Source organism: Pyrgilauda ruficollis, unplaced genomic scaffold (assembly GCF_017590135.1).
Source record: "Pyrgilauda ruficollis isolate IOZ18807 unplaced genomic scaffold, ASM1759013v1 scaffold8, whole genome shotgun sequence".
NCBI classification, from domain to species: Eukaryota; Metazoa; Chordata; class Aves; order Passeriformes; family Passeridae; genus Pyrgilauda; species Pyrgilauda ruficollis.
This window is the reverse complement of record NW_024529932.1, coordinates 2238568-2382746: the sequence shown is the minus strand read 5'-3', so window position 1 is coordinate 2382746 and position 144179 is coordinate 2238568. Positions and strand designations below refer to the sequence as shown.

The 144179-nt window shown below is 40.3% G+C and overlaps 2 protein-coding genes across 3 annotated transcripts; one reads left to right on the top strand and one right to left on the bottom strand.

The window, feature by feature from the left end:
• Positions 1-54684: 54684 nt before the first annotated feature.
• On the bottom strand, positions 54685-78372 carry HSPH1 (heat shock protein family H (Hsp110) member 1). Of its 2 annotated transcripts, XM_041487272.1 has the most exons (18): positions 78086-78372; positions 77130-77187; positions 71071-71211; positions 69245-69367; positions 67916-68015; positions 67051-67184; positions 66329-66573; positions 65213-65441; positions 64195-64301; positions 62837-62970; positions 60624-60829; positions 59693-59824; positions 58793-58930; positions 58241-58366; positions 57593-57700; positions 57376-57495; positions 56042-56203; positions 54685-55549 (listed from the first exon to the last, which is right to left on the bottom strand). In XM_041487272.1, exons 1-18 carry the CDS (start codon positions 78190-78192, stop codon positions 55349-55351), a joined length of 2571 nt encoding a protein of 856 aa, XP_041343206.1. In that variant the 5' UTR covers positions 78193-78372; the 3' UTR covers positions 54685-55348. The 2 variants fall into 2 exon arrangements, with proteins under 2 accessions (XP_041343206.1, XP_041343207.1); XM_041487273.1 differs by lacking the exon at positions 59693-59824.
• Positions 78373-93150: 14778 nt separating this feature from the next.
• B3GLCT (beta 3-glucosyltransferase) lies at positions 93151-138888 on the top strand. The gene is made up of 15 exons (XM_041487423.1): positions 93151-93395; positions 101291-101352; positions 103627-103666; positions 106709-106818; positions 117700-117776; positions 120224-120335; positions 121896-122032; positions 122882-122945; positions 125473-125604; positions 126605-126674; positions 130697-130810; positions 132123-132222; positions 133211-133330; positions 133858-134002; positions 137232-138888. Exons 1-15 carry the CDS (start codon positions 93308-93310, stop codon positions 137397-137399), a joined length of 1539 nt encoding a protein of 512 aa, XP_041343357.1. The 5' UTR covers positions 93151-93307; the 3' UTR covers positions 137400-138888.
• The last annotated feature ends 5291 nt before the right edge of the window (positions 138889-144179 follow it).

Here is a 144179-nt window from a genome sequence, read left to right as displayed (position 1 = left end):
ATCTCTGTGCAGTGTGTTCTGCTCAGTGGAGCTGAGGCTGCACTTGAAGATGCCTGAGTAGTTGTGGTGTTGAACTTGGGATCAGCACAGGCTTATCCTGTGCAGGCTCAAATGCTGCTTTTAAGTACAGCCAGAATTAATAGGAGGCCTGGGGAGTATCATTCTGTTTGCCTTGTGTTTACACTTAGTCACAGGGATCTCACTCTCAGCTGCCATCAGAGATAGGATCACCTTGACAAGCATTTTTTGGGTTGACTCAGTGCAGCTGATCTTATGTTATGATGAATTTCTGCTCCCAGCCAATTTTGCAAAGTACACCACGGCTGTCCAGCAAGGCAAGGGGAACAGAGTGGTGATGCACACTGCAAAACAACTAAGAGACACCCTGCCAAATTTGTTTCTTTGTCAAGCGATTCAGCAAATGACTACAGGATGGTACAAATGGCTTTTATTAGTGTAGCATGAAAAACTCAGCACTGTAAATGAGAGAAAGATTAGTCCACAGGCCCTCAAGACCATAGCTAGGCAGGGCTTGTTCTCTCCCTCCACCGTCTGATGACCATGACTCACGCACAGACCTCAAGCCTGGATGGTACCAAGCTGCTCCAGGGCTTGCAATGGAGAAGTAGCCATCTCCTGACATTTCCCAAGGGAGGAGACTTCTCTTCTGGCCTGGAGCATGCCACAGTTCTTGTGCAGGAGCACTACACAGCTGCAGCCCCAAGGGCAGTAACAGCATCGTGGTGGGTGCCAACACTCTCCTCAAGGCTTGGGTGAAGGGGACGTGTCCTGGGACTTGTGGTGATGGGAGCAGCAGCCCACAGAGTAAAGCATCCCATGGTCATCCCCAGTCCACTTGGGGAAGCTCACACAAGCCAGCAGAGTCACACCGCCTGCATCCTGTGCTCAGCCTCCTTCAGCAAAAATGCCACCAAACGCAGGCAGGCTCGGGGCAGACACAGGTCAGACGTGTGGCTCCAGCAGCTGTGAAAGTGTAGCTTGGGACAACATTTGGCAGGATCCTTAATGCTTCCTCCCCTCCCTTTTGGGCTGAGAGTGATACAGCAATTGTTTCTTCAGCACAGCCTGTGTTGCAGCTCTTTGATATAGTGGAGCTGTACCAAGCCTGAGAAGGCAGCACATCCCAGGAAGTCTTTGTATATGGACAGCTCTCTAACCCTAGTTCAAACCAGCCTGCACTGGGTTTTGGCAAGTGTCAGTTGGGGAACATTTCCTAAAAGTTTCATTCCAAACACATCAGTGTTTTTTACTGTTGCTTTGTGGGGTTTTCTAACCCAGATGGCAAATTCCATTTGGCTTTTTCCCATGTTTGGCTAGTGCAATATATGTAATAGTGTGACAGGTTTTACACTAACAAGAGATCTAATGTTGATTATTAGTCCAGTTTCTTAGTCTTTCCTTATAAAACACAGCAGAAATTTGTGGGAGATTTGCTTAAGGTATCCATCCCTACCCTAAGTGCAGTCGTGATATAGCCCTGTCAGAACTCTACAGGGGTACATAGCTCATTCTTTATACTCATCATATATGTGGGTAAAGATGAAATTATGACATATATCCAAAGTTCTGGGGGCAAAGTACAGTCCTCAGTGTGCCAGGAGACACTACTGATTACATGATGGAGTTTGTTGTTTTACCACTGACAAAAGTCTAGTGACATTGAGATTTTAGGTACAGGATTAGGTGTGCCTTGGAGGGAAGGTGCAAAGAGCACTGAAACAGAGTCAGCTTCCCACAAAGGACCTGTCTGTGCAGTAGCTGTGAGGGAAGCAGAGCTGTGTCCCCTGCTCCTGAGGACCTGTCACTGGTGCCTCAAATACTGCAGTTTTGGGGTTGGGGTAAGACAAACTGACCTGGGCTAACTCACACACTCCTCTTCTGCCTCAGCACATATTATATCACTCAGGTCAGTGCTTTCCAACAGGTCTCAGGATTTAGTGCCATTCATATTTGATCAGGCAGAGATCCCCAAGGAACCATTTGAATAGCAGAGGATATGAGTACAGAATATGAAGGGACCACCTGGGCCATTAAACCTGGTCCCCTGTTGTCCCTTGCAACCACATAACAGACATTTAATCCAGAAAGGTCTGGATTAAATGGAACTGCCTCCATTCCTCCTCCCCTGTGTGGCTGAAGTCTGCAACATGATATTAAAGGCATCACTGAAAGCACATTTTTTGCTGCAAAAAGGCAGAGCTCCCAGAAAATGGAAAGTCTCTGGTGTCTTTGGCCATAATATATTGCTAGGAATAACACAGTTCCTAGCAATAGCATTTCACACTGAGCCAGACTTGGCATTTCCCCAAACAGTTTCTCAGCCATTCTAGAGATTTATAACTAATAATTGCATAGCTGGATAAATAATTAGACTCTGAGGTTTTGTCTTAGCGTTTTCCTTATAAATAAATCCCTTATTCACAAGCTATATTAAAATACCTGTCGGTGGTGTAATGTGCATTTCATATCACACTTGCTTATTTCCTGCCTGGGTACATTGATTTAATTTCCATTATCTGTACTTTATTTATGCAATTACCAGACCCATCTTTCATCAGAAAAACACTTATCCCATCTGTATAGGTGTATATCACTCTGTTGGAGATGGTTCACATACACAAACTGTTGTGGTTTAACCCCAGCCAGAAACCAAGCACCATGCAGCTGCTTGCTCACTCCTCTCTACCCCCATGGGATGGGGAGGAGAGTTAAGGAAGGGAAAAAAACCCTGTGGGTTGAGATAAGGACAGTTGATAATTGAAACAAAGTAGAATATAATAATAACAATGATAACAATTACAATAACAGCAACAGCAACAGTAACAATAACAATGAAGGAAAATCATAAAACTTAATTGAAAAAAATAATGAGTGATGCACAATGCAATTGCTCACCACCTGCTGACCAATGTCCAGCCCATCTTTGAACAACTATCAGTCTGTCCCCTGATCAACAGGCTCCAGTTTATATACTGGTCAAGATGTTCTGTGGTATGGAATATCCCTTTGGCCAGTTCAGGTCAGCTGTCCTGGCCATGCTCCCTCCCAGCTTCTTGTGCAGCTCCTCACTGGCAGAGCACAGTGAAACTGAAAAGTCCTTGATTTAGGGTGAGCACTACTTAATAATAACCAAAACATCACTGTGTTACCAACATTATTCCCATGCTGAATCCAAAACTGTAACAGCTCTGTACCAGCTACTGAGAAAAAAAAAATTATCTCTATCCCAGAAAAAAAACAGGACACAAACACACATAGGAAAAGAATAACAGAGAAGTGGGTTAGCACAAGGCAGAAGCCCATCGTGAAATGATGGAGTAATCCTAAATTGCGTCTGATTGCCCTGAGTGAATGCTGAGATATGGCAGAGCTTTGGCAGACTGTCTTGTCCCACTGAAAGAGCATTTTAAAGGAAGAGGAGTGATTCCCAAGAACAAACTCAAACCCTGCAGAAGAGCTGTTGGTTAATGTTTAGAAGGTATTTATAGGAAGACAGAAAGAGCTATTACAGTGCTGCACTCTCACAGGAACCAGTGTTAGAAGACATATATTAAGCATATAAGAAAGTGAGGGATAAAGAAGCACAAAGAGCAGCATGAGGAATATATATTCACCTCTCAGACTTTTACACCACTCCCATTTTCATTCTTGGCATGCCCAGAAGTTGCACAGCTACTTACAGTCAGGACAGGACCAGAGATATCAGATTCGATTTATAAAAGGACAGGCACCCTCAGCACTGGAAATAGATGAGCACATCTCCTTCCATCAGCTTGAGGCAGATTTGTGGGAAGGAGGACGTGGGAGGCCATCAGGGCTGTTGCTCTCCTCCACCCTGTTCTGCTGCCTTGCATGGCACATGCACTGCCCCTCATCAGCACTGCAGCCATTTTAATTTCTGGCTCCATTTTAATTTCCACCACTGTCAATCCCTGGTGCAGCTTTATCCTCTCTCCCTGTCTTCACTCCTCTCCCTCGTTAGCCAAAATCTCCTTTGGATGGTTTGCAGCCCACAGTAACTAGCCTCTCCTTGGGAAATGCGTGGAGGGGAGCAAGCAAGGCAAGTGTTGTTTGGGAGCAGACTCATTCTTACTCAAACAGAAATGTAAGCTCAGAAGATCCAAAAGACCAAAAAGTCTTTGTTTTCTCCACACGTGATTCTCCTTCCATTGCATGCCAGCTGGGTGCTGCTGTGAGCTAAAAGCAATGGAGCTGCACCAAGAGGGACGGGCAAGACCTGTGACCATTACTGAAGCCTACAACAAAGACTGGGTATAGCAGTATGGACCTGAGTCCACCTGACCTCTCTCATGAAAACTGAACTCACTTCTGTGTCAATAAACTTGATTTCATGGTTGTGTTGGGGAAAAGAGCAAATAAAGACACTGGTTTCTGGCCCAACATCTCATGCCTCTGCTCTGACCCTGGGCAAGGGTGACAGACAGATGATGTGCAAGATGTATTTCTTAAAGACACTAATTTCTTTTTGTCCATCTGAAGACCTTTAGCAGAACCCCAGGAAATTCCCATAGTAAAGCAAGTAGATAAGCACTGCTTTTCCTCTTCAATCTAGTGATGGGCATATTTTGCTTCACTCAGTTGTTAAACACAGACTCTAATGGGCTGAGTCAGACAAAAGCAATCTGTAAGAACGCATTTCTATTAGCTCCTAACCACATTTTTCTTCTCTCCATTGGGCTCAAGCCTTGCAGCAAGGGTAATAGAGACGCTTCTAAAAATGCACAGATGGATGCATGCATACAAATGAATATGATTCTGCTGGAATTCCACAGAAAGGGGAAGGACAGTGGAACCAGGAAGCCAGGCTTGGCAACACATCTTCCCCTCGCCCCAACCCCAACAACACTCTGGGCTTCTGAGTTCTCTGCAAAACTGAACATTTTCGTATTGCTGGCTGGCAGGAGGTTCACTTGCTCCTGGCTTTTGTCGAGGGGCACTGCAGAGCAGCTGCTCCCCCAGAGCCAAGGCAGGGCTGTCAAATGGTCATGGTAGTTGGCTGGCTACTGGAAGGGGGCCAGGAGTTCAAGGAAAGACATTAGTCATTCCACTTACTAGAAAAATCTTCAGTAACCACCAAGTGCTTTCCTGATCCTATGAGAGTTTGTTTCAAATTTTTTGGTTTTGTTTTGGTTTTGTTTGTTTGTTTGTTTTGTTTGTTTTGGTTTTGGTTTTTTTTTTTCCTTTCCATTTCTTTGGCCTGTTGAGTTTTGGTTTTGATACTACCTTGTGAAAATAACTGATTCTGTGAAACAGCCCAGAGAACTTCTGCCTTCAGCAGCCAAACCTGTTCTGCCTCACTGAGCAGGCAGCTGTCCCCATGGCCCTGTGGGTGCAGCACAGCTCTGCTGCTGCACAGCCCTCAGAGAAGCATCCCTCAGAGAGCAACCAGACAGACATTGCTGCCACTGCCCTGCACTCACAGAAGGGCAGAGGCACTGAAAGAAAGTCAATCTCTTCTTTACACTGTTGGGTGTTTTTGTGGGTCACTTCACACTGTATGTAGGAGGGAATAAGGGGGGTGAACTTGCCTATGTTTATCATAAATTTTCACACAGTTTAAAGACTTTCTGTCTAGGGTCCATGCTGGCCCATGCAGACTTGTGCAGTAAGATGTGATCAGGACAATGTAGTGGGAACAGCCAAACTGTTCCTTGATGAGGTGGCCTGCGGGACAGAAAGGCTGAAGGACACTTCACAGGGCGCCACTGTGTCTGGAGTTAGAGAATTCCACTTCACAACCCACACAGAAGGCATTCCTACTGATGTTAAGCCATGTCCTCTCCAATGAAGTTAGAGAAAGGGCAGAGAGGACAAGTAAAATGATCAAGGTAATGAAGCAACTTCTGAGGAAGGCTCTGGAAACAAGGAAACTGTGGGTTATGACCGACGTTTTCAAAATCATGAAGACAGTGGATGAGGTGATTGCAGAATGGTTACTCATCCCTAGAACTAGGGGAAGCACGATCAAACTAGTGGTAGATTAATCTAAGATAGATAAAAGTGCTTCTTTGCATTTAAGGTAGTGAGCCCTCCTCAGAGCCCTGTCTGAGCTTCCTCATGGAAAGAGCTAGATGGACCACATGAAAAACTGAACAAAGGAATGAGCCAGAAACTGAGCAGTGCATTGGTCAAAAAAGGTCAGGGTCCATTATCTCCTCTTCTATTAATCACAGCCATATGTACGTCTCTAGTGTATATTCATCAGTACTTTTTATATAAGCTTTGTAGGTACTCATGTATTTGCCTTACTACAAGAACATATCCTCAGCCTGTAATTCTTGCAAAGAAAGCAAAATAAGAATTAAGAGCAGTGATTTACAAGGGCAAGTAAAGCAGTGTTTAACCTAGCCAGCTAAGTCTTCTTTACATCTCTGCTGAAAGCCACAGGCAGGCTTCCAGAAAGTGAGCCTTTCTTCAGTATTTCCTATAATTTGAACAAGAGTTCAGCTGGAGTTCTAAATTACTGAGGGAAATTAGTTCTTCTCTGTCTGGTTTCCTCCCGGTTCTGCAAAGATCACACAGAAATTGAAGCAAACTTCCTAAAATGTCAAAAACATGATGTAGCCATTGGAAGTTAGTGGGAAACACTAGTGCAATAACCTACCAGCACAGCTGACTGCAAAAGAAACTGGACCTCTAGCTGCAGTGCGACCTGAGCAGTGTGAGAAGAAACAATTGCTAGATCATGTATAAGGAAGAATTCCTCATCCACCCAAGTTAGTGGCAGCCACCGGAGTGGTTTGGGAACTCCACTTTCAATTCAACCTACATGGAAAGAAATCTGGAAATCACCAAACAACCCCCCGCTCCAAGTCAAACAAAAACTTTGTCAAGCCTAAAGGAAATATGTTTGCTAAAAATGTTAGTGCTTCTACCCATGCACATTTCCAGTGAAAGGCCAAGAAACATCCTGGGATAAGTCTCCTGCCTTTGCAGTATGCTCAGCAGCTATTCCTGACCACTGTAAGGAATTTGTTGCGGGTGAGGTACAGGCAGGTTGCATGGAGCTGCAAGTGGAGCCTGGCAGAATGCAGAGAGGAGAAACTGCTGTACAGATCGAGATGTTTAATGTGAGCATTAACCTCTAATACTCACATCATTGGGGACACAGGAGACTGCAAGTTCAATTTAACTCACTGCAGAAACCCTTCACTCACTCTGGAAATGTTTGTTGCATGCCGATTTGTTTAGCAAACTTGTGGAGAAAGCTGAGAAATGAACATTTATCATCTCTCAGGGCTGCTCAATCTATAGGATTTACTTTTAACAGTTATTTTGTGGCTGTGACTTTCAGCAGAGAATAGAGCAGAGCTTCGTGAAGTGAATGTTAATACTGAGCTGCTCTGGGCTTGGGAGAAAGAGAGGCAGAAATCTGGATAGTTGCAGCCTCTGGACAGACAGCCATTTCATAGGCTGGTCTCAAACTTTTACAGATCTGGGCAGTGTTTACAGACTCCTGTTCTGCTGAGAGCCCTGATGACACAGGCAGGATTTCCCCACAGTAGCAGGGCATCTTTCAGCAAGATGGGAAGCCGCTTCCCTCAGCTGCGTTGTTTGTGGGAGGACATAGAGACCAGCCCTGGAAACTTATCCAGCTTACTAATAATCTTAAGAAAAAAGAGGTAAGGGGTTATTGCTGGTCCATATCAGTGTGCTGACACAGACATGGTAGTCAATAAATATTCAGCTGTGGAACGTCCATGAGCAATTAGCAGCAGAAGCTGCTGAAGGTGGCAGTGCTGCAGTAAGAAATGTTTGTACACCCATATCTTGAAAAGTTAAAACTTTGGCCAGTACGTCAGCAAACGACTTAAACTGATATGCAGGTCAGCAAGTAGGTAAAGTGATGCAGACCAAGAGTCTTGTCCCTCCCTTACAACTTCCAACACATGAGCTTATCACACTTATCATAAAAACTAAAATACCCTTTCTCAATATATCCACATCATCAATTCAAGGATTCTTCCAGCTCCCCATGAGATTTCAACCAACAGATGGCAGCAGCCCTATTCATAATGGCACTACTAATGCAGTTTTTGTTCTCTTCCAGGCACATGGTCGCCAGGTTCCCTGGGATGCTCCAGACCTCAGTGATGAGCCTGGTGGTTAGAAGGGTAGAAGAAATGTCCCTGTAACAGGGAAAGCCGCCATGAAACACAAAGAGTCTTGACTGGCTGCAGTCTCCACTGCTTAGGCATAGGATGGCTTAAATAGGATTACATCTGCCTTAGAAAGCACAGCTGAGCTCTGTCAGAGACATTAAACACCACAGCCCCACAAGCTGCATAGCAGCTGACATTCAGCATCACTGTTTCTTCATACATGAACTCTGCATGGTCTGTGTAACATTTATTTAGACACTGCCTCCACCGTGTTTGCAAAGCAGCACTTGGCACAAAACTGTGTGGGTGGTCCTTTCTGTCAGACACCACAGGCACTTCTCACTTCCACTGGCTCCTTGCCACTTGTCATGTGAAAGCATTTGGCCATTCACAGACTGCCACAGGCTTTTCCCTCTGAAAAACCACTTGAAAGTCAGTCTCCTCACATGAAAGTTTTCTTTCTCTGAGAGCACTTACCTTTTACACCTGCTTTGTATTTTACAAGTGTAGTTAGATTGTCCATGCACATCAGTGATATGAAATCAATGTTTTTGTGGTTATCCAACAGCTCCCACCCATCTCATACACATTTTGCTGTATGTGCAACATACAGCCCCAGGGCTAGAGACAGTTTACCAAAATATTTCCTTGGCTTGCCACACTACACTGAGGCAGGGATCCAGTGGATCTGAGAAGTTGGATATTGCAGGGCTGACCGTGCCTGGCTGAATTCTCTCTCTTCTTCCTGATGGCATTATGATGGTCACGTGCCTCTCCTGGGGCAGTGGTCACTGCACATCTCACAGTGAAAGGGTAAGCATGGGGATGGACAGGAAAAATGCCACTGGGAGGTGGCAGCAAAGGGGAAACTGTGGGCCTGCTGCTGAAAGGGGAAGGGGACCTGGTGACAATGAACATGAAAGATGCTGACACCCAAAGCCATCCTTGACTTGGTCATGGTTATTCCAGTAAAGCTTTCCTCCAGCAGTCCCAGGTTCCTGAGACTCATGGGAATGTCTGAAGCAAAGAAGAGTTACTCTCATTGGAGGAGGCACAGTTTAGGGAACATTTAAATCAACTTGATGTATAGAAGTTTGTGGGACCTGATGGGAGGCATCCATGAGTGCTGAGGGAGCTGGCTAATATAGCTACAAGGCCACTCTTAAACACACTTGAAAGGTTGTGGTGATCAGGGGAAGTAGCTAAGGATAGGGAGAAAGCAAATATGATTCCTACCTTCAAGAAGAGCAAGGAAAAAGTCTGGGGAATCACAGGCTGGTCAACCTCACATTAATATCTGAGAAGATGAAGGAGCAAATAATCCTGAAAACCATTTCCAAATATATGAAGAAGAAAACCATGACTGGAAGAAGTCAGTATGATTTATGAAGGTTATGAGGGTGAAATCATGTTTGGCCAGCCAAAGAGAGTTTTAAGATGAGATGACTGGTGGATGAGCTGAAAACAGAGGTCTTTGTTTACCATGATTTTAGTCAAGTCATTCTCCACAGACCAATCAATGAAGTTCAAGGTAGGTATGTGAGTGCTAGACTGGACTGAAAGCCAGCTGAACTGCAGCATTCAGAGGACTCTAATTGGTGACATGAGGTCCTGTCAGACCCTAGTGTCATACCTCAGGGTCTTACTGGGTCCAATACAATTTCATTAATGAATTTGATTATGGGCCAGAGGGCACCCTCAGCAAGTTTGCAGAAGATAGAGAATGGGGGTGAGGTTTTGATGCACCAGCTGGCTGTGCTGCGATTCAGGGGACCTCAAGAGCTGAAGAAATGTGATGGCAGGGATCTCACCAAGTTCAGCAAAGAGGAGTGCCAGACTTTGCCCCTTGGGAGGAATAATGGTGCTGGGACTTGAGGGTCCTAGCCTACCATAATCCAGTGGCGTATCCTTGTGAGAAAGTTGGCCAACCTCCTCCTGGGCTGTATTAGGAAGAGTGTCACTAGCAGGGCTATGGAGGTGAACATTCCCATCTGCTTAGCCCTGGTGAGACACATCTGGGCTGCTGTGTCCCAGTCTGGAATCCTCAGTACAAGAGATATGTGGGCATACTGGACTAAGTCCCTCGAAGGACCATGAAGGTAATTAAGGGATTGGAGCACCTGACATATAAGGAAATGCTGAAGGACCTGGGACTGTTCAGCCCAGAGAAGGGAAGGCTCAGGAGGCCTTATAAATGTATACCTGATGTTGGGAGACAGTGAAGAAGACAGAGACAGACTTTTCTTATTGGTGCTAAATGAATGGCTGGGAGGTAATACCAACAACTTGAGATGCAGAAAATATTTTTTTTTGCCCTACAACAGTTATCCAACACTGGAACAGGTTGCTCTGCGGGGTTATGTAGTCACTGAGGCATTCAAAATTCATCTGGATGTGGTCCTGGGTAGCCACCTCTAGATGGCCTTGCCTGAGCAAAACAAGGACTCAAGCTAATCTCCAGGTGACTTCCATCCTCAAACGTTCTATGATTGTTGTATTCTTTAAATAACCTTGTTTTAAAATAAAGTCAAATGCATATTTTTCTGAAGTGAGAGCCAAAGCCAAGGAATGACACAGAAAGATGAATCAGTGGAATCTTATGATTTCAGAAAATGTTTTCACTGTTCCTTAAAGTAATTGTGTGACTGAGCCTTGTTCTTAATTTTATTCCTTGGAAATTGAAAGCCTGCTTAATTCCAGTCCACGTAAAAGTCAACCCTGCCAATACCCCGGACGCCAGACCAATAACCTTCCTCCTCCATCACCATTTGGGCTAAACAAAATACACGAGGCAACTTAATTAGGTATGTGCAGTCATCTTGGAAGGCACATAGAAAATGACCTAATCCATAATTAGCTCACTGAGTCTGGATTCTGTGGGAATTTTCTTACTGTCTTGATTTTGCTGCATACATTAGTGAACCCCTGCAAAAAACCTTGGGGGCTGTCAAGAATACACAAGCACGCCCACGACTGCACTGTCCTTGTCCTTCCTCTGCTACTGCTGGCCTGTGCTTTGTCCCTGTGGTGCCCCAGCCAGGGAGCCTTCTGGAGCTCTGCTCCTGAGTATCCCAGGCACAATGGGACCCTCTTGACTCTGCTGCACATAAGTAAGTTAGCTTGCTGCTTTCCATCGCGTTTATGCAATCCCTAGGGGAGCACCAGTGGTGCTTGCCTCAGAAGAAGGATAAGAGAAAGATTACCTTACCAGCCCTCCCTCAAGGGCCAGGTGCAGCTCCCACCTCTGCACTGAGAGGAGAACAGTGCCCATGGCCATCTCAGGGCATGGCTGTCTATACCTGGAAGGAGGGAGCCAGGGATGTGCGTGGCTGTGATGTTCACAGGGAAGGTGACAGCAGGGCTCACAGTCACGGTACTCAAAGAGAAATGGGTACACAGTCACAGTACTCAAAGAGAAATGTGCAGCCCTAGAAGATGTTTCACTCTTTTGAGCAAAAATGAGGCAAAAATAAATGAAAATAAACGTTCCAGCTTCCACAGAGTCACTGAAATGCAGCCCAGCTGTAAGAAAAAAAAATCGTGCACAGTGTATAGCTCATTTTCCCCTCTGTAGGTTAACCAGAGAAGGTCACAGCAATCATGTTTAATAAAAGAAGGTTTCCCTTATTTCCTGGCACTAGCTCTGAGCAATTGGCCGTAAGGGCTCCTTTCAAATCACTCCCCAGTTATTCTGTCTCTTTTCTACTCAATATTCCTTGAGGCACTTGCAGCCAAGTAGATTATCTCTCTTGTTTTGTTTTTTTTTAAAATTAAAATATTATACTAATTTAGCTCAGATTTCAACCAACACACATTATAAGTCTCCATAGATTGTATATTAGCGTGGGAACTTCAAATACACAATAATTGAAATATATTATGTTCAAATGAAGTCTCAAGAGGGCAGCTTCAAGTTCCAGTTTAATTCTATTGGTTTTTTAAAAGTCTGATCATGGTATGAAAATAAGTCACTGGGAGACACTCTCCCCACACTGATGAACTGTTTCATTGCTTTCTCCTAATGGTACCTTGTGTTTTTTCTTTGACAGCTACGCTGAACATTTGGTTTGGTTATCAGCAGATCTTTCAGACTGTAGTCCTGGCTGGAAATGGTTTGTGTGGTGCAGACTGTCCTTATGTCATGCCTTGCCCATCACTCAGAACACAGCCACTTCTCAGTACCAGTAGACTCACATTACCTGTGGCTACATCCATCTTTCCCAAGAGCAACCACACCGCCTGCGTGCCCAGCCTAGCTATGGAATCTGCTGCAGCTCTGCCTGCAGGATGACTGTGCCAGCCCCTTCTCAGAATGGCAGCAGGATCCACTGTCACCTGCTTATCTGGAACACCACCTTTGGGGTCTTCACTGGGGCTGCTGCTCTGTGAGGGCCAGGCAGTGCCACCAGAGCCGAGTTAATGCCCACAGAGAATGACTCAGGCAGCACAGCTGTCACTGCCGCCCACCCAAGGAGCTGAGAGCCCTGGCAATGGAGAGGGAGCTGCAGCTTGTCCTAAAAACAGGGCTCACAGGGAGTGTGTGCTTATGCACATGCCACCAGTACGGGCTCCTCGGGACACTGGCCATGCATGAGCCTCAGCCATAAGTGACAGTAATCTTGGGACAGCCTGGTCATGGCTGGGTTGGGATACTGGACACAGAGGTGGCATCTGCAAAAGGCAGGGAACCAGACAGACATCTCCCAAGCCAGTACCCTCCTGCTGGGAGGTCTGCTGGGGAATACCCAGCTCAGTGTCCCCAGGAGTTGAAGGGCCCTACACAAGGAGCTCCTTGCCACTCCAGACCCACCTACCAACACAGGTCCTGGAATAGCCAGGCCCTCCTAACTCTCAGTGCTTTGCTGGTACAGCTTCAGCCTAAAGGAGCCCATGGACTGGGGGGATTTCTGCTTCCTTTCCTTCAGCCCCTTTTGCTTATGGTTGATAGAAAAACACGCAAAAGTCTGTCTTTCAAGTCAGCTTAGGAACAGCGGAGCTTTGAGAGCTGGTGCTCCCTGGGAATGTCTGAGGGCAGGGTGTGAGAGGAGAAGGACAAACCCTTATGTGTCTGTGTCTGCACTTCCTCATCACAAAGCTGTCTAGATCCCATGAACACCCTTCTTGGTTGGAAGATTTTAGTAGGAACCATGACTCAGCAGCCTCAGTCTGCAGACATCAGCCTTCCCGTACTGCTGGTCTGCATCTCTCATCCCTGCTGCCTACACCCCAGCAGCCAAAGTTTGCACCCCAGCCCACCCATGTGTGGACCTCCCTCCTGCTGACCCCAAGCCAGTTCCCATCCTGCCAGCGCTCAGAACACTCTCTCCTGCTCATACACCTATCTCCTGTGGCTGCTCACCTGTTGTATCTTGCAATTGAACACCATGCACGCCAGGAATTTTCATAGAAGTTAGCCAGCAGAAGAGACTGGAAGATGCCTCACGCTCTTCATGCCCTAAGGAGCTCTAAAACCAAAATATTTTGGGAATTAATTAAATGCTTGTTCATGGTTTTATCTTCAATGTCAGGTTCAGCAGCTAAGATTGATCACCAAGATTGTGGCTTTTTATTGGCAAGCTGCACTCAGAGGTGGAAAACTGGGAAATGGCATGGCTACAGCACGAGAAAGTGCTGAGGATCTTAGTGCCCTAGAAAAAAGAAGGCAGGGTAGGGAAAAGCCAGCAGTTTTCAACCCTGCCTTACTGAAGTCAGCTAGAAACAGCTCCCATTAGGATGTTTCCAAGAAGGGTCATTCCTGACTGGCCTGAGACGGGGATCTGTGCAAACAAGTCAGTAAGTGTCATTGCAATGCCTTCAATCTCAGCTGCAAGAGCAGAGGCAGGACAGCAAAGCCTTTAATGTACGTATCCCTCTGAAATCCCAGCACTCTCTGCAGCATGATAAGCTAAGTGATAGAGCCCAAACTGCTCCAGGTTTCTGAGAAAGAGTTAAAATATTCACACAGGCAATAGGACCAGAGTTTAGGTGGAAATAGGATATTGCAGTTTAACAATTGATGTTACTAAGCACTCTTACTCTACTCGAGGCCACAACAGGACAGCTGAAATCACTGACTCCCACAGCTCTCAGTTTTAAGAGACAGTCCCTTGAGAAAATGCTAACAACACTGAGGTGTGTTATTTTCCAAGATGTGCTACTCAACATATTCTTTTCTACAACACAGAGATTTTTTTTTTTTTTTGAAAATAAGAGGGACCTTTCAGAATACCTGCACAGAGCAAGTAACTTTGACCTGGTACAGCTGAAATTCTGGGATTTATGAACACAAGTAGGTTTATGGAATAACAGTGCCATTAATTCCAGAAGGATAAGTGTCAATAACATGAGGAGTTAATTAATGCTTTTAAGTACTAAAGGTCTTGACTGTGGAAAAGGCTGGCAGTATCTTTAATTTAAAGAAATATAAACTGTGTGCATTAACTATGATGAGTTTTTGTTCTAAGCACAAAGAAGATCACCATGGTCAACGGGATGAAAAGTTATAATTTTAAAAACAACCACCAGGAACAAGGAAAGAGACTATTGTGAGTTAAAGGAAAACATGGACAACAAAACATGCCATTTCTTCTTGGCTAAGAAGTACTGGGAAGAAGTAAGCATTGACAAATATCAAAGTGAGTTAGAAACAGGACAACAAAACAATAAAAAATGCGGCAAAAAGCTCTTAGAGCAAAGGGAGCTATTTACAATCAGTACAGGATAAAGACTAGAGACTGCCCATGTATAGCATCCAAAACTAACACCCATTTATAGGCCTGTGTTGAGAAACTATCTGGAATGCAGTGTACAATTCCCACAGATCAGCTTCAGGCAACATCTGAAATGAAACAAGTACAGGGTATAAATACAAAGAGAGAGAAGGGCTCTTCTAAATGGGGAACTGGCTCCCAAAGAATCCTGGCTGGGTATCTGAGGGCAGAAGAAGGATCCTGCAATAATTTGTGAGAAAAGGTAATGAGAAAAAGTAGGTCAAGTAATTTTGAACCTAGCTCATGAAAATCTTTTCAAAGTGCCTGAAGGAGGCACTGCTGTAGACAATGCATTTCTGGGGCCTGCAAGGGCAGAGCACTGGTTGCAACATACGGGGGAGTATCATCAACACAAATAAACTTATGCAAACTGATTGTAAGGGGGCTCATCTCCAGTAAAAGAAACACTATATTCTCTCTTAAACACTTTCACTGTGTGTCAAATAGAACTTTTGTGTTGATACTTTTTAAAATTGAAGTATTTAAAGCCAATGAGCAAAACACAAAAAAATCTTGGACTCATGAAAGAGGCGTTAAGTGGTTTCACTCACCGTGTCCAGTACAACCTGATTACTGACTTTCATGAAGCTGACCTCTTGAAAATAGAGAAAGCATTCTTTTGGTGTGACGAATTTTATAAAAAAATCTCTTAACTGCAGTGATTTTTTTTTTTTGTTCATATTTTTCCGAGATGTATGTGTGCTAAGTACAAATATTACTAAGTTTTCAGCTCAGGTTTCCTGCATTGTCAGTAGATTGCTTGCAGCACTGTGAATTCAAAGAAACTCAGTTTCTCTAAATAGTTGTTTTGTTCACTGATAATGGAAATATCTTGAACCTTTCCTTTGCATTATCATCAAAATGACCGAGGAAGAAGAGGGAAAAACCCAAGCAGAGCCCCATCTCAGCATCTGGGCTGTGTCCTGGATATTCCTAGGGTAAAGACATTGCAGAAAAGCTGGTCCCACTTGAATGGTGCCCTACACTCTTCTGTTTTCTGTGAGGCTGCCTAGCTCCATGGACCATGGGTTTGCCCAGGCTTCCCCTAGGACTGGGACAGTATATCTCGCTATTATTCTTGCACTTCCTCACTGGTTAATGCTACATGGTCCAGCAGGACAAATCTGATCCCAATTAAGGCTAAATACCCAGTTTCCCTTCTATTACATTATCCTGAGTCCATCAGGATATTTGATCTGACTTTATGCTTCAACCAATCTTCTGACGTGTTGTGGAAGGACAAGCGATGCCTTTTCTGGCATGAGATTACAGTGGCTGACAGCAAACCCTGTCAGGTGTGAAGTGTGGATGGACACTGCCCCTATTCCTTGTGCAGTGGCTGCAGGAGTTTTGATTCATTATTGGCCCATTTAAACCCAGATTTATGTCTCTTAGAGCTGCAGCACTGCTCTGATTAACATTATGCGACTGTGTTTTCTCTCCTCTCCACCAACACATCATGATGTTTGAGAGGAAGGATGTTCCTCTCTTCAGGAATCTGATTAAGAACAGCAGTTCTGACCTGGAAGGTGCAGTGGGCTCTTTTCTGCCCTGAATTGAGCAGCACTTTCCCTGTGCTCCCCTCATTGCCCTGTGGCACGACTGGCAGTACCAGAGCTAAGCCCCAGCTTGGCATCACAGCAGCACTGGAAGTAACGAAGGGGAGGGCTCAGCTCTACCTCAGCCACAGACCAGAAAGTCAGGTGGGCAGCACAGCAGAAAGGCAGGCTAGGGAGAAAGTCTGTTATGCATTTTCAGACTAATTTAGTTTGTCCTTGGTTGTCATTGCAATGCCTTCCACGCTCATTTAAAAATACATTTCTGCAGGCTGAGCAGTGACTAAAGTGGAACGGTACAGTCTGATATGCTGCAGGAGGCAGGACAATAGGAACATATCCAGTTTTTCTTCCTCCCCGGAGGTGCTCCTAGAGTAGCAAATTTGCTCTTGGCCATCAGGACATGATTTTGGAGCTGCCAGTGCTTTGGAGCTGAGCCCATTCCAGCTTCCCCATGCTCGGTGCCCCCAGCTGCTGCAGGGGCAGCCGGGGCTTGCTACGAACCACCTTGTCCTGCTCTTGGCCCCAACTCATGCACGGTTTGGTTGCCTTCAGTTAAAAACTCTGCTTACGTAAGCAATACTAAAACCAAGCTTTTCAAGGAGATTTAGTTTCATTATGTCCTTAAGGTAGTTTAGCACTTAAAAAGAGTAGCTCTTTGTATAAAACCACAACATAATAGTGAAGCATTCCAGCTTCATGTATCACAGGTTCCTTAAAATTCAGCTTTGTTAAGAAATAGAAATTTTCAGTTATTTAACATTAGAAAGAAAAAATTTGAAGCACAAATTTTTCTGCATGAAGTGTCTGTGGATGTTGGTTGGTGCTCAAATCCTCTTTCTGAAATGTTTAATGTGAATTCTTGGTGATTTTGTTTTGCTGCTGTCACATATGCTCCATCTGTAAGATTTGAATCACTCTTGAAGAAAACAGGAGGATCTCCATGGTGACGAACTCCTGTGGTCTGAGAAAAAGAGATGAGAATATTTTTTCTATATTCTTATATTTTTATTTTGGGATTTTTCCCCCTCCAAGATGAATTAACAATGATAAACATAGAAGAGCATGGTTTGTAATATTCAGTATAAACAAAATTTTCCTGGATGTTCAAATAATCTGTCCTCTCTTATGTGCACCTGCAAAAAGCTGTCAGCAAGCTGCTATGTAGTGAGAACTCTGCAGGAGGGATACATGAACAAAAACCACTGCAGTCTCACCCACACGAGAGTTCCAGAGCTGGAGAATGTTGTTTCCTTAGCCTTCCCTTATGAAAAATTAACACAGAAACATCCCTCTTGTAGATCCTACCAAGGTGAAAACACACAGCATTCTGTTTATACGCCCTAGTGAGTGATGCCTGTGAGGCTGCTCTGAGCAAGCGGAGCAGAGGGAATCCCCTTGAAGGGGGCCAGGCTTTGCCCCCCATTATGGTGACAGCAACACTCAGAAGTCCTTCTTCTTCCTATGACCACTGTGCAAAGGAGGAAATGGAACATTTGTCCCAAAGGTCTCACATTCCTAGTTACAGGCTTTGAGCTGATTTACTCAAATCACAAAAAATTGTAAAAGACAGAATATCCATCAAAGTCAGGGTGAAAAAAACCCAGCCCCTTCTACTTTGCACCATCTTGGAATGGTTGGTCTCAAAAGCACCATGGGATTGAACTGTGCTTTTAGCACAAATTCAACTTACATTACATAAGCAAAGTATTTCTAGCAGTTACCTTGTTGTGGGTACATAATAAAATCTGTGTGGATAAAACTATATGGGTTTTTAACTGGAAGATTAAACTGTGCAAAATGGCTGGCAAAGAAAGCTCAATTTGTTTTGCTCTTCCAGCACCCTGGATTCACATTGATCCTGTTAAAAACATTACAGGATTCCCTGTAGGATAGCAGCCAGCTGAGCTTATGCATTTTCTTGTTGCTCCTAACACACTATATAGCAAATTCATTTATGTTAAAGCTTCTTGTAAAATATTCCAGATCATGATTTTTCAGTAAATTTCTTTTCATGTGAAGTTTTTTCAGTTTCTGTAATTATGACAGGGTATATGCACGGCCAGTTCCCCAAGAAAACGGCCTTGGCTTCCCCTAATCTTATACAGGTTTTATAATAGAATATTTATACTTATTCAGGAGGGTAGTTCCTGATTTATATGGGTTTGTCATTGAGAGTAAAAAGGTAAGGAAAAGGACCTCAGAATTCTAAGGGTCGTGGTTTACCCACAGCCAGCACCTAAGCCCCAGCAGCTGCTTGCTCGCTAACTCAGTGGAATGGAGGGAGGGAATCTGAATGGTAAAAGTGATAAAATCTTATGGGTTAAGAGGAAGACAGTTTATTAGATAAAACAAAAGCTATGCATGCAAGCAAAGCAAAGCAAAACAAGGAATTAATTCACTGCTTTCCATGGTCAAGCAGGTGTTCAGTCATCTCCAGGAAAGCCGGACTCCATCACAGTGACTTAGGCAGACAAGAGCCACGACCCTTGACATTCTCCCCTTCCTTCATCTTCTCCCAGCTTTATATGCTAAGCATGAAGCCACATGTTCTGGGATATCCCTTTGGTTATCTGAGGTCAGCTGTGTCCTTTCCCAACCCACTGTGCACTCCCAGCCCACTCACTGGCGGGGTGGGAGGAGGAGCAGAAAAGACCTGGATGTTGTGTAAGCCCTGCTCAGCGGTTACCAAAACATCCCTATGTTATCAACTCTGTTTCCAGCACCAAACAAAAACACAGCTCCATAGCAGATACTGTGAATAAAATTAACTCTAACTCCAGCTAAAGTCAGCACAATAAGATAGAGCTTTTTAAAATTTGAATTCTGGGGAAAAAAAAAAAATCTGGAACAAATTAGCAATTTCCAAAAATGAAAATGAGTAAGAGATAAAATGAATTTGTCAAGGACAATCTATCAAATTAATCCGCATCTCTTCTGTGTGATAGTCTTGTGACTAAAGGAGAAACATAAGAAACATGAGTTATACGTCTAGAATACAGCAAGATCTCTGCTGTCTTGTGTGAAGCTTTCATTGGCAGGAGAGGAAAACATGGACTAAATGAAATTGTGGCTAAAAGGTGTAAAAATAATTAGATCACATACCAGGCTGAAATTAAAAAGATTAACTCATCAAATGAGCAGATAAATTGACTGTAGGACATCTGCTGCCTGTCCTGAAATGAAGTCCATTGCATTATTTCATTAGTAATTGACAGCAGCACTAAGCACTCACCCAAAAAACCTATCTGGAAAAAAGGCAGGTTGGAGTTGTGGCCATTTGTATCACTGTCTAGACTATGCTGATGGTACCAAGTAATCTCCATCAGCTGTAATAAGAGCTGGGATTCCTGTCTCACACACAGACCCCCTACTTTTTTTTTCTTAGTTCAAAGTGAAGTCAGTGAATCATATTTCAGCCATTTTTTAAATAAGTTATTTTTGACATTCAGTAGTTTAGGTCCCCTAGCAAACCATGAAAGAGAGTAAGAGTTTTGCCCTACCCTTCATGATGGAAGAGGCCTTGAAGTTCTTGGGAACAAAATTCCTTCATTTGATTCATTTTATGGTTCTACTGTTACTGACAAATGGAGAATATTAGCTCCTATTACCTGTTTTCTCCCCATTAGCACCAAGCACCTCACAGACAGGGTTAGGTAATCCTGCCTTTCTCCAGACACAGAAATAGAAACAACAGATACACAGAAAATCAGTGCAAAACTGAGAGCAAGACCGCATGACTTGTCATATCCACCCACCAGGTCTTGATGTCCTGTGACAAATTTTAACTGCAAATTGTCTTTTTCCTGTTCTAATAGAAATCTGCATAATTTAATGGAGGCACCAGGCACCAAAACACAGAAGCAATAAAGAGAAAGGAGTGGAGAAAAAGAAAAACTTATAAACCACTGCATGTGTATTCAAAGTACCTTTGTCACACTTCTCATCGGGGATTCCTGCTCTGGATACTTTGCTTAGGCATGTTTGGGATCAGATCATGTTAAATGGAAAAGACTCAATGTCTCCTTTCCCCCTTTCATTATATAGGGCTTGATCACATTGTGCAAATATTTGACCCCCAAAAGGAGCAGAATCAGACAGGAAGGTAACAGTCCTTCTGCCATTATTAAATCATTCATGTTCATTAACATCACAGTGGGGAAAAAGCACAAAAATGGAGGCTTCCAGCCAAGCAAAATTTATTACAGAATACTGAGAATTTGTGAGTAATGAGATGTATGATCCAGCATCACTCAGCTTTCTCATTTCCAAATTGCAATGAGATCTGAAATTGCCCATTTTCTCCTCATTTGCTGAGGGTTAACACAAAGAACCATTCTTTCTCACACTGTGCTCCCTAGAGAATTTCTAAATCATGTGATTTTGCCATTGTGGCCCTTTCTGCTTTCAGAAGTGTCTCTGGAAAAATGTCTATTGTCCCCAAACGCCTGTTAATTGTGCTCAGTTTACTATGAAATCATTGTTTTTTCTTCTAATGGCTTCTTCTGCAAATCAAACAGAGATCAGCTCATCCATCTGAGCTCACGCTTTCCTGCACATTAACAACAGTGCAGAAGGAAGCTAAATTATGCCCACAGTTATTGCAGGCAGTCATGATCTTCCAGCTAATCTCAGAGTAATGTCACTGCAATCCCATTATCTTCAGCAGTAGAGATTAGGCTGATTTAAGCAGTTATTTTCTACCAAGTTCCTCCTCTACCACGTACTGCAGTTTCCGGGCTGATATACAGTGTTAACAACTTTCCAACACAGCTTGGATTCAGTGCTTCAGTGAAGTGCTCGCTTTCTTGGCTGCATTGGCACTGCACACGTGTGCTCAGAAGTGGGGTGTTGACAGCAATGCAAGCAGAAAAATTTCATTTGCTTTGAGCTTCAGCAGTGCAGAAGAACTTAGTTTAAAGATGGTCAATACAAACCATCACTGAACAGATCAAAACTGACCATGAGCAAGGCCAGAAACTGGAGCTCTTACAGTTAGATCAGTGAAATCCTGGCACAGGTTTTTTTAAGAAAAATTAGGTGTTGAAGTAGGAGTAGGTCAGATGTAACCCTGCTCCTTCATGAGGCTGTAAGAATGCAGTGCTCCAGACTGCTGTCCAGCAACAGACAGCCTCCAAAAGTGACTCCAGATCGGAAAAATGCCTGTGCATGCATGGAGACTGCAGGCTTCCCACCTCAGCATCACCTGCCTTCACCTCCCAACCCTCAGCTGCAGGCTTCCTGGGACAACACTGGAGCTCCAGCAGGGAAGTGTACACTGCTCACCAGTAAATACTTTCCTTTTTTTGATTAAACTGATGTTTCATCTGAGCTGGTAGTTTGCACTCCTAAATTATATATCCCAATTAAATCAAAAAGAAAAAATAAAATGACAAAAAATTGATGTGAAAACTGGAATAATCAGTAGAACCTAAAACCTATGATACATTTTTAACATTTCAGTGTGCACAAAAAAGCTATAAATGTATCTCTATAAAACTCCAGCTGCTGCTATATCAGAAACATGTTCATAAATTATCAGGAAATTTGTAATTGTGTATTTAGGCATTTGCAGGCTAATTTTGCCCCACAGCACTAAATTTCCTCTCCTTCTCCCATAATTTTCTTGAACCTCAATCTGAATTCCTACTCCCTGCAAGACCCACAAGGTGGTATGGCATTAGCTACAGTTTTACTCAAGGCACCTGCCTGTTTGCCAAACCAAAGGTGCTTAAAACATATTGCAAAGATATGTTCAATAGCTCAATCAGTCTATCAGTCACATTAAATTGTAGTACTTGAGTATGAATGGTTGGATGTTTCAAGAGCAGTGTTGGCACTTCTGTATCTGAATAAATTTAGTCGTTAGTTTTTCTGGTGTTAAAATTTTCCATTTGTTCTTGTTACAAACTCAAGTTTACATATGAAGTGTATTCTCAGTTTAAAACATCACCCTTGCTACTGCTACCACAATCCAAAATTGCACTTGCTTGGGTAGTACATGGGAAACCTCTGGCATCAGGGAGGTTGTGTGGAAGGGAAGGAAAACCCGGGAAGTCTCCAAGGCAGCAGAAGTTTGTAAGATGGGAAACCCACACCTCTTTAAGATGCTTTCTGTGAAAGCTCAGCAAACTCCTTCTCAAATTAATTTTGCACACTTCCAGAGGCCACTAATGGATGTGAACACTGATGTTTTCTCTGGCAGCTGCAAACAGGGGATCATGCATGAAGTCTTACTGGAGCCAGCTGAGGGCCATGTGGTTCAGCTGAGCAATTGAAATACCTGGATAATGCACTCAGTGTACAATTACTGCATCTTCTTACCACCTCATAATCTTGAGGCTTTCCAACAACAGAACCTCTGTTCTGGCTTCTGAACACAACCAAAGAGCAGCAATTTATTAAAAGACTTGTTAAGTTGACTAGAATATTTTCAGTGTTGTGGAATGGCTTTCAAGCTAAGAAATCAATGAAGCCTTTCCAAATATCCATAAATCACCTTGAAATATTTCTCAATAATTTAAACTCCTGCCCAGCCCTGTTGAAGCCAACAACATTAAACAGGCATGGTTGTAAGACAGAGCTCAGTGAAGGACACCAGCTAAGGGGGAATTTTAGGAAGAACAACAGAAGTCTGAGTAGGGCTCACAGGCAAAACAGTCCGTGGTGGCCCTGGGACACTTCCAGCAGAAAACCTCCTGCAGAAATAATTTTTAAAAGATCACTTAAAATTTTACCAGTAGAGGGAAACAGAGCACCTCTGCTGCAACGTGCTCAGGGACACAGGGCTGACACTGCTTCTCTGATGAGGAGCTGTTCTCCTGCCCCTTCTCCTGCTTACCCTCTTGCACCCTACAGCTGCACACTTGCATGCAGGCTGCCCCATGCCTGGGGGCAGCCGAGGGTCCTGCACTGGCCACTCCATCTAGTCAGGTCAGAGGATGAGCAACGCCTTTATCATCTTGCTGCCCAGGCTTTTCTCTTCCTGAAACTGGGATCGTTTGCCCTTAGTATATAAATGAAACATTCAAAGTTTGTTTTGTGAAGTTAGGTTGCTAAATATCCATTAAAGCTCTTAAATACAAGTAGCTTAATCTTCAAAGCCGTTACATACCTCTGACTTAATGGAATTTGTGGCTTCTTAGTACTTCTGAAAATCCGGCCCCTAAATGTGTACTTCATCACTCATGTTTGGCATTAGGATCCTGCCTAGAGAGACAGAGTTGTTTGGAGCGGGGTAGGTTGATTTGTTCATGAATTTTGTCATGAAATATTTAAATGCTTTTATATTAAACCTATAATTGCTATTTTCACTTGCTCTTCAGACTCTGCTTTTTTCATAGATGTGATTTGCGGTGTACAAGTTTAGATAAAAAGGCACTATATCTGTGCCTTGTATGGTATGAGCACAGCAGCAGTTCCTTGCAAGAATGATATCATGGAGTCTCAAAAGGAAAAATAATTCTTTGCCTTCCCTTGGTTGGATCCTGTCTTTGGCAGCCGGGTAGAAATAGCATGGTCAGAGGAATTTTCGACTTGTGCAAACCTACATGCAACTTCTGCTTCACCACCCATCCCAGCTTCCTCTTCTACATTCCATGTTCTGCCGTGGCACCTTCATGTCCTGAAAAATTGCTTCTGTTAGCACTGGTAAAGAAGGGAAGCTGTGTTTTAAATCTACCATCATTAGTGCAGCAGTTACACAGAGCTGTGTCAGGTCAGCTCTTTTAATTTACAACAAGTTGTAAATAACTTTTTAAATGGATTTCATTTCCTGAAGTCACACAGTGGGGAGGGATCTGGGTCCCCCATCACCAAAGTCAGGTGAGGTTCTGCCTTTGGCCAGAACATGTCAGACAGTACAACTCCAGGTTGCAGCCAGGATGTGACTGTGATGAGCACTCAGGCCTTAAGGGCCCTTCTGGATCCTGAAACTGAGAGCACTCCTTGAAGAGACCTAAAAGTGCAACCACTTACCTTGTGCACAAAGGCAGCAGCCTCAATCGATGCTTTAATTCCTGAAAGCCACAGTCTCACAGCAAAGTGGTCCACAAGTGTGAGTCATCATTACAGGAGCTTTTACAGGTTCTGTTTCACTGTTGAGTAGCCCCATGCCCATTAATACAGTCTTCTTCTTAAAGGAGTCAATATTCTACAACCATTCAACAGCAATTAAAAAAAAAAATGTGTCTCATTAGGAGGATTATCATTCTCTAGATGATTTTTCCAAGAATCTAGGTTATTTTGGGGTTTAGTCTTGCCACTAAAATTTCCTTGCATTGAGAAATTTGTCTTACAGAGAACCATTGAGGAATTACTGGAAATGAGAGTCTGGAATTGTTGCACAGGAAATGTGTGTTTTTTCAGTTGTGCTTTTACAAGTTTTTCAGTGAAAGGTGTAGATGTAGCACCACATCAGTATTTTATGCAAGAATCTTTATTTTTACTCTTTACTTTATTTTTACTCTTTTTTATTAACCATACCATTATAAAAATCACTGCTTATCATGATAATCTTGTACATTGCTGGGAAAATGTTGAACAAACGATACAGCACATGAAATTATGGGTATCATTTGTTTCAAAGTGAGGGTAGCAGACTGTTTCAGTACAGGCATTTTTACAGGCTTTTTTCTGCAGTTTTGTTCTGTTTGGCTTTAATAACAGCCTGTGCAGGAGTGATACAGAGAAATAGTTACAACCTTTTTCTCAGAGTAAACTATAAGCTACAAGTAAAATACAACAGATAGGATTATATTAAATTGCCCTCAGCTATCAAGCCTTTTCTTCTGCCTGTTATCTTTTACATTTAAAGCATTGCTTATTTGATTCATTTTGATTCATCTTGTTTATTGAGAGGGGGAAAGGAGAAATTTTCTTGCACTTCACTCATTTCAGCACATCTTTTTTGTAAAGAATTATTGGATTATCTAAAAATAAATTTGGTATTGACAGTGACAGCTGTTCTTCAACATGAATTAGGTAACAGAAATAATACTGGATCAAAAATAATTTCTTCCAAATAATTTAGTCTGAAAATTTATTTCCTTTTTAAGTAATCTGGATCATGCTTAAAGGGTTTTCCTTCTAGATACAAGGACAAGGAACTTGCTTTCTAATGGAAGAAGTGGAGTTTTTTCCCATTTTCCTTTGATACTAAAGGATAAATATCAGATACATTACATGTATAATAACAAGAACTTCCTGAGAGCTGGAAACAAAAATTAACAGTATTGTCAAGATTTTCAAGGGCTGGTGGATAAAGCTGGAAAACAGCTTCATCAAAACCCTTTTATTCATCTGTTTAGCTCTTGTATTAACAATTGGAAAGAGTAATTTTGTAACTTTGAATGATTTTTTAAGCTTCTCCATTTCTGTCTGAGTTTGGCTGAGGGATGCTTTAGGTAACAGAAACTTAATTATATGGTTTTTTCCTTTTTCATAAAATATGAACCCCTGTTGAAAAAAAAAAAAAAAAAAAAGCAAAACCACACACTGAAACCCAGAAAAATACTCTCTTCCAAGGCAATAGCTGATAGCAGTACCAATGATGTTTTGCTTAACTGAGTTCTATTGCTCATCTGCCATGATATGAAGACTACAGAAAAAATAATTTTAAGAAAGCCATTAGTATTCTTTAAAAATATCTAAATAAAATAAAGTATCCTAAACCCATATGTATTGCCTGTTCTGTCTTTTTTCTTCTTGCATTTACAATCGTTACAATAAAAAAACCCCAACAAAACCACAAACAAATAAGAAATAACAAAAAAAAAAAAAAAAAAACAGCAGAAAACCCCCAAACAAACAAGCAAAAATAAATAGTCCACCTGGTGCTCCCTGTCTCAGTAAGAGTGTGTTTTTTTGATCATTTGGGCAGCAGCAGTGTGTCTCCCCTAGGTCCCCTAATGCTTCTAACATTTCCTGGAAGTTATCATGAATGATGACTGCTTGATCTGAAGTTATTTTACATTTTGCCACCTATTTCTCCCATGTCCTGAAGATTTAAGCAAATAGCAAGGCAGATTTGGAGGTCCAAGCATAAAATACTCTTCATATTTCACTAAACTGATCTACATTCAAAGTAGTTATTCACTGGAAAATGTACCTTCCTATGGCAATAAGTTCCAAAAAAATTACTTTGCAATGACCAGGTGAAAACCATCTTTGCATCTGTATCTCTGCAAGTGTTGTCATACTCTTCTTAAGTGCTTTTTGCTTGTAAATTATTCAGATGGAAACATTTTGCTGCATATGATCACACTGAAGAGCTGTGAAATGAAGAGTGGCACAGGAACAGAAGAAAAGTATGCAGGGACTTTGCAAGTAGCTTTTTCTGTCCCTCAAAATCCTAAATCTGCAAGGATTTCTGATGTGTACAGGACAAAAAATTGCTCTCCAGTGCTTAATTTGATAGGGAGTGTTCTCCTCACCCTTCCATGCCATTACTTCTGCTGAAACACTGTAGCAGCAGACAAACACAGTTCACAGCAGATCCTTCTGGGGTTTTGTGCTATTTGGTTAACTTCATAACACTAACAAGTTTAATATTGGCCCAGCTTTCTTCTCCTTTACTTTGTCCCTACAGTCTTGCCTTGTTTTTATTTCATAAGCTCTTTGTAATACCTCAGAGAGTGTAGCAATAGAGACTGTCAAAGACAAAATAAAGCTCCTGGTACCACTCAGTTGTGCTTACAGAAGTCTCTGGTGCCTGGCTTCTGTGTGGACACGACACAAATTCCAGCCTCTGTGACAGCAGCTTAGGACTCAGGGTTTTTTGGCCTGCTTGTAGTCTTATGCATGAATTTCATGCTAACAACTCAATGTGGCAGTCACGTACAGCCTTCCTCTGCCTCCTCCCCCACTGCTGGTGTGTTAGGAGAAATAATTCTCACTCTGTGGCTGCTATATAACAAAAGATAACAAAAAAATCCCTGTAATGCATGAACCAGGCACCCCTCACCGATTCAAGCTCAGCTGTGACATTGTGCTACAGGATGGCCTCACAAATGACCTGGAATATGGGCTACAGCTCCATCAAACAATTTTGTAAGGATGCTCACGGGCATGATTTACAGGAGGCAGGGACTGTAAGTGTGCTGCTAGTTGTAATCTCTGCTCAAGTGTGTTTGGGTTTTCTTTTTCTGCATGCTGGAGCCTGGATGAGACAGGCTGGTTTTTGATTATAGGGGTTGGAGCTACATGCATATTGTTCTCAGTTACACAGCGTGTTAGATTACTAACATTTTAGAAATCACCGACTCTTCTTCTGGCAAAACCGATTCTTTTCTGCAGTCCCACAGCATGAGCATTGTTGTCACTTGAAAATGAATTTTTCAGGATTGTGGTTTATATCACAGTTCTCTTCTTCCCCTAATTTAGTTTCCACCTGTGTTTTTCATAGATACAGATAGAGTATATGCTAGAAAAACACCAAGCAGGGCATCATTCTTTTGCTTTCACTAGTAACATGCCCCTGTTGATAGTAGCTGCTGTGACAGGTGGGAGCCCTGAATCTGTAGCAGGTTCCCACTGAGCTGGTGACTCCATAAACCCAGGAAAGGATGAGCTACACCATGGGAGTTTACACCAGATGTGTATGCAATAGGTACATATCAAATACATGAGTACCAGAAAATCTATGTCATATGGTAAAGGAGGGGGTACAAATCAAACAAGCTTAGTGAACATAGGATGGCTTGGTTGTGGAGGGACCTTAAAAATCATCTAGTTCCAACCTCCCCCAAGGGCAGGGACACTTTATACAAGACCAGTTTGCTCAGAGCTCCATCCAGCCTGGCCTTAAACACTTCCAGGGATGGGGCATCTACAGCTTCTCTGGGAAACCTGCTCTGGTGCCTCACTACTTTTGCAGTAAATAATTTCTTCCTAATATCTAGTCTGAACCTGCTCTCTTTGGGTTTGAAACCACTCTCTCTTTTCTTGTCACTGCATGCTCCTGTGACTTGTCTCTCATGGCAAATGCATCAGAGAGTACAAGCGCTCAGCCTCACTCCAAGCCTGCAAAGAGCTTCTGGAAAGGAAATGTGTGATGAATGCTGCACTGTGCATCCCTCAACCCCTAAATCTCTCTTCTGTGAATAGGACTTGGCAAAGAGGAGCCAGACAGCCAGACACAGAGCTGTCACAGGCAGTTTGGGAGAACCTAATTACCAGTAATGTGTGAAAAGACCATGGGTTTGGCATGCTGAATTACAAAGCTGGCTGTTCAGATGGAAGATGGAGTATAAGCCAAAAACATCCAAATGGTTCTGCAATTCTAACTCCATATAGTCCTAGATATTGGCTCTGCAATGAGCAGTTCTGATGTGACAGAGGAATCAAACCTCTCATTTTATAGTATAGCTTCCCAAAAAGGGGGTTGCTGCTCAGGCAAGCCATTCCCAGACACTTGCCTGTGTCGGTCAGGCCACAAGCCAACAGAGAACCCAGCAAGTGTGGAGCTGAGGTGAAGCTCTGTTTTTCCTGACTGAGCTCAGCCTCCAAGTGTTGGAGGAGAAATGAAAGAACGTGTGGATGGGCAGAAAGTAACACTGAGGAAGAGAAGCTGGGACCCTACAGGATTGTTTGAAGGAAACAAAAGCTACTGAGGATGTGAATCCTTTGGCAGCAAGTGCAGCTAGACAAGCATAGGAGAAACTACTAACTGGAGGAAATTCCTGCTCATGAATGTTGGCTGCTTTGTCTTCTGAGTCAGGCTGCGTTTCTGAGAGGACACAGTGACATGAGCTGCTTCTTGGGGAATGACAATGCTGAGGCTGTGTGCAGGACCTGAGCGTGCATGACATGAATAACAGATTTCCACAAGTCAAATCTCTCTGAATAAAGAAATGTCATCTCTTTCTTCAGCCAATTATTTATTCACTTTCAAGAAAGCAGGATGGGGTGAGAGAGAGAAAGAATACCAGCAGACATTGGTATTCCAGGGTAGAATTAGTATTTCAATCTGTCTTTTACTCATGAAGCAAAATTCTTAATATAAACGTTAAGTATTGCATGCTCCTATTACGATGGCTGCATGAATAGGCATTGCTGCTGCCGGTGTGGGACCCTGCCTTGTCAACAACTGGCTTTGATGCAGTCAGGTGTGCAAGAAAGAGAAGTAAAGGGGCCAGGCAGCAGCTCTTCCTCAGGGCCTCAGCAAGAAAGGGAGCCAAGGCTGGGATGGATATAAGCTGGGTTTAAAAGAAAGTTAAAGGCAAGTCTGGCTGGGACCTTCTGCTGCAGGGGATGCCTGTACAATCTTGCTGGGACTGCCTTTGGAAGGCCAAGAGAGCTGAGCAAATTTCCATCACTTTCAGTATTGCCCCTCTTACTTCCTGCTCCACTCAAATCCCTTCCCAAAGGTTTCCTGTACAGAATAAAAAAATGCCTGCTGTGGCCAGCCCTTTTGCTGCTTTCATCCTGCTGCCTCTCCTGCAGGATCTACCCAGTTCCTGCTTCAGCAGCTGGATCCTGGCTCTGGGCTGTTTGTACAACCTACTAATGTAACAGTGTGGCTCTGGATCCATCCCTGCTGATGCCACCTGCAGTGTGTGTACTGATAATGAAGCAAAGTGCTGCTCTGCCCCATGACTTACCACCTCAGGATCTTGTTAATTACTACTGCTCAAGGAGCTTATTTGTGCAGTAAATTATTGATGAAAGCAGCTGTGTGAAAATTTGAGATTCTTGTGTGTCATTCTCCTGAATGAATAACAGTGCATGAACACTTGCAGCAAACGCCACGTCTCCCTGATCTGAAGAAAGGGAGGGGAAAATAGACAAAAGCACTTTCCTTGGGTGACTGCAAAGGTAAAGAAAATATTTTGCTTCTCTGTGATCATATTTGATTTTCCTAGGAGCTATGTTCATATTAAAGAGTGACTGAGCGCTGGAACAGATTGCCCAAAGGGGTTGTGGATTCTCCCCCACTGGAGATATTGAAGAACCATCTGGATGCAATCCTGTGCCATGTGCTCCAGGATGGCCCTGCTTGAGCAGGGAGGCTGGACCAGATGCCCCACTGATGTCCCTTCCAGCCTGACCCATTCTGTGTTTCTGTGAATGTAGTGAGCTCCCAGCAGCTATCAGGAGACACTCAGCTTGAAATGAGGAGACAGCAGTGGATTAAATATAGGATGCTTCCTTCAAAGTGTTGTATCCTCATTGTCTTATTTTGGGAGTATGTATAAATGGGATTTTGCTTGCATAAATATAGTAAATTTATTTAAGAAAATAATCTGAGAGGAAAAGAATTGTCTGCTGATTAATCCAGAGCTGCCCCTTCTAGAAGCACAAACTCCAGGCGCTGGGGCAATATACTGCACAGCATCACTGTGACTGTGACTGACAGTACCATGGGTGACTTTTGTCTTTAACACTTGTTTTCTTCTGTTACTTTGCAACTTTGGACAAAAAATGACTCTTGAAGTATTTCAGAGGCTGAATTCTGTATTTCAGGTATGGGTTTGCCAGCAAAATGACTATCTCTATTACAACATGAGAACAAGTGCCCAGAGTGGGCCAAGGAGGGAAGGAGAAAACAGCTGTCAAAAGGGAAAGTTCTGTTCTGTTGGAGCAGGAAGCCTGGCACTTGCCTAGAAAGGCAGGAGTAGGTTGGGCAGCCTACACAAAGCAGGCTGCAATAGTGCCAGAGAGGCAGTGCTATTCCTTTGCTCCCCCTCCAAACTGTAAATAGGTAGCTAAATGCATCCCTTTTCCTGCTGGTGTTCACAAGATGAAAAGCTGGAGCTGTGCTGGGAGATTCCCACATGGCTGTGGGTTTGGGGGGAGCAGGGGTGATCAGAACCTCTGCCTGTGCTCCCAGCCATGCCCCAGCTTGGGATGCTGATCCAGCATGGCAGTTTTGGCAAAAATTCAAAGAGCAAGTTTTAGTTTGGCAAATTGCTTGCTGTGGAGTCCTGGGGATAGTGCTGTGACCCTTTAAATAATAAATAGACAACCCTGGGTTCTGGGTGACCTGACGTGATCACATCATCCTGGCTCAGTCTGCCCTGAGGGACAGCAAAGACAGGAGGAGACAAGGGCTGCCTGAGGAGGTGACACAGCCTGGGCAGAGGGCAGGACTGGGGGACGAGGATGCAGTGCTCACCCAGTATTTCCCATGGAAATTGCTCTGTGGACTGGACTCTGCAACAGACTGAGCCTCAGGAAGGAGAAAAGAGTGGGAATGAGGACCTGAATGGGGTGAAAGTGGAAAAGAGAGATGAGAGAAAGGAGCAAGTGCAAGGAGCCAGGGAAGAGGAAAAGTCAGAAGCCAGAGAAGATATGCAAGAAGGAAGAAAATCAGCCCAAATCAGAAAGCCAGCTTCAGAGGTGTCAGAAGAATGGAAAGTTGTGAACAAGTCGGCCACTTTCAGGTTAGAGTATCCTGACAAGGGCATTTCCACATTTCAGAGGGGTGTGGTGCTGCAGTGGGAGCACTGCTCTGCACTTCCAGGTGCTTGGGGACATGTCCCACCTGCCAACCACTGCTCAAAAGCTGCTCTCAAGTCCCAGAAGGGGCCTTCTGGGTATCCAGAAAAGATTGTCCCACTCTTGTGTACACAAGATCCATAACTTAACCTGACACTTTTAAAGCACTTTATCATACTTAGACTTAACCTGACACTTTTAAAGCACTTTATCATACTTAGACTTTTCACAATGTGCAAACTATGCTTTTCTCAACAATGTATTTCTAAGGAGCCTGAAACTACCATAATTTGTTTTGTATTGCAGAAAAAGCCCTGGGCTTCTTTCATGGCTTTTGTTTTCCTTCATTATTAAACAATAATTATACCACTGTATCCAGATGTCTAAAAAGTAGCCAAAAGGTTTAATTTTACTTAATAGTATAGCCAGGTTAAAAGAAGAAGGGAATTAAGCCCAGTTGTCATGATCTGCTGGAGTCAGGTGAGAGGATCATTCCCAAGATCCTAAGATACTAGAAAGCTGGAATTTATCAACTACTGGAATAACTCATTACGGATTTAATAAAATTATTGTATTTCTAGAGAGAATTGTTCAGAAGTGCAAGCTCACATTAACACACTAATTTATGCATTATCCTTAACCCAAAATAACCTTGGTCAGAAATGTGTCTTCCACTCCCAGGAGCTGGAAAAAAAAAAGGCTATAGGTCAGTGCCTGTGGAGAAGTTCAAGTGGGTAATAAAGAAGTGCATGAGTCCACATAGCACTGTCCATGAACTACAAATTTTAAAAGCCTAAAAAGCAGGACTGTTTTTTGCTATAATGTAGCTCTGTTCTGTGGACCTAATCCTGAGGACAGGAGATCCTTCAGCAACAGTATAATGTTGGAGACACTGAATTGCCCAGAATACTCTGAAACCCAGATCATTTAAAAATATTAAATTAAAAAATTTAAAAATATGGAAAAGCTATATTTTTAACATACATTTTCTCTCCATGTCCAGAGTGGTTATTTGTTTATGGTTATGGAATGTGGGAGTGTGAGGTGTTTGTCTTAAGTAAAAACTATAGGATAACTCTGCAAACAGTATTACACAAAATTGGGCTACATTCATATTTACTTTGTCATGACAGGTATGACATTTTAATGTAAAAATTAACCCTAATCTAATCTATATTTGGGGAAAAAATTAATTCCTGAAATTCTGATACTCGTCCAGAAATCAACATGGAGACAAAGCCTGTGAAACCGTATTATTTCCAGCTGAGTAAAAATCTGCTCTGAAAATAAAGCATTGTAATTCAATTACTCTTCACATAATGTCTGTGTCAAAGTTGTATCATACACACTTTTTAGAGTCATAGGCAAGTTGAAAGACTTTTCATGGAAAAGTCTGCATTGCAACAGGAAGAACTCAGTGTGTGTATGTATCTGTTCATGTGGGACTGCTTTGGGGTCTTGTAATTTGTTTTTTCTCACTTGGAGGACAAGTCTTTCAAGCAAAAACAGGAATAAGAGCGGAAGCCTCAGAAGTTCATAACTAGGATTTTAGTAAATGTTTGCAATATATTAAAGAGAGGAAGTATTATATGAGATGCAAATTTCACATTAAAATTCACCTGTAATATGAAAATTTTCATTCTATTTTAGACAAGATATTGCTTGAGTTTTGTACAAATTGAGCAATATATTTGGAAAATTATCCTGATTTCCTGATCCTGCTCAAACTGGCTCAAAGGCAGGATACATATCACTGTCCCTGCTTCTTTCCCTGTGCAGCAATAATCACTTGTGGTCACTCTTCTAGAAACCACAGGAGCATTTCCATGACACTCCCAAATGCAGCCATGTGTTGTGAAGACCTGAGGCAGGGGTCAGCCCCACTGCCAGAAAAAGGTGCTGTGGAATAGCACAGCATCCTTTGTCCATGCCATAAGTGACGAGCAGGATGCTGATCCCAGGTGGATTTGATGTCTCTTCCTTCTCCGTTCTATTTAATAAGAAGCTGCTGTGCTGCACTGGGCCTGGTGAGGGTCACGTTCTGATTGCCTTCCCTCTCTGCAAGGTGCCTGGGGTGTCCCCTTGGCTGCGTGAGAGGACAGCCACACACCGAGACCTGAGGTGGCAGCAGCACCTTCTCTGCTCACGGAGCGTGGGGGTGGCAACTCCTCATGTGCTTTTTTAGGAGGCTGTCAAGGAGAAGCCAAAGTGGGTGTTGACTCTCACTGTTTCACAGCACAGCAAACTCCTTCTGGGGAGAGAGCAAGTGCTTCATGCTTGCACTATTGGGTCCCCCTGGCCTTGATATCAACTCAAGTTCTATGTGATGTTCCTCCACAGTGTGCTGTTGGATGTACGAAGCTGTAGTGTTAAATAGGTCACTTTGTCTCTCTTCATTATAGTCTTAATTTTATCACTCTACTCACATTACGTGCTTGGGTGTTTATTGACCTTGAAGTCAGACATAAATGGTAGTGTATGGCTGCATCCTACCCTTGATGTAAGCGAGCATGGAATGCAGCTAATGCCATTTGAGGGCCTGCCTACAAAAGATTTGGCACTAAGGCAGGTTCAGTACAAATGGGAGGCGACACTGATTGACAATACCAGTTTCCTCGTGCCTAGCCATTCCCTGCTTTATACTGGGGATGGAGGAAAATGTTTTACCTCTCCCAAAGAAAGGCGTTTTGCCTTCTGCTGTGAGAATTGGAGGCCATTTGCCTGAGGAGAGCAGTGGGTAAGTGGGTTTTCTTTCAAATGCCAAAAAGCAGGGTTGGACCCAATACAAGAAAATGTCCCTGTTAACTACTGTGTGGTATACCAAACAGCCTGCTGTTGCAATAAAATATTTATAACTAATCATTCTGTTAAATGAAACGTGTACTTTATGACACCTTTTCTAATTAACAAACCATCATCCAGCTGATTGTGCGCATGGTGTTTCACGGTTTATTACCAGGTACTACGAGGAGACATAATAAGTACCTACAAATAACCGCCCATATTAAGATGTAGTATTACGAAGAGAAACAATTAAGCTCCTGGGAAGCTTAGTGTTATTTGTTTGTAAACAAGTGTAAAGGTAGGACTTTGCCAAACAAAAGATTGGGTTAGTGGGATGATAAAGCAATGAACCTCGCAGTGCATGAACATGTTGTGGTGCAGCTACAGTCAGGAAGTAATGAGGAGGCTTTGGCAGAGACTTTAATGAAGCTGGATTTTGCTGACAAATGGTGCTTAAAGATACTGGTATGGTTAAGCTGTATTTAATGATGCCTTAGATGTCCTGAGTGCTGGGATTAACACTGAAATAATGGCTCATGATCTCAGTAAGGCATTCTCAGTGGACTTTGGTCACATGAACAGATTCAACATTCACCATTAAATTCTCTAATTTGCAGATTAAAGACTAAAGTAAGAGGCTTGAGGGTGTTGTGCTGAAAAGAAACCTCAAACACCTGTCATTCATACTGTCCTCAAGAAGTCAGACGTTGTAGATACAAGAAACTCTGAGAGATTCATTTTAATCAAATCAGAGAGCAGCGATGTTGCAGAGATCACTGTCTTGACCACAGCAATGCAGAGAGCTAAGTCATCTCCTAAATTTTTCTGCTGTACAAGCATGGGACAGTCACTGCCACCATTTTCCATGGCTGTCTGTCAGCACAAACCTAGTCAGGATGGGATTACTCACCGTGCTTCATCTTGTAGTCAAAAGCTAGAGCATGTTAAAACAACTAAAACTCAACATTTTCAAATGGCAGAGGTGGTCTGAGGTCACAGCTCCAAATACTAATTGAAGCATCTTCTGAGGAAGAGTTATCCCTTGATTAGAGCCAGCAAAACAGGTGTCTTGCTCCTGTTATCCCTGCCTGGCAGAACAAGCTGAGTGGGCAGTGCTCAGGCTGAGCAAGGCAGGACAAAGCCTGGTCTGGTGCACCTGAGTGAGCCTTCCTCCATCAGTGCTTCCCAGCACACACCCCAGCACTCCCTGGGGAGGGATGGAGTGGGGAATACCCCTCTGATACACACAGATGCCCTTCATCTCTCCTGAGCTGCTGCCTGCTTGCCTGGCTGACATGTGCAACCCCCATGGCAAGGGGACAAGGCACCTCACCCCAGAGGGGCACCACTGCCACTCAGGCCAAGCCAAGGGACAGGCAGGGGCTCTGCATGCTCACTGCCAGGCACATGCCATGGTCTTGGGCCCCTGTGCTGCAGGACTGGGCCATCCTGTGAATAACCAGAAATGTGACATCTTCTGCCTTGCTCTAAATGTAAAGGCTGAGGCTGGCTCTGTTGGTTATTTGGAAACCGGCAGTCCTCATATATTTTTACTTTTATTGGTGCTCTGGGTTCAATTTTTGCAAATTGCTGAGAAGTTTTGCCAACTTAACCCAGTGGCAAAACTTCAGCTCTCACTGGCTTAATTGGTCCTTTGGTAACAAACATCTATAATGCAAATTAACCATCTGCAAATGCTGCCCCACTCTATTTGTGCCAAATCCCCACATCCTTATTTTGAGATCAGGGACTGAGGGGGCAAAACAAGTCTACATACATGATTTTCTTGCAAAACATTTCCTGGCTGGTTTTTTTTTTTTTTAAGGCTGTGTCAATATTTGGCTCAGGGTCTCTACAGGGGTAAGCTCTTGTGTTTCAAATACAATGCAAAGCCAGGTAAAAAGTTAAGGCTCAGTTTGAACGCTGACAAAATTATTGTGAATTTTCACTTCATTTAACTTCCTTATTTTTGTTCTGTCTTACCTTGATCTGTCTGCAGGGTTACTGATGATCCCTGGGCAGTCTTTCTCTGCTTAGGTATACCGATCCTGGTTGGGTTTTCTGATGTTGTGGGATCCATTTCTTTGAATTTGCCCTAAAACTGGAGGCAGAAGAGCTGAAGAGACATGAAACTGGATTAAAAACTCCAGTTTTTTTCTTTCAAGCTGAAGCCAGCAGATGGTGCTTACTGCCTTTGCATATTTCTTGGAGGAGCCCTACATTATCTGTCAGTTCATTTATGGTATTTACCAGGGAACTGCAATAAGGCTCACAGCTACTTGTCACTTTTCAGAGAGATGAAGAATTGGGTTCCAAAAGCAAGACACATCCCACAATGTTGAGAGCTTTAGAATTTCAACTCCCTACAATTTTGGATGTTTTCATGAACTGTTTTCTCAAAATGATGCTTTGCTGCTATCACAATAATTGGTGCAGTTTGTGTTGTTGTTGGGAGTTTTCTCTCCTTAAAATTGGAAAAAGCGAGGAAGAGAGCAAGTCATAGCATCTCCTTGGATGGGTTTTAAAGTGGAGCTTACAGAAGAAGGCTCTAAGGGACAGGTTATGCCTCTGGTATGGGGTAGCTGAGGCCCAGGGGAGCCACTTCAAGTTGGGAGGATTTGCAGGGAATACTGAACAGCATGAGCTTCCAGGAGGGGTGTTCTGAGACCTCTTCAGCCCAGAGAAAAAGGGTAATAAGCTCTCAGAAAAGCATCTTCCAGACCCACCTCCAGCACTGGTAAAGTGCTATCTATCCTCACCGATGAGTGTAGAAAGTCATCGTGTTCCCACGTTGCTTTGGGAGACTTTTACACCCTGAATATTTTCCCAGAGCAGCTGTAGCTGTTCTCTCTCCCTGTGTGACTTAAAGCTGCTGAAAGGTGCAGAGAGATTGAGTTATATGGTTTAGAAAAACCTCATAAGCAGAGGTGCTCTCTCATGGGGTGATGGAGAGTGTGAGCAGCAGTGCTGAGGATAAAAGGCTCAGTTTCACATTTACACTCATTTCTTCTGTGCAAAGAGCTTAACTTGTACATTTTATTTATCTATGTATTTCACCTATGCATTTCCTTTCTATGAACAAATCAAAACAGGAACTTACCTGGCAGACTGCACCTTTCTGTGAGCATCTTTTATTCAATATTAATCCCATTCTCTTCCTTGTAGCTGAATCATTATGTCTACATTAAAGCTGTAATTTCTATTTCCAACCACAAGTCAACAGCTTTAGTAATAGGCAACAAATTTGCTTATGTTTAAAACCAGTAGGAATTTCTTTCAGGATAATGTGTGTCCAATTTCTCCCTACTCCAGCCCCAGCACAGTGTCTGTCAGTGCCATCTGCATTTCTAGGAGCAGCCTCAGGTTAAAACTTTTAATTTGATGATGCAAGCTGAAGAAGTATTCTCTTTTATATTTTCTTTTTTTCATTATGTATTACCTGATGTACAAACACAGCTAGGTTTTCTACATGGGAGGGAAATTTCTAAACCCAGCAAAGCTTATTAGAAAAGTCAGCAATCTGACAGCTGGGCTGGGTGAATTTTCTGACCACTTTTACCAGATTTGGCAGCTAACCCCGCAGAGTGAGAGCTTCAGGGAAGCTGTGCTGCTCAGTGCTCTACTGTTTCAGTCCTCAGATTTTCTCCAAAAGACTTTTTTCCTCCCATCTGCATGTTCACACTGGAAATTTGGTGAAATTACAGAAATATTGGTGTTTTCCTGAAGCTGACAGCTAGTCCTTTTTACCTCACTGACAATAATTAAGATAAAAAGATAAAGATCTCTGACAATTAATATCTTTATGACTTGATCAAATGTGGGTAATGTGAATCAAGGATTTTCTAAATAATACAGGAGAAGAGTGTGGCTAGGCTTGGGCAGAGGAACCAGGCAGCGTCTGGCCCCTAGTAAATCCTTGCTGAGGAATTGGTGTATTTCAAATACCTGGAACTGAAATCCATGGCTTTAACAAAAAAAAAAAAAGTCTTGGGATATCTTTAGTTTTCATCTGTGTCCAGGAGTGCTGAGCACCTGCCCTTCATACTAACATTCTATCACTGTCTGAAAAAAATGAATATTTGGAGCAAATGACAAGTGGTCACTGAGGTATTGTAAAGCTACTACTCAGTTTTTGGTTTATGTCATGTGCAGGCTGACCCACCTTGGTCCTTAAATAACCTATCTACAAGAAAAAGGCTTGCATAATCAGGTTTTTTTTCTGTCCTACTTCTGGGAGGTGATGTTAGCAAAAGCAAAAAGTGCTCAGCAACTCTGTGGCCCCGCTTCAGCAAAGCACAGGCAGCTCCTGAGCACTGGGCTCCACAGGAGATGGGAAAATGGCCTTCCTTGCTTTGATGCACTGGAGACATAGAAAGGTCTCTCAAATCTGCTTTGCCCCCAAAGAAATCAATTGCAGAGTTCTTATTGATTTCAATGAGAAAAAAAACCCCCTACTGTTTATGGGAAAGTAAATAAATTTATTTCACAGATATAGAGGTCAGTGCTCACAGAGCTTTGCAATATGAGGCACTGAGCACCTCTAGCACCACGGTGAGGTCAGTGCTGCCTTGCTGTTGTGTTCTTTATCACTCAGCCCAGACCTTCCCCCATCCAGGCTGTCTTCCATCTGCCCACAGGAACAAAATGAGAGGAATCACATTTCCTCCAGGTCACCTTGGGTTTCCATAGTGACTATTTGAATGTGATTGTCTTATCAATCAGAACCTTCTTTACTCTCATAAGCAACTATAAAATCTCCTCTGGTTTCTATAGCAACCATCTTTAAACCCATATATTTATTTTCTCTAGGCTTAGCTGAATTGTTGGAAATTGTGCAAATTAACTGCTAGTGCAATATTTCTTATATTTTTTCCCTTAAGCTATCCTTTACTGTCATCCAGAACAACAATTATGTTGAGGCTGCTGTCCTCATGTTTCAGTTACTCAGAGACCCTCTTTGCTTGACTAACCACATGAGCAATGCCTCTTAAAAACCATGGGTTTCATGAGGAGCATGGTAACCCCAAAACCTCTGGAGTTCAGTCTTTCCCTTCCCAATTCAGGCCCCTATGCCATTCCATCCCCATGTACTCAGCACAAAATAAAAAGGTGTTGTTTTGATACCCCAAATCTCTTCTTGTAATAATATGCAAGATTAGCACCTTCTCTTCAGTAAGCTCAAAGCAAACTACAGTTTTTACTTAACAGCAACCCTGTGAATTACTGTGTGGTATTTTCAGGGTTCCCTGTCAAAGGGAGGAAATGATGAAATCTGACTGCATGTTCTTAGAAGGGTACTTATTTATTTTATGATATGATATTATATTAAAGAATACTAAACTATACTAAAGAATACAGAAAGGATACAGACAGAAAGCTAGAAAGATACTAATGAAAAGCTCCTGACTCTCACCAGAGTCCAGACACAGGCTGACCGTGATTGGTCATTAAGTCAAAACAATTCACATGAAACCAATCAAACATGCACCTGCTGGTAAATAAAGTCCAAACCACATTCCAAAGCAGCAAAACACAGAAGAAGCAAATCAGATAATTATTGTTTTCATTTTTCTCTGAGGCTTCTCAGCTTCCCAGGAGAAGAATCCTGGGTAAAGAGATTTTTCCAGAAAATATGACGGTGACATTACTTAAATATTATTGTTGGTGCAGCACAATGTGCGCAAGGTTAATGGTCCATTTACAGTCCAAAACCAATAAATGTCAAGAAGTTTATGAGGTTTTTTCAACCTAAGTGTGGTAACTGGAGACAAGGCTGATACCACATTGCCCATGGTTTCCTTTCACCAGGCAGCAGGTTCACATGAAATTTTCAAGTGCAGTCACAACTACACTTTTACTTCATGATCTGGCTGTGAACACCCATTGCCTTCCGTCTCAAAGTTCACCTTCCTGATGACATGATTTAACTTGGTAGGAAGCTAAACACCATACAACCACTCTCACATTCTCCCCACTGCCCTCCAGCAGGATAGGGGTGAGAAAAAAAGTAAAATTTGTGGGTTGACTTAAAAACAGTTTAATAGAACAGAAAAGGAAGTGATAATAGTAACAGTAATTGTATTAGAAATAATAATAATAAATATAGTATACAAAACAAGTGATGCACAATGCACTTGCTTACCACCCACAAGAATTCAAGGTTATAATGTGCCTCATTCAAGGTTATAAAGTTATTAATAGATAATTATTCTGCTCTGTGGCTGTGTTTTCTGGAATCCTGTTGGAAGCAGCAAGTTTCAGACATACCATATCTGCTTCTGTGCAACTTCCAGGTTACAGGGCAAGAGAGGCTCTCAGCTCCCTCTGTGGTGCTGCTTTCTAGCTGTCCTGGACTTTTCTTTCTCCTCTTTCTCTGTAGAAGGAAAATTATTTTAGTTTTGGAATAAGATGAGAGACTTGTTTGTTTTTCTCTTAATTTCTAACTTTTCTCTTTAGAGAGGTTTGGTCCCTACAGTGTCTCCATCTGCTCCCCCTTGCCCAGAGCTGCTGGGTTGCTGGCAGAAGGCAAGTTTGTGCCTGTTCTGCATGTGCAGAGACACCAACAAAGCAGCAGTCAGTCCACCTTGCTTCTTAGGAAAACACTCACAAAAGAAATGGTAGAAGTTCAAAGAAAGGTGAAAAAAGAGCCAGGAAGCTGAGGCTGTGGTCACATATTAGGGAAGGACAAAAGATTTTTGTGCCAGCTGAAATTCAGCAACTGAAATCCTATGGGTATGAGAGGAGGAATACATCGAGATAATAAAAAGGAGAGGAGTTAACTACTTCTAAAATTAAAAGGAGGAAGGTGTAGTGACTCAGGATCACACTGCTGAATTCACAAAAGGTGGTTGGCACTGCAGGGCTTGGGGCCCTGCAGCTGCCTGGCTGTGCTCAGAGAGGTTTCCAGGCTTTTCCAGGGAGTACCATTGGTGGTCCTGGTGCTGAGCTGCAGATGAAGGAGAGGAAGGAGAAATGAGATGCCTTGGGGCTGGCTGTGAGAGCTCCTCCAAGGAGAGCTGTAGGGGACCAGACTGTATTTAGAACCCCCAAGGAACATTTGTGCTCAGTAAGGATTATGGTCTGCTTGTGGCAGGAGGGGGGCACTGGGCAGTGCCTGGTTTGTGGGCCAGGGGCTGTGGTGTGCCAGCACAGAGCTGGGGCAGAGCTGTGGTGGCCTGGCTGCCAGGGCAGGGAGGAGTCACTGGTGTCTGTGCTGACTGTGGCTCAGGGCCATGGCTCTGTTGCACTGCTTCAGACATGGCCAGACACCCCAGAGCATGGCAGCTCTTTGCCCTCAATGGAGCAATTCCTCTGCTTATACAAACCCTGGAGTAAAATTACTCCTATAAAGAAATGTTTTGCAGAAACACAATTTTTTTTTTTCAGTGGAAGCTTGCCTGGAGCTTTTTTTCATCCCTAAACATTCAATCCCCCAGCATTATTTTTGCACACAGGTGCCCCCCCAGGTGCACAGGGCTTTGAGCTCTGTGCAGGGTCCTGCAGCACTGCTGCATGCTACCAAGGCACTTGCAAACCTGCTTACAAATCTGCTGGGTCCCAATCAGAGTGGGGGTGCCAGGAGCCTGGGTGACTTCGGGTTTGCAGGGGAGATGGCTGCAGGCAGGGATGGGGCATAAGGAAGGCACAGAACATTTCTCACCAGAAGGAAGAGCTGCTTCCTTCAGGCAGACACTGGCAGTACCTCTGCCTTCCTCCAGTGAAGGGTTGCTTCTGCTGGCTAAACCTTCCTGAGGAAAGCGTCACAACTTCACTCTCTAAAACACAAGTGTTGAGGGACTTGGGACCATCACATTTGACTTGGCATGGTAAGAAACTCACAGGTTTATATAAGAACTGTCTAACATGAAGCTGTTCTTATCTAAACTTCAGCCAATGTGCAGGCATGTTCAGAAGCCATACAGCACCCGTCTTTTACCTTTACACGTCTGAGGACACTAAAATCATGTAGTCATAGAATGATTATATAAAATAATGTATTTTAAAATAATGTATCCCCTGTTGAGGTCTGTAAAAGCTGGAACAATCTGTTTCTTTCTATGCAGATTTCCTGAATTGTCTAATACCTGAATGTGTAACTCATATATAATCTGTACAAAACAAGCACATGCCCATTGCTGGCAGTAGATGAGCATTTACAGAGCTGAAGTCAAACACTTAAGAACAGGGAGATGCTGCAGTTATCATCGCAGTTTTGTCTTGTAAATGCTCCAAAGGACAGAGTGTTTCTTGCTCCACTTCCCACCTCCCTCCCCAGGCAGGCTGAGCTTTTCTTTCTTCTCTTTTCTCTGTGGACTTCCAGAGCTGCTGGCTTTCAGCTTGCACAAGGACAAGCAGGGATGAGCTCTGTTCTTGCTTTTATGCACCTGACATGCAACCCCTTTGTGTTACTGTGGATACATTTGCTTTTCACTTCCTAAAAGTGAGGAAAAGGGGCAGCTGGGGAGAAGGGGTGAGAGAGGGTGTTTTTGCATTGTCGTTTTCCCCTGAACCCTGTGGACAGGTGTGTGCAAGGCACAACTCAAAAATGACAGCAGAAGTGCTGTATCAGGGGCAGATAAGAACCACATTGCTTGCAAGGACTGAAAGCCTCGTTGCCCTTATCTCAGCTTCAGAGCCACTGAAGCCCTGTGTCTCTCTTTCTCCTGTTTTTTTATTGTATTGGGAAACTGCTGCTGAGCAGCTACACATGCTCTTGTCTTCCCTGGGGCATGTACAGCATGGCCTGCAGTCCCTCCCTCCCTCTCTGCTTCTCTCCCCCCCTCTCTCAGGAGCGTGGGGGCACAGGCTGTGCTTATTTAACACCCCACTCTAGCTGCACATCCCAGGCATCTTCTCAGCAGCTGCCCCCAGGAACACGACTTTGTTATTTATGCTGCTCCCACTCCCACCGTGCTGTGTGGGTCCAGAGCCTGCTGTGGGTTTTCCCTTGGGTGAATGACTCAAGTGGCAATAAGAGCCAGCAGCTGTGCTGGAGAATGCCACAGCAGTTTCCACTAGATTAACCCTGGAGGACTGCCAGTAGGATAGAGGGACTGGCATGCTGCTCACTGGGATCTCACATCCCTGCAAAGTGGCCTCAGTCCCTTGCCTTGGGATGACTTGACTTCCAGCCTTCCTCTGAAGCACCTGAGCAGCTCCCACAAAAATAGGAGCAGTTTCTGTAGGAGGGACTGTGGAAAATCACTGGACTCAGATTTAAAACTAGCTAGCAACACCACTGTCTCCATCCCTCAGTGGAAGAGGGTTGGATATGCTCTGAGCGCACTCACAGAGCAGGGCTTGCAAATTATGTGATGGTTGTCCTCTCCTGTGATCCACCAGTGTCCAGGGAAATGCAGCCTGGGTCTGGGCAGCTGCCCCCCAGCAGTGCCTGCTGACATGCAGCCCCTAGACAAACAGATCCAAGTTCCTGTTCACCCTCTGGCCAGCACTGTGGTACTGCTCAGGGACCAGAGATCTGAGCAAAGGTGATATAAGGACACTCCTTTTCCATGATGTTCAACAGAAAAGAAAGCCACAGCATGAAAGTGGGGACAAGGAGTGAGAATTTCAGCAGAACCTTTGAAATACCTTTCTAAGTCCAAACTTTCTTTAATTTTCTTTTTAAATTTTATTTAAAGACATCTGAAGGGTGGGATTTTGAAATAAGAAAGTGGTTATTTGAGCCTCCTGATGCTCACAGAGAGGCAAGAATCACCTGTTTGACTTGATAGCAGTGGGTGAAGCTACGTTTCCTTGTATATTGGTTGCACCTCTGTAGGCACTGGTGCCTGCATCAGAGAAGTCTGTGTTTGAATCCTGTGCTAGGCTGGCTGCAGGAGGCAGAGACGGAGGCCTGAAGAGAAGGGGTTACAATATCAGGTGGTGTCTGACTGCTCTGAAGAGGGGCAAGCAGTTAGCAAATTTCTGGAAAGCTCAAAATCATTTAAAGGACATAAATGAGAGTGGATTGGGCTTTTCTTTTTCTTGCAGAAGGAAAGTGTGATGAGATCTGTGACTGCACCTATGAAGATGTGAACAGAAGTAAAGTTTTCCCTGGCATTGTCTAAGTCTTGTCCCAGGGTCAGATGCATCTGGTGGGAGTTTATACTGCAAGTAACAGTGCCTTTCTGTGGGAGGTTCCTCCCCTGAGACATTCCTGAGGGATTAGTCAGATTTGTATGCCTCAGAAAGAAATGTGTGCTATGGCTTCTGGAAAGAAAAGAGCAGAAATGTACCCAAGCAGAGCTGTGGTGCAAGCAGAGGGAGCTGCCCAGCCTGGCCGAGCAGGCTGAGGCTGCCCATGGCTGGCTCTGCCCACCCACAGAGAGTGTGCAAGTCAGACACAGCTATGAAAAAATGAATTGTCTGTGCTGTTCAGCAGAAAACAAAACTGGGGCTTGCAGATGGGGATGAGGGTAGGAAGTAAGTTTGCAGACAGCACCAAGCTGGGCGGGAGTGTTGATCAGCTGGAGAGCAGGAAGGATCTATAGAGGGTTCTGGACAGGCTGGATCAAAGGGCTGAGGCCAACAGTGTGAGATTCAGAGAGACCAGGATATTGGTCCTGCACTTGGATCACAACAACCCCAGGCAGTGCTACAGGCTGGGGGCAGAGTGGCTGGGAATCTGCCAGGTGGAAAAGGACCTGAGGGTGCTGGTCAACAGCTGGACATGAGCCAGAATGTGCCCAGGTGGCCAAGAAGGCCGACGGCATCCTGGCCTGGATCAGCAATAGTGGCCAGCAGGATCAGGGCAGTGGTGGTCCCCCTAGACTTGGCACAGTGTGTCCATACCTCAATTCTTGTGCTCAGTTCTGGGCCCCTCGCTACAAGGAGGACATTGAGGGGCTGGAGCGTGTCCAGAGAAAGGCAACAGAGCTGAGGAAGGGTCTGGAGCACAAGGCTTATGGACACCTCCTGAGGAAGCTTGGGGGAGAAAAGGAGGCTCGGGGAAGACCTTATCACTCTTTACAGCTGCTTGAAATGAGCCAGGCGGGGGTTGGTCTCTTCTCCTGGACAGGACAAGAGGAAATGGTCTCAAATTGTACATGGGAAGATTCAGATTGGATATCAGGAAAAATTTATTCACTGAAAGAGTGGTCAGGCATTGGACAGGCTGCCCAGGGAAGTGGTGGAACTGCTGCGGGGCAGTTGGACTCATGGTCTTAGTGGTCTCTTCCAACCTTAACCTTTTTATGATTCTATACTTTTAAGTGGAAAGTTTGTGCTACTTTCCAAAACCCAAACTTTCTTCGTTTCTTTTCTGTGTTTGCCTTTAAAGACAGCTGAATGGCACTATTTAGTCTTGCATAGCCCAATTGTGCCAAGCAGAGAACCAAGTGCATCAATAAAAGGTTTTGTAGCTTCCAAGAGGAGCACTAATTCCAGAAGGGAAAATTATTACTATTCCATCCCTTTAGAGACCAGTGGGTAAATTTGCTCATGTTTGAGTACTTGAATTAACAATGTGTAAGTACCACATCTCTTTCTAATTTCTGAAAAGTATATTGGTAAGTCAAAGACATCCAGAGCTGTGTCCTGAATGTTTTTCTGGGTGCACTGTGGATGTTGAGTGAGAATAAATGTGTGCTTTCTAAGTAGAAAGATATGATCTATTAGCAAAAAATAATGTGAAATTGTTTTAAATGAAACCCCAAACTTGGTGTTTAGAACTTGGTAAAAAATAAAATAGATCAAAATCACTACCACCAGTAGAATTGGCTTTTTGGGCTGGAAACCATAACTGTGCCCAAGATACACAAAAGCCTCAGGGATCTTTCCCCAGGGTAGGTGTTAAACTGTCCATCTGCCCTCTCTGCCCCACTGAGAAGCCACCCAGTTGCTTGGCTGTGGGCTGACTTTGGAACATGGAAGCAATTTTGTTGAGCTCAGTTTGACTAATCAGCCCAGAGTGCTGGGTGTGTCTGTACATTTTTGCAGAAACACCATGAGGTTTTATTGTCCTCTGAATGCAGAATTGTGGATGAGGATTTGGCAGATGAGGTCAGTTCGTGCTCAGGAATGTCAGCCCTTTGGCAGAACAACACAATAAAGATCCTCCTTGGGTCAGTATTTCAAGTGTATTATTTAATTAGAGAAGTAAGGTATTGCATAGGGGAAGGCAGCATGGCACAACAGATAAAAACTTGGGTGTGATTTAATTCAGGCAAATGAGATTTTTGTGTTAAGATGTTAACCTAATCATAGCATTGCATGATCCTCAGACACTGCCTTTCATAAGGTCTAGGAAGAAAATTCAAAGACAGAAATAATAAAAACTTGGGAAGGGTCAGGCTGTTAAAACTGCACGGTTGTGAGCTGAGATGGGAGGGGGAAATCAGGCACCACCAAGCTTGGGGCAGGGTCAGGTTTATGTGTATGGTCTGACCAAGCTGAAGAACTGCCAGAGAATGAAACAGGAGGACAAACATTGCTTCTTTTGTGTTTATTCTCTGCTTCCATCCAGCCCACAGCTACAAAGGTGATATCCTCTGTGATAACCCCTGTCCACTCCCTGTCCTTGCTTCACTTTGTTACAGAGATGATGCTTTGGTTTGGGTCTTGACTTCCTGCTGCAACTGCCATGGAATTCACACTCTTCTTCCCACTGACTGTTCTGGTGGAAAAGGCAAAAAAGGCTTGGGAAAACAATAAATATCACCCAGCTTCCAAAAATCTCTGCAAAACAAACATTGAGAAAAGTATTTAAGATAAACTGAAATGGTTGGGTTTGATTTTTGTGTTTGTTTCTGCCACATATTTATCTTACAAAACTAATTTGAGGTGTATTTCTAAAGGAAAACAAAACCGGCTTTGTTCTGAAAATGCTTAAACAGCTTCTCTTAGAGGCTTGCTGGATTCTACAAAGGTTTTGCCCTGAAGGGAAACCTTAGTAAAATCCATCATTCAGAAGACTGTTTTGCATTTGACTCAGGTTTTCTGGTGTAAAATCTTTCCATCTTTCTTGGACCAGCCCTATTGAAAGCTGTCAGTGGTGATATCTGATGCCAGCAGTGGCCTTGTGAGGCAGTGAAGGGAGCTCTAAGAAATGCTTATCAATGCATTACCACTTGCTTCAGAGAAAGATTTATTACTTTACCTTCAACATAGTAATGGGGACATCTTGCTGTGTCAACATGAAGTGTTTTATTCATTTAACACCATTTGTTAAAGAAAAGTAATTCTGAATGCTGCAAGTTGAGTAATTATTATGTCTTTTCACACTTAAGCAGGCTTGCAGTGGACATACAGGTTTTTGCTTCCTATTGTTTTCCAAGCTGCAGTCACAAGTGGTACCCAAGCAATATTTCTATAGGCTTCCATGGCTGGGTTGGGGTCTGGAGCAGTGAATTTCATTTCCAGTGGGCCTCAAGGCAGGAGTTAACACTAGAATGTTGCCCATGTTACAGCTGTGTGCTCTATGCATACATGTTCTTAAAAAGAAAACTACGCTTATGTGTTTATTGAAAACCGTGAATTGTTTTGCAGTTTGCAGTGATAACTATTCTTCCATGTCCCTCTGCTTTTAATTCATGAACATGTAGATGCAGATTATTGATTTTGCAGCATCTTAAAACAAATCTCTTCCTTTCATGACAGTGCAACACGCCTCTCCTGTGGGGCAAAAATCTGCAGGACCTCTGGCCCTGCCATGACACAGTGATTCAAGAGAGCTCTGATTTTCCCCTGATAATAGGAATTGCTCTAACATTTTTAGGTATTTTAAGGTTGAGGGTTTTTTCCTCAAACATGGATTTTTTTTTCAATGTCTTCCCTTTTTTTTTTGTATTTATTAAAGTTTTGAATGAAAAAAAAGAATTTCTAAGAAGGAAAAAAGAAGACACCCAGAGAATACTTGAGGTGGATGGTAAGACTGGAAAAGGCAGTGTGCTAGGGAGTTCTAGTAAATAAACAAACACCTTGTTAGCAAGATGGTCAGTGGAGGATGGTTTGGGATCACTGCTTCTAACTCTAATTTCAGCCCCTGTGTGTTCCCCTTCCAACAGACTCATGTTTTGCCATTACTGAGAAATGGTTTTGCCATCACCATTTGTTTTCCTGCAGGTTTCTTCTGTTCCTGGAGCCTGCTTGGCTTCACAGTGTGTACACCACGTAGAGCCAAGCTTGGCACCATGCGTGCAACTCCAGACAAGCCACACATAAAATGGAGGAAAAGCATTTTCTCTCTGAAAAATTGCTGCTGATGTGCATTCAGCCATTCTGGGTTTTGATACAGCCTTCCACATGATGCAGTGTATGTCCATTAAACAGCCTGTGCTGTGCTATCAGACTGTAAACTGCTGATTAATCACACAGCCAGCCTGGATGTCCATCTCAGTCCGAGCTCAGCTTCTCCTTGTGACCGATGGCAATGGATGTGTGCATGCTGACAGCACCAAGTGTCACATCCTTGGGAATTCAGAGCAGGAGCCACCACAATGAATGTGGTGCAACTTGCTCCGACCTAGATAAATTGTTTGAGGGTTGTATGTATGTGTGCACATTTGAGCAAACACGATAAGAGAAAATAAGGATTTAAATGAGCAATGTCCTGCCCTGTTTAACAATAAACCAAACAAATCAAAATCCCTTCTTCTCCCCACACATTAATCTCTTTTCTCTTCTTGTTCATTCTCACAAATCCATCCTTGCTATTGCAGTGGCTTGTTTACAGCATAGCAAAGTTTGCCCCTGTGTAGCATTTCAAGTAAAGCAATTTAATGGCCCATTGGCTAAATGCTGACTAACCTACTTTGAATGCAGTGGGAGGTAAGGACTGAGCATAAGCTCAGCAAGGATTTTGGCATAGCATCCCGTGACACTCACATCCTTGCAGTTTAGTGGGAGCTATTTACCCACATGGGGCTGTTTCATGCTCTGCATGAAAACTGTTTTAACATTTTGCTGCATTGAAACAGCATTACTGAGGCCCTTACTCAGTTTTCACTTGTCGGGTTTTTTGCTTGGCCCTGCACGAAGCGTGGCCTCTTTGAGATGCCATTCAACACATTCTTCTCACTGACCTCCATTTGTGTATGACTGGGAATTGTATGGGATGTTACACATTCATTCCCTGATTTGCTGTAGATAGGAATCACAGACAAGCACACACAAAGAGTTATTAATTGCAGGTGTGGCCTTCCATAGCTTAGTTTGGGCTGGAAATATCCAAAAGCACACAGGCCTGTAGCCAGCTGCTTTCCAATGGCGAGGTGATTAAGTTACCTAACTACCATCCCCCTGGCAGCAGGAGAACCTCAGCTCTGACCGAAGAGCAGGCAGCACAAGGCAGTGATGCTGTCACAGGGCTCCTGGTAGGCACCTGTGGAACCTCAGCGCTGTTCTGCCTCTGCTTTGATAGATCAGAGTGGATGTGCAAAGACAGAGTCCTGCTGCCCCTGCCTTTGCATGGCACAGCTCACCTCTGGAGTCTGCCTGCAGAACACAGGGCTAAGCATGCTAAGGGCTAAGCACATAGCAGGTGTACAGGGAGGAAAACCTGCAGGAAGGCAGCGTGGCCTTTCCTTAACACCCTCCTGCTGGAGCCAAGGGTGGGAGAGCCCATACGGCTCAGATTCATGGACTGCACTTAGTGCTCAGACCTGTACTCATGTCTCTTCTGCTTCAGTCTCCATCTGTATTTTAAGTCACTAGGGCCTACAGGTGACAGGATGAGGTTTCTTCATTCCCCAGGGGGTGCCTTGGGCCTTTTCTATTTTTTCTATGCAACTTTCATTCTGAGGATGAAATACATGGTCAAAAATTTTTACTTCCTTTAGCCAGGATAACTACAGGCCAGCTTATAAGACAATCCAGAATCTAAAATGTTAAGAGGCTTTATTATGCCTTCTGTGCCTTTTTAACAATAAAAAACCATGGAAATTTTATACTAAATTTCTGGTTTGTTCTATTCAGTTTTGTCTCCTTCACCAATTTTGAAAGTCAGCTGAAAGCTCTCTGAATTAAAATTCATTGAAATCAATACCAGTTTGAGGGAATTGATCAAGGTCCATGGAATAAACAAACACATCTCTCTTTTTGGAATATTTTTCAAGGAGCTATACTATGGTTTAATCACAGGGAAACACAAAGCATAAATATATGCATGGAACACAGACATTATCTGTACCAGAGCAGTGGACACTCTGACAATCAGATGCTCAGCTGTAACAACAAAGTTAAAAACTCCTCTCAAATTTAGCAACTCACCTGCCAGTTCAGTGACTTCACCTGCAGAGTTTACCAGTACTCCTAATTTACATTAATAAAGAGCCAACCTGATAAATGAGAACTTTATTATAAATTATATATTTGGTATTCCAGAGAAATTATCTTATTTGGGCTCCATCATTTGCAATCCATACACCTTCAGGAAAGTCAAACCTATTACCAAATGGGAGCAGTAAATAATAAAATTATATTTCACTGAGGGGCAAGGTACCTGACCAAGAATTAAAATGTATCATTTAGACTTTGGTGGTAGCCAGTCTCTGTAGTGGTAGTCTGCCAAAACATCCTACACCAAATTTGTGTGAAAGAGGTTATACAATAGATAAATTTTAGGACTTTACCCTTTTTTATTACTTATTTTGTCCATACCCTTTTTTGAGGTTCTAAGCTTTTCTTGGCTTAAAATACTTTAAAATTTCATATAAAAATACAGTTTCTCTGACTCTGCATAATCTCACAATTCTTCATTCCACTAAAGCTTTCAGGAAAAATAAATGGCAAAGGAAAATAAAACAGTTATGACAAGTCCCATGTAATTTACATAAATTTTAGTCATCTAAGACTCCAAATTGGACAAAGAGTGAATTTTAGGCAATCTGATGTGTGTTGCAAATTTATAAACTCTACTTTAAAGACCAAGTTAACTCACAAGTCTGTTATGTTGGGAAGATAAAGGTGGTTAAGGAATACTTATATATGCAATTAAGGTTAATAATGATCCAAAAAGGCAATCTAATTAGGTCCATTTTGAGTGTTTTCTCCTAATATGACCTTAAACATTTTTAGTGGGGCATTTGAGTTTTTTGTATACAGCACACATTTTCTGAGTAATAAATAAACGTTTGTATTTGTAAGACACTTTTCTATATGTCAAAGGACTCTCAAGCATTTCAGAGCACAGCTTGAGAAAGGCCGTGCCTCAAAAATAAAACCACACTGAATACTGATGTAAATTTTCCCCTATTAATGATGTCACTACAGCAAAACAGCTGTAAAGACTTGGGTAAAATTGGGAACTCTGAGAAACACATTATACGTGAATGCAACAATACACAGCACCAAAAATCTTTTTTGAAAAGAATTGCAAAAGCTTGCTTTAGAGGAATCAAGTTATCTTTCCCTCTCCTTCCAAAAGGAGAGTCAAACCTTTGTGCAATATTCAGTCAGTAAAATATTAAGGTCATTACACCCTTGTACCAGTGAGATTCAGCTGGCCAGTAATCTGTCTTGTGGTGCTGTTTTTGTGCTATGTTGCAGCACGAAGGGAACTGCCATCCTGAACCTCCTCACCTCCCTGTCACTGATACTGAGATTGAAGTGAAACTGGCACAGAGGAGTTCCACATGTGTCTGATAAAAGGTAAATTAGAAAGCAAAGTCATTAAACTGGGGCAAAGGGAGGGAAGGGAAAGTTGAATCACTGATATATTCTTGTTTTCCTTCTTCCCCCTCTCAGGGTAAAGCATAAGCACTGTAAAGATTTAAATAAGTCACTTAATCAGAAGGGATTCATCACTTACCACATCATTAGCTGGTATGAAATGGTTAACATTGCAGAAACCTGGGAAAAAAAAAAAAATCCATCCCAGATTCATCTGTTTCCAGTGCAGACTTTTTATGAAGGTTCATTAGAGGAAAATTAGAGGGAAAATTCAGTACCTTCTATAGAGGTAACTCAATACATGGCAATCCATCAGGACCAGAAAAGCTGCTTTTTATAGATTCAGGACTAGTTCTCCTGACAGAATTCTACTTCAAATGCCTCTACAAAATTTTCTACTGATTAAGCTAAGCTTTCTCCTAAGGCATCTTACTGATTTTACAATGTAAGTCCATTTCCATTTCAGCAATAATGTAAGCAAGCAGTAGTCTGTTAGTAAAAGTTAACCCTTGATGAATCCACTCTACTGGCACCAACACAGAGATACTTCTCCATACCTCAGACATGGTTTTGAAGTTTGGTCTGACTTCCTATCCCTTAGCACTAGGCAAAGGATAAATCAAAATATTCCTATTGTTGCTAACTATACACCATTGTCTAATGGATCAGCAGAAGTGAAGAACAGGCAGCTCAAAGCAGCCTGTAACAGTGATCTGCATTTTGATAACCCAGTTATCAAATGGGTTATATGTAGTCAATATAGTCAATGCAGAAAACAGGGCACTACTGCTGGAAACTGCACACACTGCATTAGAGCTCCTGCCCCTGGCTGTGAGAAAACTCATGGAAGGCTGATACTAACACCACCAACTAGAAGAAAAAGACTTGCCTGGACAAGGATTGGCTGGCCCTTGAAAACACCAGTCTTCTCATCTGTACTCCCTCTTTAGTAGCTCCAGTGGCACCAGTTTATCTTTTCTCCATTAAGTTTTGTTGTTCCAGATGAAATACTGCTGTAGCCACAGTAAACCCTTATCAAAAAAACAAACCAAAACACTATTGCATTTAGTGACACTGAGATCTTTAAGCACCTGGTGCCACATGCTTACATATGGGATCTGTGCTTCCATGCATCAGCAGAGTTAACACCCTTCAGAATATGCTTCCAAGAAAAGTTCTTTCCACAGCATTTCAGGTGCTAGTATAATTTGATGTTTAACACAGAGCACCCTCCCCTGCACCAAGTATGCAAAAAAATCTTCTCCAATAGACTACAGAGATTTACTTGAGAGGAATTAGTTTTTCAAACCTTTACCAAGGTCTAACCAGAGCAACTTGAATGGGATGAAAATATCATTATTTGAGTTTAGTCTATAACAAAGAGCAGAGCCTGGCCTAGGCATTCAACCAGGGTTTAACATCTTACTCTGAACTGTGGATTAACAATTTCTAAGTTACAAGGTTCCGTTAGGCTGGAAATAAATCCCCACAGACCAATTATTACAGAGCAGGTATTTGCTTCTTGCAGCACTGGTGATGAGGGGGATTTCTTCACCTAACTCACCCACTTTTGTCAAGTGCTGTGGTGTATTTATACAGTAAGTACTCCTAGTCACTACAACATCATCACATGTATGATCTCATGATTATTACATAGTGCTTTTGCATTACACCTGTGCCTACCCATTTCGGGGGTCATCAGGGGTCTTTGATGAAGGCTTCCAAGGTTGTCTTCACATCTGAACTTTCAACCTTGTCTTCAGAGCATGTGCAGTTAGTGTTCCTTGGTCTGTCTGGTCTTAACTGGCCTAAATTCTTTGTTTTGTGGCCAATTGCCTTTACATTTGCCAATTTCTCATAAGTAGTATACTTATCTATCCCTACAGCTGGTGAGGTTTTCCTTTTTTGTCTATTCAGCATTAAGCAACTAGTTAACCATATACTAGCCATTACATTGCATAGAAAGTTAATTTATATCAGGTTACATAGGTATAAAAGTTATGATTCAGGTTATATTGATATCAGGTTATACAGATATAAGATATCAATATAACCTAATGTAACTTAAGCTATATAAGCACGTTGTAACCTCAGTTATATAGGCATCAGTTACAAACACTGTCCTATGCTCTAACATCTGTGAAGTTTCCAGGTTCCTTCAGGTGTTTACAACTCTTGGGCCAAAGAAAAGGAAGAGGCATAACTCATTAAGGGCCTGAATTACATTCACCTCACTGCACAACTGGTTCTGTGCAAAGTGTGAGTTTTAAGTGTTTAAGACTCTCCTGCACAGAAACACAAAGCAATGGCCTGTCAAACTGTGAGGAGGGCAATACTTAGAGCAGAAGTACCGCAAACAGTTAAACTCAAGAGATCAGGAGATACCAGTAAAATGAACTTTATTTCAAAGCTCTTTAAAAAGCTTCACAATAACACTAACAGAATTAGCATTTCCTTCATTTTATGTACCCCACATGAAAAATGTATTGTTTAGCAAGAGATGAAACGTAAGCGTTTCTGCATGCTACTAACACATTTCACCATCTCACTACCTGATAAGTACTTCGGACTGCAACAACCAAAAACCTCAGACAGAAGGATTTCTTCTGCAAAGTCCTTATGAAAGGGACAGACACTGGCTTTTTCTGACATACCCAATTAGATGTCCAGACAAAAGAAAACTACCTTGGCATCTACAAATGCCTACGTGTGTTTTTCGATTACAACCTTTTAAAGGAGCAGTACATTTCAAAGCAAGGGCTTCTTTTCATCTTTAGTGATGCAAATAGTTAAATACTGCACAGAAGCTTAGTATGAACTCACAATTCCACAGGAATCTGAAAGTTACCAAGGCAATTTTCCTTTTAGGATAGTCATGACCAACACTTTTACTATTCTTCCTCCCACAACATAACATATTCCCAGACAAGTCTTAAGAAAAAAAATATAAATAGTTTCCAAAACAATGCATTCCCACCCCCATCACATATGACAGCCAAAACATCTTCTGTCATGGGATGAAATAATTTGCTGCAAGTGCAGTGGATTAGTCCAGGTCCATATTAATGGTGTTTTGATCACTTGGATGACATTCACCATTTTGCTGAGGCATTTCAGAATTTTTGTCATCTTCTCCTATGTCTTCAGTTTTATAATCACTCTGCTCACTTAATGGGTTTTCCTCCTTAGGAGAGTCAACCTTTGGTTTTGGTTGTGTCACAACAGGCTCACAGACATTGTTTAACTCCTAAAAAAGATGGAAAAGATGTGGGCAGAATGTGTATTAAGGAGCCACCAGCTTCACTGGTGCAAAAAGTCCTGTGTCCAAAAGACTGCTTGAAATTGGCTTCTGCACTTGTTCCCCTGTGCCCAAACTGACAAATACTTATTTTACTCTGAAATAAATGAATTGGTATACCTTATGATGTTCTGTGGACAAAGTTCAACTAAGTATTTTGGATTTCACATTGGTTTTTTTCAATACTATTTTGTCTCTCAGTAAAACACTGAAAAACAACCTGAGCTTTTAAGGTGACTGAAAGACAAAATATCAATGAGCCCCACAGAATTGTATACAGTACACTAGAGCTCCTCTGCTTTCTGCTGGATCTCCTCCTTTCCATACTTTCTACCTTTCAAGAGCACTAGAGCAGCAAGAAGAAACTGGGGAAGACAAAAGGCACAGATACCAGTCTACTTTTAGCACCAACCTCTAAAGAGAGTTTCTTATGGTACTTACCTGCAGCTTTGCCTTAATTTCACTTGAATGCACAGCTGGATCCTGATCTAAGCTCTTCTTAGCCTGTGCACTCACAGCATTATTCATCCACTCTACCACTTCACTAACACACTTCTCTACTTTCATCATTTCCATCTCATCGATATGGATGTATTTCTCATCCTGTCCAAATACAAACATTTGGTATTAGTTAATAAAGTCAAGTGTTAATACTGTAATCAAGTTATGCCAACAAGTCTATCTCAATTATTTGTAACTTGTAAATCATTTCCTATGGTCAAAACAAATAGAAGTTAGCCACAAGGGAGATCCATTACATCAAGAGACAACAGGAAATACAGGTGTCAACATAAAGCTTCCTTTACCCAAATGAACAAGAAATCTGGTTCAGAGGGCACGGAAGCTTCACAAAAAGGTCATGCAATAAAACATAACATTCTTAACAAAGCTGATAAAAGAAAATATTCCCTCCCATTCTGGAGGAGCTGCCTGCACCCAAGGTAGTTTAGACATTGAGATTCTGATGTACAGGGAAAGGATCAGAGTTTTCAACTTCAGCATTCCCTACAATGCCACAGTCACACAATTAACTACTATCAGGAGAAGGGCCTGCCCAGCAACACAACTAATGAATCCATATTTAGAATTCTTAAATAAAACCAAGTTTTTAAATATACTATTTACAATGATGCTAGTTATTTCACATATAACACTACTAATGATTTCACTTAATCTTGTAATTTATAGCTGTGAAGACATAATTGCTTCTGATGTTAAGACTCAGATTGAATTATTCTGAGTGTTGTGAGCCATCCTATTAAAATTCTTTAAGCTGAAATTCAAGGAGCAAATTTTCAGACTGGAAAGCTTATCAAGAACATAATCTACAAATACAAATAAAAAAACCCCAAACACAAAAACCCCACAAAAAACCAAGACCCAAATACCCACATATAACAAAATAGTGTTTTTACTTTATCTGCAATGAGGTTTTACACTAATGCTTCTCACCATACAATAATTCTCGTCCCTGAAAGAACTGGAAGAAGAGCACTTTTCTAAAAAACAGTCAGATCAGTTTTTTAAAGGTCAAGAATCAGACCACAAGTCTAAACTCTTTATAAGAACACTCTCTTCAGCCTGAAAACATCCAGAAGTATCAAGCAGCTGAAGATATGACACACTGCATGAGATTTTTTGAGCGCTGGGAAACATTTGTGGTGTTAACTTTGTGACCTATATAGCAGTAGTTCACAGCTCATCTGAAAGTGCGTTTGAAGCCCTCCAGCCAATGAGCCTCACCGAAGCACTGTGGTTAAAAAAAGGCCACTTACTTTATTCCTGAATTCCCCAGCTATTGTAGCATAGTACTGGAGCCTGTGTCCCAATTCCTGTAATAGCCTTGGTCGCTCCTCTGCTTCTTGATAGCGCATTTCAATTGGAGTACCTAATTTCTGGAAAAAGCAATTTCTACATGTTTATGTGATCCCTTAACGTTGTTTAGCACAGTCTTTTGGAAATTTTCCTTTTTCGGCATATTAACAGGCCTACCTTTAAATTCTCTAATTTTTCTACATACACCTGCTTTGCTTCATCCTCACCCTCTTCATACAGCCAGCCTTCTGTCTCTGCTAGGAGGGCAGAGAATCCCTGCAGATCCTGTGTGTCAATATAATTCAATATATCAAACATCAAAATACACACCAATCAACCATGTTTGTCTTGAAGTAACACAACAAAGGTAAATATACACATGAATCCTTAGCCTCCTGTATAAAAATTTAATTTCTACTCCAGCCTTTGCCTAATTTAGTTACTTAAACCATGCCAGCTTCTGGACTGAGAAACACACATCTACAACAAAGGTAGCATTTATAGACCTTTGTCCTTGATTAGGCCAATGCTTGGGGTGTAACTTTAATTCATGGTTTTGATTACACATAAAGCAACACAGCTTCCCCTTCCAGTCACCAGCTCCAACTGGAAACAAAGCTTTACTCCATTTGTGACAAAACGTTTTTTCAAGGATATGTATTTATTATGCCTAAGCCTTATTCTGGGTTAGTCACTGCTATCATTCAGATGAAGTTCTGGTTTTGCAGCTATGTCCAGGGTGGCTTTGAGAAAGTTTAACCAAGGTACACAAAACAGATTCTTGGTATCAGTATCTTCAGAGAAATTCCTGTAACCATAACCTACCTTTTCACAAACAAACTTTTCGTATGGTCCAGACAACTTGTCCCTGAACTCATATACATATTCCTCCACTGCATTCTTTGCATCATTTCTTTCTTTCTCCAGTTTATCTTGCATAATCATCTTTCCCTGTATACCACAGAAAATATTTTAATTAAAAAATAACAATGTTCAAACAGCATTCTGCAAAGCACAGCTCCTGTCAGATCTCCCAGAGGCCTTGGTTCACCTAACTGTTGAAATTCTCATTATTATGCAGTAGACTCATCTGAAGAAATGTGTTGCACTTCTCTGCAATACAATAGTTTAAATGAATCTGTGATGTCATTCCACAGATCAGTGCCCTGATACCAACTGCTATAAAGGACACTTCAATCCTTCTGATAAACATTTGTCAGTTATGTGTTAGAAGGCAGACAGTATGTTAGCTCATTGTCTCACTGTTAATTGAGCCCACACTCCGGGGTGACAGTGCAAGAACAGAGGTTGCCTTGAGAAGCAGGTGAATGGTTAATAACTGCACACAAGAAAGCAGTCTACACCACACTAACTCACCTCTGTTTCAATATACATATTGAGGAGATCTTTTCCTAACTGCCAAACCAAGTTAGCTTCAATGGGTAGTTCCACATTCTTCACTTTTATCTTGGGTTTTTTAGCTTCTGGGGGCTGATCACCTTTCTTCTCATTTGTCTGAGTTAGAAAGAAGAAAAATAAGATAATTTTCCTGACTTCTTTCTGATGAAGTACTACTATGATGAAAGACACATTCAGAGGAAGAAGACAAGAAGGTTTTTCCATGTTTAAAATCTTTTAAAATCTTCAAAATATGCTCATGAGGCACTTTCCTTTTGGGGATTCCACCTCCTATCCTAGTCTCCTTACAGTCTGTTTCCAGACACTAAGCACTGAGCTGCAGCAAGGACATTCCTCAGATATATGCTGTGTTTGCAGATTTTCCAGAAGTGTCCATCTGTAACCTAGCAGTTCACTAATGATGCTGATAGGGCTTAAGATTTTAACCCAAAGCATTTTTCATCTCATACAGATGAAAAAACGAAATCACTAGCAATAACATGCAGACATGTGTTTCATATTGATTTTTTCCTTTTCGGTTTATGAATTTTATGATCCCAGCTTCCCTCAGCAGGCCTAATAATAATAATAAGCTTGGCGTCTAACTGCTGTTTAAATTGAAATGTCTGCAACCCAAATAAACAAGTTGTACAACACTGCAAGAAGACAGGGAAGTGGTAGAGAAAGGCTTCTTGCAGGAATCCTTTTGCAAACTGTACAAAAATCATCACAAGATACAGACATTATTTTTCACTATAGTAAAGATGTGAAAATGAAAAAGGTTCCAACACCAAGTTCCTTACTTTTCCTGAAATATGTTACCATTTTAAAAGCCATTATATAGGATAACATTTTCAACAGAGTTAAAGGGTCACTCACTTTCTTGACATCTGGGATTTTGTTTTCTTCAGAGGGAGGTTCTGATGAAGGGGGAGACTGTGACGTTTGCTGACCATCAGTTTGTACCTGGGACTGTGTTCCAGCCTCACTGTTCTCTTGCTGGATATTTTTCTGAAATGAAAGCCCAGGCACAAAGGATGTAGAAGGCATGTGCACTTGCATTTAAGTATAGGGCACTTCACTTCTGACGCACATACGGTACAAAGTGCCCTACAAAGCATTCTGTGCACACGCAGAAACACACACGCTTCACTATGGAGATACAGACTAGGTGCAAGTTCAGGAGGAGTTCATGAAAATGTTACCAGTGCCAGGCTTGCTGCACAATACTTGTGTGCGTGTGTGCACATGCTACCACTTTCTCTTACAAAAAGGGGCTTTTAATTTATTGAGTCAATGTTTACTTTTTCCCCCTCAAAATTATTAAAATATCAAGTAGACTGTAACAATGTTCATTACTCCCCAGTGCTCCCCTCTCCTTCAATGCTGTAGAGAACAATTCAGTTTTCCCTTTCACAAAAAAGTTTCAAAAAACTTTACTGATACAAAGGATTACATACAAATCCTTTCAACACAAAGCACATGGATGATTAACAATCCAAATCTAGTTTTCCTGTTTGGAACAGTTGGATAACTATGGCATCTGCAAGCAACCCCACCCTCAAACAACCAACCTGCTGCTATTTGGCACTTCACAGAAAAACTGACTTTGAAATCCACACACTTCCAAGATAGCATAAATTTTCTCCTGTTCTTGTAAAGGCATTTCCTGACAGCTACACACAACACATCTTAAAATTAATCTCCTTTTGTTTCCCTAGAGGAAGGTATTTTTCTTCCAGAGTATGTACAGCAAAACACACTTTCATCAATCAGTAAGGACATTCACACACAAGAAAGGTCAACTTACATCACTGAAGTTTTCACTAGGCCTCTGGTCCTGAGCTTCCACTTCAGTCTCAACACTGACATCTTCACACTCTTCACTTTTAACTGGTTCTACCATAGATGCAGTGGACACACTGAAAATGCCGTGAGTATTGACACGGACTTTCACTTTGACTTTAGACTTCTCTCCGTCTTTCTGGGCTGCCACATTCTGGATAACATACCTACCTAAAACCAAGAGAATCAAAACTCACACAGTGGAATTAAGCAGGTAATGTTATAGAACCAGGAAAACATCTCCCTTTTTCACAGGCAAACTGTTTTCTAAATATTTGATGAAGACTCCATGCTAATCTCATGGTCCCTCAAATTAACTCAGTACTACCAGAAGAAAAAAACATAAAAACAACAAAACTAAAGTACACTGCTTTTCAGCCAACTTCATCTTATAAATCAAAGAGTAGGTGCTCCTGATACCACTAATAAATACAAAACAGGTGCTCTCTGTGTTACTAGTGGGCTGAAAAAAAACTACTGAAGGGCTTAGTCTAATGCCAATATTAAGTGGTGTCTTTCTAATACAAGTTACTGCCCAACACAGAAACAATATTTCTAGAGGCTTTCATCACAGCTTCTAACATCCATGCAAGTCTGCCATTACCTTTTATTCTAGGGCAAAATCTAATTGTTCTGTAAGTACTGTAATACTTGAAACAAGAATTGTGAAACTAATAGACAATTAGTTCAACAGTAAATGAACAATCAGATGTCCTTGACATTAACTGCAGACATTTTTCCTTATTCATGGATTACCAAAAGAGTGACCTGGAGACCAGAATGCTCACTTAGCTGCAAAGTACAAGTTCCCCAGTTTCACAGGCCAAATATACACATTTACAAACACCATTCCTTCAGCAACAGACCTAGATCACAAACGCACAAGCTTTTACCTGCCTGTCTCACAGGCTATGGTATGTAATCCTCTGTCTTGTAAATCCAATAATACTGGACCTGTTCTCTCTTTTGCCACCTTCATGAGAACTACTACTTCACCCATTAGTCATACCAATAATTCTGTTCTGAGCAAAGAATTAATTTGCAACGGAGTTGAAACAAACCTGATCTTCAGTTCTGTTCTTACCAGTTTTCAGAACAGCAGATAAACAGCTTCTCATTTGTCAAAGCCAAATAAATTGAACACTGACAAACCCCCCCATCAGTCTTTATGGTAAGAGTTAACCACAAAAGGAAGTCTGATGTTTCTGTAACTAAAGAATACAGTCAGAGAATCATAGAATGGCCTGGGTTGGAAGCAACCTTAAAGATTGCATTCCAAACCCCCTGCTTTTCATTAGACCAGGTTGCTCAGGACCTCATCCACCTGGTCTTGAATATCTCCAAGGATGGGGCATCCACAACTTCTCTGGGAAACCTATTCCAGTGCCTCACCACCCTCACAGCAAAGAATTTGCTCCTAATATCAAATATAAACTGGCTCTCTTGCAGTTTTTAAAGCTATTCCCCCTTGTACTATCACTACTTGTGCTTGTAGTAAGTCTCTCTCTGTTGTGCTGGTTTTCCAAAATCCATGGCATGCAAACAACAACATTTAATTGCATGTTTAGAACTCAAGAACAATTATTTAATTGGCCTGTCTTTACCATCAGTCTTTTCCTAACTAACCATATTGTAAGCTCTTTTTAAGTATCAACACTGTCAAGTGCTGCAATTTGTCAGAAAGTGTGAAAGAACTGCTTAGAAATGTTACATAGACAAATCAATAGTGTAGTCTTGTAGCTGCCGCTTTTTCAGACTGCTTTGATGAAAAGTTACCCAGCATTATGACAATCCCAGAAGGTATAGGTAAAAACAACAACTAGTTACTCAAGACATTTTTTTTTATATACAGGAGATATTATTCAATTATTCCCAGCTTGCTTCAGTGATAAGCAGAAAAGATTTAAAAAGTTAAAACGCTATCTTTAGTAGTGATAACTACATTTTAATTGTAGGCATTGATTTGTTGCTCCTCATTTCTTCCTTTAGCCAAAGCAACATTATAAGCAAGAAAAATAAAAAATACCAATTCAGTTGCCTCAGGAATGGGAAAATTCTGAGTCCTTCAGAGACAAAAACCTGAATACATACATCATAACCACACTGCACAACAACAGTTACTCTTTGATTTCAAATTGTTCTATTAGAGACAACACTATTTCCAGGACAATTACTTACCAATTTTTGACTCAGGATATGGGACTCCATTAGGATCAGAATAAAAAGCTTCTAGCTCAAATGGACCTTTCCTATAGAATGTAAGTACCTTAGAAAAGGGTGCTGCATGATTTCTGCTGAAGACCTCATGAACTCTGTAATTAAGGGAAAAGTATCACTTTTAGCAGTGTATTTGAGCTGGAAGGTCTTGATATACGGTCAGAACTCTTTAGAGGAACATCATGTTTTGAAACATTTAACCTTTTGAACAATTCCAATAAAGATACTTCACTACTGTACTGCAAGGGAAAAGGATTTACTGTTCTCTACTGTAATGAGAACTTGTCCTATTCCACTATTTGAGCTTGGAATAGTGTATTTTGAATCATAATTTGCACCCTTCCTTAGTCTCAAAGGGATAATTATAGCCCTGTTAATTCTTTGCTCATTTACTTTCTATGGCTCAGTTGAGAACCCTGACACCAGATTATTATTCATTCCTCAACATGACAGAAAAACAACCAGCTTTGCTTTGTGTTGTCCGCTTTTATGCCAGCCTGATCCTAATTTCCAACTCAGTTTTGTCTCCTAACCGTGGAAGATCTCATCTAATAACCTAGATGTGAGAAAATGAGAGCTTTACCTAGAACATGAACCCACAGGCTGCTCTCACAAGTGACAGAACAATTAGGCCCTGCACCTCCACAGAAAACAGACAGGAAGAAAAAAAGGCTGAACTACAAAGACCATGAAAAAGCTATGAACAGATCCCTCTAGAACTATGATTTTTCCACAGGTTGAACTTGGAGCTCTTTACATCCTAGAAAGCAATTGCATTTCCCACAGGCATGGCACAATTAGTAACAAATTAATGTCAGTCATAAGAGACTGCACAAGAAATTGCTCTTACACATGTTAAATTTTTGCTTTTGTTAAGTTCCTCCTTCAGTCAGATAAACAGCATCCATATAAGTTCTGGAAATTTCCAGAGTACCTAGCATTACTAATAAATCAAGAATCTTAGGTGTCAGGAACACCTTGAGTAAAAACTGAAAAGCCAGAAGGCAAAGTGGAATCAGGACCCAAGCAGTAATCTAATTTTATATTCCTAATCCTGAAAACCAGATAAAGGCAAAACAAGATACTAGTTGGTAGCTCTTTCACTCACTTTTTAAAAAATCTTTATATTTTTACAAATGATGAATTACAGTTCAAATTTCAACCTATGTCTTTACAGTCTCCCCTGTCAACCATCTCTGGTACATGGCCTATGGGTTTTCCACATGAATGCCAAAATCCTAGTTTAAATGCAAGCAAGAACATGACCCCTGAATTACGAAGGTCAAAAGCTACATGGAATGGAAGTCTGAGCTACCTACCCTTCAGTGTCCTCTGCTTCTGTGTTCCACAGCAGAGATATTGGAAAAGGTGTAGCATCTGTCACAGAAAATTCTCTCACTTTGAAAGCTGGAGAAAGAATGGCACACTGAAAAAGGAAAAAAACACCAAAAAAGCTTGCATTAAAGCTGGTTACCTCCTCTACTCCACCAGCCAAGACAGCAAAAAGTTTTCAAACAAGTGAGAAATGTATTGATTTTATTAGGCAGAACTATTTCAATACTTAATTTTAATGCAGTATGAGAAGACAAATCTCACACTCAAGTGTTTATGTGCTGTGTTAGCAGGTCTTTTGCAGCTTGTGAGTAAAGGCAATACTAAGGAAATAGCAGGGCTATAAAAAAGGGAAATGCTGCAGTGCTTAGTCCTAAAAAGTGTTTATCTGCAGGGTCCTGCTTCTTCCCCTGAACACAACTGATTGCTGGCAATAGGAAGCTGTCAGTGAGATGGAGTAAAGACACAAGTCAGAGAAGAGAGTGAAATAAGACAAGAAGTTAAAGGAGAAACGGAAGAACACAGAATGAGTGGTTTGCTTGTAAAATATAGTTGGAAACAGTAAAAATGGGAGTGAGACAGAATAAAACCTGTTTCTCATAGATGGTAAGCAAGATACCAGGAAAATCAAACTTGCAGTGAATTTGGGCTCTCCACAGATACTCCTTATACCTTGTTGACTAGAAGTATCTTTCCGCTTCAATTTAAGTTGAAAACAACTTAAATTTCTGGCATTTAAGATCCCTAGATCGTGTTCCTCTGAAGAGCAGAGTGGGCTGCTTACAGAATACACTCTGCAATAAAATACTGCAATAGAGTACTGCAACCAGGGAGGAGTACTCTGGACTTTTAAACAGTATAATCCTATAAAAACACCTACTGAACATGTATATTCCCTTGAGTACTTTAAAATGGACCACTTCTACAATTTTTCATAACTGCTTGACTAATTCTTCATGGAAGAAATACATCTTTTAATTTCATCAAGTGCTGCCACTACTATACCTGCAGAGCACAGCCCCTAGCTATGGCTTCATCTGCATTCAGTGTTGTACTGACATCCTTGCCAAAGAATTTAGCAATCCTCTCTTTGACAGCAGGAATACGAGTTGCTCCTCCCACAATCTCTACAGCATTTACATCTTCCACTTTCAGCTGTGTTTGTTCCATTAATGAAAGCAGAGGCATCTCTATCCTCTGCAGCAGGTCAGCACACAATTCTTCAAACTGTGACCTAAGAAAAAAAATGGAATTAACAAAAGAATGCCTGTCCCACAAGAAGCTTGCCTGGTATTTGTTTCCAAACTGATGCTGCTAGGTTGGTTAACTACACTGCAAAGAGACCTAAAGCTAAACCCCTGTGAGTAGGCCAAAGTGGCAACCATAGACAAGGTAGTACACAAACAGCTGCTTTCAAATTTTCCTAAGCCACTATCAATGTAGTTAAATGAGATAAAGGTTTTGTTTGGGCAGCTGCTATGTATTTGCCTCAGAGCAGAGGTCAGAGATAAGAAATCAGAAAACACTGACACTTCCTTTATAATGAAAAACTGCTGCCCACATACTGGAAGAAAAAGAACCCACCACTCTTAGCAGTAGCTACAGAGCTAACAAATGAAGCCATGCCTGAGAAAATGTGCAAGAGACAGAGAGAGACTTCATTTACACTTGGACCATAATAAAGTCATCACCCACAAGCACTGTTTCTGTCCTCCATTTCTCTACCAATATCCAATATCTTAGTACACTAAGAACAGAAAAAAAAAAAGAAAGAAAGCTTAAATTGTTGCATCTTAAGAGAGTATGGAATTTAAGTTACCTAAAATATGCTAAAGGTCAAAATATACAACCCTCTGGTTTGCATGCATCAATCCATGGTTTTAAGAACATATTTTACAAAAAGAATCTAAACAACTTATGCATGCTTTATTGCACTGAAACATTACTCAAATAGCTGAACATCACATTTCCCAGCCTTAGCTATTCCAGCATTACAAAATGCCACAGCTATTTAGCACTCACACTTAATTTTGGCACATTAAGTTTCTTCCAAAGACAGAAAGAAACACTTATTTAAAAAAATAGACACTAAAGCAAATGCCTGTCTTGTATAGAACTCACCTGTTCATTTTTCCAGATACATCAGTATCATTCATGAAACACTCAATATTTAGGGGAATGTCTGTGCTATTTGAACTCATTAGTTTCTTCAGTTTCTCACATTCCTGATACAGACGAAGAAGAGCCCGAACTTTGGTTTTTGGATCTAGTTTGTACTTTGATTTTATTTCTGCACAAAAGTAATCTACCAGCTTTCCATCGAAGTTTCTCCCACCAAGGAATGGGTCAAATGCTGTGCCAAGTACCTGGTTTGAAAGAACACTATTCAGTCTAACATTAATAAAATCAAATGCAATAGCAGTCTTCCAATATCAGCAAGTCCTTGCTTCAAAATAATACTGGAGACAGGTCAGCCTACCTTCCAATGCACAACCACATCAGCTAAAAATTGATCTTCACTTTTACAGAGGAAATAAGACTAAATAGCTAAGTGACAATCCTAAGTATTCAAAATTTTCATCCATACACACACTCATTTAGATAAAGCAAAATAAATTACAGTACTTGCATTATATATCTTACATTTGTGTATTGCAAGAAATTTACAGCCTGTTTGAAACAATTCTAATCAAACGAAGGATACTGATAAAAATCTTTGCCTTTTGACTTGTTGGTACTTTCAATGCATTAAATTATTTCAGAATTTAAAAAAGAAGGCAGATTGGCAGGCTATTTGATTCTAACTGCTGGTAAACCTTTTTATTTCCATTTAATCTTACTACCTTCAGTTTACTCTTGTTGAATGCACAGGCTGATACTTGAAATGCAGAATGTCCCATATCAACAAACACAACTATCCGTGGCTTCTCTTCAGGAGCTGGAAGGTCTTGTTTATAAATTCCATAATTCAGAGCCACTGCAAAAGAAGTGTCAGACATTATCCACACAATCTCTAGTTTCCAGTGGCATATCACAACATCTCTGTGAACATTAAGCTATAAGATCAAAAGCATAAAGACAAATCCAGACATACACCTGTGCAAGATATACCATCTTCATGGAAGCTTTGTTCCATTAATCTAAAGCAGAACATGCTCCCTTAGTCATGTATATGCTCCCTAACCATTTGTTTGGGTTTGTTTAGTTCTGCCTTGCAAAGTAATCAAAACCATACAACATCTTAAAAGCAAAACTCAAACCCAGTTTTGTATTTACAGTGAGTGTCTTCCAAGCTGGGAAGTTTTGTCTGAGAGTCGTATAAATGGTCAACAGAGCCATGTGTCTGTTTAAAACCCCAACTATACTGAAAAAAGCCTTGGCAGTTATGAGGTGTTGATGTTTAATCAAGGAACCTCCTTTAGGAGTGTCTAACTCCTACAACTGTGCAGCAGAGCAGAACACTAAATGAACAAGTAATCCAGGCACATGTAGTGACTCCTAAATAAGTGCTTAGGGAGATAACTATCAATGGAGCTTGATCTCATCTACCCATTCACACAGAAAACCTTAAACCAAGAAAAGATCAGCAAGTTTTTCAAATATTTGTCTTATATTTGCCTTTTCAAGTCAGTCCTTTTTCTTAAAGTAATTCAATGTACCCTCTATCCCACCTGTCAATTGCAGAAACTGCTATTTTATCCTACTTACCTGCTGTCATGTCATTCATTAATCTAAGACAATTTAGACCAACAATCTGAGCTGCATCCAGAAGAGATCTCCTTTCAGCATCTGTGAAAAATGATGGAACCTAAAGTAGGTGAGAACACAGTTATTTCCAGAAAATGAGACATTACACCACTTATTCGAAAGTATTAATCTAAAAATTGCATCTATTCCTCCTCTTTGAGGAAGATACTTACTTCAAGCCTCTAAAATGCAACTACCATACTGAACTGACACTTTAAATATTCTATTCAGAGATGGAATTAAAGAAGCATCACCTAGTTTACATGAGCACACGCTAGCAAGAAACAAATGAGTTATTTGTATACAAATGCTAATAACATTAAGTGCTGGCTCAAAATGTGAAACTGGATGTTATGAAGACAGTGACATGGAATACCTTAATCAGAACTAGCAGGTAGACTCCTATCCAAACAAGGAAAGAGGGAACTAAAAGCACACAGCAATACTACAGATGTGAGAGATGCAAAGAAATAAGTGATAACAAATGAAGAGAATCTATTTTGGCAGAAATTTCTTTGGGCAAGAAATGCCAAGAAATTCTGAAGGAATATGCTGCTGACAATTTTCTACAGATCTCTAGCACTGGCATTGGACAGTGCCTTCTGATGTCCCCCACTCCAGGGACACATGAAGAACTAGCTTTCCAGGTTCAACTGGAGAAACAACATTTCTAATAATAACAGAGCTAAATATTCCTAGATGCAACATGAGACAGACTCGTTCAGAGTCATTGAGAACAGAGAGGCAGGTGTTATTTTATACTCAGGGCTTTGCAATGGAATGACTGATCTTGATCTGAGGCCACTTTCTGTGCAGTCATAACAGTGAAAAAGAAACAAAACAAAGTTTGCTGAAAGGATGAGGACAGAAACTAAAATTTTCGGCTGACAGAGGGCAAATCTTCATCAACAATGGAAATTGTTCAAAGCTGTTATCAAATTGTTTTAAATTCAAGGAAGAACACGAATGTATGTATTTACTTTAATGAGTAATTAGTATGCTTAGTCATGAAAACAAGCTGTTCCAGAAGGGTATATACCTGGATCCAGAAATATTTTGGGTCCAAAGGTCCAGACATTTCCAAGAGAACGAGTTCATTAAGTTAGTCAGGATCTGGAATACGGCAGCAGCCATGGGATTTCTTTAAGTCAAAAGCTCTAAAGCTAGTTAGGATTAATCCCTTTGTAAGTCCTTAGCAGAGTTCTTTTTCACTCTGCATGAATAGAAACAAAATGCCCTCGATAGCTGAAGTTAAAAGACATAATGCTCCTGTGCACTACAATTACTTACAGAAATAACACAGTCTGTTACTGGCTTTTTCAGGTTACTCTCTGCAGTCTCCTTCAACTTAGTCAATAGCATAGCTGAAATCTGTTCCACACTGAAGATGTGCTCCTCATCCATGTACATGACCTGGATAGAGTAGGTAAAATAATTCCATTAGTTCAACTGAAGGAAAATTACATATATTTAATGTTCTTTGATACACTGCTGGCTAGTACCCTATGAATCACGACATGCTTCATTATTTCATCATAGAACTTCAGTTTACAATTTAATTTCCCAGCTGAGTGTTTATAGAAGCAGTAATTCCATTCTGTCTTAGGACATCAAGAACTGTATCAACTCCATAGATTAAGGAAATGGCCAAAAGCGACACAAGTTTAAAATGTGGCACATCATTAAGTAAAAATAGTCATTTTTCAAACTGATGCCAAATGCAAAAAATGTGCAGAAGTACTTGCTGTGTATTTTTCCCCAGCATTTTTATCCTTCTGCTCAAACATGTGAGGCGTCTCTGAAAGGAAGAGCTGTGCAACAACAGTTCACCTATGCACATGAAACAGCTAAAAGCTTACGATAAAGCTTTGCAAAGAGTTTATTTATTTATTGCTCTCTTAGCAAAAATCATTCTTGAAGCACCATTTTTATCATGCAATAGAATACATGACAATGATGAAGTCAAGTAACACATTACAGCTGATGCTTGAAAGCAACACTTCACTTTTATTCACTCAGTATCATTTGGGGAAAAATTCGGCATTTTGGTTTTAATAAAAAAATTGTTCTCTGAACCTCCCAGTCTTATTGAATTTTACTGAATCAATTATTAAAACTTTTAAACCACAGTTAACTAGAAATAAATACTAATTTGTTCTCCAAGCAGCCTAAGAAAAAAAGGAAAAATACCAAGTAGTCTTGTACTATATGAGAGTCTAGTGTTGGGAGGACACAACTCCTACACACTGATTAAAGGAAACCAATAATTTCTGTCTGAATTTATCTGTTAACCTCATAAATCGCAACATCAAAAGAAAAAGCATCTTCTCTTTTGTAAAGCTTGGCGACTTTTCTAGTCAGGCTTCTTTCTAATATATATAATTCTGCAATCTATTCACTACTTAGGACTGATCTATACTGAAGTTATGAGGGACCAGTTCAAGCTAAAGTCTTCAGCAGCGAAGCAACACTGATTGCTATGCCAGCAGGGCTTCATTATCAGTCATTGTACATATTTCTGTAAATGGACACAATGTTATTAACAGCACCTTTTCTATGAAAAGCTGACATTGTAGCAGTGAAGTCCTTGAAATGTAAGCAGGAGCCAAACCTGCAATGTGGTAGGAACTGGTTTTGAACACCTTTTTGCAAGTAACTGACTCCAGGTAGTCCACTAAAGACACACTTGCTACTCATTTATGGCACTCATTCTAAAGAAGAGTTCCAACTGTTTTCTAAAGTGTTTGTAAAACACCTAATAAGTCTGCTGTAATGCATTTCACACAAGTGACAGAGTCATACTTTGAAGTAGAACCATACGACCTTGTAATTATCTTAGCAGTTTTTCTGCCAGTGTGTTTGAGCTAGATGTGCAATTTGCCAACAGGGAAATTTGCATTTCAGCAATTATTTGTAAATGAACCTTAATTTGAAGGTTAACATCCACTATTTAAAGATAAAGCTGTCTATTCATAGAAGAGCTCTTCTTTAACAGAAAGATTAAAACAACCCACCTTTAGGGTAATTAAAAGAAATCCATATTTTCATGACTAGGTGCTGAAATGTAAGACTTCAGATTTAGCTATACAATCCAGAAAGATACACTGCAGATTTACCTTCACTCCAACACCACCATTCTTCATGGGAACCAAGTCATAGCTCAACTTTTCTTTTTCCTTCTGAACAAAAGGATCATTAAATGCACGGCCATGGAATCTCTTGAAGTTAGATACAGTGTTGTGGGCATGAGTAATTTGCTGTAAAGAAATAGAGGATAGTTAGAAATCTACTCTTAATCAGCCTGCAATGTTCAGTGCTGTTCTGTATGACCCCAAGCACAGGTCAAGTTTTCAGACAATTGCTCACTCCTTTGTCACATCTGTTTTATTTAACACTGGTAATTACTATCTGGTACTTTTTATCTGCTCATTAATAAGTTGGACACAAACTTCCAGACCATTACTTATTAAGGATTATAAAACTATCTCTGAAACCTTGAGACAGCTGGGTAAACAATAACATGATCAGCAGAGCCTACTAATTTAGTCAACTAATTTACAATCATAGAACTGTTTAAGTTGGAAAAGGCCTTTCAGATCAAGTCCAGCTATTTACCTAACACAGCCAAGTCCACCCATGTCCCCAAAAGACACATCCACACACCTTTTAGGTACCTCCCAGGACAGTGACTCCACCACTTCGCTGGGTAGCCTGTTCAGAGGTTTACAAACCATTCAGTCAAAAAATCTTTTCCTAACAGCCAATCTAAACTTCCCCTGGTGCAACTTTGTGCTCCTTTTAGATTATTTTAGATAGTGATAAGGGCACACCTGAGTTTCCTCTTTGCCAGGCTAAACACCCCCAGCTCCCTTAGCTGCTCCTCATCAGACTTGCACTCCAGACCCTTCCCCAGCTCCACTGTCCTTTTCTGGATTCACTCCAGCACCTCAGCATCCTTCTTGCAGTGAGGGGCCCGGAACTGAACACAGGATCTGAGGTGTGGCCTCACCAGTGCCAAGTACAGGCAGACAATCACTGCCCTGGTCCTGCTGGCCACACTATTGCTGATAAAGGCAAAGACACAAGTACAGGCAGACAATCACTGCCCTGGTTCTGCTGGCCACACTATTGCAGATAAAGGCAAAGATACCATTGGTCTTCTTGGTCACTTGGGCACACACACTGGCTCATGGCTCATGTTCAACCACTGTCAAACAGCACTCCCAGGTCTTTTTCCACCAGGCAGCTTTCCCAGCCACTCTTCCCCCACCCTGTAGTGTTACATGAGGTTGTTGTGACTCAAGTGCAGGACACTGCACTCGTTGAACCTCATACAGTGGTCCTCAACCCTTCAACCCAGCCTGTCTATATCCTTTAGTAAAGTCATCCTGCCCTCCAGCAGGATTTAACTCCATTCACCATAACACTCTGGGCCTGGCTATGCAGCCAGTTTTTGACCAGTTAGGAGTAACACCCCAGTTGTGCCAGTCATACCCTCATGTTGCTATAAAGGCAACTGTGTCAGAGTTTTACTGTTGCACAATGGTGTCCAGCTCCTCCTCTTTATTGCCTGTGTTGCAGGCATTGATGCCTGCTGGCAGGCATTTCAGCTGGGCTATTGATCCTGCCACTTTTTTGCAGAGGACAAGCCCCAGTACCCATGTGACCATTCTCAGGAGCTTCCACAGTTTTTGAACGCATCAGTAATAACCCTTGTGTCACTGCTGCTGCATGGATCTCTATCCCATCTCCACCAAGGCAGCAAAGTGAAGAACCTCACCAGAGCACTCTATCTCAAACACTGCTGTGGAACTCCCCAGGCTTATCTCTAGCAAACTTGGCTGTATGTCTTTCTCCCTCCAAATATGGTTTAAAGTTCTCAGTGATCCCTGCGAGCTCCTGTGCAAAGATTCTTTTCCCCCTCTGAGACAGGTGTACCCTGCCTGTTGCTAGCAGTCCTGCTGTCATGTAAACTGATCCATGATCAAAACCCCCAAATTCTGCCAGTGGCACCAGGCTCAGATATTGGTCTGCTGGCTCTTCCTGTTTCCTCCTTCATTTCCTGCAACTGGAAGGAAGAAAACACATGAGAGCACTATTTGTACTCCTGATACCTTAAGCTGTCATTTCAAGGCCCTGAAATCTCTCCTGATTGCCCCTGGACTTCCTGGCGCAACCTCATCACTGTCAACCTGAGAAACCAATAACGGATAATTATCTGACAGCCATACCCGGGTAGGAACTTGGACCCCAGAGAGGCAGCAGACTTTCCCAAGAAGTGGTTCCTGCCAGCATATTGGGCCTTCTGCTCCCTTCTAAAGGGAGTCTCCTATGGCAATGTCCTGTCTCTTTTTCTTCAGGGAAGCAGTTTTGACATAGGCCAACCTAACCTTGACAAATTGCTCCCTATCCCTTCAAGTGAAACCAATAACGGATAATTATCTGACAGCCATACCCGGGTAGGAACTTGGACCCCAGAGAGGCAGCAGACTTTCCCAAGAAGTGGTTCCTGCCAGCATATTGGGCCTTCTGCTCCCTTCTAAAGGGAGTCTCCTATGGCAATGTCCTGTCTCATTTTCTTCAGGGAAGCAGTTTTGACACGGGCCAACCTAACCGTGACAAATTGCTCCCTATCCCTTCAAGCCACTGTTTTCCAGCAGGTGGGGGAGAGAGAAAGGAATCCTCTGAGTGTCCTGTCTGCCTCCTAGGCATGTTCCAGGGAAGGCAGAGTGCAATTCCACTGTACCACCTCTCTCACACTCCCTGATAGTCCTCAACCTACTCAGCTCTCGTCACAGTTCTGTCACTAAGTGGAAGAGTACCTGGGCACCCTCCCAGACTGTGCTCACAGGTGCCACCCAGTACTGGCAGCTTGCTCCTCCCAGGGCTGTCTGGGCAGCTGTGCCAGCTGTGGAGCTGACGAGGCCGTGGCTTTCTGCCAGGTGGATGGCACTGCTCCCTGGCTGGGCTGGCACTGCCCCAGCAGCCTTCCTGCACACTGCTGCCACACCCTGCTCACCAGTGCTCCCCAAGGGCTCATGTTATATTTGGGGGGAAACTGCTGTTGTTGCTCCTGGCCCCACCTAGGTCCCATCAGCCACTGCCACTCAAGCTGCAGGCTTCTGGCAGCTCTTGTCTCCCTGTGACACTCCTCCAGCTCAGAAAACCCCCCTGTGCACTGCACTGGAGCACTGCTGCAGACTGTGCTGGCAACCAGAGCCACTCACCTTGCTCCTCACTTCTGTCACCTAAGGGACAGAACTCAGACCAAGTTCAAATGTTTAAAGATTGCAACTACACGTGAAGCTGATTTCTCTGTTTGTAAGCTGGCCCTCCCAAGCCACACCACCTCCACTTTAAACATTATTACATTAAGCACAAGCAAGGGTTTTCCTAGTTTACTAAGTGTCAAGCTTAAGCATCCCCATACACTTCAACACTTACTTTTTCCTCCCTGAGCTACTTTGAAATCACTTCATTTCCTTGTTCACACTCACCTAGCAGCAACACAAGCTTCTGCACCAGACCAAAGAAGAATACAGTGCACAGACAACTTGGAACTTTTTTTGCTAACATCAGCCTGAACTATGTGCTAAACTACAATGCAAGCTCCCCAGAGCAAGTGACATAAAGAAGCATTTGTTATCAGAAATGCAAAGCACAACAGAAACCAGACAACTAGAGCAGCCTAAGAGATAATGCAAGTATGTCAGAGTAGACTTAATTCTATTTTGTTAAGAGTGAAATTATAAAAGTGTGTTATTATCTACAGGATAGATTTAGGCAGGGACCAACAGACTGCATGATACCAACTCAAATGCTGAGCATACAAGGAATATTTCTAGCATTCGCTACCCTCAAAGAAAAGCATCGATTCCTGGTTGCATAAAAAATTTCCACCACGAAATAGAAGAATTTGAGCTACATCTTGTATTAGAAAACTACTCAACTAGGACACTTCTCCTACATAAAAGCTCCCTGACAAAAAAGGAGGCCACACGCCCACTAACAAACAGTAACTTTCAGACAGCTGTGTCTGTGGAAAGATGTCACACTTGGACTGCCTGCTGAGAATCATCCTTGGTTTATTCTAATCACCAAACAGTGCTCAGCAATTAATAGCACGAGCACAAGTTAACACAGGCCAAAAATCATGCCAGGAACGATTCCAGTACTTTAATGTGATCGAGTAGTTAGGTTCCTGTGTCGAAGATTGTTGCCCAGCATGGTTTTATTTATTTGTATAGCCACAACTTCAGAGTGCTTGAATGCTACATATTTCACAGCTGTATGACTGAAGAACGTAGCAGCAGGAATTATTACCATGTAGTGGGTAGAGAAGTGCAAACACTCTGGCAGCTTTTATAGCCTAATTTAGAATTAACCTCAAAGCCTTTTCTAAGAGAACAATCTTAAGATATTTTTAGAGTAATTGTATGCCATTAGGTCTGTAGCATGTTTTAATATCTTCCTGCTTAGTCACAATTAAGAAAGCTGAGAATTATGGTCTGTTAACTAAAGTACTGTTCTCATCTCCAGTGCTACCACACTTACCTAAAGGTTACAGAAATTCTCCAAAAATTTGCTCCAGCAGCAATTTCTCAAATATTAAAGAGAGCACCTTTGAGTATTTTGAGCTCTCTCACAAAATCATACTGTAGAAGTCACCAGTCAAAACCTCTTTCTTTTTATTTTGTGGGATTTTTTTGTTTCTTTGCTTTTTTCACCCCACCGCCCCCCCCCCCAAATGAAAAGAATCGTTGTACTCCTTGATTTAAGTAGCTACTAGGCCCTAAGACACAAAAAATGTAGCTCTCAGTAGTCCATGTCAGGAAACTTGCACATTTACAAAAGAGACACAATTCACATCTCAGGTCATCAGCCAAACCGGGCCACTTACAACTACAGAAATAAATGATCTGTCATCTTTTATCATTTAAAGTATCACATTCTTATTTCCTGGCAAAAATATTTAGCTTCAACTTCTCGCAGAGCCAAACATGAAACACTCAATCAATAACATCATACAGGTTAGTCTGAAGGTAACTAAAGCCACAGGTGCTCATCACTGCAAATACACACTTGTAAATGCAATCTAAGAGAGAATCAGCCTCACTTGCAGCTTACTTCATGTTTTCCACAGCATCTACTGGAACAATCTAATATTGAAACATGCTTGAGAGTACATCGGGTTCAAGATCATTTCCCATTTTGAGTAACAATTCATTTTTACACACTAATGAATCATACCAGTTTCTGACTTGCCACAATGTCAGCAGTCATTTCAGCAATGCTGAAAAGAAATTTAAGAAAAAAAGACAAACACACGTATTTACTTCATTGCTCCAAATGCTAACCTGTAACTGAATGTGCGTGTGCTTGTTAACGTGTAAAGTATTCATATTGTCTCGGCTAGTCAAAATTAAGAGGAGTGCTATTACAGTGGAATAAAGTCTCCTTTAGTGCTCTCTCCATGGAAACCCACTGCAGTCCTTTTGCTACATGAGAGATGCACAGGCCAGCGAAGGCTGCATGCTTGATCTCCCAGCAGCAGTTATGTAACAACATACAATACCTAAGGATTTATTTAATCATTACAGTTTGTTATTCTGAGACTTGTTGGAAACAAGTTCTCTTTCTAAACTGAAAATACTACTTCAACAAAGAAAATATTCAATCTTTCAGAGCACCTCAATTAAAAAAAAACAAACAAACAAAACAAACCCAAAATAAGGACTTGCACACCTTCAAAACCAGAGGCATTTAATTTACAGCAAATCCAAAGCTAGCAAGGTACCCTAAATAGCTTTAAGAATCTGAGCCAAACTTCTCCCCTTACATCTGATTTTAAGAAACGATATACAGCATTTAAAATGTTTTCCTTCAAATACAAGGAAAATCCTGTATACAATCATTAGGAAAAGAAACCCAGTGACCTTAACTTGTCAGAATATGAACATATTCAACTGGAAAGTATCACATTAATGAAAGAGAGAGCAGAAGCATTCTAGCAAAAACATCCTACATTTCCCCAAAGAAAGCATGGCAGCATAGTGCAGCATTTCTAAAATAAAAGGCTCAACAAGAAACTGGGGCTGTTTGGCTTCAAACACACACAGCCAACTCTCTTTACACCCACTGGTACTTCAACAGTTTGCAGCAGGAAATGACCTACCTGGTTTTTAGCCGCAACACCAATAGCTCTGTTTTTGGATCCAAATGAAACCACCGACCTGGAAAGAACAACAGGCTAATTAACACAGTCTTGACAACAAACACCACCGAGAACTATCACGGATTCATTTTCTACTACTGCAGATAAAACACCTAAGGGTCAAAGGGTTTGAGTTTGCATTAAAAAACTACAAGAAGACTTTTATCCGTCTTAAAGCCTTGGCCCGAATCCAGGACTCTTCACAATGGCTTATCCAAACGTTAAAACAGGATGATAGCAATTCAGCGCTCACAGCCGGACTACACCCTGCCCGGCTGCTTCCAACTTGTCAACTAACTCCTGCTTTGAGCCAGAGGCTTTCTATATCTAACCTCTGACTAAAGGAGAGCTGCCCGGGAGCAGCTGGCAGAGCCCATCCTGCGCAGCCCGAGCGGGAGTGTGTTCGGCCGTGTTCCCCCTAACCCGGGCTGCCCGCACGGGGATTCTCCCATCCCGCCGCACCGCGACCCGAGCGGCTCCGCACAGCCCCGCTGCATCCCCGGGCACTGCTCCGGGGCAGGGAACGGGTCGGGACCGGGACACGGGGGAACAGAGAGGGTCGGGACCGGGGAGCAGGCGGGGGGACACAGGGGAACAAAGCGGAGGGGAGCGGGGCGGCGGGCACAGCGCGGGTCTGGGGGGCACAGCGGGACACAGCGGCTGCGGGGATCGGAGCACGCAGCGGCTTGGGGCGGGGAGCAAGGGGCACACAGCGGGTCGGAGGGACACACAGCGGGCTGCCGGGCCACCCCGTACCTACCCCCGGCAGTCCCCGGAGGCGGCGAGTGCCGGGAACGCGCGGGCCCCGCACAGCGGGAACCCCCCACGCCCCACCGCGAAACTTCCAGCACCTTCTCCGCGGCGGGCGCTCCGCCGGGCACTGACCGGCCCCCGCCCGCCCTCCCACCACCACTCACGGCGTGCACCGGTCGCTGAACTCGTTGGCGACGGTCTCGATGCCGCCGGCCCGCGCCACGGCGATATAGCAGCTCTGGAAGCCCAAATCAAAGCCCACCACGGCCATGGCCCCGGCGCCAGAGGGAGGCCCCCGCTCTGCCCGGCTCGCTCCCGGTGCTGCTGCGGCCGCCGGTCCCCGTAGCGCGCGCGGGCGGGCGGACGGGGAGGGGACGCAGCGGCGCCGCCGCCGCTTTAAATATGACAATGAGGCGAAGTTTCCAGAAACTGCGGCAGCCACTCACCGGCTCCACGTGCGGCTTCCGCTTCCGCCCCCGGCCGCCTTCTCGAACAATTCCCGCCAATCGGCGGCGCCGGGCGCGGTGACGCGCGCCGCTGCCATGGCGACCGCGGACGCCGCAGGCCCCGCGCGGGGCGGGGCCATGCGCGCGGGGCGGGGCCGCGCGGAGGAGGCGGCGGGGGCCGGGAAAGGCGGGGATCCGCCCGGAATGTGCCGGAGAGGGGGAGATTAGCCGCTCCCCGTGTCCGTGCTCCCACTTTAATGCACTGGGCAGCTTCTCAAGAGCTCTTCGTTGTAGGTATCTCCCTCCTGCGCTGGCCGGCGAAGTATGCTAATTGTACGCATCAGTGGCTCTGTGCAGAGGGCTTTTGTCTCGGTGTGCCACAATCCGCTCTAACTTAAATGTCCTATTCCTTCCTAGCAGTGTAACTCTAGCCTTTAGTGCAGGACCCCATCCCTGCTAGAAGAAGCATTCCGCATGGAGGTGTGGTGGGTACAGAGACCCTGACTGCGGCTGTCAGCAGCACATCCATCACAGAATCAATTCGGTGGGAAAAGACCTCTGCCATCATCGAGTCCAGCCTGTGACTGAAGCATAACAACCAGACCCTGGTACTGAGTGCCTCATCCAGTCATTCCTTAAACACCTTCAGGGACAGTGACTCCACCACCTCCCTGGGCAGGCCATTCCAGTATCTTATTGCCCTTTCTGTGAAGAAATTCCTCCTATGTCCCGCCTCATACTCCCTTTTAAGCACAGCTTAAAACTATGTCATCTCTGCATGTTGGGTGCTGCCTTGCAGGTCCTGGCTGTTACAAAGGGCAGGGAGAGATGATAGCATTCACTGTCCTGAGTGTCTCTGCATGGAAGAGGCAAACTATTTCCACCCCCACCCCCAACACCCTTTTCTAGGAACTGTGATTCAGCAATTTCTGATGAAGCTTTGCTTCAGTAGCATTCAGCTCTGCTGGATTTTGACCCCTCTTGGGGGTGTATGGGGAGGATTTGGTCTCCTAAAATAGTGTTTGCCTGTTTCAGAGGAGACACAGGGCTGAAAAATTCATGAGACCAGCGTGACTAGCTAAGGATGCAGCTTCTAACTTCAGAGTGAGCTGATAGGTTGGCCTGGTAGATGTGCCTGTGTGTGTGTGTGTGAGCTGATGAAGTTTCATGTCCTTACTTGACATGGTAAATATTCATGGTAAAGTATTTCCAGCTTTGAATGAGGAGACAGACTTCATCAAAGTATTTAGCTGCTTAAATATCCTGATATAGGAATGCTTGAAGTACTTAAGCGGCCTTCGTGAGCGCCCAAAGTCCTTGTATCCTGGATAACACTTCTGTAGAACTTGAATGTTAAAAACCAGTCTTTTCATGTATCAGTTCACCTGTGTGCCAGCTGTCACCCTACCTGACAAGAATGGGGTACCTAGCATTTTCAGTGATTGTTTAGGAAGTCCTGCTCTGGCAAATTATGGACATGCAGCATATCTGGTGGTTTAAGTGTTGCCATAGATGATAAAAGTAGATACCAAATGTTCTTTCTGCTTTTTCTCTTCTGTTATAAATTGTTTATCCTTGAATAGAAAAGAAGAAAACTTGACTGTTTGCCCAGATTTGCAGCTGCTCTCTAAAGGGAGGAAAAGATCAGCAGCGAATTTGGAAGTTACTCTGCTGGCACCATCTCTGATGGTGCAGTGCAGTGGCTGAATTACGGCTTCAATGGACTGGAATCCCAGTATAGGAATAAAGTTTATTTTTACTCAGCCTAGAGCAGAAGCACATATTGGTAGTGACTCGCTGTGCGTTCCCACCATGGAACTGTAAACGGTGTTGAGGAGGAGTAGTGGGGAGATGAGAGCTGCTGAGGGAGGTAAAATTGGTAAGGTGCTGCTAGAGATGGTTCCTACCTCTGGGCCTGGGGCAGCTGAGGCCATGGTGAGGCTGCTCTGAAAGGACAGGCCAGAGCTGCATGCTGCCAGCAAATCTGCAGGCTGGAAACCCTGTGGCTGTGGGCACAGCCCGCTGCCAGCAGGAAGTGCTTTGTGCAGGGATGAGCTTGAATGTTATGATGGGAATAAGAACCCCCTGTTTTTCATCACCGATGAGAGCCAAGAAATACAAGATCAAAGAGGCATCAAGAAATGACGCGACATAGGCTGGCTGAGGTTAACACACTGGTGGGGCCTGGCAGTGAGAACACTTGCATCTCTCTGTCTAGACTGATGCTCTGGATAAAGCCAGCAGGACGGAAATCCTTAAAACCATGATTTACCAAGGGCTGTAGAAATGAGATGATAAGCTTTGTTTCAAAAATCTAAGAAAAGATTCTGAAAAGTCTTGGTTCTTCCTTCCAGCAATGTGGAGACTGTGTGTGTCTTCCTTCTACACTAGAGACAGGAAGGGTTACACACGGACAGTCAATCCTCTTGTAGGGGTGGGTGGGGAAACATGTAACCTCTGCTGCTGTTTGTTAGTGTTGGAAAGCTTGTGAGTTCCAGAACTGAGGCTAGCCAGTGTGCTGCCCTTCTTTTTGGGAGTCACATCAGCCTTTACTGGATGTCCACGTGGGCAGTAATGCTGGCCTGATGTGAAGTTTCTGTTAATGTTCTCCTTGGTCATGTAGTCTGTGATCTTAGTGCTGCTGGGAAGGGGAGAGGAGTGTTCTGCTATTCCTGCTTTCTTGTTCTTCAGTGGGGTATTTGGTTCTTTCATATTTCTTTGTGGTTTTGCAAAGCATCAACTATTGTAGCTTGTTACCAGAATATAATGACTGAGCCACGTTTTTCAAATTTTTAAGGTTGCCTTGCACATTTAGGATGAGTGTTGCTCAGTTTACCCAAATATTCTCTCTACTTTGGTGTTTAACTTATGATAAATGGAGAGAGAGTTTGGTGACAAAAAGGTGCCTTTGGTGGATTTTTCTTCATCCCTGAGTACATGCAGGGAGTTTAGTTCTCTAAGTGCTCTTACTGTGGCACTTAATGGCTTCTGTGAACGTGCCCACATTCTGACCTGGAGAAAAAATCAATCTGACCTTCTTCAGTGCAAGCAATGCTTTAAAATGGTTGCTGATCAGGCCTTTAAAAATAATTTTCATATTTGGTACTGTGGCCTCTACCAGAACATTGATAAGGGTGTTCAGAAACTGAATTTAACTTGGGAACAGGAGTTATCTCATCTGTTAAACCAGTCCTAATGTTGGTAACCTGCCATGGGCAGCCGAGATAGAATGACATTAGTGTCTATACAGGGAATGTTACCATTATAAAACATGACCTCAGCCAGCTAGAGGATGGGCTAATGTCCCTGTGGAAGGCCAAGCATAGGCACTTATTCCAAATTAACACAGGAATCAATTGAGTACTTGAAATTTCTGCTGTGTTGCCAGAGACCCAAACAGAGATCTACAGGACCTCTGCTGGGAGAGTAGAGGTGGCATTCTTTGTACATCATCTTCATATTTTAATAGAAACAGAAAACAGGAAAACCCATCCCAGTATAGGCAGGCAACACCAAAATGTTGCACTCCAAGTAAATAGGTCTCTGTCATTTATCTGGGGACTTTATATATGTTCTCACTTTCCATTTGGGGATTGAGTTGCATTCCAGCCCATGCTATTGTTCTAATCTGTTTGGAAGTTGCCTGTGCCAGCTTTACAGCAGCTGCCTCTCTGTAAATGTGAGCAGCTGGCTCTTATGGTAGCACATGCTGGTCAGTCAAAGCTTCTGCACTGTTTCTGTCTCTCATCATTTGAGAAGGTCTTTAATGCAACCTAATGAGATTAGGGTTCATTTGTTCTTGGGTTCCCAGCTAAGTTTTAAAAGGGTAAAGAGCATTTCAGGTCATTGCTTATTCCAAAGGAGGACTGCCATTCCTATCAAGCTGTGGTTCTCTGGAAATATGAATTAGCTCACTAGACAGCTCCAGTGGTCTCACCCTTGTGGTACAATCCAGTACTTCAGCTCTTGCTTTACACTGATTTTCATACCACTGTGCTACCACTGTATGGTATTTATTTTCATGTATATAAACATTTTGTAAATCAAGTGAAAAAGAGGATTGTGTCAAGGAAAATAATACGAGTTGCCAAAAGTCTATCCAACTATGTGAGACTACCACATGATGCTTGTATTTTCTTTTTTTTTTTTTTTTTTTTTTTTTTTTTTTTTTTTTTTTTTTTTTTTTGTCTCTTCTGTATAGGAAGTGTTAATGATAATATCTACAGTATTATCTTTACTAATACCTCCATTCACATTCTTATCCTGGAGAAAGAGAGGAAAATTGAAGAGGATATGTCACCCATAAGGTAGTGTAAGTAGCCTGAAGCATAGCAATCTATGGGCACTGCTTTCTGAGTGTTTGAAATCTGAGCTGAGCTGTTCAGAGCATCCCTACTGAGGGGAAAATCCACTTTGTACGAAATGCGCAGCCTCTTGGGTAAGGCAGATAAACTTGATAGATTTTTGCATTCTTCCTGCTAAGAGCTTCAGCACTTGGCAAATTCTAATGAGGCTCTTTGCAGCTCTGGCCATGTGTCAGCACTTGTACACAGAGCACAGCACGGATCCAAATCCCACATGAACCAACAGGGTGATGGCTTTATCTTCCTCACACTCTGAGTAAGACTCTTAACCCAAAGAAACCTTCTTAATCTGAATTTCTTGTGACTTTTTTCATTTTCATGCCTCTTAATAGATCTGTGTTCTTATAAAACGTGAATTAAAATGGAGCACACTTTATTTTTGAGGTTAACATGAATTCCTCAAAACCTGTAGCTGTGAATATTTGCTTTGATGGCTGGGAAACTACTGTTACTGTCTGATGTTGATTAAGCATTATTTGTATTTAGAAAAGCACAAATTAAGACTGAAACTAACACAAAGATGGAGAAGATAAGTTAAAAGTTACGGTGCCAAAGTTATTGTGAAATTCTTAGTTTTATTCCCTTGTATGTACAGATGTTTTCATCCTTTCACTTAAACAACTGGATTGTCCCACTGGAAAATGTTAAGATTTTAGGAAAAAGAACATTTACTCTTTATTTGCTTTGTATTTAATAAACTTAACACAGCAAGGTAGGTTTACCATAAATGCTTTAAGATCCAAAATTATGGAGACTGCGCACATTCAAATAGTACTCAACCTGGAGTGCTCATGAATCTCAAATACTCTGAGTGATTATATATTTATAATTCCCTCATACACTTTTCTCCTGTTGCTTAGACACAAGATGTGTTTTAAATAAGAAAATCAGAAAATATTATTATGGTTGAAACAAAATTAATATAGGTGACCAGCTGAACATCTCTAATTGGAAGAAGGAGAGAGATGGATGTTTTTTAAGTAAATATGGAACTAGATTGTATAAACTCTCTGAGGCCTAAGTGCAATTAATAAAATAAATGTACTTGTAAAAGCAGAAAGATTGCAAATCCTCTTTAGACAGTCTGTATTGAAAAAAAATCAGTGGGGTTTTGACTGGTTTTTATACATGAAATAAAAGGAACTGAATGTTATTTTTAAGTAGGGAAATGCAAAGGGATGAAAATGAAAATAAAGGATGAGGGGAATGGAGACAAATAGCTAAGTTATTACTACTTGATCTGATAGCAAACCATCTGGCAATATGCTGCCAAATCATTATGTATCATTTATATGACTCACTGCTAATTAGATGTGCATGGATTATGCAGACTTCTTGTGCTTTCAACATTGATAGAATGTTTTAAAAATATCACTTACATTATTAGTATGACATGTACTTGTTATGAATTTCTGACAGTAATCCAAGCCATTTTTTCACGAGAAAGTATCCAAAGCACTTCAAAGACTGTTCAGATTTTGACTTATTTAAAAAAACAAAACAAAAAACCCAAAACTGAAAACCCCAATATAATATCAGGATCTTATGTCCAGACACTAAGAAATTAATTTCTTTTGCTTTTCCAGTGACTTTCAGAAAATCTGCTGACTGAGTGGTTAGGCCTGGACAGCATGAAAAATTAACTAAGTACATAAATATATATACACTACAGGTTACAGTAAACAAGCTTAGAAAGATCAAGTAATAAAGCATCTTTAAAAGTGTGTGTGCATTGCACCATGTCTATACATACACAAATCAAACACTTTTCTTTCCAAAAAGAAATGTAGGTATGCAATTTCCCCACTTTTATTCTCATAGAGTCAAAAATTGCCACAAATTGAGGACTATAAAATTTTCCTTTGAGTGTGTATAGTACCTCTATTGCTATACTTAGGATCTATTAGCTATTATATGTCTATCTTAAATATGCTGCAACATAAACTTGTTAATAAAATGTATTCTAAGTGTTGAAAACTTCATACTGTTTTCATATGAAAGCTATAAAAAATCTATTGGATGGAAGATGAAATACTGAGAGTTAAAAATGAACAGGCTGAGTGATTAAGAGGTGAAATTCTTTCCTTTTCAAGGAATGTCTCAAAGGTGGTGCATCTAAAACTACAGATTTTTTTTTAAAGAAAAAAAATCAATATGCTTAACAAAAAAATATTATGTGCATTTTGAAAAGTAAAGGCCTCTGAAGGGAGCTTGTTATTTGTCACATGAACATAAGACTTGGTGATGAATATGGTGAAAATAAAGCAGCACAAACCCATATTTGCATAATGAACTAGCAAATGCAAAGAAAGAAGTAATATTTGAAAAAATGTCAGAACATTCTAGTACCAGGAAATACATCTTAACACAATAATATTTTTGGTGATGTGAGTACTTTAGTAAATATGCATGACTTGGCATGTGTAGTTTTTTATTTACATTTATAGATTATTTGGAAGAGTTGTAAGATAGCCCAAAGAGCTGGCAGAATGCTTTACAGCGTAGAACACATGATCTGCAAAGTGGTATAAACAAGCATTTATAGACTGAGAATTACACAAGAAAGAGGGATATGCTCATTAGAGCATTTTTTTTTTATTTCAGAAGAAGTCACATTATGTTCCTCTAGTAGAGGGATGAGGGCAAAATTCCAAACAAAAGTGAGATGTGTACTTTAACAGTAATTGTCATTAATTATTTTCTGTTGATATTTTCCAACATTATAAATTCTTTCTTTATAGTTGCAGGGGCCGTCCTAAAAAGTTACTGTCCTTTGAACACAGGCTAGATACATCCATTTATCAAAACTGGATTATTATTATTATTCTGTGCGAGAATTTTCATTTAGTAGTATAATGGTAAAGTCCCTGCACTACTTGAAACATGCTGAAACTGATCTCTGTGAGAGGCCCCAGCTGAGAGGGCTCAAAAAGTGAGAAAATGAAATAATGAGGACCTTAGGAAAATGTTGGTAGAAGTGTTTTGACAGCTTGAATGGATTTACCTGGGCTATGCTAATAATCATTTATCAGAGAATTCAAGCTGAAACTAAAAAAATATTTGCCTGCTTGGAAATTTACCACATCTATTAATCTTATGCCTGAGCCAAGCCTTCACATACAGTTATAATTACTAATAACATTACACACAGCTTGTCGAGGTTGGAGTTTTTTTATTCTTGGATCAATAAAGAAAAACCAATTTATGTATAACTTCTGGACATTGGGTGGCACCATTGCCTCATGTAAGCCTTCACAGTGTTGGCTCTGCTCCTTTTTTCCTTTAGCATAACTATATAAGGCAAGTCAGAATGCAGAACTGGTTGCCTTCTTTCTTCTCTCACTATTTTTTTTTTCCCTTTTTAGTTTGATTTTAAGTAATCATCTTGCTTTAAATAGTAACGGATTTTTAACCAAGAACTGATGTTGTGCAGTTTAGGGAAGTGGTGTTTTGATTTCAAGTGCTGAAATGGAAAGATATTTTGTACAGCCAAACTGCTTTCATGTGCACGTGCACCAGCCAGCCTGTGATGAAGCTGTACACTAATGCAAAAAGCAGGAATAGCACCTGTGTGGTTTATTGTCTTTAATAAAATTCAGTTTAAAACAATTTTTAAATTCAGAGCTGATTTGTGTCTGTAGCAGGGCTGATATATCAGATACCACTATGTGCTTCTTCAGGTCAAGATTCCTCTAGGTTTACTTTTAAGTTGTATTTAGGTCTTTTTAATTGGACCTTGATCCCCTTCCTGGCAGGGACAAAAACTTTGCTCCCAATAAGGAGACTGTTATAAAAACTTACAACAAATACACTTTTCCTTACATCAGTATGATTTTTTTTTTCCCCAGGATTCATTAAATTTATTGTACAAAGTACTCAGTAAATAACTAACAGTGTCTTGTCTTCACATTAATTAAACCATCAGAGACTGCATTTTGAACATTTTCTGACCAGTTACACAGCACTGACTACTGTGGAAGTAGTCCAATAATGAGCCAGTAAAAAGAAATGCAGTTTTTCCATTAATTTTTACTTTATGGCTGTGCATGTCACGGTCATTTTCTTAGGATTGTTTGTGTTTTCTGTAGAGCTGTGTAAAAACTTGGTACTGCTGTTATAACCATTGTGCCATACTGCTTGGTCACAAAGAACCTTTTCCAGACTCTTAACTGAGTGATTTTGATTTAGGACTGTGTATTTTGAGGGTTTGGGCAATGTTTTCCTAGATGATGTTGCCATCAAACTCTGAAATTTCTTTTGACTTGTGTAGTTTCCCTGTGTCATGTTGACTTGATGTTGTTGTACTTGAATGGTTCTGTACCAGATGTGTCATTCTGTGCTTCTGTGCTTTTTTTGATCCAGTTCTGTTTGACTTCCCATATCAAAACAGAATGAGAGAGTCCTAAGGGAGCAATTGTGGGTGGACATAATCTAAAACTGCTTTGGGGCTAATAGAGGCTGTGATGAGTGACTTGCTCTGAAGTGACACCAGGCTGTAATGGCTCCTAAGGGCCACTCCATAACTGAAGACTTCTGAGTGAGAAGTGCTCTGGTTGCTGCTGTCGGTTTTGATCACTGAGCTGCTCATCTGGTTAACTATCGCAGCCCTTGTTTCCCCTTATGTCACTGAGAAGGACAAGGCAGATGTCCACCTTTGAGTGAAGACAATCAGAATGCAGAAGTCCTTTTCAGATAATTAAATCTATTTTTATTGCAGAGAAGATATTTCATGGGGCTTTGTTCATATCGAGGGATGGTTGTTAGGTGACTTATTCATAAGCAAGGATGGTTGGCAAGCTCAGGACTGAATCATTTTACCTTCAATAATGACTGATAGAATGACTTTAAACTGCTGTTTTGCCTAAGTGGGAGGTCTCAACAGGCAGCAAATACCAACTTCTGTTGTTGGTGGTGAGAGTAAGTTTACATATTCAAAGTTGACTGTTTTTGTCTGCAGGTGAGTGTCTTTTTCTAATCTTCTCCCTACCATCTCAGAATAAGAGAATAATTAAGCTGGGAAAGAAGTTTTGAGGTCATGTGATCCAACACCCAGCTCAAAGGTACTTCGGCAAGATTTTCCAACTCTGCTTGTTCAATGGCATGATTACTGTGCACACCAGAGCTGGTTCAAAAGAAAACTACTTCAACTGAAGAAACTAGATGTTATGCACCTGCCACTGTTTAGAGTGTTCACATCTAAGTATACAGCCCCTTTGCTTCTTGAGATTACTGGCATTAAAAGCTGTAAGACAGACATACCCCAAAATCTTTGTGTCACCATCTTACAGGATGGATTTTTCCAGAGTCTAAAGCCTGGCTGAACATCTCTGGATATTTCTGTGACTGCTTGTCTCTTCCACTCTCAGGGATTCTTTGTTTTTTTTTTTTTTGGCTGCCAAATTGGGATGTCATAACAGCATTTGAGTTGGTTTCTGAACTGCCATGGTTTACAGGGCAGCTGTAATAAGGCAAAACAAAATATATGGAATTTATTTGTGAGGCATGGGACATCTTGAGGCACAAATCCCAGGACACGATGCAAGTTAATCAATGCTTGAGTGATCATGATATTTACAGCTCAACAAACCAGCAGAAATGTTAAAGACAAATACATAGGACATTATTTAACCCCCCCACTTCAGTATTTCTTGAACAGTTTGCCTCATTCTTTTTCCCTGCCACTATGAGTACACAGTTGAGAAAAGTGGGTGATTCTTTACACCACTGTTTCTTTTCTTGTAAGAATTAGAAGCTGGGGAAAGTAGTTAATGTAGCCACTAAGCTCTTTAAAACTTATGGAAACATTTTGTACATACATTATTTTGCTCAGTTAAATCCCTTATTATTTATCTATATTTTGACTTTCGGTTGACAAGGTAATATTTCCACTAACTTATTAAAAGACAGGATCAGGTAGTTTAGGACGAATGTTTTGTGGTTTTAAATAGCTACATTTCAGCAGGGAAAATATAAAGAGCTCAGATGTGCTTGGTAGAGGCAGTTATGTGTCAGATGGAAGCAGCAGGAGACCAAACAGGAGAGAGCAGCAAGTCTGACAGTTCTCTAGGCAAGCTGTTCATTTGACCAAAGGAGTGGGAAACATGCCCTTGGCTTATAATCAAGACTGAAAATCTTCAGTCCTCTATGCCTGCCTATAGAATTTTCTCCTTGACTGTGTGCAGTACAGTTGACAGGAGCATCTGATAATCTCATCACCTGAACTCTGAGGACCTGTGCTGAGTTCCACAGCTTGATAGATCTGTTTCTTATCTGTAGCTTCGTCTGTAATAGTTCAAAGATGTTGAAATTCCTGTGTCCTGCCCCCTCCCCTTAGTGCATATATTCTGCCTCTTGGACAACCCTAAATGAGCACCAGAGGATATGGTGCAGATGGTATTTGCACTGTTTCTCTGCCAGAAGACAGAGGAGCTGACTGGCAGAGACAGTTAAGCACTCATTACTACCCCATAGGAAAGGAATTGTCTTTGATCCATCTTTACAATCTTGTAAGAATCTGTGACTGATGGCTTCACGCCCAGTGTTTGTCCAAGTCCTTTCTAGAGAGTGTGTGATCTAATAACAGCAGTCTCTATCACGAAAAATTGCTTGGTTGAACTCTGTTCCCGGGATTCTTCGCTGCGGCGGCACACCAGTTCTCTATAAAACTTTGATTGAAGGTTCCATGACTTGTCTCAAATGGAGTCCTCAAATTTTAATTAAGAACAAGCACTTCCCAGGTTAACCCAGGAAGAAGAGAGACTAAACTACACTGTGGGCTGCCACAGGGGTTGGCTGTAGCGCTGAGTTCCCTCAGTGATTTGGTTGTCAGGTTTACAGCATGCACGTGCTGGTACTGCAATGTTATCAGTTCTCCCAAGCAAGATGGAGCAAGTCCCAAGATTGAGTCATGTTTGGAGTATAGGGCGCTTTCCCTGCTGCTGCAGGTTTCTCCCAAGGAGAGTGTTTGTAGTGGTTCAAAGGGGACAAGCGAGTATAGTTCAGACCTGAGTGCTGCAGAGTGTCAGAGATCCCCTGCTCAAGCCCACTGCCTAGTGTTTGACAAATGTAGGTGTATTCCCAGGGTATCAGTATTTTAGGGTACAAAATAATGGACTGGAACTGGCATTGGATAACTGCCTTGAGTAGCTGAAAGCTGAGAAACTCTGTTTCCAAATGCATGTTGGAATTTAAAAGTAATTGTGTGGTTCCAAACTCATTGGGATTGGTTTTGCTCATTTCCACAGAATTAGTAATCACTTAAAGTTATGCCCCTCCTTAGGTAACTTCCTGAGTAGGACAGAGGGGTCCAATTGCAGAAGCCTGAGGAAGAGCTGGAACAGAACTTGTGATTTGCAGGCCTGTCTCTGACAGAGGTTTTCTGCCCAACCTATTGAAAGAAACTACAGAAACTCTGTCATTCCTGGGTGAAACCTTTCTCAGATGCCTAAAAGAACAAAGTAGTTGCAGTCACGTTCTCTAACTCAGTAACTGCTGTTGTGTCTGGTTCATAATTTCTCTGTTTCCCCTTATTATAGTCCTTCTACAGAAAGAGATGACAGAGCCACAAGGGTATCCAGAGGCACTGCTGCAGTGCCTGCACAAAGAGCAAGCTACTTTTGAACCCCATGCCAGCCTTTGCACTTTATATACATGTATCTATCTATCTATCTATCTATCTATCTATCTATCTATCTATCTATCTCATCTACTATCTATATCTGGCAGCATTTATTTGTGTTTGCAGCCCTCCCTTTCTAATCTCAGAGACGGGACAGCATCAGTAACACATTTGTACTATTTAGGGATCTAAAATATATGTAATACTATAAAGAGAGGAGGCTTGGCGGTGTTCTAAACCTCTGTGTTCCTTAACAGAAAGTTCATTATTTTCAATTTTCCTGAGATGGAAATTCTCAGTGCAGTCGTTAGAATAACAAACAAACACAATCTGAGTGTGCAAGTAGAGTAGAATGCAAGAAAAAGCTTTATTTCATACTTCCTCCTCACAGACCTAAATATAAGATTTAAAACACTTAAGTGATATTTTTCTTAACAGTTGGAGAACACCACGTTTCATGGTAGAGTTCCATATTTCTTGGGGGTTGTTACAATGGAATTTTTCTTATATTTGTGGCAAGCCAAAACACTTATTACATCAAAGCAAAAGGCTGGGGTTTTTTTCCTTACAGACTCACTGCGTGAGGAAACATTGGAACATGGGTATATCTTAACCATTTCGAAAGTGAAAAATCTTATGTTTATCCCAGATGCTGTGGGCATGATCCTTGTGATGCGAGTTCTTAAAGAAACCAGCACAAAACAGAGAAATGGAAGAAAGGGTGGGAAATACTGCTGAAACTTATAAGGAAAACCAAGCAAATGCAGATATACATGTTAAGCAAAAAGTTTCATATATTTTATATTGTTGTAGTTCTAGAAGGATAACTTTATGCTTTTCTCTTATTTTTTTTTCCTGCTAATGATGAGCATGCACATAAAATCAGAAACAGTATGTAAGTTTCTACTTAGTTGGCATCAGAATTATTATTCTTGAGGCCAGTAACTTATTTAGTGAGTCGGAATGTCAGCAACAAACAGTTGTTCTGTAAGGCAAATAACAAGCTGTTGCTCATTCTTGTGCCTCATTTTTCCCTTCTCTTATGATATGAGGAGGTGTGTGTTTAGAAAATAAATAAGGCAGGTTGAGTACTCCAAAGAAGTATGGCTAACATATTTCTATTGTGATAGTTTTAAAGGAAAGTGTGAGGTCTACTACAAAGTTACTGTGATACAGATGTTCTTGCCTGAGCTTGCTGTGAAAAGGGTTCCATTCATCTTCACAATCATTTCTCTGGCATATTTAAGGTATCCTATTGTAACCACTTGACCCTAAGGAAAAGAATGGCATAGATCTAAAGGCTGCAGTGTTTTGAAGAAAGATCCAAGTTGGGTCCTGTGCTGTTTGGCCTTGCTGGTTTAAAAATAGTTCATGGCTGACTTGGACTCTGCGCCGTTTTTCTCCAGTGAGGTCAGTGTATATTGAATGGTTGGGTTGCTAGGAGGGGTCTGTGTGAAAAGTATTTGATGGGAAAATGTGTAGAAATAGACCTGGCTGGAATTCATGTTTATACGTAGCCAGCAGGAAAGGAATTGTTACATAGGGCCACTGGGTGTTACACTCAAAATCATGTTTAAGAGCAAAGAGAAAGCATACCTGACATGTTATATGCCAAGAATTTTTTGTTTCTTGCTACTATACTTTGATATGTGAAATTCAAATAGTTGAAATATGAAATGTGAAATTCTAATAATTATTAATACAGATCTAATTGTTACAGAAAAAAAGAAAGAATAACATAGTGCTGAAAAATTTCTACACACTGCTTAGTTTCTAGTCCTGTCACTGCTTGCCTTTCTGAGGCTTCTCTGGGTCTGAAGGACAGCAATTTAATTCTGGGGTGTATAGAGGAACTTATAACAAGTTGTTAACATGGAGTGCTTCACTAGGACAAATCTGACATTCCTGTGGATGGTTTCTTCTTCCTTGTGCCAGGATTCATGTTCGGTCATTTTTTGTTTATTAACAAGGTTTCACATTCTTGATCTTTCTTCACTGGTCTGTGGCTCTGTTATATCCAAATTTACTGTCTGTACTGTGACATATATGCATGTTAGAATCTACTTTGTCCTCTATGTTACCCTTAAAACCAGTTTTGTGCACCTCCAGGTCTGCATTTCTTTAACCAAACAGGGTTAGTCATTTTAGCTGTGGAGTCTCCAGTGCCAAGGCTGTGCTCCAGGTAACATGCCTATACTCCAGGCTGCACCCCGTGTCCACACTCTGGTCACACAGGTAGTTTAGGAAAGGCTGTCTGAAGGTCCACACGCTCTCTTGGGTAAGGGTTTGTGAGGGTTGGTCGAGAGATTAATTAGGTCCCTTGCTTTGTTGAATGAGGTTCCTTTGTTGAATGAGGAGTGCTGGCTAACATTTCACAGAATAACAGAACCAAATAGGTTGGAAAAGACCTCTGAGATCATGGAGTCCAACCCAAGACTGAACACCACCATGTCAACCACACCATGGCACTGAGTGCCACAGCCAGTCTTTCCTTACGCACCTCCACAGTCAGTGATTCCACCACCTCCCTGGCAGCCTGTTCCTACGGCTGTTTAGGAAGAGTTAATGGCTAAGGGAAGCTGAGCTTACTGGGATTATTTCGGGCAGGATGCTCCCTCCCTGTCCCGGGGCCGGCGGGTGTCCCGTGACGAGCGCCCGGGAGCGCGGGGAGCCGCGGGAGCGCGGGGCGCTGCCTCTCCCGCTGCTGCCGCCAGAGGGCGCCGCGGCCGCCGAGCGCCTCCCCCTGCTGCCGGCTGGCGGCCGGTCCTGCCGGGAGGAGGGAAGGGGAAGGCAGCGGGAGGAGGAGGAGGAGGAGGAGGAGGGCGGGCAGGCGGCGACCGCGGCACCGCCGCCAGCCGGAGGCCGCTCGCCCGCGCTCCTGCGGCAGAGGCGGGCAGCCGGGCGCACCGTGCCCTTCGCCTCCTCCCCGCGCCGTGCGGCTCAGCGGCCCCCGCCAAGATGTCTCGGGAGCCCGGCTGCAGCCGCTGGCTCCTCTTCGCTGCCTGCGCCCACCTCGTCTTCCTTCTCCCGCCGCTCCGCGCCCGGGGTGAGTGGCGGGGGCCGGGCCGGGACGCCATGGCGAGGTGAAGGGAGGAGACCCGGGACGCTCGGCCCCTCCGAGGAGGTGATGACAGGGAGGAGGGCACGGAGAGCTCGGAGGGCGCCGCAGCCGCCGCCGCTTCCCGGCCGCTCCGTCCCGCCCCGCGCGGGAGGCGGGCGGCGAGCCGAGGCGCCCTGTTCCCGAAGTTTGTTGGCGATCCGGGCTGGAGCGGGCCGGTCCCTGTGCGGGACCCTGCGCGGCCCCGGCTGCGGGGGCAGCGCCGGGAGCGCCTCCTGCCCCCGGGGCGGGGTGCGGGGCCAGGGGTGCGGGCAGCGACAGCCCGCACCGCGGAAAGCGGCCCTGGGATCGGGAACAGCTTCGTGGAGCAGCCGAGCCCAGCGCGGAGCACTCGTGCTTGTGTCTGGGCAGCGCCGCGCTGACGGAGTGTTCTGCTCAGGGCGGGCGGAAAGGTAAAACCGCCCGCCTAAAATGCCAGCCGAGAGGAGGAAATGTATTACTGTGTTTTAGAGATGGTTTTCATGTGTCTAGTCAGCTGGGAGAAGATGAAAGGAGAAGGATTATTAGAATGTCAGCGTTTGGGTTGCTACAGGCTCCTGGAGTTGGGAGCTGTTGGCATGAGTGTAAGAGGCAGAAGTAAATATTTACATCTGTTCTCTTTCTCATTATTTCTATTCCTGAATATTTCCATCTCTGTCAGCATAGGCTTATCAGTTTGTTGTGAGCCTTTGGGTTTTATTCTTTTCCATTGCTGAGGCTTGTGCATCAAAATCATACAGGAGAAAACTGGTACTAATAAATCACGTTTCCATCAAAGTAAAACTGTGATATTTTGGTTTTCCTTCTGCTAAACACTTTTCCTTTCACAGACACAGCTTAGTTTTTGGAGTAGTCCTAATATTCTACAGCTCTTCCTAAAGCTGCATTTCATTCTTTCCAGAATGAGTAGTTTTGCTCCAGTAAGGTACTATAGCACTTCTAATGGCAAACAGATTGTAATCACAGTCAGAGAATAGCAGATTCAGTTTATCCCATATCTGTATTTATTGTACCTGCATAGATACTTACCTACATGCAGGTAGAAAGCAGAAATGGAAACACTTTAGTTTAGTTTAAGTAGGTCTTGATTAATGCTTGTATGGAATTTATTCACCAGAAGCTTCCTGCAGTATCATGGTTTTCTTTTGGTTTTTTAATACCCATTTATGTTACAGAGTCTGTCCTTTCCCACATAACCCATGCTTTTAAGATGGCCGGGATAGTAAGTTTGTTCTACGAAAACAGAAATAATTTGAATTGCCTTCCACAGAAGCAAACAGCTTGTCTGTCAGTAGTTGGGTAATTTCATAAATTCCAGCTTGCAAGTGGCAGCTTACAGAATGGGAAAATGTATTCAGATGATTTTGTATGGTGTAACTTCTAGGCAATCAGAAGGGATCATGATGATGCTTTTTCTTCTACTGTTTTTCTTTGCTTGCCTTTTATAAGGATAGTGGTGTACACAGCACTCATTTAGCCATTCCAGTGGTTCAAAGTACTGATTTCAGCTGCCTTCTTCCCATGTGTGCCATTTGTGTAAAGAAATATAAGTAGTTGCTTTTTTTTAATGAAAAGCTCAGATGCTGTAAATTTGCTTGCATCAGCCTCTCCTCTTCCTCCTTCCCCTGCTCTCTCCCCATTTTGTGCTGATGAATCTGTAATACATTCTTATCTGGCTAGACCAGAGTCTTTGATGCTGACAGGGTAGCAACAGTGAAGAAATATTATAAAAGCTTGCATATAAATACACAAAACTAATTTATAGTGGTCACAGGCTGTCTCATAATGGAAGATTCCAACTCTTTGACAGTGTCAGTGCAGATTTTCTCTGGAATCATGTCAATCCATAGAACCTTATATTCTTTGAAAACTTGTAAGGGGGAAGAAACCCAACCAAAACAAAAATAGGTCTTTCGTTAAATTATTATTAGAAGTGTAAAGAAATTCTGATTTAAATGTTTTCTCTGCTGCATACAATGTAATCACTGGCTGTCATTATTTGAAGTGGTTATTATCAGTTACAGTTTTGCCGTACATTAAGTCATAGAATTGTTACTTTTTTTGTAGCTCATTGAAACTGACCCACAGCTCAGTGAGGTGGTTGGAATGACACTGGGTCAGTCAACCTTGAATCAGACTGTAAAAGAGGAATATAACAGAAGTATTGCTTTTCTGGCTCAGGTGGATTAGTCTGTGAAAGCAAAGAGTTAACTCCTCAGTTTTAACATCCTTGGCACTTCAAGGACATATAATTTCAAACATTTGGAAGTTGTTTATGCATGAAAGAGTATTACTGAAGAAAGGATTGCTTCTACATATAAAATGTGGTATTGTATAATTGTATATATTTATACAGTGTGTTGTATTTTAATGCTGCAGTGTTTACATCCATTTTTCTATCCTGCACACATTCCTGCAGTTGGGTTGCTGAACAATGAAAAGAATTGCTGAGTTTTACATTCTAGTGTTATAAGCAAGTCTGTTTACTTATTAAAATTTTAATGGAAATAATGGAACACTTAACAAAAATAAATAGGAATTGAAGGAATTGAACTGAATAGGAATTCTCATATTACATGTCCAGGTTTTGAATGGATCCAGAAATGTTGTCTATCTTTTCCAGTGGATTTTAGTCATGCTCTCAAAAGACATAACGATAAGATTGGTGGTAATATAGAACTTTAAAGTCTTTCTAAAATTTCTTCTTTTCTTATCCTCAGTTCTTGACCATTTAGCAAAAGGAGAGGAGCACTGGTGATTGACACGTTCTGCTTCTGTCTGCATGTGCCAGATGACACAATGTTAATGCACAATGTGTGTTAACAGCCTTCAGAGTACACAATGCATTAAATAATGAAGTGACAAATACAAGATTACAGTTGCATTTAAGATGGTACCTTGCTGGGTGTTTTCTGCTTTGGATAGCTTTGTTTGGGAGAAACTGTACAGTCAATCACCCTGGTCTTTTGGTTACTGAGGTATCTACAGGGCTTGAACTTTTACCAGCTAGTAAGTTTCTTCTTGCAATGTGTTTTCTCTGTGCTCTGTGGCAAATCCAACTGACGTATGCTTACTTTGTATTAGAAAACACAAAAGGACTAGGGGAAATGTTGGATTTCTCAAAGGTGTCTCTAGCTCCAGAGATTTATATGTGCTTTAGGGAGTTATACTGAAAGAAATCTATTGTGATTGTCTGAATTAATAATGACTTATGAGCTTGAAAAATTACTGTTTTGTTATAGTAGCATCTGATAGCTCTAGACATAGGTTATCCTTCTTTGTGCATGTATGCCTTGCACACAACAAAAATACATCCACAGAGAATTTATAGTTTCTGCCCGTGTTTTACAAGTGACCTGGCCATGAGCTGCATCTGGAGTTAGAATTTTTCTGTCAGTGATCCATTCCTGGGAACATCTTTTTCAGAAACCTCCTGGAAGTGAATTGCATGTGAATGAATTAATCTTGGAGTTGTCCATTTGTTTCAAGGCACTGTATTTTCTACCTACCCTGTGGTCTCTTTGTTGATATGGTGTAGACCAGATAAACCATGTTCTTTTCCTGCTGCCCTTTCCCCAGTAAATCCTTAGAAGAGGATATTTCTTTCCATGCTGAGAGATCCGGTTGCTTAGCCAGAACAGTCTTGGCCACAAATGACTGCTGAAGACTGCTTTATCAAATCAGATGTGCAAAACAGATTTCCTAATCAGGTAGAAGAGTGTTGCTAAGATAAATTCATACAGTCTCTGTGCATGAAATTCTTCACTACTGTTGGGTGAAGACTCTTGAGGCTTTTTTGGTGGTGTCTTCAGGGGTCTGTTGGTCTGTTTTATGAATGGTTCTTCAGCAGTTTAAAAATAGTCTGAACAGTTCTTGTCTTATTAAAATGTATTAGCTGGAAGGAGTCTTCCTGATATACTTAATGTAAAAGATAACAAGTCATTTTAATGTATTTAATTTTTGAAAAAGGAGGGGAAGCTGCCTTAGTGAAATCACAGGGTATAAGAATAATGATATAGCGAGATACTTTAGCATTCATTTCATGTATTGGCTTGTTGAATAAATTATATGTGTAAGTGTTGAAATTGCACTGTGTGACAGAGTCAGAGCTGGTTGACTTTCAAGGTTCTTCTCCTACAATAATGATCCATCCCCACATGCAGGAAGGCAGGCAAAGGTGGCAGGAGGCCCACATGCACAAACAGGAGCTCCTGGCAAAGCTCAAACATAAAAAGGAAAGCACACAAGAGATGGAAATATAGTCAGGTAACATGGAGACACTGTCTGAGAGTGCAGGTATTAGGAAAGCCAGAGCCACCTGGAGCTGAATCTGGTGAGAGATTCAACTTGTGAAATATAAGAAAAAGAGCTCCTGCAGGTGTATCAGTGAAAGGGAGACTAGGGAAATAATAATAGGCTTTCTTATGAATGGAGGACAGGGTTAAAACAAGGACATGGAAGAGGGCAAGGACCTTGGAACCTTCTTTGCCTTGATCAATATTATTAAGACTCACCTTCAGAAAACCCAGGCCCCTGAAACTCATGAGAAAGTCTGGAGCAAGGAAGAGTTACTCTCACTGGAGGAGGACTGGTTTAGGGACCATTTAAACAAACTGGACATACAGAGGTCCACAGGACCTGATGGCAGGCACGTACAAGCTCTGTCAGAGTTTGACGATGTCAGTGCAAGATTTGATAACCTTTGAAAGGTGATGATGACTGGGGGAGATTCTTCAAGACTAGAAGAATATCACCCTGGTCTTCTAGGAGGGCAAGGATAAGTTGGCTAGTGGTACCTCAGTCCCTGGGAAGTGGTGGAGCAAATAATCCTTAGTATCACTGCCAAAACAGGAAGGCTAAGACAAACCTGTGAAGGACAAAAGGCTGACTGTGAGAAGTCACCGTGTTTTTATGAATGGGCACTCATGCTTACCAACCCAAAGGACTTCTGTGGTGACATGATTGCCTTCATGAATGTGGGGAAAGCAGTGGATGTTGTTCATTCGACTTCAGCAAGGAGTTTGAGTTCAATCCTGTCTCCTATATTGTCATAACAAACAGATGGAAGTATGGGCTGTGTCTGTGGACAGTGAAGTGGATAGAAAGCTGTCTGACTTGGTGGGCTCGTGGGCTCTGATGAGTGGCATGGTGGCTTGGCTCCGGTAGTGTTTAACCTCATTAACAACAATGGGGTGTGCGCCTCAGGGAATTTGCAGGTATGAAATGCGCAGGGGAGTCGATGCACCAGCTGGTTGTGGTTTGGGAAACTGAGTTCAGTGAAGGGAAATACAAAGTCTAGCCCCTGGCAAGGAGGCACCCCATGCTACATTGCACATGGGGGGCACATTGTCTGGGAACAGCTTTGCAGAGAAGGACTTGAGAGTCCCAGCACGCAGCAAACTGATCATGCACCAGCAGTGTGCCACTGTGGCAAAGATGGCCAGCAGCCCCCTGAGCTGCAGGGGGAAGAGTGCTGGCAGCAGGACAAGGGAGGTGACGCCTCCTGTGTGCCCAGCACTGGTGTGACACACCTAGGGTGCTGCATCCAGGTCTGGGCTCTCCAGTACAAGAGAGACATGGACATACTGCAGTGAGTCCAGCAAAGGACCATGAGCATCATTAGAGATTGGGGCCCCTGAGACAAGGAGAGGCTGAAGGAGCTGGGGCTGTTTAGCTTGGAGAAAAGAAGGTTCAGGGAGAAGCTCCAATGTGTAAATACCTGATGGGATGCAATAAAGAAGACAGAGCCAGACTCTGGTACTTAACAGGACACAAATCAGTTTACACAAATTGAAATACAGGAAATTCTGTTTGAACATAATTACTTTCTTTGGTTTTTGTTTATTTTGTTGTTTGGGTTTGGTGTTTGTTTTTTTTTTAATCTAAGAATGAACACTGGAAGAGGTTGCTCAGAGAGTTTAGGGAGTCTGTTTGAGGAAATAACCAAAACCTAACTAGAGAAGGTCCTGAGAATCCAGTTCTGGGGGGTTGAACTAAATGACCCTTAGGGATCCTTTCCAACCTTGACAAATCTGTGGTTCTCTAATGCCAGGATGAATAGGTTGTTTAATTAATTCCCTGAGGAGCTTTATCTGTGCTCTCAAAGATATGGTGTGAAATATGTGATCTGGTTATTGTTTGATTTGTTTCAAGGATCATGTATGTTAATATTTTATAAAGCTTAGGAGCAGTGTGGCATGGGTTATTGAAGGCACTGTGGTGACAGAGGCAGCATCTCTTGTCAGTCACAGTTGTCTCAGGTTTCATGTGTCATTCCTCAGGTGCATATTAAAAACTGAAAATTAGGCTTGTGAATAAGCTGAATTTATGAGGTGACACTTCTTGAGGTTAATACTACATAATTAATACATTTCCTGGAATAAGGATGTTATGTGTTGATCTCGTAATTAGGATTGTGTCAAGAAGAAGGTGTGGATCAGTTTGTGCAGGGGAAGCTATTCCTTGTCTGAATCTGTAAATACTGTTATATTGTGAGACAAGGAGGAAAATGACTTTGAGATTTGCTCAGCTGGTTAGAGTCTGGTGCTTATAACATGAATTCAATCAGTGGCACTGGCCACTCATTTAAGGCTTGTGGGTCCCTTCCAAGTCAGAATATTCTGTGACTCTGATTTATGACCACCATGACTCTTCTGTGTTAGAATGATTTTTGAGATGTCTGGATCTAGCTGTGTGATTTGAGATGCAGGTTAATCAGCACCTGAGGTGTCACTGTGAACCTCAGCTCCTGGACTCTTGATGAAATTTGATCTCCAGCTGGAAAGAGCATAAGGATGTAGGTGTTCAGAGATGGGGCACCCTAAACCTAGGACAATCTTGTCTTGCTATCCTATTCTGTGGGTTTTTAGGGCATCAAGGGAATGATAATGTCTAACAATTCACTCTGAAGTCAATTTCAAGCAATAAATAATTTAAATTTGTTGTGAGACAATCCACTTGAATCTGTTTTCTGCCCCAGTTTTTTTAAGAAAACCATCAATTTGACCATGAAGAATAGTATTTTGAATTCCTTCCAAATTGTAACAATTTACTTTCATTTGCATCTCTTTAGTGCTTTTAAGAAAAGGATTTCTTAAGAAGAATGTTAGCAAGGCTTTCTTGTGTTAAATGGAACTACTTTTACAAATGAGCAGGCTGTGACAAATTAAGTGACTACATAAACAACCAAAAAAGTAGCACCAGAACCCATTTTATGATTATATTTTCTAATACAAACCAGAAGTATGTGCAGAGGGTGGTGTCACTATAAATAGTTTAAGATAATGCTACTTCTGTGCAGATTAGTTCTGTGGGGTCCCTGTTCTTTTGGTAAGCATTTTTTGGGGTCTCATACATTTACAAGTTCATCTGTTGTTTAAAGGTGCCATTCAAAGCCTGTGATAGGCATCTTCACTTTTGGCAGAGATTTCTGTCAGGCACTGTAAGTTTCTGTGGTTCCAGGAGAAGCTTTGGTAATCCAAACTTTAACCTAAAAACAGTGCATTGCAGGTTTCCTGTGTGGTAGCACATTAGGCTGTTACCAAGTGAGCTACTGGACTGAACAGATTTTAAGGGATTTATTTGCCTTGAAGCCAAGAAAAATTGGCTTTGTATCCGAGTGATTTTTTTCAGTGATGGTGTGGGACTTGTCAGGCAGCAAGTGTATAAATTCTATAAGAACAGACTCATGTTCACAAAGATTATTGCAAATACATTATCATTTAATGTGAAAAATCTACCTAAATGATGGGGGGGGAGGGGGGTTGGGGTTTTTTTGCTGCAGAACTTCATCAGTTGTGAAAGTGAGCTGCTGTAATACGAAAGAAGTCTGTTTTTTCTTTCAGCTTTTGCTGTAAGTGTAGTTTCTGAAGGTGCAGAAGATGAGACTGAACCATCGTTGCTGCAGGTAATAAATTTTAGTTGCTAGAGCAGGAACATTTTACAGACATGATAAAATAAACTGGAATAGAGCTGAGCAAAAAGCCTAATATCTGTGGCATTGATTATTTCAATTATTGACTTCAGTAGTACCAAATTACATGTGCTATCTTTCTGTTCTGTGTCGTACAAGTCATTAGTGCTATTGCTGTTGAGAAAAGTTTTTGAGTATATAACCTTTATTCATTCAAAGTTTTTGAGTATATAAACTTCATTAATTCAAATTAATTCATTTTCGTTTCTTCTGGGTGTTACTTAGTATAGAATACATAGGGAGGGAAATGGTTGTCTCTCTGCTAAATTAGCATTATTACCACTAATGTAATATTAGCAAATATTACCAATATTACCACTCAAGTCACGGCTCAAGCAAAGCTCATGTATGAAATTTCAAATTGACTAGATGAGGAGAACTGGGAGCTAGCCCTAGCTTTAAACAGCATCCTGAGTATTAGGTGTGTGTGCACGCATGTCCTCTGACAGACTTCTGACTCCCATTTTTATATGAGTACATATTTGTAACAGATGTTTGGGTATGTATAAAAGAAATTTAAGGGAGGAAAAGAAAAGAACTGGAATGAATCAATGGTTAGAATCCATAGCTGGCATTTAGACCTAGTGATCTGAAATCAAATACAATAGCAGTATAGTCAGAAGGACATATTTCTAAATAATTTTTGTTTTGATGGTGATTGCCCTAACTACAATATTTTTTTTAAAGTGAAAAATATCCCTATTTTTCACTTCAAAACTGCTGATCTGCCTCAGTGTCTGGGAGCCTTGGTCATGTCATTCTGTTGTCATTACTGATAGGTTGCTGTTTGTTAAATTCCATTGCTGTCTCAATCCAGCTCTTACCCTTCTTATATAGGTTATAATTTATGAAGGCTTTCCTGCTATTTTGGAGTTTCAAAACCTTCCCTCAGATGAGGTCAGAGGTGCTTCCTACAACTCTTCAGGCCAAAATATCTTTTTTTCCCCCTTTTTTAAAAAAATAACATTAACAGGAATATAACAGGCAACAATTGTTTTGTGTTTTAATAAAAGTAATTTTAAGTATGGCTTATTCTTCACACAGTGTACCATAAAACACAAAGGTTTTTGTTAGTATGTTTTTTCTGATACAGGCTAGCTTAGAATGTTAACTTACTGTGCTGTATAATGACAGTGTTGTGTATAGATATCAAAATAAATTAATCTTATAATACATCTTTTAAACATTATTGACCCAGGCAGCAGGAAAAGGATCATAAGAATGGATGCAGTTGCAGTAATTTTTGGAAAGGTTTTACAGATGGTTACCAGGGAAGTTGGAGCTTATTCATTTCAGTGTAAAAGTCAGAGGAAAGATTGAGGCAAGTAGAGCTAAAAGGATTACATACATCTGATATTTAAAAAAAGGAAGGGGGCTAAGTATTTAGAAATAGAACTTGTCTCAAGGGTAGGAAAACTGTGTATGAGCTTATTACTGAGGAAATGTATGGCATTTCTATCTGGAAGTCTTAAAACACTGGAACCAAGATAGGTCCTACAATATTCTTATGCAATTTGCAAAGATGAGTTTGATTTTCATGTGGAAAAACCAAAGCACTGGGCTGCTGTCACCTGGGATAAATTGTGCAACAAATGAAGGCTTTGTTTTCCTTCCTACAGGTTTCTAGGCAGTGCAGAGATACCTGATGTTTGTCATACCTGAGTAAATTCCAGTGGAGTCATGTTATGTGCAACAACCTTTTGATATTTGTCTTGATATAAATTGCATTTGAGTTTTCCTTTAAGAACTGTGTTTTGATAGAAGCTTGACAGTAAGTCAAATTAATAGAATGTGTTGGGTTTTTCCCCCTACACTGAACAGATGTGTAGAGCTCCATATTCCAAACTTAGTGCTCAGGAGATACATAAAAAAAGACACTGTTAGTAATAATTCAAAGAGCTCTGGTATAAACTGAGATATAATAAATGGATATTATAATATAATAATAAGATATAATAATGGATATTATAAATGGAAAAGCATTTTCTCTTATTTTTCTTGTTCTTACTGTATTTTCTGAGTAATGGTATGCAAGCATATAGGATATCTCCTGCAATTCTTGATGATTTTTTATATTAGTTTTTGAGTTAAAACCTCTGTGTATGCATTTATAATCTCATGAGTGCTTTGACTCCCATTGTGTTTCTGTAGAAATATTTGAGGCTTTGTGTATATTCTTACTTGGTTTTTTTTCTTTCTTTCTTCTAGAACTCTGGAAAAAGTAGAACAATTAGTAAAATAGGCAGAGGTAAGTAGAGTATAGTGCTGTTTCACAAATACTTTTTTTTTTTTTTGTTCATATAGTCTCATCAAACAGAAAATTCTAAATCTTTGATTGTACTTGCAGTTCTTGTAGTTAAATTTTCTGTGAACATGTGCACTTGCACTGTGAAAAGGATGAATTGCTTTTTGTAGTGCACTATAGTTTAAAATAAAATTTTATGCTACTTAGCTGTTCTTGTAACAATTTAAGATGAAACTGAATTTTACCATTCTGCTAGGCTCTAACTGTACTTGTAATAACTAGAGTTATTGTAAATTTCCTGTAACAAATTATAATTACTTTGTAATATCTAGAAGCAAGGATTTAAGAAGCATGTCAAACATTAATAGGTAATATAGTGGTAAAACAACTTTTTGCTGCTGGACAGGTGATAAATAATGAGAATAAAAATTCTGCAAGGTTCTGCCTTCTCTGAAATCCAGTCTGATGTCCTTCTGGCAAAAAGTTATCAGAACTGACTTGCATTCTCTGCACTGGAGCTGTGGACTTCTCACTCTACCAAACCCTCAGGACTTGGCTCTGCTTGTTCTAAAAGGACCCATCTTCATTATGTCTGTGTTCTGGCATTTCCTGATGTAATATTTGTCAATTCTGTGAGGGTATGAGGAGCACTGGAGAAAGTGAAGGTTTTGTGGTGTCTTTCCTGTTACTACTGTTAAAAAAATATACTGGACTAGATGGACTGCTGGTCTGATGCAATACATAATTTTTTTGCCTCTTCGTAGTAAAGTTTTTTTGGCTTGAGGTTTCTTTTTTTTGTTTGTTTGTTTGGGTTTTTTTGTTTTTTTTTTTTTTTTTGTTTGTTTGTTTGTTTGGGGTTTTTTTAGGTCTTTTGACCCATTTCTATAGGTAAAATGTAAGGGCTTGAAACAGAATGTAGTTCTTGATGGTTCTTAGTTCATCTGATATTTCATTCTTCTCTTTTGAACTGTTATATACAGATCAGTAGCACCTTTGGAAGTTTATCTTTCAAAAGACTTCTTTCTCTTGCTTCATTGGGTGTTTCTCAGCTTGAGAAACAATTGAGATGTTCAATATTGTAACTATTTTCTGTTGACATTTTCATACACTGAATATGTCTTTTATTAACGACTTTAAACTACCTGTAGCAAAGGAAACCATTTCCATTTGATTTAATCATCAAAGTAGATGTAATCTCACTTCTAGAAAGTGTGCTATTGTGGAATATCACAGGTGTTGTTAAATGTACCATAAGTGAAACTAAGTGTAGTTCAGATGTTTCCATGTCTGTAAATATACTGGTACTAAAACAGCAATGACTAAAAACAAGGTAGTGTTTGCTTTTTGTCTCTGTAGGTGTTTTTGGTGTTGTGCATGTAGATTTAGCGCTTTGGCTCTCATTAGCATCAACCACGTGTAGTTTCAGTTTTCACACTGATTTTAATCTTTGCACAGGAAATCTAGCAAGGATCTTGCTAGGTAGCAATTAGTTGCTATTTAGAAGTTTTTATTATGCATGGGATTTTTAAGCAGTTTGTTTGGTGAACACTGTTGACTCCTACACTCTGTGGGAAAAATGGGAAATGAATACTGATATCTAAACCAATGCTTATTCCATCTCCGTAATATATTACCAGAAACCTCATACAATTTTACAATTGTCTTGATGAATAAGCTAATAAATGGAGGGACAATAACATTGATGTAAAAATAGAAAAGCATCTAACTGCAGCTTTGAGCTGTCATAGGTCTAAATTAACAAATGACTGTTCAGAGCAACAAAGCAACGTAAGCGATGTTGGACATAGCAATTTTCTATGTTGAACATAGGTGTTGGACACAGCAATCTTCTCATTACCTTAGTGCAGATATTTATGGTTAATGCTCTTTCTGTTCACAATGTTTTCCTTGTGATCCTTCTTCATGGGCTCAATTTTACCCTTTTTCTTTTTGATCACTTCTTTCCTTCTTCCTTTTTTTTTTTTTTTTTTTTTTTTTTTTTTTTTTTGGTGTGAACTGTGTTCCTTCTCCACAATTCTCTTTCAACATTCTGTACAGTTCTCCTGGGCATTAGTTTCTTTCCTTGTGGCACTGTCTCAAGTTATTATATTCTGAGTTTCCTTTTTCACTTTCTACATAGTATCTGTAAAGTTCAGCCTTTTGTGGCCAAACAATCCTCCTCATTGATTGATACTTAGTTAATGGTCTTGAGTGGGTTAAACAGCATAGATCAAACTTGCTAAGAGTTCTGGAAAAGGCATCTCTCCTCTTCCTTTTATTGTCTCGTCCTCTGTTGTTGTCTGCTGTGCTCTGCTTCTGAATGGGATCATATCTTCCTGTTTTCTAAGATTTCCTTGTATTGAGGGATTATTCTATCTCCTACTATCAAGAAAATTTGGCTACCTGCTTCATCATCTACTTGTATTTTACAATAGTCACTTTTATAATCCATAAATGTTTGCAAAGCTACTTCATTATTTCGTTTTAAATTTCTCTCAGTCTTCTCTCCTGTTTAGAGTTTTTAGTTTTGATGCCTTTAAACACTGTGAAGACACGTGTGAGATATTGGTGCTGTCATATTAGATAAGAGTATCAGTTCAGTGTTCTTGTGTGTGTGTGTCTCTCCACCTGATGTTTGTTTTTGGGTAGGGTTTTAAACTGATTGTTTGGGAAGCAGCTTTTCTGTTTCAAGTTCCTGCATTTCCTGGTGAGGGAAGATGCTGGTCTGTGATGGCAGATTTTTACTCTGGTGGCAAGGAGTGCTGGTGTACTGGAGAAAAAGCACCCTCGTGAATGTGGCTGCTGTTAACTGCTGCACATCTTCCAGTCATTCCATGTTCTTTTTAAATGAATCTGGAAAAGGGCTGGTTTGGATTTGTGTGTGTGTTAAATAATGTCTTTTTTACTATTTCATGAAAAATTTCAACAATTGAAGGAATAGCTTAGTGTGTAATAGATTCCTACATACACCTGGGCTCTCACTAGCTTTGGAGCAAATCAGAAAATAATTTCTTTTATCTTTAAATATTATTTTCTTTCTTACAGAATTAAAAGGAATTGTATTTGTCATCCAGAGTCAAAGTAATTCTTTTCATTCCAAGAGAGCAGAAGATCTAAAAAGAGATATTTTGAAACAGGCTGTAGATCTTGGAAAGGTATGTTGAGATAATATTAAGTGCACCTTGTTATATATGCTGTTGCTGCATTTTACTAAAAATATTGGGGTTTGTTGTGCCTTTTTTCGAATCCATTCTATTTCTTTTCTAATTGCTTTCTGTGTGCTTATAAGAAAACTGTTTCAGTGGTTATTTACTGATTGTACACTGTGGTTTATCACTACTTTTAATTTCAACTATCAACCTTTTTGTGTAACAGCTGTTATTGTTTGGATGGCATTTAATGCAAAAGTGATAAGAAAGACTTGGAAGAAGGCAGTTTTTCTATATGTAGTGTGTTTACAAAGAAAAAAAAAAGATGCATTCTTTATGAAGTGAAAAACACAACAATTTAATTATTAGTTAGAATAATTTTGGGTGAGTATTTTAATAGAGCCAGTGAATGTGCTGTAATGTAGATTTTGTCAGAATTCCATTGCACAGTTGTGACATGGTGGCAGTAGAACAGAAATGTGTGTGGACATTAAATTCCTAAGGCAGGATTCCCCCTTCCTGCAGCAGCAGTCCTCCACACCTCTCTTGTCCCTGTCCCTCCCTGATGCAGTACCTTCCCTGACTATTTCTTGTTCCTCTGCCGCTCCCCTGCAGATTGAGCAGAGCCGCTCCTCTGCAGACGCTCCCCTTGAGCCGCTGGTGGTCACACTGACCTGAGAGCTGCGTGTTGTACTTTACATTCTAGTGGGAAATTTGATTTGTAAAGCGTAAGCCTAGAGAGAAGAGGTTTTTAAGAAACTTATACTGAAAGTTCAGTGTGCATAAACAATGCTTTATTTTCTTTTTCTTTTATAAAATTAAGAAAAATTTAAGAGTGGCATACATCCCCTCATATGAAATAGCTTGCCGTGAGGTTTCTTGACTATTTTTCATTTCCACGTTCTTTGTTGTAAAGGAAAAAGAAATCTGATGTAAATTGTCTTATGTACATTGGTCTTGTAGTGCCTAAATCAGATTGCAGGATGTTTTAGGCTTCATTTATCCAAGCTTATCAAACCTGTTGTAATTAAATCTATTCTAAATGCAATTTTTAATCCCTTAATGAAATCAGTCATGTGAACAGCCTTTGTTCTGCAGAGTTCTGCTCTTTCAGAGTCCTCCTCGGAATTGAGACAAGTGTTCAGATGCAATGTGTGCAGGGAGGATTATGGTGTCAGTTGTTAAACCCAAGGATTTTAGTTGAGTTCTGTAATTGCAGAATATGAGTAATAAAAAGTTCAGTAAGCAGAAGTACAAATGGTTTCAGTGAGGCTGGAATATAAGCATGTTTTGTGGGAAAGAGGTGAAATCATTTTGTAATCAGAGTTGTACCTGAAACTGACCTGGCTTCTAAAAACCTTTATTGCCTGTTTGAGAAGATGCCTTTATGGAAATGCTGAAATGGTGATGCTTTTCCAGTATTAACAGTTACCTCTTGAACAGCAGTCATGGTGTCTTAAGAAAAGCAGTGATGGAAATCCCACCAATAATCTCATATCTGAAATTTGGGAAAAAGGGAAAGCCATCAGTGTAGAGGAAAAAAAATGAATGGGCATAATCAGCAGGTTCTTGATACATCTTGATTGTTTTGGTCAACTCACAATACCACTGTGAGACCAGTAATGCTGATTATGGACGTGGGGCAGATCATCTCTGCAATCCTGCTAATCAACATTTGAAGTTGGCATGTTTCACTGCACAGAATTCATATGAAATTATTACTTTCAGGCAAAAAGTTAAATCCTTGTGTTTTCAAAGACAACAGCTGTATGAAAACAAAAGACTGAATCATCAGGTTTACTCCTCTGTTGTTACAGGCCCAAGCAATAGTTGCTTAATCCATAAGGTTTCATTAGTTATTTTCTGCTAGTTTAAAATGAGAAATGGAATCCAACTGCTAGATTTGTGTTACTTCAGTAAGCTAGCACATATATCTCACTTCAAAATTAAGTAACGGACATGAATCTTAACAAATGATTTGTCCATTTATTTTCTTTTATGGTGAACTTAAAACATTTTTTTGATGTGAAACCAATCTGTAGTTGCGGTCACCAGTAGATGTCAGTATTTTGTTCTTGCTTAAAAACATTTTCTATAGCAATTTATTGAATATTAGCCAAAACTCTTCAGTTAGAATTTAGCAATGGCAAAAATTCTTTACAGTTTCTACCAGTCTTCTTAATTTTCTGAGATTATGGAACATTTAACCTCTGTAAATGAGACCTTCGTAAGAAGCACCAAATAGGAAGAAGGAAGCTGTTGGGAGTGTAAAATGGTAATATTTGGGATTATGCTCTTTCTATCTTAAAAAAAATCAAAATCAGGATTTATTTTTGGCTATAACTTTCAACATTAGAAAACAGGATAAATAAAGTTTTTGAAAAATTGTCAGTTTAGGTGCAGTCAGTGCTTTTTAATTGCCTGTGATTGTTACACTGTTTAGAAGACAAAAGTCTGTAGATTTCCCTATGAAAACTGGTCTAATAGAGTAGGAGATTTTTTTTTGCTTTGGGTCCTTGAGGGTTCTTGCACTGAACACCCTCACCAAATTCAAAAAACTATAATTTTTCCTGAAAAGTCTAAAGATCAAATGGAGTCCTATTAATAATGGTGTAGTTATAGGATTTAGTGGAAGAACTTCTTTTTCGAGGCAACTGAGTTATTTTTAAATGGATTTGTATATGTAGATAAAATAGACATAATTTGCTTGAGACTTTTCAAAATTAATGCCATTAATTCAATGCAATCTGTAATATACCTCTTGCTTCAATTTTCAGTTACCTGCTCAAATTCAGGATTCTAGTATGAAAATCCTGTTTACTTCTCTCCCTCCTGTAATGGCTTCCCATTTCATGGAAGCCACTTTCCAGCTGAGACTGATCAGGAAATTCATTTTTTGATCCTGCAGTTTTAACAAGGTTTAACAGATTATATTTAAGTGAAGTGTTGGGCTACATCATGCCCCTCCATCTCCGTGTCTACAATAGTTTGTCTTTATGGCAAGGTTTTCCACCATATCAAGATCAGCCCTATTTTTTAAATTAAAACAGGTATGTTTTGACATCAAAATTTCTCAGTATTACTAGATTGATTCCCTTTGGTTTTTTGTGTAAAATAATAGTGTGCCCTTTATTTCCTTCCTAGCAACAACTTTCCTTTTTTTTTTTATACAAGGATTTATTCATTCTTGTGTTTGCAACATCATTCACAAGTTTAATATTTGCATTTATTTTCCAGATCTGTTCCTAAAACTACATTTTTATCATGTGGGGAGAGCTTGCAGTATAAAATCCTAATGAGAGTGGGCATTTAAGTGGTCAGTGTATGAAGTTCCTATTTCTATTCTTTTGTCCACTTTAGCACCTGTGTTTGTTTTATGTTTTGTTACTTATTCTGCTTGCATACATTGCCTAGTATCAGTATGGTCTTGGTCACTTTTCTTTGTTTTTCTTCCTAATGCTTCATTCCTTATAGGATTTGCATTTTAAAGTGCAACTGCTCATTCTGGGGCTTCAATATTTAGGTGCTCCTGCTGTGAAATGCTTCTAAACTGTTCTGTGGAAAGCTGAGATGCATTCAAAATAAAACCTTTTGAAAGGGATCCAGGGAAAGTGTACAAAAGACACTGCTTAGTTTGGAAAATGTATTTCAGAGTTGTCTGAAATATCTTCAAGGTCAGCTTGCAGGGCTTTACACATTTGAGTGACTTTTGTTTTATCTTTGCTTTCCTCTAGCTGTTCTCCTAGCTTTTTGTTTTAATTGTTTGATCTTTGACTTTCTAATATGCCCTTGCTTCTCATTCTGCAGAGGTACTGGCATCCTTTTGACAATTGCTAGGCTTTGTTATCAGCAGAATTGATGCCTTGCTCATTAGCTGTTGGAACTGTAAAAGTTACCTACACTTTGTGCTGGAAGGTGAACAGGATTGTTTTCCTCTAATGGATGCTCAGCAGATTTGAAGGAATTTGTAGCAGTCAGATAATTCTGCACTAATGAGATCTTCTAAATGTTTTAGTAGTGATGAGTGGGCTGCCCTCAGCCCTGCCTTGCACATCATCTACCATTTTTATATCTCTGCGTTTGCCCATCAAATATGTGGTAGCTTCCTTCACTTTTTAAATGCAGAAAATAGGACCTGTCACCTCACAGAGATGTCTTGACATGTCAGGGCAAAATATAAACAAGAAATTCAGAAGTTTAAAGTGCCTTAGGCTAAGTGTGTCTCTCAGCCTCTTCAACAGCAATCTCTGCATACTTAATAGGATTTGAACAAACCCCTTTAACTAAGGTATTTATTTTCTTAGTAAAGAATAAGAGATTGCTATAGCTTCCTCCTCCACTGCTGTTGGCTATATTAAAATTGCTCAGTCATCTTTGAATAGAATGCTCAAGTATACATGAGACTAGAATTAATAAATCATCAGATTAAAATCATTGCCTGGTAATAGTTGTTTTGTTCTTGTAAATTCTCCTGAGCATCTATACTGGTACTTGAAGTACATTCACCAAATTTCTTGCCTTGTGGAAGCTTTTTTCTGCTCTCCTGTTCCTTCTCTTCTTCCCTAGTTAAAATAGGTACATTAGATTTACTTGGCCAGAGCCTGTTGTGGGGAAGGGACCTGCTCCCCCATGTATGACACTGATTTAGCTTGGGAGACAACTGTCCCAGTCTTGATGTCAGTGAAAGATGCTTCAGACTTTCCGTGAATATAAATCTACTTACACCGCTAATCTTGCTCATATTTAAAGAAGCATCTGGACCCTATAAATTGCTTAATTTCATTGCTTGAGTCACAGAATCATTAAGGTTTAAAAAGATCTCCAAATCATCAAGTTTTTGACTGAATACCACCACACCCACTAAACCATACCAGGAAGCGCCACATCTGCTCAGTTTTTTCAGGACTTCCAGGGATGGTGACTCCACCACTGCCCTGGGAAGCTTGTTCCAATGTTTAATCACTCTTTCAGTGAAGAAATCTGTCCCAATATCCAGCCTAGAGTGTTTTTATGCGCTAGTTTGGATTGACAAAAGATTTTGCTTTTAAGTAAAAACTCACTTTACCCATTAATATTATCAACTGCAGTACTAAAATCCTATCTTAAACACATTCTAAACAAAGACCTTACTCAGACCAGGCAACATAATTACAGTGGTTCATCTTTAATATTGGATTTCATGAATAATAGCTATGTACTGTAAACCACATCTGTCTTTTGTATGATTGCATTTATTTAGAATTCTTGTGAATTGTGAGCTTGAAGAAAGTATTCCTCGCTGCTTTTTATTCACTCAGGTGAGGAGCAAACAAATAACACTTTACTGCAATATGTTGTTGTCATTCTAGGCTACTGTCTTATTATACACATCTGTGGTAACATTTATAAAAAGCACTCAAAACTTTTCCAGATTTTTTCCACATCTTTTTATTTGTCTTGTTACAAAATAAAGTCTGATTTGTTAATTTGCACACAGTACTTGCTCTTGATTTGTGAAAGCAGGGTAATGCTGTGGCCTTTCACTGAACTCTCTGAAATTACACGTAATATATTATGAAAACTCAGTTCTTTTTTAAGATGATAACCGGGCATCTGAGAGTAGAACAGAAGTAGAAATTCTCTCTAATGGCAAATAGTACATTATACTTTATTACTTGGGCTTCCTGAGGAGCAAAGATTATTGGAAACTGTGACTTATTAGAATCATGGGTTTTGTTGTTGTGGGAGTTTTTTACACTTTATTGTGGCCTTTCAGTACTTAACGGGGGCTTATAAAGAAAGAGGGGAACAGACTTTTTAGAGGGCCTGTAATGATGAGGAAAGGGTAAAGTTTTTCAACTAAAGGAGAGTAGATTGAGACTCAGCATAAGGAAGAAATTTTTTACAGTGATGTTGGTGAAACACTGGAAGTTTGCCAGAGAGGTGGTTGATATCCCATCCCTGGAAACATTTAAGATCATTTTGGTTGGGGTTCTGAGCAACCTGATGTAGCTGAAGGTGTCCCTGCTCACTGGAAGGGCCTGGACTAGAGCTTTAAATATTCCTTCCAACTCAAAACTGCTCTAGGATTCTATGAATGAAGCCTAAAGGAAGAAATAGAGCAAGAAATTAAAAGGACTGGACAGCTTTGGAGAAGCTCCTAAATAACAGATGTGTTAAACAGAAGCAAGGGTCTTTTACAGTGGTAATGTATAATAATACTTTAAATCATCCATGAGTTTTATTTGAAGGGGATTATTGAAATAGTATTTTGTCTTGGATTCTTGGAAATGAGGCTCTGATAAAATTGATAATTATGTCTTTTAAACATGAAAAATAATTGAAATGTGTATTGTAATTTTCAATATTTAAGGAAATTGTTAGAATATAGAGAACGTGGAGTGTTTGGTATAATGTTTGAAGCTGGCAATTCCCAGTAAATTGTCTGGCCCGCTGGGCTTAGAGGTAGGAGATTTGCTATTACTTTCTTTTACTATTGCTATTGGTATTACTTTATTTTAGAAATCCTTCAGGATGTCTACAGAATTGGCATGTTTTTGAAAACAGAGCTGTAGGGAGACTTCAGAATGTATTCCACAGCTGTACTTTGTCAAAGTAGTCATAACAGATGACTGTAAGAGCTTGGCTTATTTAACCTCCCAAGGGAAGGCTGAGAAGGTAGGCTGGCTCTGAATGTGTCTTAGGATTGATTACTGAGAAGAAGGTAAGAGAGTAGGGAAAATGTTGTTACGTGCTTGTAGGGTATGTAGAGAAAGGAAAACATTTCTGAGTCTGGAGCTGTGCAGTTCAGCAGCAGTGCTCAGGGTTTAAGGTCCCTGCCCCTCGGCCCTGGGCTTCACAAGGCGGTTTAATGAGCTCACAAAGCACAGAGATAATATATGCAAGACACCTACAGATATGAGCAAACTGGACTCATTAGGAGCAAATTCCTGTACACTACTTTATTTCTCTCTAGTGCATTACAAGATGGCTTTTTGCTCTGCTCAGGTGACTCAGTAATATAACAATGAACACGTTACCATCGTGTTTTGCATTTCACCATAGTTCTGGATCTGCTTCTGTGTCTTACTTGCAAAATTGTGTCACACAGGACATATAATTAATAGTGCTGAGCAAGATCTAGTGTGACTTGTGTTCTAATATAGTGTGTTCTCACAAAAGAATACACTTAGGGCAAGGTTTGGTTATGCTTAGATGAAATTCAGTGAGCTACTTTGTAGGGAAATGAAGCAAACACATTTCTGCTAGAGGATCATAGAGGATGTGACCTAACCTGGAAATCCCATTTTAGCTGGGGTGCATCTCTGCCATCCTGGGTGCATACGGAAACCCATTTTGGCCTCGTAGTCTATGAAACCGTAGCATTTCCTTTTGTTTTTACCCTGTACGGTTTTGTTCTCTATAAATTGCACATTTCTCATGTAGGATTTGGTAGATTGATATGAAATTCCATGTAGTGCTGAAAGAATACAGATACTTGTTCAGATTACCAATTCCCTTACTTAGTTCTTAATTCTTTTATTCTAAATTACCTTTTCTTTATTGGATATGCTGGTCCTCCAAGTTTTTTCATGTTAATGAAGAGAACTTCCAATATTTAGATTCAAAAACTGGAGTTCTCTTGATGTTTTGGTGTGAAATTGATTGTGTCGTTAGCATCTTCATACTTCAACTTGCATAAAAAATATTAGATGATTTTAAGGTAAAAATGAGGCTGTGTGAGTCTGTGTTTTTGGAATTGTCTTGAAAATGTGGCTCTAATCCCTTTATTCACACTTAGATTTTGACTTGTGTAAAGTTTTCAATTGTCATCTGTGGCAGGTATTGCTGATCTCACTGTGCTGATAGAGTAGGTGGTATTTGGAGTAAAAACGTCTCATACTGTATTTCAGACCACAAGCAATTCCATTTCTTGGTTTTGCCCTTTTGTCAGCTCAGTTGTGTAAGTGGAGAGAGTAGTTTCTCAGTCTTCAAAAAGTGATTAAATTATGTTATTTAGATTATAAGATACTTTACTTGTGTCATATGTAGAATGTTGGTATGTGTGAAAACACGTGTTTTGTAACTGTGGAAACAAGAGATCCAAGCTAGAATAACCAGTGAATGCAGTGCAGGCCACGGATGCATTTGTAGGAGAGTTTTATGAGATAGACACAGTGTGCAAGTTACATTTCATTACCTTGACTGCATGTGCCCTTCCCCTCCTCAAAGCTGACACCAGATACATTTTGCTTTTTAGTTCTGTCCTTGTACTGAAGATGGAATAAATAAAATGAATAGGTCAGCCCAGTTCCACTAGGTTCAGAGCAAAAATGAGAAAGGAAAAGCAACAGAAATCCTCCTGCATTTTTGAAAGTGGCTGTTTTAGATCTCTAGAGTGTGTTTTAAGCATCTCCTTTATGAAATTAGAATTAATGCATGGTTCAAGGTGAGTGGAAGGAAAGGATCCTGCAGGACATGTTTTTTCATGTTTTAGAGGAAGTTGGGTAGAGAAAGAGCAGGTTTATGAGAATGTCAAAGACAAAAGATACCTTGTAAGAGTACTGGATTAGCTCAAGAGAGAGTGCTTTTTCTTTATCATCACTTCTTTGCTCTGCACAAAGCAAATAGAGTATAATGGTACAGCTACTTAAATTATGTAATTCACTTCGTATCTTTTGCATGGGTAAATGCTGCTTTTATCTAAAATTAATCCATTAATTAAGTTTCAGCCTTCATTGTGATAGAGACACTGAATATATTATTATTAACTACCATTTTCTTTGTCTATTATACATGAAATACATGGCTTCCTACAAATACTAGCAGGTTTTGTATGCGTGTAAAAATAAATGTTCTTGTAAAGACAGAGGTCTTCCCTTTTATCTTCTTATCTGCAGCCTCTTAAGTAAGCATAATTTTGTGGTTTTACCATAAACTTATACTAAAAAAAAAAAAATAAAATAAAATAAATCTAAGTAAATAAAATCAATAAAGAGAAAACCATACCCAAGTAAATTTTACCATTTTCACATTTTAGTGAAATACAAGGTGTTGAGAATACTATGACTAAGATTTGCCTCTTCCACTAAAAGCTCTGAACTTTTGGTTTTTCAGTAAATTGAAAACAAGCAGAAACATATTTGCTAGGTTAGTTTGAACTGGAACCATAAATCAGAAATGCTGATTTTTGAGATGCAGGTGAATATTCTGTTACAAATTGGAGTTTTGGCATTGTTTCTTTTCAATTTGGGTCATTCCAATAGCATAAATCCTTATTTTTGTGTAAGGTTAATGCACTCCTGAGAGACACTGTTATTCCTTAGAGCAGTAGAGGTGTTTTCTTTAGTATATGAAATTTGCAGGTTTTATGTATATCTGGATGCTGTGCTTAACTGCCTTTAAAAAGGATTTAAAGTAAACTTGACAGAGTCAGCAAATAGTGTAAACTTTGTCTTAGAGATTTTTAATTTATTTTTTAATAAATCATTTTTGTGTCTTGAGTGTGAATTTTATGTTAATAGCATCATTCACAAACAGCATTCATCAAGCAGGAATTTTTGGCACATGCGAGCTGTAAGTGGAAAAGGGTTAGGGCCTGGAGAGACAGGTGCATCCCTACAGCTCATGGTCCTCTCGCTGGCTCTGGGAACACAGACCACCAGATACAGACACACAAAGCCTCCTGCCCAGGAGTTAGAAATGGAATTTATGAAGAAGGCAGGACAGACTGCAGTGATCAGAGCAGGCCTTGGCCAGACAAGTGTCCTGCCCAGCAAATTGTTACAAGTGACCATCTCCCTTTTTGCCCTGTACTTACTGATGATTTTTTCCTCCTTGTGCTGGTTTCGTCTAGGACAGGGGAAGAGGGGATTGGGTGAGCAGTTGCGTGGTGCTTAATTTCCAGCTGGCTCAACCATCAACTCCTCAAACACCATGATCCCTCTTTCCTGACCTTGTGCTCTTTCCTAAGTATCTCATGTGAAGTTTTGTGCCAGCCCAAAGTGCTGTTCCCCTGAGTGCTGTGGTGAGTCCCATGCCCCTGTGGGCAGTGACCCCGTCAGACTGTCAGGTGAGCAGGGCACCTCTCTCTTCTCTTGAACTGGTGTCACACCTGGACAGAATGATGCTGCAGTGGGGGATTGGGCTTGCTGATGGAGTAAGGTACTGCCTGGGTATCGAGGGATCTCAATTTGTATCTAGCTTTCCACATGTATTACAAATTGTGCACTTTGGTTTAGCAGAAGGCTGTTTTTAAATGGTGTTTTCTTGGAAACTACCCCAGAATTCTAGCTTATCTGCTATACACTGGGATCTGCCACATCAAAGAGGTTTCGAGTAACAAAAGAGCAAAGGAATTTTTGAGAAGTATTCTCCTTTGTAGGAAAGCTTCTTTGATCTTTCAGGAAGAAAAAAATGCTAAGTCCTCATTTTGATTTTCCTGTAAATCCATCGGTTTTTGTCGTGATGTTAGTGTGACAAGTCAAAGCTCAGCTCAAAGTAAAGAGTGTTGGAACTCTCACTTAAGCCGTGTGTAATGTGGTTGTCCAGTGGAAGCCTTTGTAGAACACCCTTCATTATTTGTAAGTATTTTTTCATGGGATTTTATGGTATGGCAAGGAGATTACTATGATCTCTTGATTACATGGGTTCTTATGCAAAGCATTGAACTTGAAGTCTGTTAGCTTTATAACTAAAAGACAATTAAGAAATTAGGGATTGGAAGAAGCACTGTCCCTAACTTGCAGTTCATCTTGTTTCATACCAGCCTAAGTAATCTATTCTTCAGGGCTCCTTGCCAGTCAAAACCAATGAAAACTAAGTAGTCATTCCAGAATATTTATTGATGTTTAGGAAGAAAGTATATATAATTCAAGTTTAATGGGAATATTTTTATTTTTCTTAAAGGAATTGCCTACGGTTCTGCTTATTCATCAGATCGACAGGCATGAAGGTGCATGGACAATATTGCCATTAATGACAGAGTAAGTGTAATGAGTGCCAGTTATTTTCAGAAGTTTTTGTAACGAAGAATATATATATTAGTTGCTCAAACCCTTTTTTTCAGAAGCAAATTTTTTAATGAGAGTTGCAACTTTTATATTTTCACTTCCTTACTGTACTTCATTTTTTTTTGTTTTATAAAGCAATTTTCTGATAAACTTAATTAAATCAGAGAAACTTATTTAAAATAAAAGAACAGTAATAATAGAATTTAACTGAGCAACAACCTTCTTCAAATCACGGTGCATTTCAAAATTATTAGGGAAGTAAACTAGTCTAAAAAACCAGCATTTTTAAATGTGTATTTTTCTATTTGGTCCCCAGTTCTTACAGTGTAAGGTGTGAGGTATTACAGAAATTTTGATCTTTCAGATTACTTGACTGAATGAAGTGGAATAAATTTTAAAAAAATAGATCATAATACTTGTTTGGCGTTTTTATTCCTTATAGAGTTTGTAAGAGGCTGTATGTCTCTGTAGTGAGAAGTTTTAGGTTTCAGCATCTTTTTAGATGCTTATATGGCAAATTTTCATATTATTGTGATCAGAAAAGACAGGTAGTCTCAAATATCTTTTCTTCTTAGCTTATGCAGATGGCTCCAAGGAGGACATGCTGCATTTATATGAAAGTATCTTGCAAACTCTCAGGAAATTGTTGTACTAATCCTGAAGCTCCTTGGTACTGAAGACTGTCTTTTGCCTGAGGCTTACATTTGAAATCTGCAGCCTACTGAGGTTTAATTTAGTAAATATAATTTATTAGACATATTCAGGGTGAGGTTTTTATGTCAGAGGGGTTGCAGGACAGGTTACTTTTCCTTCTGCTTTCCATTACTTTGTGTGTAGAAAAATGTGAATAGTGCTTGTGTAGCAGCTGTCTGTGAGATATATGTAAACTGTGAAAAATAGCAGAAGAGATTTGAAGTAAATTGAAAACTGGAAGATGATGTTCAAGCTATCAATCATCTTTCTTTTCTTCCTTGCTTAGCTCCTGTTTCAATGACCTTGTGGTTTCTCTTCTGAATTATTTATGTGATGGTGACAGGGTTTACAGACACAGCTCTTACAAGACAGCAAAACTAAAAGAAAAAATACAAATGCTCATTTGTGTGAGAAAGCAGAAGAAAATTCTTTAGAAATCAGAAGAGGAATCATAAGTAGAGGATTTCCATCTTGAGATTTCTGGAATATGAGTTTTCTTGTGTGTGCTGTTTCACTTAGTACTTTTGGCAAATGAGGACGTGGAGTAGTTTAGAAGTATGTTGATGTTTTGAAGCTTCTATTGTTTTGTTTTCTCAATGGACAAAAGAGGAAGAAGGGAGTTCAGCCTATCCTGCAGCAGCTGATGATGCTTTTGATTGTGATATAAGATGCATCTGTATCAGAAAACTGCTTTCAAAAGAATAGATTTCTCATTCCTGTAGCTGTCAGCATTTTTAAGAAGGTCTCTAAGCAGTTGTGAAAATTCTTAATTTTTAGTTCTTGGGCACATGTTAAGTTGGACAAAATATTTAATTTCAGAAGATACAATCAGTGTGTCTTATCACACAGTATCCTTACTGTGCCCAGAAGACCTGCTACATTTCATCTCAGTAACCATGTTCACTCAGCAGAGAAGAAATCCCTTTTTAAAAAATTATCCAGAACAGGATCTTACCATGGTATCTCCAAGGTCTCCTTGCAGTCTGAACTCCAAACTTTTGTGCTCTGAGGTCTCCATAAGACTCTCTTGGAGACCTTAAGTACTTAGCCTTGGGAATCACTCAGGCCGTGCAAAGGAAACTGGACAAATAAAGATTGTAGGGTTTTTTTTTTCCATTAGGATGTCATTAATTAATATGTATCTGTTTTGATGAGTAGTGGAAGAATTAAGGCTAGAGGAACAGAGAAACAGGGAGTGTCATTTTTCTGGAGGAGTCAGGAATCCTGCACTGAGATTATTGCTGTCTTTGAGGAGTTCCTCCAGTCTGTACAGTTTCACTGTACTGGAAAAGCTAATGAAGTTTTTAGGTTGGGAATGATCAGTGTCCAACAGATGTGAGAAAACCTATCATTAGGCATTTTGATGATGGTTGCAGTGCTGTTAGATTTTGGAAGAAGGGGACAATAATTTAAACTGCTGTCTATGGACTTCTGAATTCATAGGTGGCCATTAGACCTGTACATTTCTGAATGGAAATTCTTTATGTATCTCTGGTCCCTTCTTTCTAGCATAACTGGTGCTTTATAAATAGATAGCAGCAGAGTCAGTATCTTTATCCATTCACAGTAGTCCCTTGATGTGTAATTCTAAATCAGTAGTAAAATTTTTCACTTCTGGGTAAACGAAGAATTGATGGCAAATTACTTATATTTGGGGAATGTGCCTTGAATTTGCCATTTTTGTTCATAAGCCACCTTATTAGTAAAATGTCTCTTTCTTTTTTTAGCTTCTCTGTTACCTATGGTAGGAATTCCTCATGGATTTTCTTCTGTGAAGAAGATACAAGAATTCAGGTCGTAAAACTGGTAGAAACACTCAGAAGATTTGACAAGTCTAAGGTGAAATAAAAATTTAGAGATTTGACTTTCTTTTTGAATGTGATTAAGTGTTTTGCCAAATGTTGGAAAAGATGTGTCCAAACACCTTAAAACAGGGGCACAGATTTCTGTTGCTGGGGCTGAGAGTGAGTAACACAAAGCAGTACAAACGCCTGTATAGCTATTGAAGAACTGTCAGAATTGAGCAGAGAAACCATTTTTTTTTGTGAATAGCCTAAAAATTATGTACCATAAATAAAAAGATGAATATAGTCTGTTTTGTGGTCCCTTCTCCCCATTTTCCTGTCTGTTATCAATTCTGATTATCATCAGACTGAATGACTGATGCTGGTTTGTCTCTGATGTAAAATAGTAGGGTGTTTTACTTGCATTCTGTTTCTGATCTGTCTTGGTGATAAATATTCTGTACCTATTGGAAAAAAACAACACCAAAAGATTTGCAGAACAAAATAGAAGTACAATCACCGAGGAGCAAAGCAAATTTGGCAATGCAACTGACATGAAAGGTGCTAATATTTAGAATTTTCAGTGTTCAGAAAAAAAAACAACACCTTGGTGTCAGTCCTTTCCCTGTAATAAAAGAAGCCAAACTCTTCTGTGTGAAATGTGTTTTGCTTCTTTATTGTAATTCTGCTTCAGGACTCACTTTGGCATACTTACTTCTTTTTCAGGCACATGGCCATGTGTTTTCTCACAGTTCTTTTCTAAAATGGTAATAATAATAATAATAAAAAAAATTCAGAGGTCTTATCTTTTGAAACACTTGGTCTTCGAAACGGAGGACTGAATATATTGAGACCTTTGGAACATCCTTTTTGTTTAAGAAACATCTACTTGCAATTGATATTCTCAGAATAGAAACATGAACATTTTTGTTCTAGATGCTGCCCTTTTGCCAGTTTTACTCTCTCCTTTGCATTACATACAGAGTCTAATAAAATAACAAATTATGTTCCAACCCACAATAAAAGGAAAATCAAACACTTTGCTTTTGTACATGTAGTAATTGTCATGCTAGTGTAACAGTCCATCCCTGATTCCTTATATACAGTAGTAGTCCATCAGATACAAGATTCAAGGTGATTTATATCAGAGCTCCTTCAATATTCATTTTAAAGTCTCAACAGTCTGCATAATAATAAAAAGTTGGTATACAGGTTGCCCAGAGAGATTATGGAATGTATTGAAAACATGACTGGACAGAGTCCTGGGCAGCCTGCATTGGGTGATCCTGCTTCATTCCTGGGGCTTGGACTAGATGATCTCAAGAGGCCTTTTCCAACCTCAGCCATTCCATGACTCTGGGATTCTGTGTTCTTTGAACAGGTGGAAGCCAAGGCGTGTTCTGGAGTTTGAAAATGCAGCCTGTATTTGATTTCAGAGAACAATCTTTAGTTTCATTTCTCACCAAGTACAATTTTTGTCCAGATTATTGATTGTGAACAATGTGCTTCCCTTGTTTTTGTTTTCAGGTTTGCTTTATTCAGCATGAAAGCAGTCATCAACTTCACTAAAAGGATGCTGTAGATGAACAAAATTGTTTCCTATATTCCTTTACAGGAGTGGTTTTTAGGTAAAGCATTATATGACGAAGAATCTACAATAATTCACCATTATGCCTTTGCTGAAAATCCTACCGTCTTTAAATTTCCAGATTTTGCTGCTGGTTGGGCACTTAGCATTCCACTTGTTAACAAGTAAGAATTGAATTTTAAGTAACTTCCTGTTTATTGTCCATTATTCTACACATTCCAGTTATTATAAACATTTCAAAATTAAACAAGAGTGTAGAAATATATTTCTGTACCATTGCTGTGCATGTGATTTATTTTGCTTCACTCTGCCTACATGAAGAAGCTAATAGTTGTCCAGTAGTAACTGTTTAACTAGTTCAATTCCATATTATAATTTTAAGAATGTATTCTCCCCCAGACAGTGGTTTTATTCTTGGGTAGTAGAGTGGCTGCATTGCCCTCTAGAAGTGCAGTGCTGTTTTTCTCATGCTGTACACACAAACCACATATTTATTTCAGCTTAGACTCTTAGGTGCTTTCAATAAGATTTGAAAAGTTCATAGATTTCAGAAGCTGGATGTGTCTTACCATAGCAAGGATCGATGTCCTCATGAATTGAAAGTCCTTAAACACTATGCTTTGAAATACACAGAAAGAGAATCTTGTCTGTAGTTTGAGATGCTGATCAGTACTGAGCTTCAAAGGTGCTGCTGCTTTTAATCTGTTGAAAATTTTATGGGAGACTCTCTACCTTCTCCAGATGAGAACTTTCCGCTAGCGTAGGAAGAATTTATCAAAGTGTGTGTGTTGAAAATTAATGTTAACATCATGACACTGTCAGATTTTTTTAAAAAAAAGGATTTATATGATAAATATAAGTTTCTTCTTGAGGCAATAAATACAGAAATGTGATTTATTATTATTTTTCCCCTTATAACATGGTCAGTAGTACCAGCCACACTTTCCTGCATGCAATAGTGATTGGTTTTTTTTAATATGTTTGATTAAGTATCTTCATCTCTAATTGCATAGGCTTGCAAAGAAGTTGAAGAGCGAGCCACTCAAATCAGACTTCACAATAGATTTAAAGCATGAGGTAAGTAGTGGTGTGATGAAAGAAAAAATTGTCTCAAAGTTATATATTTGAATGGTGTTAAATCATAATGGAAATAAGAGATTATTCTTAAACATTGCTAAAAAGTTTGATTGCAATGGCATGTTAGATTTCTTTTCCTTCCTTTAGATATTGTAATACTTTAGAACTATATTTGAAGCATAGAAAAATGTATTAATAAGCTTGCATTCATATAAAAATGCATACATGGTTGTGTGCATTAAGATGTCTTCTAAGGATTACTCTGTAAGGAAGGAGAGAGACTTCCAATTCATCAACCATAAGCTGAGGTGAGTAGTAGCTCAATTCTAGCCAGCCTCACTTTCTGAATCAGACTCTCAGAACTAAATATGGTGGGGTTTGCATTAAATACTCGGAGGAATCTACCTTTGTGTGAAAAAGCAGTGCTGTGAATTGCAGCTTGGAAGTTTGGAAACACAAAAGTGTTTTGTCTCTGGTATGCAACACTTTCAAAAGGTTGGCAGAAGGTATTTCAGACAGTGAGTGGACTGACTGAAAGGAACATGAGAAGAAGGCTTTGAAAGAGTGTCTGTGCTACTTTTTTGGAGGCTTTTTTATTTTTTCTGCATTTAAAATGTTTATGCTGTCCAGTGTTTTGTACTGTCCACAAAGTGAACTTCTGAACTAGAGGTGGAAGAGGGAGATGAATCTGGAATAAGCTTCTGGACTGAAATAAAAATATGATTAAGATTAGGATTAGGATGTGAAGAAGAAGGGAAGAAGCACAGGATTAAGATTTAGGCCTGAAATTATGAGTGACACTGAAGTAGTTTTAATTATTTTAACACTCCTGAAAAGCATCTATAAATTGTTGTTCTGGTCCAGAAAAAAAAACCACCTTTACATAAAACTACAGCTGTTTTTTCAGATCAAATAATGGTCATAAACCTCCTCATTTACAACATAAATCGATGGTGTATTTGTAGAGTATAGATATGTAGCATATTTAAATAAATTTGGTTTTACGCAAAACCATTTTTTTATATAGTTTCCCCTCACTTTCTCAAAAGCAGTTGAATCCCTCTCAGCTTTCATTTTGCTGTAAGAAACAAGACAAGAAGCTGTCTTTTCTTCTTGTTAATTTTTCTCAATGCAAGACCTTGGGCTTCACAATGTCATTTTATTTTAACTTTATTTTTAAGGCAAAATTGTTCCTATATTCACGTATTCCAGTCTACCTCAGCACTAAAAAAACATATTGTCATCAAAACAAAAAACATATTGTCATAAAAAAAGATCATTAAGAGCCAGCCCTTTATGTGCTACAGATTGCTTAGTAAAAAACAGTTGGTCACACAACCAACAAAATTACTTCCATCCGCTTATTATTCTGTTAGCAGGTCCTTCCATATGTTTTATTTCAAATTTATTGCCATTGATAACCTACTTCAGCCCTGTAGTTATTCTTTCTGCACAATTTCATGTCTCCCTAGAGACAGTTTCATTCCCTCTCATTTATTTAATAAATCACCATCTTCTCTGTCTTAAATCATTTTTTCGTCTACGCTCTTCTTGTGTGTATCAAGATTGACAACAAATCAAAGAATATAATCTGTTGTGTTTTATGGTTGTGTATAATGCTTAAGTTTATAAGAAATATTTTAGTTTGAGGGACTCCTAATAACATATGCCTCTAGTCTTTGGTATTTTATTCTGCTTTGCATCCTTTTTATTGTTTCTTTTTTGTTTGTGTTTATTACTTTCCAAGTCCCTATTCCTTATATCCATAACACTTATATCACTTTGGTATCTTGCAGAGGTGGTAAAGTGTTTTTGTCATGCTGCTGCTCATTTGTAGGTTGTTGCTTAGACTTTTTGTAACTGTACAATATATGGCATATTCCCTGATGCCTGTTTGAAGCTGGAATTGAATAACGGAATTTTTTGTACATCTAACGTTAGGTCTGAACTAGCACTAAGACTATTTTTGTCTTTTTGTTGTAAATCTGTTTCCATTGTTTTAGTAGCCTTGTGTCATCCTGTGCTACAACCCAAAATGGCAATCTAACCTCACTTCTGAATTAAAATAGCTTCATACCATTCTAAGGCTTTCTCTTGAAATTGCGTTTTTCAGTGGGAAATGTTAGCACATTGTGAATTTTCGTAAATAATTAATGATAAGCTACAATTGTCAAATACTCTTTGTTGTCTAGGAGCATTGCTTCTTTGTTGGTTCATGTGATAGATATTAATTCTGAATAGCTGAATTCTGTACTAATGCAGGGTCAATTGGTTAAAGGACCCAGGAGCAAAAGTACTGTTCTCTATCCTTCCACTTGGAGGGAGTGACAGGAAGAGCCAGCAACCAATACCTGGCTCTGAGCATGCTGCCACCAGCAGAATATGGAGGAATTAGTTAATCAGCTCAGGAACAAATCTGCTACACCATCCCATATCTTTCACTTTTCTTGTTAATATGATTTCTTTGTATGCTCTGAAAATTTTTATTTCGTTTAATTACTGATGTAGATGTTTCCAATTTTGATAGATTGCACTGTACATTTGGCAGAAGGGGGAAGGACCACATCTTACTCCAGTGCCTGAGTTCTGCACAGATGATGTGAATTCATATAAGGTTGATCACTGTGCCACAACTTTCAGTAATTTTCTGCCACTTTGTGTAAGTACAATATTTTAAATACCGTTTGGTTTGTAAAAGTAATACTCTTACTAAAATATATAATACTTGAGTTCAAAAATCTCAAAACTTGAGAAAATATTTTTAAGTAAGCTAAAAAAAACCCCAACAAAACAGTTTGTTCTGACATTTATCTAGGATGTATTTTGGATATGCTTTCAGGCTTCTGTGGCACAGAATATTTCCTGGCAACTAATATTGTGTGTACTTTAATGAGTCTTTCTACCACAATGTTTGGTTGGCGCACGATCTATAAATTATTTATCCTTGCACTCCTTGCACAGTGAGATACTGAGGTATAGATGATCTTTTTTTGTTTTTTCCCCACAGATGGGAATCTAAAACTTGTTGAGGCTAAAGATAAAATGTAATATAGTATTTGGTGCCTTAAAGTACAACCCATCTCTTTCACCTCTAGGAGAATACATTTATTATATTATGAGTTAAGTGTAGCTAGTGGCCAAAAAGTGTTCCATGCTTCAAGGAGAGCAAAATTTGAGGTGCCAGAAAGGATAACAAATCAAAGTGGTCAAATGGTTTATTACAGTTGAGGAAATTCAAAGATTTCTAGTGTGCATCATTTAAGCTGGTTTTTCCAAATGTGATAAAAGTTGTGTTCTCATAGTGACCGATTTCAAAGAAATTAAGAAATCATTCTTTTTCAGATTAATCATTCTTAGTTCAACAAGTTTTTCTACTCATGGTCTTTTCCTACTGATAGGTGTTTTAGTTCTTGCTAGAGTACTACATCAATGGAAAAAAAAATTCCAAGAATGTTATTTAAGCAATTTTAAACAATCAATGCCTTTTTCAAGAGATAAAAATTTACTTCCTGGTGTATCATGAGAACACTATTCTGCTTGACAAGGTATACAATGAAAAACTATTTCCTGTTTTATTATATGTATGGACATACATGTCCTATAAAATACTACAGGCACAGCCTGCACTTAAAAGATTAATTTTTGTTTTGTTCATATAGGGAGAGCCAGTGAATAAGGAAGATGTTTTTGTTGCTGTAAAAACATGTCGAAAATTTCATGGTGACAGAAGTAAGTTGTTGGCTGGTCAAGGTAGTAGTTTGATGCAATGTAGTTCATAAAATGAATATTTAAAAAGCAAACTGATAATTCTGTCTCTGTAGCTCTTGGGACTAAACGTTTGCAAAATTGACTCGGAAACTTAAAGTTTTGGAATTATAAACAGCTTATCCTTCATGTGGAATCTTTTTGCTGTTCAGAGTCCTCAGGAGTGCTGTTAAACATTTAAGATTAAAAATGTTTTCATCATTAGTCACTGTTGCCAAAAAACTTGGAATTGAATATCTAAATTAAAATATGCATAGGATTAGCTCATATTGTTGTAAATTGGAACTGTTACAATATGAATTAATACAGCAGCTATTAATATCCTTCAGTGAGCTCCCCCTAGATAATTGCTTCACTTCTTTTCTTTGTGCCAGCAGTGACAACATATCCTTCAGTGAGCTCCCCCTAGATAATTGCTTCACTTCTTTGTGTCAGCAGTGACAATTGTGCAGCTCTTTGGTGGCTGACTTAGAAATTTGAGCAAGCTGAAAGGTTCCTCATCTCCTCCTTCCTTTTGTCCTGCCCTCCTCGCCAGTAAAAGATTGAGCAGCTTATGCTGTCATGTTGCCTCTAGCTGTTCCACGTGCACATGTATTTTATAATGCTTAAAATGGGAAAATCCGTCCCTTCTAGAAATCCAGAACTTGGTCCAACCGCTGGCCCAAATCAAGAATGTGTGAAACACTATAGCATGTTTCATCTGGAAGTTCATCTAGAAATTGTAGAGTTACACAAGCAGTGACGGTCACCATGCTAAAAACAACAAACAAAAAAACCTCTGCAAAATAGTGCAGCCCAGTAAGATACACACAGTGAGCAGTAACTTCCTCCTCAGAGGCACAGAAAATAGACACAGAGAGACTCTCAGCTCCTGCTAACACATAGTAATGCTCAGCTAAGTTGAGGGAGATCAAGTCTCAATAAAGCTTGGAAGGAAAAATTCCAAATCCAGCTATTGAACATAAGACATTCCACCTACTTGGTGCCACCTACCAGTCTGTTCTAGTTTGCTTTTAGACATTTTGTTAATAAGAAAGAGATTTGTTTCCAGGAATTTGCTTGAATTTTGTGTGCTCTTTAATACTCCAGGTGCATAATAGTCTCTCCATTAGGCTTAGTTTGTTTATAAGCATAATTTAAAGGGATTATAATTGGCAAAAAATTGAAAATCAAGTAATTGGTTAGTAGTTGTACCAAATTTTGAGAGGTTTTTGCCATACCCGTTGTCAGAGGACAGGATGAAAGTAAAAGCTCTTTTCTTAACTAAGTCTAGTTGAAAACAGGTAGGATTTTTTCATAATAAGATTTATGGAATTATTTTCTTAATGCTACTGCACCTGATGAAAGCACATTTGTAGTGTTTTAGTCATGTAATTGTTAGGTTATCTTTAAAGTAGCTTTTGACAAAACAAAATTGACTGTCCTGTAATTGGAGTTCACTGAAGAGTTCTCCTTCCTGGATCCATGTTAATTTTTTAACATCAAAATTTAAAAAAAGAAGAAAAAGGAAAAAAAAACAAACAACCTAGAAAGTCAGAGAGAAACATAAGGCCTCAAAAAGGTAGCATAAACATCCTTCAAGAAACACCTGTTGAAGACTGAGGAAAATTCTTGAACTTTCCTCACAGCTTCCAGTGTTATGCAATAGAGGATAATCTTACTGCAGATTTTGAAAGATTAATGGATGCCAGCTTCAGAGAGCTCTTTTTACCTGGTAAGTCATTCTTTATTGTATGCCAAAAACTACATTAATGCAGCACTAAGGCTTGGAAATTGATGTGCTTTTAAAAGCAGCTAAATTTTACCTCAGAATTTACTTCAGATACAGCTCTCCTTCTTACACATATCATCTGTAGTTATAAAAGAAATTTTCAAGACTGCAGACATGCATCAGGGTTCTAGAAATAGCAGAAATGAAATGTCATTAAGAGCTTAGAGCTGATCTTTAAATACATCTAGTGGTATTCAAACTTTGGTGTGATCACAAGTATTAATACATATTGATAGATATTTGCATTGTCATCTAGTCCAAAATTTCAAGTAGTCTTCTTTGGAAGATACCATTTGCCAGAAATTGCAAAGTATTGTGGGATTCAGTTTACAGTTGACATTAGTCTGCATGGTGACACTTCCATCAAGACAAACAAGGGAAAGACTTCAGCCAACAGCCCTCTTGCCAGAGCTCTTAACTGAGACCCAAGTCCTTGCTTCAGTAAGCTTTTCTTCATTTATAGAAAGAAAGGGGGGCTCCACTGAAGGAATTGAGAGGCTCAGTCTCTAATTGCAAATGGTTAGAGGACCCTGCTGAGTGTGTTAGAGGACCCTGCTGAGTTTCAGGTCCTTGTTTGGAGAAGGATAAAACAACCTTCACAGGTGCAGCTCTTCTGCCAGGGGAAGTTTGGATGCTCTTGTATATCTGTGATTCTTCTGTTCTGAAGCCTTGTTGTCTGAAACCTTTCTGGTTTTGTTCTGCTGAGAAACATTTTTAAGTAAAACATTTCAACAAAATAAGAAAATAATTTCCTGCCTATACATTTTTTTGTACATAATTCCTTTTTGGATTTTTTATGAAAAAATGAGAATGCTTTTAAGAACTTTTAAAAGTAGTATGGACCATTGTAATATGCTACAAAAGTCGTTTTTTTCTTTTCAAAATATTAAAGCCTTTCCATTAGTACATTGAGTTCTTATTACCGTGTCTTAACACCAAAATGAACGGAAAGGTAACTGTTACCAAACTGACTGTTGATCAATCAAGGGTAGTAAATCCTGTGTGTTCAGAGTAGAGGGAAGTGAGCAACTAGGTAGGCAACAAATATCAAATTAGGTGATGGATGATTCTAGCAAGGGGTTAAAGTGAGCTGTTCACAAGCATCAGGGTTGTATAGCAGCAAAGGGAAGTTATGTAAATGTTTCCTCCATTTGAAGCACTACCTGTTACTGGTGAGACCTCCTGGATGGTGTTGAGAGCATAAAGCAGAGAAGCAGTAACAGCAGAATGCAGAGTACCTGCTCACCTCAGGCCTGACCTCCTCATTTTTAAGCTGGAAGAGACATCATCATTTCAGTCTGATGGTTTTCTTCTGAACACCCTGCAGATGGTTGGATTGTTTTTGTGTTACTCATAATTTATTCACTTCTTGATGTAATGTAAACACTCATGGCATCATTATTAGAATTTTGTGTGATCAATTTTAAATGCTGTGTGAAATGGCAAACTAGAAAAAGGTGTTTTTTTTCAGAGAAGCATTAAGCAATCCTGCTTTGAACAGAATCTCCATGGGATCAAAATTGATTGTATGATATTTATAAACTATACTATACAAATATTCTTATTCGTAAATGAAACATAAATATTTATGTTTCTAACAGGAATGGTTATAAAATATCCTGTGAGTGTCTCCAGAGACAGGTGCTTTGGAGCATTAATGTAATGTTGCTGTCAGATAGGATGTGTGTAATACCAGTAAAGTATTTCAAAAGGTACATTTGGCCTGTTTCTGATTCAGAATATGTTTCAGACTGTACCGTTGGATTGAAATGTGCCATTTCAATACTGGAAGAAGAACTAATCTCTGATAGTGTTCATGCTGATGTGTGCTATGAATTGTAGAATAGCAAGTGTAAAAGTAGAATTCCATGCTTTGGTTATGCTTATTTGGAAAAATGTAAATATCACATTTTTCAATTATTATTATGAATAATAGTATAATGAAAATATAGTCATATTTTAATAGAATATTTTTTCATCATTTAAGTAAAACTGTCCTGGCTGGTTTTCATAAAATTGTAAAATTTTTTCTTTCTAAATATTATAGGAAAGAAAACAGAATGGACATTTAGAATCATGATGCTGTATTTGAAGCAGCATTTTTATTACCATGAGAACAAATGTGGCTAACAAAACATGGTTTACATGAATATTTGGATCAAGTATCTATTTTAATCAAGTCCCTTGTGTTTGAATGGCAATCATTGTCTTGCAGTACCAGTTGTAAAGCAGACCTGGGAAAGAGAAGCTGCCCTTATTGAGTACTACAGTGATTATGCAGACATCTCCATTCCTACTACTGACCTAGGCATACCTAACACTGACAGAGGTAAGCTTTTGTCTGCACAAATGACTGAAGAAGTGAAGTTTTATGGATGATATGTGTCTTTCATGTCAAGCTTGTCATGTAGAAATTCCGGTTTTCTCTAGCACATATGTGCTGCCTAAACTAAAAGAATGCTCTTCACACAGGAAATGGATGGAGAGTACATTCAGAGTCCCCCTGTGTAGATAACATGTTCTTTTAAGCAGAAACCTAAATACTGAGATTATGAAAGCATGGTATACTGATATACTCCAAGAGAAAAAAAATTGTTTTATTACTTGGGGTAAGAGTAATAACTCTACAGTTATTTATGATTTTCAGTAGGATCATTAACAGTGAAGAAGACATAAATTTATTTCAAAAGACCTCAGGCAGTGCCAAGTGGTTACTAAGCATAAACTGCTTGCCATATGGCATTCAGATATTATATCCATGTGCCTTGCCGGTCTTGATTTAAGCACAAAAACTGAATGTAAGGATTGAAACTTCTCTCTATAGCAAATAACAGGCATTTATATAAAAAAAGGCTATGGATATGCCCAGTAGTTCTAATCATGCCAGGAAGCTTCCAATTTTTTTTTATAGAATATAATATAGAAATCTTGAGTTTCATTTTGGAAGTGTTCAGATATCAGTCTGCATTAAATTCACAGTCTCACAAAATCACCAGACTTCCTTCATGTCTTTAGCATAGAATTACTGCATTTTCTCAAAGAATATTTTAACTGAAAGTGGCTTCAAATTTAATACTGTTATTTTTAGTGATTGTTTACTAAATGTAATATTGATAGCAATAATTACTTTAGACAATCAACTGTGATGAATAAAGACTGGCTGAAATGAGGTTTGCCCAAGATCTAAGAAAGACTCAATAGAGGTCTGAAACAATAGAGGTCTTGTTTCTCCAGTCTGCTTATTCTGAACAAGGGTGTTTCACTTCTGCACTCCTAGCAAAGGGTGTCTTATCTCCTGAACTTCCTTATAATCTTGTGATAAATGTTCAGACGTTTCCTTGGAGGCAGAGATCTGGACCTGAGTTGCCAGTGAGGAGTACAGTAGATTAAAATAGATTTAAATATATCTATAAAAGCAATGGATCTGCCTGATGCGTCTTGAAATGCTATGACAGTGTCTTGGAGCATTTTGCAGAACATTTGTTTCTATCATAGTCTCCTCATTTTTACAGCTCTTTAAATTGAGTAGCAGTTAGTCCAGTATTGTTCAACCGCTTGACAGGTAGCTGGAATAAAGCTTGTTTTTAGTTTAATTCCTGTTTCAGTTAAGTATATATTCTGTTAATTTATGTTCTTTTTAGGTCACTGTGGGAAAACTTTTGCCATTTTGGAAAGGTTTTTGAATCATACTTCTCCCAGAACCCCTTGGTTAGTTGTAGTGGATGATGACACACTGATAAGGTATATATTGCATTACTTCAGGATGCAACAAACAATTACTGTTTATGTCAATAAGAGGTTTAGCAATATTCACATATCCTTCTTTATTTAAGAGATACAGCTATTTTATTAGTCATGTTGCTTTGTATTACTTGAAGAAAAGAAATTGTCATTTCCCATCAGTATTCTTTTGCCAGATACTAAAAACAATGTTATAACCTGGTTAAAACTGTGCATATCAGTGCTATTGTGTAATCTTATAGTCTGAATACACCACATTTTGTGATTCCTCAGAGTAGGTATGTTTGAGCTGATAGCGTTTAGTCGTTTGCTGATAACCTTTCTAAGATGTGTTCCTCAGACAAATGTGTCAGAAGAAAGGTTCCATAAGCTCAGGGCAGTTGTCCAAGCTGCCCAGAATGGTGTTTTGGAATTTGCATTTTTCAGAAAATTAGATCCCATTCTCGTAAAATCTGACACTGCAATATAAGCAAAAAAAGGCACAGTGAGCAATGCACAGGATCACCTGGTCAGGAACAGTGGTTCAAGACTTTACATTAAATCATGTGACAGAAGAAGAAATAGTGAGAGGATGTAACTGTGGATAATGCAACATTCATAAAATGAAATCTACCTTTACCTTAGTTTTCAATTTGTAAATGTTCATAGATAATTTGAAAAGATATTATCATTGCTTGGAAAGTGTAATTTTTTAATGTTTTCTCTGAGATGAGATGCAGTTTTACTGACAAACTGCCTACTTGAAAGAATACTTCAAACTAATTTGTTCATCATTTGACCAAATTGCACAGTCATTTCTCATAGTAAATTATCCATCATAAATTTCTGTTTAGCACTTTGCATCTCTGGGGGAGTTTTTTTGGGGTAGAATTTCCAAATTTCTCCTGTCGTCTTTATGCTATTTAATAGAATGCTGTTGAGGCTAGTAATGTCTGTTCCAAAAAGAATGTTTACAAGATTTTTTCTTAAATGGCTTTTCATATTATAGTATATTCAGACTCCGAAAATTGCTCAGCTGCTATGACCCAAATGAACCAATATTCCTTGGAGAGCGTTACGGCTACGGCTTGGGAACAGGAGGATACAGTTATATCACTGGTGGAGGAGGGTAATTTATTTAAGTTCCTACTGAGATCTACATTACGTCCTGTTTTGAGTGCAAATGTTTTAAATTACGACACAAATCAGTTTCAACAGAAACAGTGATGTTTTCCCCAAATGTGTGCAATTTACCTCACACCTTCTGTGTAGTGACACATGCTGGTCTCAAGTCCCCAACTCTTCTCGCTTACATTTGGGTAAGATTCAGAAGAACATCCCTTTTGAGTCCAGGCCAAATTTAGGAGGAACTATCAGCTGTAGTAAAAATGGTGGGTGGCTGACTTATTGTTGGAATAACAACAATGGGTATAATTGGTGTAATTAGTTTTCAGTATAAAAAGTAATTATCTTTCAGAAAATGCTTCTTGCACTATTTGTCAATTTTGACTACTTAAATTTTGAATTTCAAATGTGTTGTATCAGAGGGCTACATTCAGTCTTGCAGTTTTAAATAATTTACCAATATTTATTAGTTACAGATATTTAGTGTCTTTAGAAGTTTTTATACATTTTATGTGCTTTTTTCTTATTCAGGATGGTTTTCAGCAGAACAGCTGTTCAGAAACTACTTGCTAGCAAGTGCCGGTGTTACAGCATGGATGCACCCGATGATATGGTCCTTGGGATGTGTTTCAGTGGCTTAGGAATCCCTATAACACACAGTCCGCTCTTTCATCAGGTCTGAGTGTGATTTTTGAGTATTAAAAATGTATTTCACTTTTTAAGTGTACACATAAAACAGTCATAAATATTCAAATTCCATCAATATTCCATCCAGTCACAAATATTCAAATTCCACACTAACCGGGATGCTGCTGCTGCTTTACCTTGATTCTCGGCAGAACAAAATTGATCAAATAAGGACATTCTCATAACATGGATTACCACAATGCTTTGCTAGCTTATGTGATATTTTAGCTAACCTATAACTACATTTTATTAGAAATGCAGTCAGAGGTGAGGATTTTGAAAAAGAAATAGCATTAGGAGCCATGTGCATTGAACAGCTGTCTTATGTCCTTCATGGGAAGAAACCTACAACAAAATACTTTTTTCTTCAGGTAATGGAAAACTGAGTGTAAAATTTTTCAATAAATCCACCTGCTCTACTTACCTGATTTTTTCTATTGATTCAGTATTTACTATTCTGAAATACCTCATTAGTGGAGATATAAAATATGAAGTTATTGCTGTTTTGGTGGGTTCTGAAGAATGGGATAAGTACGATACATTGCTCTATGCTAGCACATGGGAAAGAAAACTTACAAAGCATAATTTTCATGTGAGTTTGGGAGAAGAGGGCTGGAGTAGATTTGAATCTTGTTTCTGTCTTCCACAGTATTTAACTGTAGTGTCACAGTGGAAAGCATGATGCATTGAGGCCTATGGAGATTTTCTTCCTTGTAAACCAAGTAAAACCCAATGCTTCCATGGTATGAACAGGAAGCACTAGAGATTTTTTTTTCCCCAAACAGTGCACAACTTTTTTAAAAGTCAACATTTAAATCAGTGTAACATTTGATGTTTTTCAGTTGTCAATCTAGTTGAAAAACTGGGAAGACCTGCATATCTGAGTATGAGCTGAGAATAAGATAATAAGCTACTTGAGAATTAGTAAATTACCCTGTAGTTCAAAGCAGCTGTCAGTGGAGGGGGGAGTTTCTTATTTAAATTATCAGCTTTTCCTATGTTAAGATTCCCTTTCTGATTACATTTACTATTTAGAGAAATGGGAAGACTGAGAACATATTATTCAATATTTTAATTCCTTTTCCATATAAAAAAAATAGTATCTGTTTACTCTCCTGTTTTATCATTGCTTACTCCTTTCAATATAAAAAGAAAACAAGTCATGCATATTATAAAATCAACAGTTACTGAATAATTTTGCTTGCACATGTGTTAAAAAAACTCAAAACAACAAACCAGCCTAATTAAAGGAGTGTCAGAACAGAACTCATCCTGCAAAATCGTAAGAATGATTCTTCTTAAAAAAAAGCACCTCCTTGTAATCCTTAATAGTGTGCATTTGATACTGAATCCCTTTGAAAGTGAAATCCTAGCAGTTTGATTTTCCACATAGAAAATTGCACTTGACTTCTAATTCATCTTTACTGTTGCTTGTAACAAATTCTAATTGAGCATCCCTTGAACAAAAACTAACCCATGAGGGAAAACCACTGAATAAAAATTGAATGTTCTTAATCTGCTAAATCCACTGTTGTGCAAAGAATATTTTAAAAATGAGAAAACCAATTTTGGTTTTCTGTCAACCAGAAAAGAACTTTTTAAGGACTTGACTGAAATATTATGGTGTGTGATGTTCCTTGAAGTATGTGAATCTAAAATTGCACTGAGACATAGCTTAGGAAACAGAAACAAAGATACCTTCATTGTTGGAGTGTCTGTGATGTGTTTGCTCACTCTCACTGGTTTCCTGCTGCCTGCTTGCTGAACTAGATATAAATTCTGTAGACTGTTCCAGAGGTTTTTGACATGATCAGATTCTTAAAGAGAACAGGAACCTTCCCATGTTGATTTTCAGCCAGAATTGTGGTCTTAAATATAAAATCTCGGCTAAAGCAATATATTTGGCTTCTCTAGAGCACCAAATACAAATTTTAGCAAAAAGAAAAACAAACAAACAAACAAACAAACAAAAAACCAGTTACTAGAGTAGGTATCATTATTTTAGAATTATCAAAATGCCAGAATTTTGTCTCTAGTTTAATAAAAAGCGGATTCATTTCCAAACAGCAAAAATCTTTGGTCTCAGGTATGTAAAAACTGTCTCTTATCCAAAATAAATTCTTCAAGTTCTTGAAACCTAAATGTTCTTCAAAATGTCTTTCAAAAATCGTGAGGGATACAGATTCCCTCTTGCTTTCTCCAGTGGAATTTGTAAAAATAAGCACTCTGTGTTTTAAATATCAGATAAAAAAAACCCAAAACACTAACAACACATACTCAGATTTCATAATGTCAAATTCTGTTGCCTGATTTTATGACTGTAATGTATACAGAACTGCATGAGGAATTCATAAATACCACCAGAAGTAGGTGAAGCATGCAGTATTGAATCACTTACCAGCTTAGGCATCAAATCAATTATTTGTTACCCAAATAATTCCATTTTCTTCTTGGGTTTTTTTGTTTTTTTTTTAATATATGTAAAACACAAACATTTTTGTCTTCCATGCATTTTTCTTACAAAAACTCTAATGGCAAAATGTAGTTGTTTTACCAGGGACCACTATAGGTGGGAATTTTTTTATGTAATGATGCACTTAGTGTCATTGAACTGCCAGAGAAAAGGAAATACACGTGGAGCATTAGGACAGCAGCTGCATTTTGTAGCTGTGTTGTAATTCTGTCTGGTTTGATATAGCCTGATAAAGAATAACAACACAGTTTCCTGGCACCACAATGTATCCTACATTTGGGACCTTCACCTATCATAAACTCTATATATTTTGGCTGCTTATGGCCTTATTAGAATCCTACAATCACAGTGGCAGTGCTGACAACTCTCATTAGAGGAGGAAGAGAATATAGTTTAAAATAATTCTGTCATTATTGAGCCAAAACTGCATATTTAAAAAGATTTCATACCAGCTACACTGTTTATCACTTGACTTCTGAGATGGTGGCTATTTCATCCTGAGAAATAGGGCATATTTAGTATCAGTGTACTTCATTCCTAGCATGATGGCTGCAGTGTGAGTTGAAGATTTCATCTAATGCTTTGTCAATTGATTTAACAGAATGATAAAAACCCCTTTGTTACCATCTTGCATATTTTGTCAGTGCCACATGGTTGTGTCACAGGGGCCATTGAGCAGAGATATCTTTTTAAAATTATTACTGATCATTAATACTGGTGCTTTTGCTTTGTTCTTCCATCTTAGGCAAGGCCAATGGACTACCCAAAAGACTACCTTTCTCACCAAATTCCAGTATCATTTCACAAGCATTGGAATATTGATCCAGTGAAGGTGTATTTCACATGGCTGGCACCAAACACAGAGGAGTCACATAATGGAAAAAAAGTTGGATATAACAGAGAGGATTTATGAGCACTAGAAGAATGCAAGTGTTAATTACTATTCTACAGCTGAGAGACAGTCACTACTGTGATTTTTGTTTTGCTTTCACGTTGTTCGTATGTTCATGACATAAGAAGACAGTGTTTTGTTCCTGTTGGTTGCATCCCTTCAGAACAATGGAAGAAGGCACTTAAATGACTTTTGTGATCTTTTCCTCCACTTACTTTCTTTTTAGAATGATTTTGGGCTCTGTATACCAATGAACTTGACTCACATTTAAGAGTCTTGTACAACTTTACCTGTGTTCTGCTTTGGACTTGGTTCAGACAGCATCAATTTACATTCCCTTCCTTTGCCTTCTCAAAAGCTGAATTTATGTATTTGGGAGCCTAATACTGAATAAGAGTTGAATATCTATTAAACATCATCTCTCGATGACTTACAGAAAACAGTTCTCTAAAAGGTTCTGGAACAGTTTCTTGATAAATCATAGAGGACACTTGACTTTTTTTTCTGCGACCAGGAGCTAGATTGTGTGAAGGCTGTGCTCCTTTATGCTCATTTCAGATAGAAGTACTGTTGTTTGCTGGAGTAGCTGGACCAGCCATGAAACCACTGTTGTACCTTTTAAGTTTATTGGCATTTGTGTGGAATGTCGTGTACAGAATGGAAAAAAAGGTTAAGGACAGGGATCTCTTAGGTGGCCACGGGAGGTCACTGTGGCTCCTTTAGAAACCGAAGTCACCGTGCATCAATTTGGCAAACATAAAAGTGACTCTTAAAGATTTTTGCAGAACTAACATTTCAGTATTTCTGATGCGTGCATTTCAATAGCATATGAATGCCAGCTTTAAAAATTTTGTAGTATCCCTAATTTATATCATCAAGACAAGTAATTTTATGCATACAACATGTAAAATGTGATTCATATTTAAAACGTCCTTGAATTTTTTTTTAGTAATTCAGTTTTGTAAAAATGTTTGTACAAAAACTGGCTTTAGTATGTTCTAAACTAATTTTTATATTGTAAAACCGCTTCTTTTAAAATGACAGTATATGGCACTTGTATGATGTTATTTAACTTGGCTTGCTATATTGTAACCAAATACAGGGTCTTAAAGCCATACTGCTGTAGCAATTCGTGTTTGGGTTTCTTTTAGTAAGTTAAAAATTTATTCCACTCCAAAGAAAAGCAATACTTGCTCTAGAGTCGAAGTAGGGGAGCCACTGATTCCTGTCTCGGTAATCACCGAACTTGTATAAACATTTGTTTGTGAATGTAGCTTGTGGGTTTCTAAGCACTTAATAGCAAGCACATATTCATAATAGATTCAAGTTCTGATTAAGAAAGAGCAATCCATGTTATGTCTTTTTTTCTTCCCACTACCAGTGCCTTAAACAGTAGACATTTTACTGATACCAGGACTGTGTTCTCTGATACCATTGGTGAATTGTTAATTATGTTTACTGTTTAGAACTGTGAAAGCCGAAAGCTGAATAAAAACATTCTTTAACCTTTTGTGCCTTCTTCTTCTTTGCAAACCAAGTACAGGATTCTTTAAGCACCAGTGAAATGAATTCATCACCTTAATTGTAATTACTCTCAGTTTTATTAAAAGGCAGTGTAATCTTTGGGGTTTTTTCATGTTCTGTCCCAACCTCCACATTAGGTCAGTTTTCAGCCTCTAGTTTTGTGCAAATGGAAAATGCTGTTTCAATGAACACCTTGTGACTGGGAGCCTTGATGCTATCACAAAACATATTTCACTATCAAATTCTTCAAAGGTCTTGCAACTCAGTCCAGTCAGGTCCAGCTTCCAACTGGTGATATTTAATCTCTCCTTGGGCCCTGTGGAGGCTGACTAGATCAACAAAAGATTATTAGATTTGAGTCCAGGCTGTGTTGTACTTGTAGACTGCTTATTTAGATGTCATTGGGAAGTCACTGACTTGTTGATTGATTGCTTACTTGACTTTTATTTCTGGTTTGACAAATGTAATAGTCGCTGTCCTGAAGTCCATCTTTTCCCTTGCTGTTAGCTCTGGATTTTACTGCAAGGTTTCTGGAGGTATTTGTAAGCATCATACTTCTGATTTTAGTCTCCATAGTTTTGAAGGCAACAAAGCCATGATTTGCTCAACTATTCTGCCCCCAAAACTCCGACTTTTGAGACACTGCAGCAGCATGGCACAAATCACCTTTTAGTCCACCACCTAAATAAGATTTTTTTCAAGCAAAGGATCACAAAGAGTTTATATAAACAATACATGAAGCCTTCTATGTGAACTTGAGTTTTAGAAGACTCAGGATGACTGTTACTAGCTGAAACCTAAGGACAAAACTGTTAATAAGCCTGAACAGTACTTATGTTTCTAATGAAAATCAAGTGGATTATAAATGGTGTAATGTTAAAGAATATTAATAGAAGAGACATTCACAGCTCACTTGGTAATAGGCAGATTAAAACAGGTCTGCAGAGTTGATTGACTGCTTGCAGTTGCCTTTTCTAAGACATTGCAAGGTTGTGGCATGAAAAAGAAACTCTGGGAATGATCACTGGCTATTTTTTTTTAATATTTATAGCATGAATCTTTCCTGTGTATTAAGATCTTTCTTTCACAAAATTATTTTGATAATTTGGTTGCTTCATCTGCCAGGAGCCAAAAACCCCCTTGTGCCTTCAATAGAGTAGATATGTAAATGAAGCCTGATGAAGTATTTGAGGCCCACATTTGATCATGAGCAAGAAGGAAGGCTGTGACTCTATTCTGATTTCCCTACATCTGCAGATGGCCCAGTGATGGAGAGACCTGAAAGGATCTGACCTTTGTCTCTTCCTCTGCAATTTGGAAAATGGGCAGGAGTCTTGAGGCACCATGCAAGCTGGGTAACTTTCTTTTTGTGCAGCAACACTTTGCCCTGACACCAGCTCTGATGACTGCTGACTGGAGGGAGGAGTCCGAATTACCTTTTTTTTCAATTCTTTAATTTCTCGTGGATTTTATTATCATGGCTGGAACTAGAATGTCTCAGCCAGAGGCCTGAGACACCGTTCAATGAGATTCCTGGAAGGTGAGATCAACACTGCGTAAGACTGCCATAATTACTTACTGTGAGCACCTCCCTGGAGAAGTAGTAAAGAGATTTGCTTTTTGCAGCACTGTAAAACTCTGAATGCTTTTGTGCATTGGACACCATGATAATAAATATATTTGAGTTTGCATCAATGCAATTGTTTCTTCTTGTTGTTGATATGAAACTAAAGGAAAAATTTAGAATTCTGAGCAAAATGCTCCCTGAGGGTGTCACCTCATCACACCTTGGCTGAGGAATCTAAGGGCACTTGACTCTGCTCCATTAGTGCTGCCTGATGTGGCTCTGGCTCTGAGGTTCCAGCTCACAGCAGCATGGTGGCTTCACCCTCTGTATACTCCTGTACACACATCTCTTGTGTCAAATTCACCTCCCCAGTCACACTGAGGGTTTTTTCTTTAATTAATTGTTTCATTCAGCAAAGAAATAGATTTAATATTGATTTGTAGGCAACAAATTTATCTGTTTCAGTTTGTGACACACAGTGTGTACATATAAAGAACAACTTTTATAATACACAGTCTCATAGTGGTATCCATTGTGTAACTACTTCATTTAAATTCTGTCCTGAGAAGAAAAGTCCTCATGCTTTTCAGATCTCAGCCTGTTATTTACAGGAAGAGACCTATGGGACTAGAGGAAGTAGAGAAAGGTGAACAATGTGTTTTTATCTACTTGCTTTTGCAGATTCCCTTTATTTATTTATTTGTGCCCTTGTCAGCCAGGGAGCAGAAGTACCTCCACTGAAATCAGTTAATGAAATTTCTTCTGCTAGGGCCTGCATTTGCATGGCAGGAATGAAACAGCTTTGGTGGAGTGTGTGTGCACTGGCTAGTTCTGAACACAAGGGGAAAAGACACAGTAGAAATAATTTATTTAAAGATGAAAAGGTAAGTAGGCATTATGCAAATGCATACGGAGGCCTAAAGGACTCATTGTCAAAGAAAGGAAGAACTGGTTTGGAAAACAGGCTATGGAGAGGAGTGATAGGAAATTACATCCATGGAGTTTAATGAAACATTCTTTATGGAAAATCTATAGGCATGCTGCTTTTATAAGCTAAAAAACCCCCAAACAATGCTAAGCTATTCCTGTGAGAAATAAAATTTTAAAGCAACGCTTTTGTAAGTCTGAAGGCTTAAGAACCTGACTGTTAAACAGAACAACCCCCAAAAAGTTGAAAGCACTAGGCTGTTAATATTTTACAGACTCAACTTACCAAAAAAAAAAAAAAAAAAAAAAATCAGTGTAAGCAGATTGTTAATTCATAAGAAGCCATTAAAGAAAATCATCTACTGGGAAGATTATTGTGCATCATCATCTGATTTGTGCCCACTTCTCATTTATGTATTTCTAGCTGGGACATCCTCCAGATGAAGGTCTAATCAGACAGTTTATAATGTACCCCATCAAGGTGTTCACAGCAGGAGCTCACATGTTGCCCTAGTTCTACAGGCACTGCACCCCATCTTCACAGGGGTGCTGTGTGACACTGTGTGACACCTGCTCCCCAAAAACCTGGGAGAATGGCAAGAAATACAGCACATATTCTTCAGGAAGGAGTGAAACTGTAGGACTGAAGACCTGTGAGTTCCTCAGTTGTCTTAAGGAGAGCTCTCACTGGTCCTCCTTCAAAGTGGCCATTCCCTGGCTAGCAAGGCAGCTGAAATGATGTGGGGTGTAACCCTCAGTAAAGACAAATATGCAGTGATAGCCTGGAGCAGGTGAAGCTTGTTTGTAGCTCTGGAGGCATTGGTAGCTCTAAGGACAGTCAGTCAGAAGTGCTGATGGGTGATGTTGGATAATTCACCAGCCTTTTTTTCCAGACTTCTAAGGATTTCTTATATTGCTAAGATTCTGTTTGCAAGCTCCATGAGGGAGCTTTTACACAGAGCAAGGGGAGCTGTGCTCCAGATGCAGGGCTTTGATGCAGCCTATGCTCTGGTCCCATGGCCTCATCCTGACCAGTCATGAAGCTCTGCTGAGATATACTGCGAGAGATATACTGAGAACTGAAAAGTTCTCAGTATATCTCTCGTCCTGACAAACCAAGTTACTAATTGGTTGTTCCCCTTTCTGTTGCTGTTTCTTCAGGCTAGAATTTTCCTGTTGATGGATTTTATGTTAACTAAAACATCTGATCCTACAAATGCAAGTTCTGGAATGACTTTACACTTAATAAACAGTGAAATAGATTTTTAACAAAATAAAATGTGGATAATCATCTCTAGTTGCCGGGTTATATTTGTATGAGAAACTCTGTCAAGTGCCGTTTAAATGTCTAAAAAAGATACAATTTTGTTTCATAAGAGCTGGCTTACCTGTACCATGGCTTGCCACTTGTTCAGTTAAATGATATGATTAATATGTAAACAATCCTTGCTTTAGAAGCTCATATTTGCCCTGCCACCATTGTCCAAACCCTGCTCTTGGGGACTTGGTGCTTGAAAGCCAAAGCTCCAAGCAGGGAAGTTTCTTTCTTGTCTACAATTTTCTCTCATGCTCTGTACATCCTGCAAAATCTGCTTAACACTGGACCTGTGGACTGAGCCATACTATTGTTCCTGGCTTGAGAAAAGGAAGATGGAGCCTAGCTTCAGCCAGGCTGAAATGTCTACTCCAGGTGAGTATTTCATTGACTCCCATCAGCATTAATTACACTTGGTCTCTGAGAGGACTGCAGTCAGTGCTGTACCAGCTTCTTCTGGGTGAGCAGATCCCTCGTACTTCATGCCCCCCAGGCAGTGCCTCTCAGAGCTGTTTCTCAATGAGAACAGCACATTTGCAACACAGAAACTCAGAAATGCAAAACAGCCCAGGCTCCTCTGGAGGTCACCTGGTCCAGCCCCCCTGCTCAAGCAGGAACACCTGCAGCGGACAGCTCAGGACATGTCCAAATCGTTTTTGAGTGCCACCAAGGATGCAGACCCCACCACTTCTCTAGGCAACCTGTGATAGTTTGACCATCTTCACAGTATAGAAGGATTTCCTTATGTTCAATTAAAATTCCTTGCATTTCAGTTTGTTCCCACTGCCTCCTGTCCTGTCACTGGGCTCCACTTGGAAGATTTCAGATCAATCTAATCTACACCTTCCCATCGTGTACTTGCTGTTAAGATCCGACCTGAGTCTCTGCCTCTGAGAAGTCTCTGAGGCTGCCTAAGTGGGGTTCAGATTCAATTTGGTTTTGTTTATCTGACAGTTTCTCTTTAACACGGCAAGGTGACTCCAGGCACTTTCCACCAGAGCCTGTTTACAGGTTTTTAATAACTGTCACAGTGCCAGGCGTTTGCTGCATGGTGAGAAGCTGCTGGGAATAATTAGCACCAAGGGGAAAATGTCAAAGAGATTCAAATGTGACATTTATACAAAATGCTTCTGCTTTTAAAAATTCCGATCAGCAGCAACACAAAACCTCTGTGATTCCCTGTACCCTGAGGTTCATGCCACCCACACAGCTATGCAAAGCAAGTTCCCCGCTCAGAGTCCCATTTCTCTTCCCTGCAGGAGTGGCGCCAGCAGCACTGGGAGCTGGAGAGACCCGTGAGCTCCTCAGAGCCCCGGCACCCTGCACGTGGTGCCTTTCTGCCAGCCGTGTTACCCATGGATCATGGCCCTCTAGGAAGCTGCCCAATCTGTCTGCATCACTTACATCACTGCTCAGGCTGTCTCTCCTGTTTCCTCCGTGCCCTGCATGGTTTTGCCTCCAGCCACGC

Coding starts and splice junctions, on each gene's coding strand:
- HSPH1 (XM_041487272.1), bottom strand. CDS start 78,192: ATGGCCGTGGTGGGCTTTGATTTGGGCTTCCAGAGCTGCTATATCGCC. Junction 71,212..77,129: donor GTGTTGCGGCTAAAAACCAG/GTAGGTCATTTC, acceptor ATTTCTTTACAG/CAAATTACTCATGCCCACAA. Junction 58,367..58,792: donor ATATGTATATTGAAACAGAG/GTGAGTTAGTGT, acceptor TGTGGTATACAG/GGAAAGATGATTATGCAAGA.
- B3GLCT (XM_041487423.1), top strand. CDS start 93,308: ATGTCTCGGGAGCCCGGCTGCAGCCGCTGGCTCCTCTTCGCTGCCTGC. Junction 120,336..121,895: donor GAAGATTTGACAAGTCTAAG/GTGAAATAAAAA, acceptor ATTCCTTTACAG/GAGTGGTTTTTAGGTAAAGC. Junction 134,003..137,231: donor ACAGTCCGCTCTTTCATCAG/GTCTGAGTGTGA, acceptor CTTCCATCTTAG/GCAAGGCCAATGGACTACCC.